The sequence below is a fragment of the Megascapheus bottae genome, chromosome 6 (genome assembly GCF_031878675.1).
Source record: "Megascapheus bottae isolate mThoBot1 chromosome 6, mThoBot2.hap1, whole genome shotgun sequence".
NCBI lineage: Eukaryota > Metazoa > Chordata > Mammalia > Rodentia > Geomyidae > Megascapheus > Megascapheus bottae.
In genome coordinates this window covers 2,432,634-2,576,812 of record NC_143514.1, presented here as the reverse complement: position 1 = coordinate 2,576,812, position 144,179 = coordinate 2,432,634, and the positions used below count along the sequence as shown (strand labels likewise).

Sequence of the window (144,179 nt, the reverse complement as noted above, 5' to 3'; positions counted from 1 at the left end):
GCACACTTGAACTGAGGCCTCATATTCTCAGGGTTTATTTTCAAGGATGGCTCTCTACTACTTCAGCCACAGCTCCACTTTTCACCTTTTGCTGGTTAATTGGACATGAGTCCTAAGGACTTTTCTGCTCAGTCTGGATTTGAACCGTGATCTTCAGATCTCATTCTTTCGAGTAGCCAGGATTATAGGCATGAACCACCAGCACCAGGCTGGAAAAGTACAGTTGACAACAAGTCAAACTTCTTAAGGGAAGAGGAAGTAGCAGTCTAAAGGGTCACCCTGAAGTCATCACGGGTTCATTTAAGCCAAGGCTTTTAGCACAGGGGCAGCTCAAGGGAGAGGAGCCTGGGGGTATGTGCTGGGTTCAAGTCCCTCCTCAGTCTCTCCTTCTGAGTGACTTATTCCACCTGGAGAAGCCTCAACTTCCGTATCTTAAGAAAATAGGATGACTAAGAAGGTCCGTCATAGATATGTGGTAATCAGGAAGTTTTTGACAGAAAAAAACAAAATTAAGCTTGGATTATCCAAGAGAATTCCTCCCTAAGATTCAATTCTCTCTCCTGAGAAAGAAGGGAGTGTTCCAGAAGAAAGGCCTCTCCCAGCCTGGTGTGCCATCCTTGGGTACATGAAGCTGAGGCTAGAGGCTCCTGGAAGGAAATCCGTCTCATTGAGGCCAGGGGATTCCGGTGAACTGGGGTCAGAACAAGAGCACCTTGTCCCTGGAGCCTTGCAAGGGCTGTCTACCAAGGGTCTGTTTGTCTGGTACAGTCCACCATGGGTGTCCCACATTGCACAACAAGAACAGCCTGAGTCTGAGTGTCCTGGTGGGTCTGTCATCCTACTCATTCCCCAAGCTGAGATCTGAGGATTCTGGTTCACGAGAGACAGAGTCTGAACCAATAGAGACTGGGCATTCCAGCTTTCTAAAGAGGGGGAATCACAGTCCAGCCAGCACACACATGTATGTGACACCCTATCACCCAAACAAAACAAACCCAAATCCAAAGGGCTGCCACTTGGTTCAACTGGTAGAACAGCTTCCTAGCAAGTGCAAAGTCTTGAGTTCAAATCCCAGTATCACCAAAAAAACAATTCACAAGCTAGCCTGGGCAGAAAAGTTCGCAAGACGCTCATCTCTCATTAACTACAATTTGTTTTTTAAACCAGAAGAAAAAGTATGGCTGAAGTGGTAAAAGTACCAGTCTTCAGCCAAGTAAGAGTACCCTGAGTTCCAGCCCCAGTACAACACACACACACACACACACACACAGATTAGTGTTGTTGCTGAGAATTCCCAAAAGGGCATTTTTAACAACTTTGGGTCACTCAACTTCTACTTCTCTGAGACTTAAGCTCTGGAAAACATCCAAGAATGGGATCCATCCCCATATCCCCATAAAACAAGTGGCTTGTCCCTGGGCCCCAAGCCCCTTCTGTATGTCTGCGGGGGGGAAGGGGAGGACGGGGGGGGGGGAGGTTTGCAGAATACTAGCCTTCATCTGACCTTAGTCCATCTGTGTGGGGTGGGGGTGCTGACCGGGCCTCATGGTTCCTTGGGGTGACACTGGTTCTGGTTTAACAAGCTGTAGAGCAATTACAGCTCTGCTTCCTGCCAATGACCTGCTATAAAACTTATTTCTATTTGTACTGCAACTGGACAAATCCCCTAGGCAGCCGTCCAAGCAGAGTGGGGCTCAAGGTGATAGAGTAGGCCCCAGGAAGAGGATGTCTTCGTTTCCAGAACCAACAGCATTCCCTGAGCTTCCCCGAAGCCAGACAGAGAGGGGAGGCGTAGACAGCACCTCCCACACTGCATGTGTGGTTACACACTGCCAAAGCAGCAGGCTGACCTAGGTCCTTTACCACGGGACAGACAGAGCCCCAGCTTTCCGGGCATCACGTTGCCCTGTGTCCAGGCCACCCATTGCACCTCTGCCCTGTGCCAGGTCACATTCAAGAGAGCAGGGCAGGCTTCCTAAGGGCTTTCATTTCTAAATGGAAGCCAGAGGGTGGAGGCTTAGCTTTGGAAGGCAGCCTGCCTCCGTGCATACTGATGAGAGGGAATGCTATGAGGGTTAGGGTTAGGTTTGTTTCCTCTTCACACGACCTTGTGCCTTTCCTTCTGGCCATAGCTGGCAGAGGACCCAGTGATGTTCATAAAACAAGCTGAGAAAAAAATGCCCCCTGTGTACTGGAGCCCAGCAGCTTCCGGGAGATCTGATGGACTGTTTTATTTGAAAAGGTGAAGGAGGGGGTTACACGGCTTAAGAAAGCCACAAGGTTGGCAAGCCAAGGACCAGGCTTCAAACGCAGGCAGGGCCGCCCAGGTGGGGCCATCCAGGCACTGTGGCCATCCCTTTCCAGTCTCATCCTCCCAGCTATGTTCTGAGGTCCTCAGGGACCTATCTCTCCTTGGAGAAGTTTCCAGTGTTGACACAGTGTGACCTGTTTTGTTTCTTTTCATCTGAAGGACTTGGGTGTAACTGCTGTGGCTCTGCAGGTGGTGGCTTGAGTTTCTGCCAGTTTAGAATCTATCTATAAACGCCTGCCAAGTTTGACTGTCAAAATGAGCCTCTCGAGCCCACCTCAGATCTTCTAAGCCAGAAGTATCAGCTGTCAAAGACTCCCTGACATAGGAAATAAAACAGAAGCTTCTGGGTTGAATGGTCTCAATTATGTAAACTGAGGTTACACAAACCTCTAGTAGAACAAAAAGTGAGATTAGTTTAACAAAGTTTATTTCAGCAAGAAAAAGGTTCTAAACTGGGTACCAGTGACTCACATCTGTAGTCCCAGCTGAGATCAGATGATCACAGTTCAAAGTCAGCCCAGACAGAGAAATTTATGAGACTCATATCTCTAGGTTAACCACCTAAGGCCAGAAGTTGAGATGTGGCTCAAGTGGTATAGATCACCAGCCTTGAGGAAAAAAGACAAGATAGAGCACAAGGACCATGAGTTCTGTGCCCCAGAACTAGTACTTTAATAAGTATAAAGATTCTAGAACTCGAGAACATTCCACACAAGAATACTTCACCATGACCCTCCAAAGATACCAGGCTTAGTTATAATCTGAGAGAAGGAAGTGAAATGCAGAAGCCACCTTATTGGCTGTTATAAAGATCTAATCAGTGGTTAGCCTGTGATTGGCTGAAATGCAGCTGCCATGATTGGCTGAGACTCAACTGCTTGGTTACAAGGATAGACACTTAGGTTGGATTACAATTTGTTTACTCACTGAGCTAGAGTGCTAGAGATCAAGACTGCTTTTGGTTACACTATATGACAACTATGGAGGCTGGCTTAGGCTGAATTTATTTTTGTTTAATGCCTTTCTAAACTTCTACAAGAAGGAAGAACAAAATAACAGCTTCCTGGGCTGGGAGCGTGGCCTAGTGGTAGAGTGCTTGCTAGCATGCATGAAGCCCCAGGGTTCAATTTCTCAGTAACACGTACATAACAAAAAGCTAGAAGTGGTGCTGTGGCTCAAATGGTCGAATGCTAGCCTTTAGAAAGCCCAAGAACAGTGTCCAGGCCCTGAGTTCAAGCCCCAGGACTGGCAAAAAAATTAATTAATTAAAAAACTAAAAAACCTGCTTCCCTGGGCACTGGTGACTCATGCCTGTAATCCTAGCCATTCAGGAGGTTGAAATCTGAGAATTGAGGTTCAATCTGTATGATTCTTGTCTCCATTTATCCAGCAAAAAGCTGGAAGTAGAGGTGTGGCTGTGGAGTAGAAGCCTGGAGTAGAAGCACTACTGGCTGGCATTGAGTGCAAGCCCCAATTATGACACATGAATTAAAAATGACAGTAACTGCTCCATCCATATTCCAACTAATGATAGAATAACTAGCTCACATTTACTCAACTTTCAAACAAAGACCTTTATGAGTGTTGTGTCTGAAACGTTTATCTCCAACTAACCAGCAAAAAGTCAGACAGAGAGCTATGGCTTAAATGGTAGAGCACCAATTGTAAGCAAAATGCTACGAGACAACACCCAGGCCCTAAGTTCAAGCCCCAGGACTGGCACACACACACACACACACACACACACACACACACACACACACACAGACCACCTGGGCCAGTCAACCTACTATTTACATGCTCATACACTTAGTATCAGCCTGCATACAGGGAAGAGGTAACACCAGGCTAGACTGCTTTTCAGCCAAAGCTGAAGCCACACTTTGTGAGTGGCCTCAACTTCTGCCTACCATCCACTGGAGACATAAGAACTGCCGTCCCTGTGGCAACATCCCACACCTATTCTGTCATCTCAGCTTCCAACCTCTCTCAGTTCAGTCAAGTTTGGCATCTGTGCTGTTGGTGTACCGTAGCCTTTAAGCCGTATTTACTGGTGAAGCAATCTTCAACTGTCTCCACCCCTACACATGAGCTCAGCGGTCATCTTAAGAGCCCATATGCAGGGCAGTGATCTCCTTGAAACCCTTATAATACCCTTCCTCCCTCCCCCCCCCCACCTCTCTCTATTAGTACTAGGGCTTGAGCTTAGGGCCTCACATTGTTTCTTGGCTTTTTCCAGTCATATCTGGTGTTCTACCACTTGATCCACAGCTCTGCTTCTGGTTTTTTGGTGGTTAATCGTGTTACCTGGGAATTTAATCAGCGAGATAAAAGAAGCCATACTTTAAAAGGTCAAATAGGGAGTGTTTATTAGAAAGCTGGCAACTGTAAATGGACTTCTGTCCCAAAGACCTGCAGCCCAGAAAATAGCTTGCACAAAGCTTTTAAAGGCAAAAATCCACATTTGGGTTGCGGACCCAAGCCCAACAAAAATAGGGAAATACTCAGGAGCAAGCAAAACCCAGTATCTTATTTCAACTGGAGATAGTGTCACAACCTTTCCTGCCTGGGCTGGCTTTGAACCACAATTCTCAGATCTCAGCCTCCTGAGTAGCTAAGATTCAGGTGTGAGCCCCTGGTGCCCAGCCCATTCTATGAATGGTAAAGGTAGGTACTAGGTAGCAGAGTGCTGACCATGTGTTGAACATTGTGCTGTGTGGAAGCTCATTACAAGTTGGCCTATGGGATTACAGAAGCTGGGAAACCCCCATAAGGTGCTGGCCGCAGGAAGCAGGAAAACCAGTGGTGTGATTCAGTCTGAGGCCAGTCTCAGCACCAAGGCAATGGTGGGTATAAATCCCTGAGACCACACACCTAAAAACCAGAAGCTCTGATTTCCCAGCTCAAGGAGAAGGGGGTGGGGGGGAAAGAAAGAGACAGAGGCAGACAGTGAGTGAGAATTCTGACCAGGAGTGGTTGATGCCCACAACCGTCCATCCATTTATTGGTCCGTCCATCCATTTATTGGTCCGTCCATGAGGTAGAGGAGATCTCTACTTGGTTTACTGTTTAAAATGCAAAACCTGGAAGCACCTTCTTAGACACACAGATCCTGGGCATTCCTGACACATCAAGTTACCCCTCAGACTCCCAGGCTCCATTCCTCCTTGGTGAGTTGTGCTGCTTCCCCATGTCCTCGGGAATGCCCCCCAAACCCCCCCCCACCGCCTCCAGCTTTGGAGTCTGCCCTGTTGCTGACCGGCAGAGGTCTCTGGAACCTTCCTTAATAAGACTTTCCAGTGCCTTGCTGCTAATTGCCTTGTCAGAACTAGGCTTCGAGTGTGGCATTGAAAGCCTGTGAGTCTGGCCCAAACCCCATCGAGATGGTTTTTACTGCCCATCTCCCCTGCCAAGCCAGGTCCATCTCTTCCCTATGCACAGATTCCTCACGCACCTGATTTTCTTTCCTGTAATGAAATACCTGAAGCTCAAGGTGTCTGAAGGAAAGAGCTTTTCTTGTAGATTTGTAGAATTGGAATCTGAAAGTCCAAATAGCCTAAGTCTGCTAAGCCCCATTTAAAGATGCCACCACAAGACCTGAAGTCAGAAAGAGGAAGATGGCCAGTCAGTGACCTCTCACGTGGCCCCACCCCTTAAAAGTCCCATCACCTCTTAAAATACCACAGGAGCAGCCAAACTCCCAACACCAGAAGCTCGGGAGCACAAATCACATCCAAACCACAGCATGTCTCCATTCATGTGAATGTATCAACTGCTGTCATTGAATGCTTTGTGTGTGTTAAATATCTATAGATTGTTTCAGATATTGATGGGAGCAAATGGCTCCCATCCCAGTTGCTTGGAGCATGTAGAATTTGGTGTCTTTGAGGAACAAGAAGTCAGGGTGATGAGAATGAACCAGGGGGGAATGTAATTTCAGAGAAAATTGAAGAATTCAGCAGGCCTAGATCATCAGGCATCTCTGCAAGGCAGATGTGTTGCTCAATGGCAAAGCATCAGCCTTGAATGAAAAATCCAAGCAAGAGTGCAAGGCCCTGAGTTCAAGCCCCAGTATCAACAGAATAATAAATAAATAAAGGAGTGGCTTAGTTAAGTTGACAAATACAGCTGTCATTCTTAAACTGTTCTGCTTCTCCCCTTACCTTGCCCCCTCAACTCACAGCTGCGTGTCCTTCCTCTCTTCAGAGGCCCTACAACAAGCAAGAACGCTGATCCAGGGGCTCCTGAGATGTGAACAGTTTACAGTCTGCTGAGTTCCCCTCCATGCTGTGTGCCTGCCTTTTGGGCAGTGTGGCAATGACATTGGAAAATGGTGCCAGCCAAATCACATGCAAGGACCACTACCTGGCAGGGACTGCAGGCACCCTAGGAGGGGAGTTGACTGGCACTGAATGGGCATGGAGCGAGTTAGGCTTTGCAAGGAGAAGAGGGTATAGAATCCACAGGGAACAATTGGGGCATGGAATGTATGGAGCAGTGGTCGAAAAAAATTGTGGATTAGAGCTAAGAGACCCCGGAAACGACAGTAGGCAGACACCACGAAACTCAGTTGGTTATGAGCAGAAACAAAAAAGGGCAGAAGAGAGACATATGGTGGCAGCCTCAGAAGCAAGGAGCGGGAGAAACTGAGTCACAGGGATGGTGCAGACACGGAGGGATCAGATAAAAGAGGATGCTCACCTTGTGTGTGCATGTGTGTGCGTGCATGTGTGTGCGTGTGTGTGCGTGCATGTATGTGCGTGCGTGCGTGCGTGTGTGTGTGTGTATGTCAGAACTGGGGATTGAACTTGTATGGAAACTAGTCTGGAGCAACAGAGAAGCCAGATTTTGAGAGGTCGAATTGGGAGTCTATTAGAAAGCCGGCAACTACAGGTGGATTCCTGTCCCAAAGACCTGCAGCTCTCAAACACACTTAACACTGTTAGAAAACTGAGCCATGAGAGTAGGAGAGGAAAGAAAAAAATACTAACAAGCCTGGTCAACTCCAATGGAGAGCTGACGTGGGGTGTCATGGTGACCAGATGAGAGCCAGGAGACACAAAGCATGTGGCATCCTCAGGCCTGGGCTTCTCTAGGCCTAAATAGGGTCAAGGTCAGGGGGACAGAATCACAGGAAATCTAAGTTCAAAGCACAGGATTGACAGGTCCAGTAACCTATCTTCTAAGTTCCCCTGCCTCTAGGAATTCCGGTACTCCTGTCAGCTGGGGGTGGGACTTCATCCTCCACTCTGATGACAAGATAAAGCCAGTTAAACCCAGTATCCTTATTTCAACTTCTGGGCCTATAGCTGCTTTCTCTTGGCTTTTTTGCTCAGGGAACCACACAAATCACAGCTTCACTTAGGACTTTTTGGTAGGTAACTGGAGATAAGACTCTTTGAAACTTTCCTTCCCAGGGCTGGCTTCCAGCCGTTATCTTCAGATTCTGTCTCCTGGGTAGCTAAGGTTACAGGCATGAACCACCATTGCCCAGCAGAAGGTACTGAGTTCCGAGAAGACCCAAAGCCCTATGAGCTGGATAGCAGAGAGATCAAGAGACCACTCACCATTACATGGAAGCTGGTGATGCATCATCATTCCCTCTCTGTGCCTTGGGCCTGCAGCCTCCATTTCTGTGGATTGCTTCTTGCTCCCTGAAAGCACCGAGCACGAGCACATAGGGCTGGGAGCCAGAGAGTGGAGTTTCTGCCAGCCCTTGAGGCAGCTTCTCCAGGATCTTCTGTGACAGCCATCCAGAGCAAGCAAGCACACGGGCCCAGAGCCTGCTTGGACAGTGTTTGGTGCAGGCAGAGCCTGCCAGCCCCAGGGTGGTAGATTATAGAGTTGTGACACAGAAAGCCACAGGAAAATTCCTGCTGGGGCCAGGAGCTGACACAAGGGAGGAGCTGGCTGTAAGTGGCTCCCTGGACCCCAGGGACAGTCAAAGTTGCCATAGTTCAGCTAGATGGGATGGAGAGAAAATGGAGAAGAAAATAAAAAGATGAGAGAAAGAGAAAAGGAAACAATAAAAAGATTAACAAAGAAAGATGAGAAAATAAGAAAAAAGATAAAATATAAAAATGAAATGAAAAGGATTTTTTTTAAAAGGACAAGAAAACAGAGGCAAGGTGGAATAAATGCCTAAAATACCAAGTGGGGTAGCAGGCTGGAGAAAGGACCCTGAGCCACGTGGGGGCTTTGCCTCCTGGCTGGAATGGACCCAAATGGGGACTTCCAGCTCAGGGAGATCAGGATGTGCAAGCCCACTTCTAGACAGCAAAGTGGGGCACTTGCCAAGAGCCCCTAGGCCCACTAGCAGGGGTTCAGACCTCCTCTGGGCTGGGTGGAGCATGACAACCAGCCATTTGCCCCCTACATTTATGGACTTGGCTTTGGAAAGATGACCCAAAGGAAGGGGCCAGAGCCAACCGGAGGCCCGGACGTCTCCCTTGGTCTGCGGTAGAAGCCCGTATTTCTGTTGGCTTGTCTCCTCACTGTGTGGAGCAGAATGGCCCAAGGGAAGGCAAACAACATGGATGCCAATGCCAAGGATTTCTTGGTCTTCTTTTTTTTTTAATAAAAAAATGGAATCCATGCGAGGAGAAGGGAGGAGCCCCTGGAGGTGACCCTGTAAAAGAGGAGAGCTAGCCAGCTCCTATGACCTCCTAATAATTAAAGTTTTACAATCCAGTTGGGCACCAATGGCTCATGCCTGAAAGCTTAGCTATGATGGGGGGTGGGGGGGCTGGAGGCATGGCTCGGTTGGTAGAGTACTTAGCCAATAAGGAAAAGGTTCAGGTACCAAGTTCAAGTCCTGATTTCAATCCTAGAAAAGAAATAAAACCCGAGCTACTCTGGAGGCTCAGATCTAAAGACCAAGGTTCAAAGCCAGGCTAAGTGGACAAATCTAAGAGTCTATTATCTTTAATCGACCAGCAAAAAAGCTGGAAGTGGAGGTGTGCCTCAAGTGGTAAAGTGCCAGCCTTGAGTGGAAAAGCTCAGGCCTGGTTTCTTTGGTGTGCTGGCTGTGCTTTGTGAACTGATTTCTGTTTAATTCCAGCTGGAATGACTGGAAATACCAAGTGTTTCCGTGGGATTAGTGTCTGGCTGGGAGAGCCCGCAGCCTCAGACCACAACCAGGTACCTGGGCCTCAGATCCTTAATCTCAAGGAAATCCTCAGTGATTCAGCTCCAGTGACCTCTCAGCCCCACAAGGAAAATCCAACTGATAGACGCCCTGAGCTGGGCCTGGAGGGGCAGGGGGAACCTAGGACTTAGTTCAGCCTGGCAAGGGGGTGAAGAAGCTCAGCTCACAGCTTCCAGTGCTCTTTCCCCACCCACCCACCCACCAACAAGTAGCCCTGCCATCTGTCCACTTCAGGAAATGGCCACGATGAGAGGAAGGCAGGAGGAGGGCATGGGCAGGGCCAGCCAGGACACGGGCAGGCCCACTCATGCCCTGGGTTTTAGGTGGCTGTGCTGGGCAGTGGTGAGAAGCGGCTCCATGTTCCTGGGCCCTGACCAGTCCGTGACCTTCCCACCATTTGCTTTCCTCCTGCTAACCTCAGGGTGAGGCTCCTTCCACAGTGGAGGGTGAGGCTTAGGGAGGCAAGGTGTTCAAAACAGCCCACCACTGGGCACACAGCAAACTCCCAATAAATGCCCAGCATTCATGTTCAACACCAACTGTCTCCCCTGCCCCACTAGTGAGGTCCTTCTAAGTAAATAACCTGAAGTGCCATCCCCAGGGCAGCCAAGCCTGTGTGTGCCCCCCCAACCTAGGAGCTCTGGGGGGCTTCACACTGCACATGGGCCCTCACTGCTCCCCAAGAGCAGGATTCTAAGTGATACATTTACCACCCCCAAACCCAAGATTATTCCACTTGCTGTGCTATTTTCTTCAGTGTATGTGTACATGAGTGTGTGTGTGTGTGTGTGTATGTGTGTGTGTGCGCCCATGCTGGGACTGGGGCTTGAACTTTAGGGGCTGGGCTCTGTCCCTTGCACTCTATCACTTGAGCCATGGTCTCACTTCTGGCTTTTTGCTGGCTCCTTGGAGGTAAGAGTCTCATGGACTTTCTGCCTGTGTTGGTTTCAAACCATGACCCTCAGATCTCGCCTCCTGAGTTGTCAGGATTATGCTAGGATTATAGGCCTGAACCACTGGCACTCAGTTAAGTGCGTTCATTCATGTGTGAAGGCCTGTACTCCTGGGGCCCCAGACAGAAGAGGCCACGTTGCCCCCGAGCCTGGCTGGGATGGGAGAACAGTTCAGGTGTGGACAGCCCAAAAAAAGCACCTGCCTCCATGAGACTGGCTGGAGTCCGTAGGGGAGTGCATCCCATTGAAAAAGCAGCCTGGCCAGGATGCCCAAGTCCATGCAGTGAGTCACTAACAAACTCGAGGAGCCAGCCTGCCCATCAAAGGGCAGATCGATGCCTCTACCTGCCTAGGTTCCATGCCACAGAAATGCCTAAGTTACCAAGGGAGGTTGTCCTGGATGGGAGTGGATGGGTTAATCAAGCCAAGAATGCCAGATCCCAGGCTTTGGAAAGATGATACCATTTCTTCTCACCCGTGCTCCCTAAGACAAAGGTCTGAGCTGGTCAACACACAGGGTTCTGAAATTCACCAGTAGTTATTGGCTTGTAGGTAGTAGTTTAGTTCAGTATCAGAGCTGGCAAATGAAAACCGTGCACCCATCACCCATCCATCCAGTCTTCCGACCAGCCAACCTTCCATGCGTGTATTTACCTATCTGTCCTTCTTCCTGTCCTTTACTCCATTTGTCCAGTCTTCCATTCATCTACTTATACAACTATCTTTCTTTCCATTCATCCATCTATCCAACTTGTCTTCTTCCATCCATTCATTGTTTTACGCATCCTTGGATCCATCCATCCTTGTGTCCTTTTTTCTATGCAGCTTTCTGCCATCCTTCTTTACATCCATCCTTTCACTCCTTCGTCCATCCAACAAATGTCTACTGAGCCTTGCTTAGTGCGTGGCACTCTCACCCTCTAAAAGGCAAAACCCAGGTTGTCACAAAGCTTTGAAGTTCTGCCAAGAAAACACAATTCTGGCCATAAGAAATACTTTAGCCAAGAACATGAAACTTGTGAAGGGAAAATTTATTCCATTCAAGAAGTGTGAGGGAAGAGTAGAAAATAACCGAGAGGGATGAAGAGATCATTCTAGAAGGAAGGAAGGAACATTGCAATGGCAACTCCAGGTTGGATGAGGGTGGGGGCTGGGATGTAACTATGGAGGGAGGGCTGTGGTAGGGCTGGTGACCATGGAAGCTATTCCAAGCACCTTTGCTTTGCTCTCAGACCCACAGGGGAGGGGAGTTGGGGGGGGCTTTGAGGAGGGTCAGAGACGCAGGCTGGTGTTACAAGACGTTCTGCCCCTGGGTGACTGGTGGAAAGCCAGCGGGCTCCTCACTCTTCCCACATCAGGGTGGAACCCATGTGGAAGTATTGCTAAGGTGTGTGTGTGTGCATGCTCTCTTTCTCTCTGTCTGTCTGTCTCTCTCTCCCCCCTCTCCCTCCCCTGGCCTAGCCAGCTTCTCTTCTATGGCTGAGCTAGGAATCCACCATTCTCTTAAAGACCAGCTGTCCTTGATTTCAGCCTGACTCCCGCAGTGTCTGTGACTCTGTGAGCAGAGCAGTTGGAGGGTGTGAGCTCACACTGCAGTCTTCCTCCCTCTGCTCCCCTCCCAATATGTGGACTCCACCCTACAGCAAGGGCAGCCTCACCCCTCCTTCCAGTCTACCCTCCTCTGCCCCTGCCCAGCCTCAGATTCAAGCTGCCCTACTGGGAGTCAAAGGCCCCAGAGCCTGACCTCGCTCCTTTCCTGCCCATTCAGCACCCCGAAGCAGGCCTGGGATGCAGCTCACTGGGGGCCCCACAGGATGCAAGGCCATGGAATGTGGATGTTGACCCCCTTAAGACCAACAGGTTAAGGACATTTTACACTCTCTCCTTTAACCATCAAAGGGGAATGCCCTAGAGAGCTCAAGGCTGGTCCTCTACCGTGTGAGCCACACTGTGCTTCCAGCTTTTTGCTGGTTAAGTAGGGATAAGCATCTAATGGACTTTTCCACCTGGGCTGGTTTCAAACTCCAGTCTTCAGGTCTCAACCAATTGAGTAGCTAGGAAGACAGGTGTGAGCCACTGGTACCCAGCTGGGACCAGCCTGTATTATTGACCTCTGTGCTCTCCACATATCTCACCCAGGCTCATGGAGAGCAGCTGCCATGGAAGCCACTGGAAAATCTTTGCCAGGGAAACATTCTACCTGGAAATTTTCTTCTTTTGGAAATGCTAAAGATCCTGTCCCCACCTGGCTTTCCCACACATCTGGAGGGCTCACAGCCAGAGCACCTTTTCTAAGAAGGGCTTTTCGGGGAAACCGGGGGCCTTCCCCAGCAAATATTTGTGGAGCTCTTTCATTGCCCTTCGCTTTGTGAAATACTGGTTTCCCACGTCTTTTGCAGCTGGATACACAGGAAGCCAACCTCTCCACCAGGGCCAGCATCTTCCTCAGCCATGGGCCCTGTCTCTTCTCTTCAGGTCCACTTCATAGGGCTGCGGGAAACAAAGCCCTCAAGAAGATGCCTGGGCCACACGTAGCCAGGCAAGACAAAGGTCTGGAGGAGTGAAAATGTATGTTAGAAGGCACAGAACAGAAAGCTGAGGGACACCAGGCGTGGTGGTTCACGCCTGCCAATTGGTCTCCAATTAAGAAGCCAAAAGTCAGCCTGAAGCTTTGGCTCAAGTGGTAGAGCACCAGCCTTGAGTGAAAAAACTAAGAAACAGCACTCAGACCCTGCAAGCCCTAGTACCTGCACACACACACACACACACACACACACACACACACACACACACACACACACACGCAAACTGAAGGAAGCTGGGGCCTCTAAAACACAAGAAGGAAACCCTTAAGAGAAGGGCCTGTATGGAGAGACAAGGTTCTCAGGAAGCACAGTGGGCAAAGAGATGAAGGAAAGGTCACCCCTCACCAAATACAAAGGAATTCTGGCCATTACCATTAGGTTGTTGTACCTGGACTCACCTCGTGGACACCTCCTCCTTAGATTGCCTCAAGAGTTTCCAGAGTGTCCATTACATGCTGTTCTCACAAGAGTTTACCAGGAAGTCATGAGTGGTTGACCAAGAGAGCCGTCTGCCTGCGGGCCAGGCAGCAGAGTGGGTTGCAGAGTCCACTGGACTGGGATCAAATCGCATCCTTGATCCACAGTGTGCTTCCCAGCTCTGTGCCTTCAGAAATGGTACTCAAAGAGCCAGACACGGAGATATAATTCAAGTACTAGTAGCTTTGAGAGAAAAAGTCAAGCAAGAGTCTGAGACCCTGAATTCAACTTCTAGGACTGACACAAAAAGAATGGAATGGAGGGGGGGGGGAAGAATTTAATAGGTCTGGGAGTGTAGCCTAGTGGTAGAGTGCTTGCCTAGCCTGCAGGAAGACCCGAGTTCGATTCCTTGGTACCACATACACAGAAAAAGCCAAAAGTGGTGCTGTGGCTCAAGTGGTAGAGCATTACCCTTGAGAAAGACCCTGAGCAGTGGCTACTTCCGGTACTCCCTTCCCTATGTCTGGGTATGCGTGAGGTCATGGCAGCCAGTCTTCAGGGCACTGCCTCCTGGGTGAGCGAGGAGGAAGACCCAGCATGACCATGACCGCCCTGCCCCCATCCCTGGACCCTCTTTGGCCGGCCTGGCAGGCATCTCAACCCTTCTTTTCTGGAAGCGGCTGGGAAGCCATGTGGCTGAGAGCATGCGAGTTCACACTGGATGACCAGCAGTTCCATTTCCAGGAACCTGCCCCAAGCTGCTCAGCTGGGAGTCCCGCAGGTTGTGAAAGTCTGTCCCGAATCCCTTTGCCCATGTTGAAAAACAAACTAGGGACAAGAGTCTGATTCTAGGGGCCTGGTCAAAGGGGCTTATGCCCCTGGCAATATTATATGGCCTTGCTTTACTTTTATGGTTATGTTTTGTGCTGATTCTGGGGTTTGAACTCAGAGCCTCATGCTCTCAAATGCCTTTTTTGATCCATGGAGATCTACCACTTGAACCACACCCCCACTTCCAGCCTGAGAGTTGAACCCCAGCTTTGACATTTAGTACCTTTGCCTTGGGTAAAGGAACCAAGCCATTGAACTTTAATTTCCTGTCTGCAATGGTGAGGGAGGTATAAGCTGACCCATCTTGTCTTGGCTTGAGAGGGCCACTCAGCCTGGCTTCCGTCCACTTTCCCCAGGGCCAGGCCCTCCGGATGCCCCAGGCTCCAGCCTCAGGGAGGCTTAGGAGGGGCCAGAGCCATTGAAAAGGAGGGGAAACCTGGGCCAGTTCTTGGCTTGGACCTTGCTCCGAGGCCTCTGAGGAGTCCTTACTGAGTAAGCCAGTCTCCTTTTCCCCACCGCTTGAGAATCAGCTTTGAACATCTTTCTTTCTGCACTGCACATCTAAATCCTCATGGTGAGAAGACTCAGAATCTCCCAGGAAGACCAACTCCAATCCCCTCCCAATACCACCTCCGCCTCAGGAGAGCACCAACTAGAGCCTCAATAGTCACCGAACAGGCATGAACACTAACGGAACTGCAAAAACCCAGTGGCCCTCTCAGCACTGCATTCGCCTCTGCTTCTGATAGAGCCGTGACCATACTGATTGCCTGTGAATGCCACGTTAGGGAGATTGCTGATGTACTATATTTGCCTGATCTCCTTTGATCTTCTTCGGATCTCGATTGGCTTTGTCTGACCCTGGAATCAGGCAGCAGTCCAATAAGAAATGGCCCCAAGTGTTCTGCATCAAAGATCAGGTTACATAGATAGCCAGGAAAAAAGAGAAATGAACGTGTAAACACTGGAAGGAGGTACAGAAACAGCCTGAGAGGCTCGGAGCTGTGTGTGTGTGTGTGTGTGTGTGTGTGTGTGTGTGTGTGTGTGTGTGTGTGTGTGTGCTGAGGTTTAAACTCAGAGCCTAATGCTTTTGCTTGGCTTTTGCTGAAGACTGGTACTTTACCACTTGAGCCATACCTCCACTTCCAGCTTTTTGCCAGTTAACGGGAGATAGGAGTCTAGCGGATTTGTCTGCCCCATTCTAGCCTCTGACAGTGATCCTCAGATCTCAGCCTTCTGCGTGGCTGAGCTGATAGGGCTGAACCACTGGGGCCCCGTGGTTTTGCTTTGAGGCTTTTACAGATGGCTGCTCGTGACTGGCTAAGGCTTCTCCTGAGATGGGCAGCCAGCGTAGACATCAACATTCACCGTGTCAAGTTAGTTTGTTGGTAACCTTGAGGCCACACTTAAGATATGTGTGGAGGCTGCGTTAGGCCAAATAACTCCGTTTAACAGTAACAAATAGCACCCTTAGCAACGCAGAACAGTCCAGAACGTGGCTGACTATCCAGGTGTAGCCAGCAGTGGCTGTGGCCGTCTGCCATGCCCAGTCCCTCAGCGAGCACCCATCACCACACAGGTCAAGGTCAAGGTGGGAGGCGGGGCAAGAGACAGAAATTATATTCATGTTAAGTATCAAAAGAGCCAGATTTAAATGTCACAACCAAGTGACTTACACCTGTAATCCTAACTCCTCAGAAGGTTAAGAGACAAAGATCCTTGTTCAAAGTCAGCCCAGGTAGATGATTCCAGAATGTCTGTTTCTGCCTAACTAGCTAGAATACTCACCCCTAAAACTCTCCTTTCTGTGAAATGTCTTTCATCAGTGCACCCCAAGGGCTTGTGACTTTGCATAGAAGTCTTCACTCACTCTCTGGTCCCCTCGACTGCCCATGGGTGTCCTCACCCACTCTCTGGTGACGGAGGGCCACAAAAAGTGACATGGTGAAGCGTGGAGAAAGGAGATTTTCTCCAGGGCAGCTGTGGGAAGACGGCTCACACAGCATCCCAGTCTTCCGGGTGCAGACACTGGGCCCAGGCTGAGTGGGGAGATGGGGCGGGTGAGAAAGGCCTGCAGGGTTCACACAGTCCCGGGTCACCATGAGGCCTGCTGGTCCCTGAACTCTGCCAGTTCTTGGAAGAATTCTGGAAAAGTCCTCGCGGGGCTGCTGGACAGAACAGAAGCAGGGGTCTCCTGCCGTGCTGGCTGTTGGTGTTAAGATGATCAGAAGAAGGCCCGGCCTGTGAGAGGCCGTTTGCCTTCCACCTGAGATGCTCATCTGCACCTTCTCTTTCCTTCTAGAACAAGGTGACTGGAAGGGGACCATGGCAGAGAACAGCTCAGATGGCAGACACAGATGTGGAGTTGGGGATTTCAGTCAGTTCTTAGGGGCTGGCAGAAGCATCTTTTAGGTTGTTTCTTTGATTTTTGTTTGTGAGTCTCTAATGGAGCAAGGTATCATCTATCTTGTTTAGATGAACTGAACAGTCAAGGTTGGCTTTACAGAAGGAAAAGGATTACAGAAAGCAGAAACAAGGGGCAAGCAGTTTAGCCTAGTGGTAAAGTGCTTGCCTCGCCTGCACAAAGACCCAGGTTCGATTCCTCGGTATCATATACATAGAAAAAAAGCCAGAAATGGTGCTGTGGCTCAAGTGGTAGAGCTCTAGCCTTGAGAAAGCCCAAGGACAGTACCCAGGCCCTGAGTTTCAAGGCCCAGGACTGGCAAAAAAATAAAAAAAAATAAAAAAATAAAGAAGGAACAAAATAAAAAATTAGATTGATCATTTCAAACTCCTTTCCCTTATAAAGGTTGAAAGGCAAAGAAGACTTCCTCTTTTAGCAGACCAAACTGGTCCGTTGGAGATTTGACATTCTCTCTCTCTCTTTCCCTGCTAACGTCTTAGAAGGTCAGATAGTATTCACAAAAGACAGATACATGAGGAGCCAGGAACATTAGAATTTATAAATATTGAACCATTTGCTAGTGGCCCATGCCCATAAACCCTAGCTACTCAGGAAGTTGAGATTTGAGGATCACAGTTCAAAGCCAGCCTGAGCAGGTTAGTCTTTGCGATTCTTTTTTTTTTCCCATTTTTCATTGTAATTAATAGAAAGGTTACATTATATTCACCAGATAGAAGGGCATCACTTCACATACTTTGATACCCTTTCTCATGTCTTAGTCCCCATTTCCCTCCCCCAAACCCCAACCCCTCCTCTTGTAGTCTGAAATTCTTATCTCTGATTAACCATCGAAGAGCTGGAAGTGGGCCTGTGGCTCAAGTGGTAGAGTCCCAGCCTTGAGCAAGAAAGCTCAAGCTCAATACAGACAGACAGATAGACAGCACACACACACACACACACACACACACACACACACACACACACACACACACACACACACACACAGAGTCTACAATAAAAGGCTGGATGGCCAAGAGGCATTCTTGAAAGGTAGAACTGTTATGGGTTCATCGTGATTCTGGCCTTCCAGGGCCCATGACGGGCCCGAGGGGTCTTCTGAGTGCTGTCTGGTGGCTGTCCTTTGTAGAGCAGCCTCAGAGGACACTGGGAGGGCATTGGAACTCTACAGAACTCCCTAGGACAGCCCAAGCCTGAGCTTCACAGAGGCACCTCCCTGACAAACACACTGGTGTCAGTGTCTCCTCCCCACATTTCTGCTCTGTCACTTAGGCAACACAGAGCATCTGTCTAGGAGATCAGAGCTCCAGCACATTCGTCACTTGGTTGGAAAGTGCAGGGAGCCTGGAGCTCCGAGGCGCCCCGGGCAGCCAAGTGCCCTGCAGGAGACAGAACCCTACATGTGCCATTGCTCCCCACTCCCCACTCCCCGCACAGGTTTGCAGCGTCAGCTGATGCAGGCCACCAACCATCGTCCCCGAAGGGAAAGGAGGCTTCCAGGAATGGGAATGTCTAAATGCCCTCCAATGTCTCTCTCTCCTGTGTCTGCTCCCGACACAGGGCCTAGAATTCATATTCTGAGCATAGACCATCTTCTCACTCTGGGCTGGGGGGTGGAGAGAGCCACTCTAGTCCACAGCTCGTGGAACGTGCCCTCTAGTTGAAGCACTAACAAGTGAGACCGGAATATGCCTGGGATGCAGTATGGGCCATGACAGGGATGGGAGGATGTGGGATTTGTCCTTGCCAGTGCCTGTGTTGCTGTCTGGCATCGATGCATCAGGGCTGCTGGAATCCCTGGAGACCCACGGGATCCCTACCAAGGGTCCCAGGATGGATTAGCGATGTCTGTCGCTGAGCAGAGACTGGTTGTTTTGGAGATGGAGCCTGGGGGGTACATTACTTTGATTGCCATGAATGGGGCAGGTGCACATGTGCCAACTGTGGAGGGGGTGAAATTGAAACCCAGAGCGACCTGCTCTGAGGGATGGCAGTCCAGCCAGGGCCCTCCCAGGCATGGAAAGGAAGCAGGGGGCAGAGTGACAGTAGGGACAGGGAGCAAGGCCTCACAGCCCTCGGGCCTGGAGTCAAGCTGCGGTCAGGCCTGGGCACCGTCCCTGAGTGTTTTTGAGTAAGGCTGGCGCTCTACCACCTGAGCCAGGCACAGCTCCTCTTCCAGTGCAGAGTGTTCTGGACGTGCTGGGAAGGCTCTGTGGGACAAATGGCAGGCGTGGGTGTGGGGCTCTGGCAGGTGGCTCAGCCCCGGGCAGCCTGGCAGAGGAGGTACCAGCCCAACCTCCATCTCAGTAGCTGGGTGATCTCGATCTTGCCCTCTTGCTGTCCTGGAGAAGAGCTGAGTTCTGAGAACTCCCCAGATACTCTTGTCCACATTGGAGTCTTTCTCTTTGGGGAGCCCTAGGCCCCTTGCACATGAATGAGGGAAGCAGGTGACACCAGGGAAGGAAGCTGCTTGGGAGAAATGTGTCTGTGGCCTTTGGGGGCTTTGATGCCAAGTTCTGTTCTGGCCCCAAGGGATTCTGGCACCTGCAAGGCACGGCTGGCTCCCTGAGCGGTCACCCCTGAAACCCCGCCCCTCTAAAGGTGAGCTGATGACGTCAACCAACCCCCTGTGGACATTTCCCAGCAGCCCTCCCTCTTCTTCTTAGGCACAGGTGACAGAAATCTGGCAGGGCTGATGTGGAGAGAAGGCCAGGGGGCCAGGAGGGGGTCAGCTTTGTTTGTTGACTATAAAAATGTCAGCTCCTCGGGGCAGCTTCTTGAATCAATATTTGCTGTTCTGAGGCTGAGTTCAAATGCCCAGTAATCCGCTTTGCCTGGCCTCTCCCTCCCTCACCTGGGTGAGGACCCACAGACCTGGCAGGGTCCCCGCCAGCCTGGCTGGGTGCCCATCCCCTCCCATGTGGCCCCCAGCATGGGTGGCAAGCAGCACCCCAGGGCAGCTGTGCCAATCTGAGAAAGGGGTAAGAAAGTGTCCGCTGCCTCCTCCTGGGAGAGTCAAGCAGAAGAGCTGCCCTGGGCTTGGCCAGCTTTCTTTTAGCCAGGATGACAGTGGTGGCTGCGATGGTGGAAGCCACTTGTAGAGCTTTCCAGGTGCTACTGTTGTAGGGCAGTGAACTGGGGTCTGACAGAGCAGGGGTATTTGCTGTTGGAATTCGTATTCCAGTTTTTACTTCTCAGTGGATCCTTTCCCAGCGACCTCCCCCTCACCACTTCAAACAATGGAATGTGGATGAAGCCATGGGGGGGGGGTGCAGGGGTGATCTGGCTGCTTAACCTCTCTGCCCCTGAGCTTCTCAACAGCCAGTTGAAACTGGGCTACTTTGCAGAGCATGGTGGGGCTTATAGACTTGCACTTAAAGCACTCAGTAGGGCTGTGGCACATAGTAGGTGCTTCACAATCCTCTCCTCTCACCGTGAGCTATGCAGGTACAACACCCCATCCCCAGCACTAGCCTGAGCCCAAGAACCCATGCACCCCCAGGAAGATGGCTTCCAAGTTGACTCGGGGCTGGGCTTGGGGTTTGGCTTGGCTGCAGGAGCAGGGCAGGGCACCTGGAGGCAGGTGCCCAAGGGGCCTCCAGGCCAGGCTGGCAGTGGCTCTCTGGGACTCCCATAGGATCATAATGAGTAGGGCCCCTTGCCCTGCCCCTCACTGTTACCTGCTGGAAGCTTCTAGAAAAGACCCTAGCTAGGAGAAAAGTCTCCTGAGCAGTAAAAGTTGACCTCAAGTTAGACCCAGAACCTCCTGGAAGCCCCAGGGCTTCCCGACATGTTCAGTGCTCCATCCTGACACTGGCTGGACCTGCCCAGCTGTCCCCTGGGGCTGGGAGAGAGCCCAGGGTGTGGTAGTAGGGTCCTCCCCTTTCCCCTCCTCTTTTCTCCTCTCCCTCCTCCCCTTCCTCCTCATCCCCTCTTTCTCCTCTTTCCCTCCTCCTCCCATCTGGGCCACCTGGGCTTTCTTCCTGGGACCTTGGGAAAAGCAGGTGCCCTGTAGAGCTCATCCCTGGTGCCAGTGGCTGGCATCTGTAATCCTAGCTACTCAGGAGACTAAAATGTGATGATGATGGTTTGAAGCCAGCCTGGGCAGGGAAGCCAGTGAGACTCTACCTCCAAAATCAGTGAAAGCCAGAAGTGGAGGTGTGACTCAGCCTTGAACAACAACAACAAAAAAGCTAACTGAGAGATGGAGACCCTGACTTCAAGCTCATAAACAAGAAGAGGAGGAGGAGGAGGAGGAGGAGGAGGAGGAGGAGGACGAGGAGGAGGAGGAGGAGGAGGAGGGAGAGGAAAGAGAGAGGGGATGCATGCTGTTAAACATAGTTTCGGCTTCCATGAATTTGTTAGTCAAATACTATGACTTGGAGATTCTTGGACCTAATTAGCACAGATCTATCCTTCATGTTAACACACCATGCCACTCAAATTATTCATCTTCTGCTACTAAACTATTTGCTCTCGAATATAAATGCCATTATCATTTTAGATATAGTTCACAATTAGCATCTACTTATGAGCTTCACCTGTCTCAAGTCTACTAATCAGTTGACTGTGTGTATATGCAGGGGCCGGGAGTTTGGCCTAGTGGTAGAGTGCTTGCCTAGCATGCATAAAGACCGGGGTTCGATTCCTCAGTACCACATACATAGAAAAAAAAAGCCGGAAGTGGTGCTGTGGCTAAAGAGGTAGAGCTCTAGCCTTGAGAAAACCCAAGGACAGTGCTCACATCCTGAGCTCAAGCCTAGGACTGGCAAAAAAAAAAAAAAATGTATGCATTGCTTAAAACTCGGAGGGCTACTATAACTAATGAGTAATTTCACCAAAAAAGCTGATTATTTAAGACATTCAGAGAGGAAATGGTCTATAAATTGGAGTGCGGTGTCTGTGTGTGTGGTATATGTGTGGTGTGTGTGTGGTGTGTGTGATATATGTGCGTGTGTGTGTATGTGTGTGTGGTGTGCTAGTCAGGGGTTTGAATTTAGGGACTTGAGCTCTTGTTTTTTTTCTCTCAAGGTTGGTGTTCTATCACTTGGGTCACATCTCCACTTTTTTGCTGGTTACTCGGAGATGAGTCTCGCAGACTTCCCTGCCTTGACTGGCTTTGAGTTGTGATCCTCAGGTCACAGCCTCCTGAATAGGCAGGATTCCAGGGGTGAGTCACGCCTGATTGCTTTGGGACCAAGGCCACAGTGGCACCTGCCTTCACTCCCGATCCCCCACCTGTCCCGGGACCCATGAAGCAGGTGTTTGCTAAGGCCTTGACAGAACCTCGGAATCCAGACTGGCCACTCCACACCAGAAGTGTCTCGAATCCCAGTGCTCACTGTCCCGCCTTCACCAACACAAGCCAGAGTTAAAATGACTAGCCAACAGTCTAGCTCAGGGCCCTTCCTGAACAATTCTCTGGAGTCAAAGCAGCTAACAGCAGCATGGACTCACAGCTCCTGGACAGTGGGAACAAAACAGAGGAATGGCACCAACCTTGCCTCATTCCCCTCTGATTTTTCTTTTCTTTTTTTATGCTGGTATTGGGCTTGAATTCAGGGCCTGGGTACTGTCCTTAGCTGTTTTTATTCAAAGATAGCGCTCTACCACTTGAGTCACAAGTCCACTTTGGGCTTTTTGCCAGCTAATTGGAGATAAGAGTCTCACAAACTTTCCTGCTTTTGTCTGGCTTGGAACTAGAATCCTCAAATCTCAGCCTCTCAAGGAGCTGGGATTCCAGGAGTCCAGCTCGGTTTCTTATTGTGTCGACTGGGTCTCCTCAAGCTAGAAGACCATTTCTACTTCCCGGAGGAGGAGGCTGGTGGACCAGGAGGCCAGAATGGGGGGTGTGGAGAAGGTTGCAGCCCTGCCTGCCACGTGTTGGAGACCAGAGCTCTGCCAGTTCAGTGGCCCTTCTGGCACCCTTTGACTGCTAATCGTCAGTGTGTTCTTCCTCTTCAACACCATTCCTTGAGCCTGAGCAGCAGCTGTGGCTTTGGGTGGGTGAGAAACGGTTTTACTCCCGCCTCCAGCGCTCCCCTGGGGCCCCACCACAGACAGGAGCCCAGGGGGAGGGGGAGGCGTGGTCCCTCCTAGGCCTCCTGCCAAGCTAGGCTGATGAGGAAGAAGGGCAGGAGCCGAGCAGGCGCAGAGCACCGTGTGCCCTATAAACCAGAGGCCTTTGCCAAATGGACACGCACCAACCTTCAGTCGGGGCTTCTCAGAATTGCTGTCATCCAAGAGGTACTGCAGAATGGTCTCGCCCTGTGCCAGCCTCTTCCCTCTGCACTCCACGAACAGGCTGAGGATTCCCAGTATTTGATGGCAGCGTGTGAGGTCCTTTGTGCCCAGGGGAGCGGTGCGCTGGCACAGAAGTGGCACCCTTGCAGCTTTGGGAGAGGCCTGCAGTACCAGGCCTGCAATAGAGACATGGACATTCTTCCCTTCCCCCACCCCCGCAGTGCTCCCAGCCTGGGTAGACAGTGAGTTCTGGACCACAAGACCTCTGGGCCCAATGAGAAAGCTGGCAGGGCTCTGGGTTCTGGCTAGGTTCAGATCTGGGGGTCGCCCGAGATCCAGCTAGCCTTGTCTTGCTCTGGAGGAGGTGTTAGGAAAGGCCCAGGGGGATGGGAGGAAGGGAGGGGCCTGCAGCTCTCTAGTGGCCCTGGCTTTCTGGCTGGAGCCCAGAGGGAAGTCTGTGAGTGAACTTCTGGAGCCCTGGGCCAGCTTCTGCCTGATGGCACAGCTGGGCCTGGCCATGCCAGGGAGGACAATCTATGTTCCATAACCACCCGGTGCCAGGCACACTATTGTCCCATGTCTAGATGAGAAAACGGGCTTGGTGGGAGTCTCTGTGTGCATGGAGATTTCACATACATTCAGAGTCCAGGCGCCTCCTGGAATCTACATGGAGATTTCCCGTGCCTGGGTTTTATGTGCATAAAATGTTGTGTTCATGGATATTTTGTGTGCGTGGAGACACTGCGGATCAGGATTGTGTGTGTGTGTGGACATTTCGTGTGTGCAGGGATTTCATGTGCATGGAGACTTCATGTGCATGGAGATTTCCTGTGTGCACAGAAACACTGCGTGCGTGGCTCGGCATGGAACTGGCGCAAACCTCTGGCTTTGTAGCTAGTTCTCTACTCCGGGGAATCTGCTGTCTTAGGGAGGCTCAGTGGGCAGAGCACGCCCTCATGTGGACAGCTGTGTGATTGCATGTCCCCACTACTCCAGACCCAATGGACAGGGATGTGAAGGCAGGCATTGGTGGGTCCCACAACCAAGCCACAGGCAGCAGGGGGACTTCCACACCCCCGGGTTCAGTGGCCTGGCCTCTTGAGTGCCGGTGTGTACCCATCTCTAGGATAGACTTTCTTCCAGACCAAACCCATTCACAATCCCTCTTGCTTAAGGAGGCAGAGTTGGGTCTCTGCTCCTGGCACTGAAGAAGCCAGACAGGCACAGCCCCAAGTTCCCCAGGCACGATGCCTGTCCTGACTGGGAAAGGAAGGCTGTGCCAGCCTGGCTAGCCACGCAGGCCAAAGTGGGGTGGACCCCTTGGTCCTTGTCTTCCTGGCTTGGAATTCCCTGGCTCACCCCAGAAACCCGGGACTCCCGCTCCTTCCATCAGCAGAACTCAGGGCACAGGCTGGGGCTAGACTCCAGCAGCGGTCTGGGGCCACCTCTGGCCACACAACCCCATCCGTATGGCCTCACTCACTGGCCCCGTGGATTAAAATGCATGCTCACAGATCCCTGCACAATGCTACACACATGACACCTGCTTACAACACCCTGGGTCCTGCATGTGTGTGTGCATGCGGGCAATCTTTGCCCCTCAAGTCCCTGTGCCTCAGTTTACTTTCCTTTTAAGCACCTGAGGCATCTCTTGGGACTGATACTGTATGCATTCCACAGCAGGGAAAAGTGGATGGGCAGGCTGGAGCTCAGGGAGGGCTGGAGGCTTGACACTGTCCATTAGAACAGAGTCCTTGGAGGGCAGGGTCAGAGGCAGGTATGGGGGGGGGGTATTCCCGGCTGTGTTCAGGCACACATAAGCAGCCCAGGGTCCCAAATAGTCTTCCTTCTTGGCAAGTATCCTCCCTTCAATGGCTGCTGGTCTTTCATCTCTGTCTTCACTTCCACGTTTGGATTTGATCATTGTTAACTAGTTGTTCAATGCTTTAAAAAAATGATATTTCTATTCTCTTGAAAGTTCATTTGGTGCTTTAAGTCATTCATAGAAGCGTGGAGAGCCGAGTTCCACTTCCAGGGGGCACTGAGCAAGCACTCAGCACTGTGAGGTTCAGAGCTGTGGTTTTCTGTTGCAGTTCCATTGTCTTTACTGTAAGCAGTCGGCTCCCCCCCTCCACACCCAGATGGATGAGTGAAGTCCTCAGAGGGCACGCCCTTCATGTTGGATGGCAGCAGACAGATCCTGCTTCCCTACACCTGGCAGCCAGCACGGAGGAGCAGTCGACCGAGCAGCCCATTCTCTGGGAAACAGCTGGAGTGCCATCACGACATCCCAGCTCCATTGGGTACTTTAGGATCCCTGAGTTCACTCCAGCTACCAAGACCACTGCAAGAGAAGCCACAGCTGCTTCTCGAGGCCTCGGGATGACTGGAGATGACCCCTCAGCCCATCTCATGCAGGGCCTCTCTGGGCTTTAGCACTGAAGGCTGGCCCTCTACCACTGGAGCCACAGCACCACTTCCGGCTCCTGCTGGATCAGGGAAGATAAGAATCTCCCAGATGTGTCTGCGCAGGCTGGCTTTGAATTGCAGCCCTGAGATCTCCGCCTCCTGCGTAGCTAGGAGAGCCCATTCCTGCAGGAATGTCATTGACAACTCAGTGAGATGACCTTCCCTGCAGAGCACAGCACAGGCCCACGTCTCTATTGAATCTGTCAGAGATTCTTATTCTTGAAACTTGCTCACTGGCTTCTGAGAACCACCCTTCTAAGTCCACCTGTTGGATACAATTTGATTCGCCCACAGTGTAACTTCCTAGGCTAACACTGTAATCAAGTTGGCATCCGCTCTGCCAGGAAGAATGGTTTATCTTAGATGTAAACCAGCTGTTTCAGTTTGACCATGGCATTGCTCCATGGTATGAGGTAAACTAAGTCACACTCTGCAGCCCAGCTGGCTTGATTTCTTGTGACCCAGCTAAGCCCACGCATTAAAGCACTCTCTTCGTGTATTATTGTTTGGTGGTATTGGGTTTTGAGCTCAGGACTTAGGGCTTGGTAGGCAGGTGCTCAACCATTTGAACCAGGGCTCCAGATCTCCTTGCTTGATTTTAGAATAGTCTTGTGTCAGTTTCTCCCCTGGTCTACCTTGGACTACAATCCCCCGACTTCCACCTCCCGGAACGCTACAGCCACAGTGACACCAATGCAGTCGGCTTATTGGCCAAGAAGCAGGGCTTGTTTTTCTTGCCCAGATTGGCCTTGGATTACAATCTTCCTGATATCTGCCTCTCAACTACCTGAGATGAGAGGTGTGAGTCTCCATGTTGGCCCGGCCATTTTGACTACCTCAGAGAGGATGGCTGCACTCAGTTTTAGGGATAACATGTATAGAAACAGAACAAACCAATCGGTGTTTCATTATTAAAAAAAAATTACTTTGAATAAACCCCCACCTTCCCAGCAGGCCATTCTCCATCTTTCTACCACTTCAAGGAATGCACAGTTAGGCTGCATCAAAGGAAACACAGACCGAGATGGTTATTGCAAACAGCCATCAGCTCCTCTATGTAGCTAGATGAACTGCTGGTCACATGTGGAAAGACAAGACTGCACGGAAGGAAGATCTTTATTAACACACATTTTAGGTGTGTGGAAGTTTTATTCTCACTCACCCACTCTTCCCGTTTTCCCTGTGAACAAGACTAGTGAGGGTGGTTTTTGTTTTGGGGGGTTTTGTCTGTCATGGGGCTTGAACTCTGGGCCTGGCGCTGTCCCTGAGCTCTTCAGCTCAAGGCTACCCCTTGTGCCACAGCCCCACTTCTGGTTTTCTGGTGGTTAATTTGAGATAAGAGCCTCATGGACTTTAGTGCCCGGGCTGGCTTTGAACCACAATCCTCAGATCTTAGCCTCCTGAGTAGCTAGGATGACAGGGTGAGCCACCACACCCCGGGGAACAGTAGCATTTCACCTCCCAATCCAGTCATGGATACCAGGGCTACTTTCACCAAGCAAAAAAAGAACTTGTGAATCTCTGAAAGCCAGGGCCAGGTTTCCTGCCATGACAAATTCAGAGAGAACTTGACAACATTGTAGCCACTGCTGAGTGTTCTTTGACAAGCTGTCTGCAGTATTGAAGGGACACACAACCCCCAGCCCCACCCTTCACAGTTGTGTTGAGTGCAGGACCCCCCCTCCACATACACACCACACAGCAACCCTCTCACCAGTTGCCCGTCAGCATGGTTGGCCCAGGAAAGGTGTCTGCTAGGGATGTGGAGCTGCAGAACTGGGGAATGTCACAAAGTTCCATGGTTGTAAGGTTCAAACTGAGGTAGAAGTGGATGCATTGATATGGAGAACAAGTGTGGAGTGGAGGCTTTCACACACACACACACACACACACACACACACACACACACACACACGAAAGCCTGACTACACAGATTAGAAGCACCTCCATTCCCACTGCAGTGGGTCACACTTCCTCCACACCAGATGTCTTTGCTTAAATATTCTGTTGATAAGCTATGTAGCCCAAATTAGTGACCAACTATGGGTTTTTTTCTTTTTTTTCTTGTCCATTATGGGACTTGAACTCTGGGCCTGTGTGCTGTCCCTGAGCTCTTCAGTTCGAGGCTAGCACTCCACCACTTGAGCCACAGTGCCACTTTCCGTTTTCTGGTGGTTAAGTGGAGATGACAGTCTCATGGACTTCCATGCCTGGGCTGGCTTTGAACCATGATCCTCAGATCTCAGTCTCCTGTGCACAGCCCGTTTTTGTCACTACCGACATTGAGAACATGTACCACCTATGTTTATGTGTCTATGCATACAGCAGGGAAGACAAGACAGAAGCTGCCGAGCTAAGTGTAAAGAAAGCTAAAGAAAAGAACTCAACATCTTGCAAACTATTTCTTTGAATTTGGAAATGCGTGAACACTGCTACTAGTAGGAAGCATGTCAAGCAAAAAGTATTTACAACTTCAAGGCTGACCCATGAAATGACAAAAAAAGTTAAATATAAATAACCAGCACTTCTAAAAGTAGTGATTTAATCATGTTATTGAAATTGATATAGCAAAATAAAAATGTTTTTATTTCTAAAGTCAATATTTTAGTCAAAGGTGCACCAGGAAACACATATTTGACATTTTTTTCCCAAGAGACTTTCGTTATTCACTACAATTATAACTGTCAGTATTAGATAGTAACACATTGCTCAAAACATATTATAAACCTTTTCTCTTCCTCTTTAGATGTTTTTCATGTTTCCAAGCACCAGGCCCAGGGTGTGGCACGCATTTGGAATCTATGTGCTTCATACTTGTATTATTCTCTTTGCCTCCTTTCATTGAAGAGAAATACCCATCCATGAAACCGGCAAGAACAGGTTTTACAAAAACTTTGGCAAATGAGAAGGTGAGAGGTTCTGACCAAGAGCTTGGACCACTTAGCACGTATGGAGGGCCTGGGAGGTCCCAGAGACATCAGAGAATCAAGTCCCTTCCCTCCAGGCTGTCCTCTGACATAACTGCCTCCCCAAAGACAGGAAAAGTGGATGGACCCCACCAACAGGCAGATACCCCATGCCTAGCAAGGAGACTTACTTTTCCACACATACACACACACACACACACACACACACACACACACACACACACACACGTTACAGCCTCAATTTTTTTTTTTTTGCCAGTCCTGAGGCTTGAACTCAGTGCCTGAGCACTGTCCTTGGGTTTTCCTCAAGGCTAGAGCTCTACCCCTTAAGCCACAGCACCACTTCTGGATTTTTCTATCTATGTGATGCCGAGGAATTGAACCCAGGTCTTTGTGCATGCTAGGCAAGCACCAGGCCAAACTCTTGCCCCCCCCCTTTTTTTTAAAGGGATAGTTTGAAGCAAGTAGTGTGATTCTAAAAGAGAAACAATCATAGAAAGCTCAACATGTATAAGACGCTCAACAGAGCTTTCCTTTCTTTTCTAACTTTACGTGGCTTCTCATACAAATGCAGGGGGAGCGGGAGTGCCTGGGACGGCTGGCTTCCAGGTGAGTGCTAAATCTGAGCCAAGAGGTCCAGTGAAGCCTAACTATAAAATACAAAGAGCAAAAAGGACCAAAACAAAGGAGATGCCCTTGAAAACTAAGGGATGGGGATGGGACTGATGTTAGAGGAAATGCTTTTCAATGTCTGTAACAAAAGTAAAACATGAGCCTGGCAAGTCATTTGTACCTGGCTTGAATTCCCTTTGGTATTCAGAGAAGAAAAAAAGCACTGGGAGAAGTCCAAGGCTAATCAACACAAAGAAGGTAGGAGTGGAACAGGCCTTGCCTTGAGACACCCTGCTTGCCTCTGAAGCAGGCCCAGCTGTAGAGAGCCTGCCTGCCCTCCAGTGATAGTGGGATGGAGACCCCCCTCCTTCTGACCAAGGGGAGGGTTTGCTGTGATTGCACAGACTGGGTCTCGAGAACTGAGACATTTTATTAATGAGTGTGGGTATGAGCATTCTTCTTTCCTATCTTTTCTCTTCCCGAGCCATGATCCATCTTCTCATGTCACTATTTTTAATTTTCAAGTAATAAAGGATTATAATTTCCAGGTATGTGCTAAAATTTAACCCCCTTAAAGACTTACTACAATTGCCTTTCAGTCCTTATTTCTGTGTGTCTTGACAGTTTGGGGGTAGATATCACTTAGTGATTGTTGAATAAACTGTAAGACTTGTCTGTTGACTTGTGGTGTAAGATATCACCCTTACAAATGCTGAATCAGATTAATTTATTAAACTCCTACATGCTCATAGAGGTTAAAAAGAAATGCTATAAAATGAGAAATTAAATCTTTAGAATTCCAAAGCAGCCTTCTTGGGCAACTCTGGTTCATGAAACACTCATGGAAATACTAGCTTAATCATATTGGTTCCAAGTTTTATTCATGTCAGTAGAAGATGTTGGTATTAAATGAAAATAGGAAAAAATGTCTTGCATTGTCACAGAAATTCAGGGGACAGATTTTTATAAGCATTAGTAATTTTCTTACATTATAGTTCCTCATAATTTAAGTTTTATTCTAACAAAATATAAAGAAATAGTCATTTCTTTATAAAGACAGATCAATATGAAATCTGATGGTAAGAGCAAGTCTCTTGGCCCGTCCCCAGCTTCATGGGACACGACTGATTACGCCACACACTTAGCACTGAAAATGGTTTTGGAGCTATTCTCATGAACTCTTTGGATGTGTATAAATATTTTCAGAGAAACTAAAAGACAAACTATTGATGAACCCCTCACCTATTCGATGAGATAATAAATAAAAGATGCCTGTCCTGGATCCAGGCAGAGAATGTCTGGAAGCCTGGCTGCGTCTGGCAGCGTCTTTGTCACATAGGGAAATGGCTGAGGCCTGCGGGGCGGCGGGGTGAACTCGGCCCAGCCACCTGGGTGAAGCTGGAGGATGAGTGACGGTTGACCCGCCGTACCAGGAGAATGAAGTCCATTAAATGGACTTGGTCACTTATTGACTTAGGACAACAAGCTTCCAACAAAACCAAGAATTCCCGTAGGAAGAGGTTCAGGGTCATGGCTGGCTCTTCCTCCACTTCCGGTCAAGCTGCCAGCACTGGTGAACCTCTGAGGAGGTCGCGGGTGGGGCTGCACCTGGAGCATGGCGGCTGAGGCCTAGGGAGCCAATGAGTGGCAGAGGATTCTTTGGGAGGTGGAGCCCAACAGAGAAGATCAGATTCCACCAGGGAACTTCAACGAGACAGAGGGACAGTCAGAGCGGGGCAGGGAATTCTGGTCCTTCATGGAGTCATTCCACGGTGGGGTTTTGTGGTTGCTGATTTTCTTACCTCATTCCCTCATCAGAGTGGACTGAAAGGGACAGGCAATGGGAAGGAGATGCTCGAAGCCGCTTGGTGGCGAGTGTGGAGGAAAAGCTCGTGTGGCCCGCGCCCTGTGCTGGTGGCGGCCCTGTGACACGCCGCGCAGACCCGGTCCCCAAGTCACCGGTGCGTTCCGAGTCAGAGCACATCAGCTCTCTGTCCAGCACGTGCCGGGACATGTTTTGGTCAGGTATAAAATGGAATAATTTGCCAAGTTGATATATATCTACAAGCTGGGAAGCCCCGCAGGGCAGTGTCGCCCCATCCGTGCCAACGCCAGAGGCCCTGGGTTCCAAAAGCCACCTCTGCAGACAGTGGTCCATGTAAACAAAGTACAGGGGAGGGCGACTCCCCTCACCGAACGGCAGGGTCGCCCGCAAGCGTGGTGTTGGCGAGGTGCAGCACGGGCAGCGGGTGCGCCTCTGTGTTGAATACCCAGTGGTCTAAAGGCAAGAGGTCGTCACCAGAGAACAGCAGGTATAAGTATCTGGGGAGAGAAGCGGAGATGGGCTTCCATTAGAACATGGTGAGAAGGAAACAGCACTGTGGCTGAAGAGATCAGGGACAGTACCCAGGCCCAGAGTTCAAGGCCAACGACAGACAAAAACAAAACAAAAGACATGCAGTAAGAAATCAAGAATGGGCTGGGAATTTGGCCTAGTGGTAGAGTGCATGCACAAAGACCCGGGTTTGATTCCTCAGTACTACATATATAGAAAAAAAAAGCCAGAAGTGGTGCTGTGGCTCAAGTGGTAGAGTCTAGCCTTGAGAAAGTCCAAGGACAGTGCTCAGGCCCTGAGTTCAAACCCCAGGACTGGCAAAAAAAGAAATAAAGAAAAAGAAATCATAGTGGCTCAACAGAAGAGAAAGGTGGCATTGTAGAAACTCAAGTCACCCAAATGACCTAAAACACAAAAACAGCATCTAGACTAGAACATGAAGAAACCCAGTAAGAAGTGCAACCAGACCTGCTGAAGTATGTTAAAAAAAATCTACGCATCTATCTAAAGAATATGAAATAATGCTGTAAAAAAAACCCAGCATAAAACAGATCCCTCCATAATTTTTCAAAGACACTCTTTAAAAAATTACATATAGTACCAACAGTAAGCTGGGACCACGACTATGGAGCTCATGGTACAGCACCACGACTATGGAGCTCATGGTACAGCTAGAAATGAATCCATGTTTCCTTTTCTTCTTTTTTTTGGCCAGTCATGCGGCTTGAAGTCAGGGCCTGAGCACTGTCCTTGGGCTTTCTCCTCAAAGTTAGCACTCTGTCACTTGAGCCACAGCACCACTTCCAGTTTTTCTATGTATGTGGCACTGAGGAATGGAACCCGGGTCTTCATGCATGCGAGGGGAATCCATGTTTCTTAATAATAAACACTGAGGAAAACAAGGGAAGTATATTATTGGAACACAAAATGTTTTTTACACTGCTCCTAATACATTGGTAGTTATAGTTTCTGGTAGGACAAGCTATTAAGGAAGTTTCAGAAACGTGTTTCTAGAAGGTTCTAGAATGTGAGTCCAAATGCATCTTGATGACTGTGACCTCTCCTTACTGCCTCTCCCCGATCTCTCCCAACCCCACTCTGCCCCTCAGGAGGTCTGGTTCATTTTCACTTGCAGATAGTGAATGATGCAACTATATTTGCCCCCTACCATCCTCTCCATTTGTCTGCCCCTCAAGCTTCAGCTTCCTGGCATTCACTTTGTACAGCTGTCAGCAGGGTTAGCAACTGCCTTTAAAGTAACAGCACAGTGCAGAGAAAGAAATGGGCGGCGACGCCGGCAATAACAGTCATTAGAAATTACACTGATGACTTACTACAATGCTACTCCTGGGTGGTGTCACCAAAGCACATAGAATAGCTTTATTATAAGGTCGAGGGAGAGTTGGTTGGTAAAAATTCGGCTAACATGTATGCTAATACTCCAGGCCCATCACCTGCACCACAAAATCAAGACCTAACAAGAACATACAGCCAGGAAATGTACATTCTAACTCTCTATGTGTGCGGTGTGAGTGTGTGTGTGTGTACATGTGCATGTGCCAGAACTAGGGCTTGAACTCAACCTTGCACTCCTGTCTTGGCTCTTTTTGTTCAAGGTTAGCACTCTACCACTTGAGCCACAGCTCCACTTCCAGCTTTCTGGTGGTTAACTGGAGGTAAGAGTCTCACAGACTTTGCTGCTTGGGCTGGCTTTGAACGGCCTTCTAAGCAGTTAGGATTACAGGAGTGAGCCACTGGCTGCTAGATCTCTAACACCCGACCCTGGGCCCTACAAGGGCTCATTGAAGAGCTTCTTTTCAAAACAGGCATGTGGACGACTCTAGCCAAGTGGAGTTTTTTTTTTTTTATTTTTTTTATTTTTTTATTTTTTCTTTTTGCCAGTTGAGCTTGAACTCAGGGCCTGGGCATGGGCATGTCTTGGACATGTTTTTTTGCTCAAGGCTAGTGCTGTCACTTGAGCCACAATGCCACTTTCAGCTTCTTCTGTGTATGCAGTACTGAAGGATTGAATCCAGGGCTTTGTGCATGAGGCAAGCACTCTACCATTAGGCCACACCCCTTGTTTTTATGAAGTAAAAGGGAGTGAGCTAGAAATGGCAATTCTTAGTCCTACCCCAGATGTCCAAAACTCTGTGCATGTGTCCAGTTATCTCTGTGGCAAGAAGCCTTCCAAGGCTGAGCACAGGGCTACATGGAAGGAGGAGAGACTGGCTTCTGAGGCCTCCCTCTTGGAGCAAAAAGAGAAGAGGACTAACTCAACAACAAGTTGGAAGTAGTGGCACACACCTATAATCTTAACCAAGGGAGGCAGAGAGGAGGATCCTGGTCAGAGGCCAGCCTCAGCAGAAAAACAAAGCAGAAAAGAAACTCAAAGGACACAGTGCTAGTTCCACAAACATGAGGCCCACTATTCCCCACTGAAATAGAAACACCTAGGTAAGCCTAATGTATGCCAAAAGACTGAGAGCAAAGTAATTTAAGGGCACTAAATAAACATTCAATGAAATCTCTACCTTATAGTCACTCTTCCTGAAATGCATCTAAGGATTTACAATTCTAGGAAAAGCTAAGAGTAAAATTTAGTGTAATAAATCATAGACATAATTCACTGGCAATCATAGAGCAAGCTAGTCTATACATTTTTTTTTTTTCTTTGCCAGTCCTGGGCTTAAGCTCAGGGCCTGAGCACTGTCCTTGGATTTTTCTCAAGGCTTAGAGCTCCACCTCTTGAGCCTCAGCACCACTTCCAGCTTTTTCTAAGTATGTGGTACCAAGGAATCGAACCCGGGTCTTCGTGCATGTTGGCAAGCACTCTACCACTAGGCCAAACTCCCGGTCCCTATACATTTTTTTTTTTAAGTAAAGAAATACAGAAACACAAGCTAGGCATACAAGAGAATACTACTCAGCCATCAAAAGCAATGAGATGCAGTCATCTGGGACAAATATGAGACTGAAGACTACAGGAGGCCATAAAACCATGGGGCCTCACTGTGGATCAGACATTCGGGGAGCGGCGAGGCCAGGAGAATGGGAGGAGAGGAAAGACCGGTGACGGACAAGCAAAACACTCTGGTATGCTCAGCAGTAATTACTAGACATTTAAAAAAAACAGAGGAGATGGGCACAGTGGCTCACGCCTGTAAGCCTAGCTACTCAGGAGGCTGAGATCTGAGGACTACAGTTCAAAGCCAGTCTGGGCATGAAAGTCTGTGAGACTCTTATCTCCAATTAACCATCAATTAAACTGGAAGTGGTGCTGTGGCTTAAGTGGTAGAGTGCTAGCCTTGAGCTGAAGAGCTCAGGGACAGCGCCCAGGGGCAGAGTTCAAGCCCCATGACCAATTAAAAAAAAAAGAAAAAAAGATTTTGAAAGCTGTCAACGTGAGGAATTGATAAATGTGTGTGTGGTTATCCACTGATAGGTGTAACTTGATCTACTGTGCCAGTTAAGAATGTACTTAATTACAAAACTGTATTCACTTACTTTAATGTTTCAGCCAGGAAGAAGCTTTGCTGGACGTCATCATGCGTGGGCGTGGGGGAATACACGTCCTTGACCCCAGAAAACCCACCGCTGACCCGGCAGTGCTTCTCAATGGCCTGTGGAAGAGATGGCCCAAGCACAGGGTGTTAAATAAAGGACAATGGAGGCTCACAAGCGAGAGCTCATGGCAGCCGCAGGAAAATTTCATTAAGGATATGTTATTTTTTCATTATAATAAACATAAGCGTACATTACCAAACAGAAATATTCTCATACTGAAAAAATAAACAAGATGGAAATCTCTACTGAACACTCTTCAGTTTCTTTTGTTCGTTTCTTTGTTTTCAAAGACAAGAGTCTCACTAGATAGTCCACAATTGGCCTCAAATGTACAGACTTCTTCCCTCTGCCTCCCGCGTACCAGGGCTATATATAGGCAGGTTCCACCGTGTTTCATCATCCTATAATATTTCATATTTCCCTAAGTTAGATGTTACATTTAGGCTTATCTTCCTCCATTAGGGATCTGTCTACAACAATAAAGCAATCATTCTGACTAAGCAAGATAGGTCAGCTTGAATTACAATTTTGATCATTTCCAAGGGAAAGCAGTCACCTCAGCTGCTAAAAAGCTCTTTTTCAGGAGCTCCTTATAGAAGAACAGGGCCCTGACCACCCCGTGAGGTGGCCTAGGGTGCAGGGTACCAGTGACAATAGCTCGCAGCCACCCATGGCTGGCTATGCACCAAGGCTGCTCTAATGCCATTAATGCACTGATGTGCCCATGCCACCATGACCCCAGGGGGCAAACCGTGCCACAATCAGAGGGCCAGGAGAGTGCTCCCCGACCCGCTGGGTGCTCCAATGCCTCCCTGGAAGGAACCATCTTAAATGTATGCCTCCTTTTACATCTTTGGACATGTCTCAGTAATTAATCAATCTACTCACAATTCAACTTGGAATTCAAAGCCATCAGTTCTCCAGCATGGCTCACACTTCAGAATTACATGGAAAGCACACTTTGGCTTTTTTTTTGTGCCAGGCCTGGGCCTTGATCTCAGGGCCCGAGCACTACCTTTGGACTTTAAGGCTAGCACTCTACCACTTGAGCCACAACACTACTTTCAGCTTTTTCTATGCATGTGGTACTGAGGAATTGAACCCTGGTCTTTGTGCATGCTAGGCAAGCACTCTACCACTAGGCCAAACCTCCAGCCACCTGAGACTCTGTCCAGAGAAGGTATGGAGAATTTGTCCTTGACTTAGTTTCTAGGTCTTGCTACTCTTCATGTTCTGATTTTCCTTTCCCCTAAAAACTAATGAGCAGTGAAATGTTCAGATTGCCCATTCCTAACTCCATTTTATCATAGCTGGGTTGAAGGCTTTCTTACCATAGGACTCATGCTTCATTGTATGTCTGGGTGTATGTATAGGCTGGTTCTGGGCTTGAACTCATAGCCTAGGCATTGTCCCTGAGCTTTTTTGGTCAAGACTACCACTCTACCATAGGAATCACAGCTCCACTTCTGGATTTTTGGTGGTTAACTGGAGGTAAGGGGCTCCTCTCAGGGGCTTTCTTGCCTCCACTGGCTTGTCATTGTGATCCTCAGACTTCTGCATGATGAGCAGCTAGGACTCTAGATGTGAGCCACCAGTGCCTAGCATAGTTAAATAGTTTAAGCATAGTCTGAATACAAGACGTCCTGATGTGAAGAACAGATCACCATCATCAGAACTGTCAGAACAGTTTTGAGCAAGTAGCAGGGAGATGGAACTAAACTTGAAGCCATGTAGTGCACGTGCCCTCCCTCCCTCTCACTTTGATGTGTAACTACTCAGGCCTGACAGCCTGCCTATGCTGTGTTACAGCTGAGGCTACAGCACCCTGCCCTCGCTGCCCAGAGAGCCAGCTGATGACAAGTTCATCTATTCAGACATGCAGCCTCCTCCTTGGTCCCCATTCTATCTTCTTGTCATGAAATTCTGCCCAGACTTGAATTTAGAACATAACTATCTCCATTCTTGGCTTGCCCAGGTTATGCAGTTTGTACCTTTTTGGTTAAGCACAGTGAAAAAACAACAACAACAACAACAACAAAACAAACCAGAACCAACACCACATGCACACATCAGGAAAAGGCTCAGTAACCTCCATGCACTCTGAGCATCAGCAGGGGTGTCCCTGAACCATGGACCTGCAGATGCCAACAGAGAAAGGCTGCAATTTATTCAAATTGATAAACAGGCAAGCTGTTGCTGAAGTTCTTAGCTATCAATAGGGATCTTCTAAGAATCACTGACCCATGGATAGCAAGTCCTTAGCCTGTGTGTAGCTGCATAGTTTATAAAGCAGACATTCTCACTAGTGCGCGCACGAATGTGTGCATATATTCTATTCCTAAACAACCCAGCAGAGCAGCCATGATTTGGCATGCAAGGCTGGTCCCATGGTTCCAACTCTGCCACTGTGAAGCATTCTTTACATGAGCTAGCATACACACAGGCTGCCCTAATATCCTTGTGTGGTGTCTGCACAGTAGTTTACTTCCAATCCTCACCTCTCATTTGCATGTCTTTAATCATTTTGTCTAGACTGCCAACCTTAAATAATTTGAATACGGATACTTAATCACAATTATTTGTCTAACATAACCAGTAAATTCAGGGGATAACACATTTTCCCCAAGAAGAAGCTAAATTTTCATAAAAGATTAATAGTTGTGCCGGAAGTTTGGCTTAGTGGTAAAGTGCTTGACTAGCATGCTTGAAGACCAGGGTTCGATTCCTTAGTACACATACATAGAAGAAAGCTGGAAGTAGTGCTGTGGCTCAAGTGGTAGAGTGCTAGCCTTGAGAAAAGTCCAAGGACAGTGCTCAGGCCCTGAATTTAAGCCCCACGACTGGCAAAAAACAAAACAACAACAAAAAAAGATGAATAGTTGTTATTCCTGGCTAACTGAGAACCAGAGTTTTCAGAAAGTCTGCTTACTTATTAACCATTAAAAATTTCCGACTCTGTGCTGCCTGTCACTGCAGGTGCTCAGCAGGCAGAGGTAGTAGGATCGTAGTTGGAGGTCACGATAGGTAAAAGCTGCCTTAAAACTAAAGCAAAAGGACTTAGGGCCTGGCTTAAGTAGCAGAATTGACTAGCAAGCATGAGGTCCTGAGTTCAATTCTAACCACTGCCTCCCCCCAAAAAGAATAAATTCTGAATCCCAAATATATACACATTTTACCTTTCAGTCTAGTAAACTTTTAACCATTTACTGAGTCTTCCTGTGGTGACTCTATGGGGACCTGGGTAAAGCGAACAGAAGGTCATCTACTTGGCCTGTGAACAATGTATGTCTTTCCTTCTGCGGTTACACAGAGGACTTCAGAGAAGATGAAAAAGACTGCAGTGACACTGCCTTTCCTTTCCTGGTGTGGCCAGGCTCTTGTGAAAGGAAGATTCACTTAACAGAGGAGAGCGATGATCAGTGGGAAAGCACTTCTAGTAGATAACAGGCCAGAATTCTACACTCAGGGAAACGTGTGTGTGTGTGTGTGTGTGTGTGTGTGTGTTTGGTGGTCAGTCGTGGGGCTTGAACTCTGGGCCTGGGCGCTGTCCTTGGGCTCTTCAGCTCAAGGTCGGAGCTCTACTACTTTGAGCCACAGTGCTACTTCTGGTTTTCTGATAGTTAACTGGAGATAAGAGTCTTATAGACTTTTTCATGCCTGGACTGTCTTTGAACTATGATCCTTAGATCTTAGCCTCCTGAGTAGCCAGGATTGTAAGTGTGAGCCACTGGCGCTAGGTTCAGGGACACTTTGTAAGAGGGCCGGGAGTTTGGCCTAGTGGTTAAAGTGCTTGCCTAGCATGCATGAAGACCCAGGTTCGATTCCTCGGTACCACATACATAGAAAAAAGCCAGAAGTGGTGCTGAGGCTCAAGTGGTAGAGCTCTAGCCTTGAGAAAGTCCAAGGACAGTGCTCAGGCCCTGAGCTCAAGCCCAGGACTGGCAAAAAAAAAAAAAAAAAAAAAAAAGAAACAGAAATGGAGACACACAGAAAAACAGAAACAGAGACTGATCATGCATCTCTGTCTGCCTGTCTCCATTTAAAAAAAAAAAAAGAGTTTCTTCATCAGAGAAATGTGAAGTGACTCAAAGCAGAGCAGACAGATCAGTGGTTATTCATATTCTCATGGATAAAGGAGATAGTAGCTTAATTACCAGTGCAGCTTCCCAGCCCCACTGCCTGTATCTCGGGTCATGTGTGAATCGCCACAGGTACCAGTAGGTTTCAATCACTTCCGGGCGCAGGATGTAATACTTCTCAGCCTGCCTGACAGCCACGGCCTCCACAGCTCCATCAAACTTAAACGACTCAGGACCCAGCTTTAATGCTGTAACAGCACAGAAGAAAAACATGAGCAAAAGACATTTGTGTTTATTTGCAAGAGTTCCCTAAAAAATGGAATTTGCTGCCACTTTATTTTTTGGCCATCATTTTACAAAATGAGTCACTTAAAAAAGATCTGTATTTGGTCTTCTTATAGGTTTATAAATATTCCTATCATCTTGGCATGAAATATTTCTCACATCAACATACTGCTACCACGGAGAGTCGATGAATCCTTCAGAAACAAATGAACAGCCCATTATCTAGCCCATCTTATCCACAATTATGATATACTTTTAGTGTGCACTTACTTTCAAGAAAATTCAAAGTTCTTTTGCTCTAACACATTCATACATTGAAACACTTTAGGGTTATATCTTGAATTAGATGCAGTTACAGATTATCTGCTTTTAAAAGCAAATTTTAATTATGTCAGAAGTATTCCAAAACTTAAGGCAATTTACATACCAGTTAATTATAAAGCAACACTGTTCTAGTGTCGTTTTGACTTACATTTTTCAAAACAAGAGGATGCCGATTTAGTTATGGACCTGAGGTATCAATTTCATCAGGATTATAATTCCTTACTGTTAAAAATGACATGACAGATGTATGAACTAGGGCAAATTTTAAATCAATCATACTTGTGTCATCCTATCTAATGACAAATTAATCCTGAAAAAGAAATGCAGGGATGTGATGCTGTGGCTCAACATGGTAGCGCACTAGCCTTGAGCCGAAGAGTTGAGGGACAGCACCCAGGACCAGAGTTCAAGCCCCACAAATGACCAAAAAAAAAAAAAAAAAAAAGAAAGGAAGAAATTCAGTTATTTCCATAAACCCATGGCTCTACTTCTGAAATAAGCACAGAAATTTCAAGGTTATAGGTTTTTAGGTTACTCATTTCGTAAGAGAAAAAACACATTTATTTTTGTTTCTTATTTTTTTTTTGCTGCTTCTAGGGCTTGAACTCAGGGCCTGGACACTGTCCCAGAGCTTCTTTTGCTCAAGGCTACTACTCTACCATCTGAGCCGCAGCACCACTTCTAGTTGTTTTTGTTTTTTTGGTCCATTGTGGGGCTTGAACTCTAGGTCTGGGTACTGTCCTTGTGCTCTTCAGCTCAAGGCCAGTGCTCTACCATGTCAAGCCACAGCACTACTTCTGGTTTTCTGGTGGTTAATTGGAGATAAGTCTCATGGACTTCCAGACTTTGGTGTCCAGACTGGCTTTGAACTGTGATCCTCAGATCTCAGTTTCCTGAGTAGCTAGGATTACAGGTGTGAATTACCAACAATGGATGGCCACATCTGGCTTTTTCTGAGTAGATTGTTGGATATAAGCATCTCACTGACTTTTCTGCCTGGGCTGGCTCTGAATGATTACCCTCAGATCTCAGCCTCTGGAGTGGCTGAATTATATACGTAAGCCACCAGCATCTGAGAAAGATGCATTTTTAAAGCTAGAGGATACTATGGGAGTATAGTCCAGTGTTTGTCAACTCTTCCACTGCTACACTGCTAAGAGCGTGTTCAGGCAGTGTGTTTTAGAAATTCATTGTTTTCCATGTAATTTTGATATCAAGCCTATACTGAGTGGCTAATTGTATATGCAAACATTCTGAAAAGACTACAACTGTTTCGCTCCCTAGGAACCATAGGAATCATCTCATTTGCTGCTACAGCCAGAAGATCAGAAAACACTGAGTTCTTTTTAATCAAAAGCACAAACAACTCAAAAACTTATTAGCGAACTGAGTAAACAATAAACTACCAATTAGCTGAATACCAATTATATGTTCAAGGTAACTACTACTCATTTTTCGTTATTCTTATTTTCTCAATCACGTAGGAAAGGCTATCTCACCTAAATCAGTTAGTTTGGGTCCTTTTGAATAGGCAGTTTTACAGAAGCGAAACGAATGGCAAAAATGGGTCCTTATTATATGAAAATATTAAGATGTTATTAATACCATACTAAAATAGTGCTTACTTTTTTTTTTTTTTGGCCAGTCCTGGTCTTGAGCTGAGGGTCTGAGCACTGTCCTTGGACTTTCTCAAGGGTAGAGCTCTACCACTTGAGCCTCAGCACCGCTTCTGGCTTTTTTCTGTTTGTGGTACCGAGGAATTGAACCTGGGTCTTTGTGCATGCTACGCAAGCATTCTACCACTGGGCCAAACTCCTGGCCCCAATAGTGCTTACTTTTAAATTTCCTAAGGACACACTGTGCTTAAGCCAACTATTTTGAAGTGAACAATATTTCTAACGCTCGGACATATTTTTCTTTCCTTCAGAGATTATTTTATAGACTAAGGAATATTCTTACCAGTCCTGTCATATGACTCATGACAAGTTCGCGCAATTTCTGCCCCTAGTTCTAAGTAATGGCCGGCTTTGTCTTTTCTGGAACCATCTGCACCTAGGGCAAACATGCCTCCAGCGAAGCAGGCCAAGTGGCCCATCTTCTTTTCCAAATGCCCATTCTTCCACTCGCCGATGAAGACCAGCCCTCCTCGGGATTTCTTGATAAGGTGTTTTTCTATAGCCTGTGAGAAACAAAAATTGAGAACCTTACGAGCAAACTGCTGGGGTCCAAGCATTTGTTTCTGGCCATCACAAATGCTGGCAGTATGATATTCTTTCACACACTGGGAGAGTAACTTACAGTGAGCTTTAGGGAAGTGATTGGTATTGTGTATAACCTGGAACAGATATCCGGCTCACTAGCCCAAAACAGACAGGAAGGAGAAACTAGGCCTAGAGAGTGTCACTCTACGTAACATTACCACTGCAGCCTTTATACCCTTGAGCTCAAAGAAACAGACTATCATGAGATCATGATAAAAAAGAGTTATAACCTATGTCCATTCATTTAGTGAAAATGGAAATAGCCAAGTTCATAAACAAACTTCATTTTCCATGTAACTATGTCACTTGATCCCATTAGGTGCTCACGTTACAAAGGTTTCAAAATGTGTACACTAACCCTGTATTCCTCAGCCCTTTACTTCTCAAACCCAAGCATTTATTCTTGACATGGTCCACAGATGAGGAGCCCATCCTCAACGGCCCATCCTCTACACATGTCTGCTTTACTAGGATGTGGGGGTCGTGAGGGAAATGTTTTCAATTAAGTTGAATATAACCAGTAGTAGAGTAGAACAATCACAACCCATTGTGAAAATGTTTTTTTTTTTTTTGCCAGTCTTGGGGTTTGAACTCAGGGCCTGAGCCCTGTCCTTGGACTTTCTCAAGGTTAGAGCTCTACCACCTGAGCCACAGCACCACTTCCAGCTTTTTCTATGTATGTGGTACGAAGGAATTGAACCCAGATCTTCGTGTCTGTTAGGCAAGTACTCTACCACTAGGCCAAACTCCTGGTCCCTGAAAATGAGATTTTTAAGAGCTTTGTTTCTTTGGACTATACTCACAAACTGCTGAGAGGGACTATGAATTAATTCTCTACCTTAAAAATTTCTTTGTAAGAAACTGGACTAATTCAATTCTCTTTGGAAAGAATTATTGGGTGCGATTAAGCCTAATTACACTATTTCCTCACGGCAATAAAAAGGAATATTTCTTTCAAGAGTAAATCCATTTATTTATTGTGGGCTGTTATCAGATAAGAATAATCAGCACTGGAAAAGTTGATTCTGCAAGTGTCATGGCAATGTAAGTGTCACAAGACTGTGGAGATGAGCCTTATTCATGTTGCAGAAGGCTATCATGCACAATGAAACTCAATAAATGCTCAATAAATAATTTTAAGAAGGTGTGATGTTTTTATATCTAATAACTGCATGGAGGAATAGGAGATGGTTGAGAGCCAAAAGTGATCAAAGATTCTCCCTGAACTAAATTTCTGCAGCTGTTTCCGTTAGCATGATATAAATCTTGAACATCTAACAAGCACAAGGCATCAGTTTCCATCATGTGGACGTCACAGCAAGCATGCACTGTGTACGAGGTACTCCACAAATGCCTAAGGACTGGTTATAAATGCTTTGTATTATATTTTTGGCATTCCAGTTCATTACATTGTATCCTACTAGGTTGTAATTAACCTATAATTAACCTGTACTTAGGACTTTACTAACATAATAGTAAAAAGTCAGTCAAGATTGGGCTCTTATTAGGAGTTTTCTTTTGGACTCAGAAATATTAGATATATTATAGAAGATATATATGATAATGTTATATATGATAATATATTATTACTCTTGGCTGATTCAGGAGATCCCTGGCCTGGGCTCATAGTGAGACCCTGTCACAAACCTCCCACCATTAGCAAAAAGAAGTCGAGCAAATTTTCACTAACATTCGTTAAAAGTACTTATACTGGCAATGTTCTGGTATGGCCCTGCTGCAGCTGAACCTGTGCCAACATGTTCTGTGAGGTCATGTGAAGATGAACTACTGTCACACAGCGAGGAGAATGGATCTGTAACTAGATTGTTCAGTTCCAACCTTCGTCATCTACCAGCTTGCTGTGTGACCTTCAGGACATTACATGTAAAGTGGTGATAATGACGACATCAAAGGGTCAGAACATCGAAGGGTTTACCCATGATCCTCTCCAAGTGTGGATTCAAGTAGTTGTTTAGAAAAAGAAATGTTGATGGAAATGCACCAAGTCGCTAGACATTCTATTCTCTATAGACACTCGTTAAGATTTCAATAATACAGCATACTAAATTCTTCAAAGATTTCCTTAAAATGTCACAAAGAGAAGACAAATCAGGATGTTCCACTCAAATCCTACAGTATAGTGTGGTGCTCTATACTAAGTTATCAGACTCTCTTGAGCCACCTACCTCCACAGCATCATCATACATCTTCCTGGCCTCGTGGTCTGTTTTATCCGACATCAGCCAGGCTTTCAGCAAGTACTCATAAAAGCTGTCTCCCAGGCCACCTACAGACGTGTGATCTGTAACAAGAGAACGAAGACGTCAATCTGGCAGAAAAAAAACTCAGCAAGACTATTTCCAATTAACCATTCTCCAAAAAACCTCCTCAGTTCCAACCTTCAGACACTAAAAAGCTAAAGCAACTTAACCCACATGAAAAAAAATATATAACAAACTTGAGGTAAAAGTCAGTAAGACAAAATCTGTAGGAACAAAAAGGACATTAAGGGAAATAATTTCGTGCCAAAAAAGTAGGATATTTGGTAAGGTGAACAAATTATTAAAAAGACAGAAATGACCAACATACACTAGAGAAGAACAGATAAACTGAATAACCTTCTCCATTAGAAAAAATAATTAAAACGTATATATATATTTTCCTCAAGAAAATGCCAGGCCAGATGGCTACTCCAGCAAATTCCAAGCATATTTAAAAGAATGAACAACACAATGTCTTAGGAGAAAGTGATGATGAGACAGCACCTCATTAATAATCCTAGAAGATCACAACAATGGCACCCAAACAGATAAATAAGGAAAGCTACAGAGTAATATGTCAGTGAACAAACTGAAATCTCATAAAGTATTATTTACCCTAGGAATATAGGCTAGATATAATATTCAAAATCAATCAAAATAGCTCACTATATTAATAATGAAAAATGTAGGAAAACAAAGTTGACAAAACCTATCATTCTAATGTAGAAAACAGAAACAACAACAACAAAACATCACCTCTCATTAACCATAGCCTCTTAAATGTAATAATGGTAGACGGACGGATGGATAAATGGGATTAATAGAAATAGCTAGACAATAGTTAGCTAGCTAGCTAGCTAGCTGGCTAGATAGACAGACAGACAGACAGGGAGGGAGGGAGGGAAGAAGGAAGCTTATGGTCAGCATCATCCTTGATGATGAAGGACAGGATGCTTTCTAACATCAGGAAGACACAATGTTCGCCATCACTTTTCTTCAACATAAAGTACTAGCAAGTGCAATTAGGCATAAAAATTAAACAAATAGCTGGGCCTGGTGGATCACACCTATAAGCCTAGCTACTCAGGAAACAGATTTGAGGATTGAGGTTCAAAGCTAGCCCGAGCAGGAAAGTCTGTCAGACTCTTATTTCCAATTTACCACCAGTAAAACAGAAGTAGAACTCAAAGAGGTAGAGCCTCGAGCCACAAAACAACAAAAACAAACAAGAGAGCAAACCAACAACTCAGGGTCAGCACCCAAGCCTTGAGTTTAAGCCCTACAACCACCAACAATAAAAACATATTAAACAGCAGTCACACTGGAAAATGAAAACTAAAATTGTCTTTCATTTAGCGAATAATCTACAAGGAAAATTCAAATGGCATTTACAAGTTACTAGAACTACAGCAATTTACATATATAAGATTAATATACTAAAATCAACTATTCTGTATTAGCAACCACCATAAGGGATTGAAAGAAAATTACGGCCTACAGTAGTAGAAAAGTATTTACAGATAAATCTGGGAAACTGTGAAAGATCTATAATCTATGTCTGAAGCTATAATCTATGTCTGAAAAATGATAAAAATGATAACTATGATAAAATGATAAAGAGGCACCTAAATAAATGTGGAGGTAGAAATATTTTGTGGATTGGAGAACTTGCCAATTGCTAGTATTAACAAGTCCAATTCCAAAACAAAAGCAACAACAACAACAAAAACCCTGTTTAAAAAAGGGCCAGGAGCACAGCCTAGCTATAGAATGTTTGCCTAGCAAGCACAAAGCCCTGGGTTCAATTCCTTGGTACCCCATACATAGAAAAGGCCTGAAGTGTGGTGTTATATCTCAGGTGGCAGGAGCACTAGAGCAAAATGTATCCTATGCCCTGAGTTCAAGCCCCAGGACTGGCAAAAAAAAAAAAAAAAGTCAAATTCCCCGCTATAAATCCCTTGATCCAATGCAATCATAATAAAAGTTCCAGCAGACTTTTCTGGAAGACAATTTTGACTTAATATGGAAACGATAGGACATGGCTCATGGTTGAGTACTTGACCATGAGAGCCAGGGTTAGACACTCAGCAACACAAACAGGAAATAATTTTTTAAAAATGAAAAAAATAAAACAGAAATGCAAAACCTATTTTGACAAAGAACAAAAAAACCAGAGGACCAACATTACTGATTCCAAGCCTTACAGATACATATCAAATCACGGTGGTAGCCAGGTACTGGTGGCTCACACTTATAATTCTAGCTATGTAGGAGGCTGAGATCTGCCAGCCCAGGCAGGAGAGTTCATGAGACTCTTAGCTCCAATGAACAGACAACTGGAAGTGGTGGTGTGGCTCAAAGTGGTAGAGCATTAGCCTTGAGCAAAAAAGAGCTCAGGGACAGTTCCTATGCCCAGAGTTCAAGCCCAAGACCGACAAAAACAAAACACGATGGTATTTGAATAATGATAAACAGATCAGTAAGATAAAACAGAGTTCAAAATCAAACCCATACCTAAATGCACAAGTGGGTTTTTGTTTTGTTCTATTTTTTAGGCAAAGTATAGCCAAGGCTGAAGTGTTAGGATTGCAAGCACGCACCATCACACTTTGCTTAGACAATATATGTTAAACAAAAGAGAAAGGAAATATAATGGAGGAGGTGAATTCTTTTTAACAAATTGCACTAAAATAACTGGATAGTCACATGCATATAAATGTTGATCCCTATAAGAAATCCATTCGAGGGCCAAGAGTTTAGCTTAGTGGTAGAGTGCTTGCCTATCATGCACAGAGACCCGGGTTCGATTCCTTGGTACCACATACATAGAAAAAAGCTGGACGTGGTGCTGAGGCTCAAGTGGTAGAGTGCTATCCTTGAGAAAGTCCAAGGACAGTGCTCAGGCCCTGAACCCAAGCCCACGACTGGCAAAAAAAAAAAAAGAAAAAAGAAATCCATTCAAAATGAATGACAGACTTGAATACAAAACTTACTTAGGGCTACAAACTAGACAGAGTTCCTAGAGGTGACACCAAAAACCAGTTAATTTAACAACAACAACAACAAGAAAAACCGACAAAAATGCAAATCAAATTTGAACTTCTCACTCTTCAATATTAGTTAAGAGAATGAAAAAGACAGGGCACGAATGGAGAGAAAATACTTGGTTGCCAGGAGTATTTTTCCTAAAGGACTTCTATCCTGAATATATATACACACATATATATATGTGTATATATATGTATTGAAATTTGATAATTCAACAATTAGGAAAACAATTGTGTATGTGTTAGTAGTGTATGAGCACATATGTATATTCTGGTGTCAGGGCCAGTAGTAGGACTTGAACTCAAGACTTCATGCTCTCAGTTGGCTTTTTCCACTCTACTACTGGAGTCCCCAGCTCCCACTTAGAGCCATGCCAGTCTAGGATCTTTTGACAATCAGAAACCATACTCCAATAGAGACCATTCCTAAACACTCATGGCTTACACAAGCTAGCCCAGCAGCCTTGAAGACAGTCATGAGAAATTTCTAACAAAGACTATTTCTTTCTTTTTTTGGGGTGGGGGGGCAGTCCTGGGACTTGAGCTCAGGGCCTGAGCACTGTCCTTGGGCTTTCTCAAGGCTAGAGCTCTACCACTTGAGCCACAGCACCACTTCTGGCTTTTTCTGTGTAGGTAGTACCGAGGTCATTGTGCACGCTACGCAAGCATTCCACTAGGCCACACTCTCGGCCCTTAGAAGCTATTTCTTGAAGTAGTCCTACAGGAAATTCTAGAATAAAAGCAAATGTTGAACATTTTTAAACACAGTGGCTCACAAACATGATTCAACCATCGCATTAAAAAACTTCAATTAGGAGACAAAGCAGAAGCATAGAGAAGTTCAGTGACCTATTTAAATTATTAAGCAGAAAAGCGAGGATTTGTCTCATAATTCCAAACAGCATATCTATTTTTATTTTTTTCTGCAATGCTAAATCCAGGGCTATAAAATTTAATCATCTGTAATGACTGACTTCCTATATTTTCTCCCTATTAATCACTAAAAGGAACAAAATTCAATATGTGCTTTTAAATTCAGGTTCCTTACTATATTCCTTTCTATCTGTTGCCAAGTACTTTTCCTGAAGGTAATTACCAGTAATTATGCATGATGATTGCTATGTGCACATCAGACATTATCATTACTCTGATTATAATACAGTTAGCCAAAGCTGGATTGTTGAATTTCAGTTCAATTAAATGTTTGTTTTGCAGGCTATTTATAGATGCGACAGATGTATATTGCTCAAAGATAACAATGGAATGCGATACTCTTCTCAGAAGCTGATAGAAGACACAGAAAAATCATGAGGAAGGACTCATGGTTCACTTCCGTGGGGGCTGCAGCTGCCAAGGGACAGGAGGGCGGCTCGGTGGGGCTGCAGAGACCTTTTCCAAATAAGCAGTCAACAGCTCTGCTAACGCATCCTCCATGAGAGGATCACAAAGGTGCTTGAACTGACTTTGTGGGGCAGAACTGAAGAATGAGCTATCTGTTCTCATTGGGCGATGTACTGGGGAAATGGATGTAATATAAAAGTTGCCATGTTCATGATGTAAGTGTGCTAGTCGGTGATAGGAGAGTCATGTGACATACAGTCTGACCACGACTAACAGAAACCAGGTGCTCTCCTTCCCATTCTGTTCTCACCAGGGCCCTGCTCACCGCTCATCAACCATCGCCATGAATCTGACCACTCCAGAGATCTGACATGAGCAGAATCACAAAGCCATCCTCTCATGACTAGCTCTGTTCACTCAGGACAGCAATTTCAACATTCACTCATAGCGGATCGTTGCTTTTCAGAGCTAAGTAATACTCCGTGGTATGTCTGCATCACATTTTGCTTATTCATTCCCTGTTGGGCATGTGGGCTGTTCCCCTTTCCTGCTGTTGCAACAAAATGGCAAAAGGTAGGCCCTGCTAGAGAACAGAGATTTATTTAGTTTTTAGCACTGGAGGTTCAACGGTGGCCTCTGCTTTGCTCTAGTGAAGAGCTAATGTCATTAGTACAACATGGTGGAAAAACAGAGAGGGAAGGTGGCTATAAGCAGCAGCTTAGGAGTGGAGGTGCCTTGCTTCCCAACAAGCCCCTCCTGTGGAAGCAGCCCTAATCCCCCCTGGGACAGCACCCCCAAGACCTGTTTGCCTAAGGCTAGTCCCTAACCTCTGAACAGCTCCACTCCTCAGACCTGGGCCTCTAGCACAGGGACTCCATCACACCACATTCGAACCCTGGCTGCTGCGAGGGATGTTGCTGTGGATACTGGCATACAGCTCCTGCTCCAAATCTTTTGGGTGTATGTGTAGGAGTAGATTGCTGTTCATATGCAATTGTCTGTTTAACTTTCCAAGGAACAGCCAAGTTTTCACAGAGACTGCAACATGTCACATTCTACCTCTGAGAAAGAGGGTTCCAATTTCCCCACATCTCTGCCAATGTTTCTTTCTTGTCCTTTGAGGGTTTTTTTTTTGTTTGTTTTTCTTTTGTCGGTAGTAGAGCTTGAACTCTGGGCCTGGGCGCTGTCCCTGAGCTCTTTAGCTCAAGACTACCGCCCTATCCCTCGAGCCACAGTGCCACTTTGGTTTTCTAGTGGTTAACTGGAGATAAGAGTCTCATGGTCTTTAGTGCCCTGCCCAGGCTGGCTTTGAACCTCGATCCTCAGATCTCAGCCTCCTGAATAGTTAGGATTACAGTCATGAGCCACCACAACCGGCCCTTTGAGTATTTTTGTGTGTGCAGGTTCTGGAGCTTGATTTAAGGGTCTGAGCTCTTTGTTCATTCACAGATAGCTCTACCATTTGAACCACAGCTCTACTTCCAGGCTTTAAAATTTTAATTGGAAATTAAGTCTCACAGACTTTCCTGCCCAGGCTGGCTTTGAAGTGTGATCTTCAGATCTCAGCTTCCTGAGGAGCTAGGATTACAGGTTGTGAGCTACTGGTGCCCAACTGTCCTTTGGATTTTTAGTCAATTTTGTATCTATAAAATGGTATCTGATTATAACAGTAAGCTTTTTTTTTGTGTGTGCCTATAAGAGGGCTTGAACTCAGGGTGCTCAAACTCTTAGCTTTTTCCTCAGAGTTGCTGCTCCACAACTTAAGCCATACCTTCACTTCTGTGTTTTGGAGATTATTGGAGATAACAGTCTTAAACTTTACTGTCTTGGTTGGCTGGCTTGGGGTAGCTAACACTTGTATACAGCAATATTTTCCTTTTTTCTACTTTAGGGGACACGCTTAGAAAAAGCTATTCTGGTTATCTATCCTGCCAGAGTTACAACTTTGATGGTTTTTAATCTTAAGATATTTAAACAGTTTCAATATGAACTCTATCGTGGCAAATGGAACAAAAGGAACTAAGCATAATTTTGCTTCTGATGTTACAACATTCCAAAATCTTTTTTTTTTTTTTTTGTGGGTCATGGGCTTGATCTTGGCCTGAGCATTGTCTCTTCAGCTCATGGCTACCACCCTACCCTTGAAGCCAAGCCCCATTTCCTATTTTCTAGAGGTTAATTGGTTATAAGAAATTCAGGTCCTTTTGTGTTTGGGCTGGCTTTGAATCTTGATCCTCAGATCTTAGCCTCCTTACAGGCACAAGCCACTGTGCCCCACTTATTTCCAAATCTTAATATAACTCAAAGGAGTAAAAATCTGCAATCCATTCATCTAAATTACCGGGTAGTCATTAATCCAGTTTTTCTTACATGGAAAAAGAAATGCTTCATTTTTTTACTATTTTTTTTCCAGTCCTGGGACTTAAACTCAGAGCCTGGGCACTGTGTTCTTGGGCTTTCTCAAGACTCTGTGTATGTGGTACTGAGGAATTGAACTCAGAGCCTCATGTATACTAGACAAGCACTCTATCACTAGACCAGCCCTCATTTTTTAAAATATAATTTAGCAATGCAACTCTCAGGGTTCTACTCTTTCAGAAAGTATCATTTTAATTCAGTTGAGGTATCAGACCTTACTTTTTCTGCAAATTAAAGAGAACAGTGAGCAGCATGCAAAGAATCTCAAGAAAAGAAAAATACATGAGACGAATCCAAAGGTGACATATAGACTACGCCAGATCTAACTGCACCCACCAGCCAATCTGACCTTCCGATAATACTGTCAGCTTCCTGAAAAGCAGCTAATGAACTCCACAACTAGGGTCTCTCCTCTTGGTAGGGGGATTTCTTTTTTCCACTGGCAGATTTAAGTGTTTTCAATATACCAAACTGAAGGATCATAACTTTTGTTTTTTTATGTACTACTTTATTATGTTCATGTTAATCTAAAAAAATGACCCAAATATGTTTTATTAGAGGCAGTTATAACATATTTACATTAGTCTACCTTTCAAAACAGAACAGCACTAGCACAAGTAATTACTAAAATTCCATATATGCTGTATTTCTACATGAGCATTCATTATTTATTATTAGCTTTTTTTCTTCTTCTTAAGCCAGTTTTGGGGCTTGAACTCAGGGCCTGGGCACTGTCCCTGAGCTTCTTTTTGCTCAAGGCTAGCACTCTACCACCTGAGCCACAGTGCCCCCCCTTTTTGTCTTTCTGCTTATGTGGTACTAAGGACTCAAACCCAGGGTTTCATGCATGGTAGGAAGCACTAAGCCACATTCCCAGCCCTCAATGTCTAAACAAAACAAAACAAAACAAACAAAAAAAAAAAACAAAACTTTAATAGAAAAGAAAAAAAGAAAAAACAAGATTCATCTAGCCCTGTTAGCCTGGAATTTTCTCTAAATTCTTTTTTCATCTCTAGTTTCAAGCAAGAACTTGGCATACAGCCCCTGGTGAATAAGAGATAGCAGGACATTTTCTGTTGAAAGGAATAAGCAGATATAGCTTGCCAGAGAGCAATTTCCTTTTCTTATTAAAATTTTGTGGGGGGTATGTGTATCAGTAATGAGGCTTGGATTCAGGACCTTGAGGCTGAAGGCTAGCGTTCCCACTAAGGTACAGTCCCGCTTGTGGATTGTTACTTGTTAATAGGAGATAAGTCTTTTGGCTTTGCCTATCTGAGCTGGCTTTGAACAGGGATCCTCAGATCTCAGCCTCCTGAGTAGCGAGGATTACAGGTGTTAGAAACTGGTGTTTGGCCAATTGTGCCCTTTCTATTCAGTCAAAACCCTTGTTTGTGTCTAAGATTCCTCATATAAATACTTATCCCAAGCAATGTTCTTATTTCCATGAAGATATTAATGAGAATACCCCTTAAAGTAACACACTACCTTTCACAAAGTCATCAGTGTTACTGTTTCCATTTTACAAGTAGAAAAGCTAAACTAGGCAGGGTTGGATTTGCCAAAGGTAATGGCATAGGCGATAGGCGGCACACAGGAGCAGACCTGAGCAGAGGGTTTTTAACACCTCACAGTTTTCAAACAACCTTTAAACAAGGCATGGATTGTACTAGAAATACTTACACTGACCCCAGCGCCCTGTCCTTGGGTTTAAATAATTTGGATAAAGACCATTTGGACGGTCCATTTTCTGAAGTAATTTCCGAATATGCATGACCTAAACAAAATAAAGAATGCAATTAACAAAACAAATGTCATCAAAGCTTGACACTAGTCTAAGCTTTTCTTGTTTTTCCTTTGTCACTTAAGAACTACTACAACCACTTCTGCCTTTGTGTGTGTGTGTGTGGTGGTCAATAAAGCTCTCTAACTCTCAGATGGTTCCTTATTTTTATTTTTTTAAATTTTATTTGTATGTAGTACGGTTAATCGAAGATCAGAGAACAAGCTGCCCCTAGATTTCTCCAAAATCCCATTTCTTTGGCTCCAATTCTTATGTGTTCAATGACAGGGAACAAAAGAAACACCTTTGTTGAAGGATTGGTTCCTTATTTTTATAAGACGATATATAACTAGGATTTTAAAATAAAACACAAGGAGTAAACAAAGAAAAGAAACTCAGACAGAAAACATGTTAAAATCTCAATATCCTCCTATCCAGAAACAGCCATCAGAAATATTTAGTGAAAGATATTCCAAGTATAATAAATTATTCCAAGTATAATAAATGTATGCTTATGAACAGTATAAGTTATAATATACTCAAATAAGACCAGACATAATTTCATGAACAGATAATTTCATAGAACTATAACATTTCTGTTAAGAGGTTAAATTTGAAAAAGTTAAATTGGAATTTATTTAGTGAAACTCAATTAAAATTAAACCAGTATCCTTTTCACATGTATATATAGATTCCTACAGGTTCTCTGGAGGAGAACGAGAGCACCAGGAGGCATGCCAGGCGGCTGGGCCAATCCTCAGGCTGGCATGCGGTGGGGCTGGCATGCGGTGGGGTAGAAAGCCTGGCAACAAAGGTGCTCTTAGTCCTTGTTCGTATTTGGTGGAGGGCAGTGTGTCTATATGTAATGTGCTCTGCGTAGTAATACACCCGCTTTCTCTTTACATGAGATGGACAACCTACCTAACACAAATGACCTGGCCAGCACTCTTTCCCACACTTGGCTGCAATGCTAATCCTTTCCTGCGCTTCTCACCATTGCTAACCTGGTCTGTCAACACGGCGTTAGCAGTGGGCTCAGGAACGCCATTTCCTTCATATTGGAGACCAGTCATTATCTACAACAATCTCAATCATAATAATATCACAAACCAACTTGAGACTGTCCTGAAGGATGTTATAAAACTAATCACAACTGGCCAGGAGTGTGGCCTAGTGGCAGAGTGCTTGCCTACCATGCATGAAGACCTGGGTTCCATTCCTTGGTACAGAAAAAGCTGGCAGTGGCGCTGTGGTTCAAGTGGCAGAGCACTAGCCTTGAGTAAAAAGTGTATGAGGACAGTGCGCAGGCCCTAAGTTCAAGCCCCAGCACTGGCAAAATAATAATAATAATAATCACAACTTTTTTTTTGGCCAGTCCTAGGGCTTGAATTCAGGGCCTGGGCACTGTCCTTGAGTTTTCTCAAGGCTAATGCTCTACCACTTGATCCACAGCACCACTTCTGGCTTTTTTTTGTGTGTGTGTATATGGTACCCAGGGCTTCATACACGCAAGGCAAGCACTCTACCACTTCGCCATACTCCTGGCCCCTAATCACAATTTTTTCTTTATCTGAAACTTATGTATAACACTGAATTATCTCCTTGTTATTTTCAATATCAATCATTTTCTCTCTCACTTCCCAAATTTTTTAATCTTTAATACCTTTGCTAGATTTATTATCTAAGCCTCTCATATATTTTGAACCTGAACTCTGTATAACTTTTCCTTATGTAGTTAGTTGTCTCTGAGCACTTGCATCTTTGCTCATATGCTTGTTCTTCAGAGATGAGGGATTAACTTCTTTCTTATGGGAAGTGGACCCAGTTTTTCAATTTGGATTTTCCAGTAAATACTTTGGGCCATTATTTATTGCTTATGTTTCTTCCCTCCTTTGTTCTGGTAGACAGTGTATACATTTTATTCATATTCCTTTTTGAGGAGTTTTGTTGACTCAGTGATTCCTAAGAAAGTTCTGATGAAACAGCATAGATTGAATCCAGATGTAAACACAGTTTTTAGCTTTTGCTTCTCCTTAGCCTGCTAGATTGGCAGTGCTGCACTGTTCTAACAGTCTGCTTCTCATCCCTTTTCACACCAGTGTGCAGGCACAAACACAGTTTATCTAAGATTCACACATGACTGTACTTTCATAGCTTCTCAAAACATTACTTCTAGTCCAAAAAAATATTCTCCATCAGCCTCTGATCCAACTGTCACCTACTCAGGACCTCTTCAATGTCCTTCAGTAAAGTTTTGGACTTATCTTTTGTTATATTAGGAAGCTTGTGGGAAAACTTACAAGGTATCTTTTTAGAAAAATAACACTTCTTGCCTTTTGTAGCTGGTGTAGAGAAATGTGGCTGATTCTTGAAGTCAAGAATGATATTCTTTTTTTTTTCTTTTTTTGCCAGTCCTGGTCTTGAGCTCAGGGCTTGAGCACTGTCCTTGGACTTTCTCAAGGCTAGCACTCTACCACTTGAGCCTCAGCACCACTTCTGGCTTTTTGCTATGTATATGGGGTACCGAGGAATCGAACCTGGGTCTTCGTGCATGCTAGGCAAGCACTCTACCACTAGGCCAAACTCCTGGCCCAAGACTGATATTCTATGGACAAATATGAAACCTGGTTTCTACAGATACTGGCAGAGTATAACTCAGTGGTAGAGTGCATGTTAGTTTGTACAAGGTCCTAAAGTTGACCTACAACACCAAAAATAAAAATAAGAAAGTACACTGCTCTTGTGTATTAGGTAGACGGTTATATAATCTATGAGTTAGTATTTTCTTTCTTCCTTTTCAATTATTATTGTTCATTTTGGTTTTCTTCTCTTACCATGCCAGCAAGGACCTTCCGAACAATGCTGCATAGAAATTTCAGTGGATTTTTTTTTTAAACATAGGAGCGGTTATAACCTCTCAAATAATAACAAATTCTAAGTAGAGAAAGAGATTTCTTTGAATGATTTACAAGAAATAACAAAGGCCCAAGTCCTGGTAAGTGTACATAGCAAGGACTTCTGGCAACTCTTCAAGGACTCTTGTAACAATGAAACACAAGAGGAAAGACAACTAACCTTTTTGTAGTAAACCAGGTCCCCTGTCAGGTAGCTGAGATGGACAAACTCCATGTGCAGTGTGCCGAATTCAGCCAGAATACTGCTACCAGCAGATGCCCAGCCCCAGTTTCGCCCTACTCCACTAAATGAAAGCCAAGACAAAGGAGAAACGATTGAAAAAAGATTAAAATTTTTAAAAATCAATATATAATATTTAAACAAATATTAGAAACTAGGTAATTAGAAGTATTTCACATAAAGCATGATGTTTAAACTTAAATTTTTCATTATAAATAAATAGGCAAAACATCCATATTTAAAAAGAAAGCTAATAGCTGGTTGCTGGCTGCACCTGTAATCTAGCTACTTAGGGGGTTGTGAACTACGTAATTTAGGCTCTAAACCAACCTAGAAAGTCTGAGACTCCATTTCCAAAATGACTAGACTAAAGCCAGGCCAGAGTTTGGCTCAAGTGGAAGAGCACCAGCTATGGGGAATCAGGAAACCTTGAGTTTAAGCCCCAGTACTGGGGGCGTGAGGGGAACTCAACACAGTGTGTGTGTGTGTGTGTGTGTGTGTGTGTGTGTGTGTGTGTGTGTGTGTGTGTGTGTGTGTGTGTGTGTGTGTGTGTATTATGTAAGTGTGGTGTGGTGGTACACATCTATAACCCCAGCATTCAAGAGGCTGAGACAGGAGGATTAAATTCAAGACCATCCAGTGTGGCACAATAAATCTTGTTTTAAAAAAGAAAAAAAAAGATGTAAAAAACAAAACAAACCCTAAAGTATACATAAAATATCTTCCACACATTCTCATTCACTTTCTACCACCAGGCTCCACTTTCACTAGTTTCTTACATATCCAGAATCTTGAGTGCATACATAAACAATCTAATACATGTTATTTTCCTCCCTCCTTAAAACACAGCATGAGCCAACTGTTCCACCTGCTTTCTGTACTCACTGCAATCCTGCTACGTGCCTGAGCAGTCTCTCCACATCAGACCATGAACAATATGCTCGTTTTTCATAGCTGTCCTGACCTCCATAATAATAATAGTTCTCTGCTGGAATGTACCACTCCAGAGCACATGAAGATGTGAGAGCATGTTAACTTGTCTCAAAACTTAAAAGTGCAAACTTAAATTTATTGTGCTAGCACCGAAGACATAAAATGTTCTGCTGTGGCCAGAACAGCAGCATATAATAAAGAACTGTCCTATCTCAAACAACTGTGGTGGTGCCTGTGCAAAGACTACTACATTCTATAAATAGGCCCTATGTGTTTAATCAATCCCTACTGATTGTCCCTCAAGAAAGGTGCAATATTTTCTATTTTGAAAACTTCCAGTGGGTAATCTTGTGCCTATTTAGTTTTTACAGATACAATCTGTAAGACAATATTACTTCATTTTTTGTCTATTTTTATATGCAACTATACAAATGAAAACGACAGAGGTTCTAAATGACTGTGTGTGTGTGTGTGTGTGTGTGTGTGTGTGTGTGTGTGTGTGTGTGTGTGTGTGTGTGTGTGTGTGTCCTGGACCTGGGCACTATCCCAGAGCTCTTCAGCTCAAGGCTACTGCCCTACCGTTGAGCCAAGCCCCACTTCCCATTTTCTAGAGGTTAATTGGAGATAAGAGTCTCAGGTCCTTTTATGCCCAGGCTGGCTTTGAACCTTGATCCTCAGATCTCAGCCTCCTGAGTAGCTAGGATTACATGTGTGAGCCACCACCCCCAGCCATGACCTTATCTTTTAAGGAATATCTAAGTTCTACTGAGACATAGATTGGAGACAAGCAGATCTGGACCTCGGCTATTCGCCAGGCTTCTTCACCATGGCAGACATAAGCACTAGACTCTGGTCTCTTAGTACAATGGAGCTGTTAATCTTTTCATGGCTTACTACCAAAGGTAACATGTCTGCTCCCATACCAAGTAAACCCACACAAACAATGACAGCTGCTCTGAAGAGAATGAGGCAGGAAATGGAGCACTGAACAGGCAATAAAAGCACATTAGAATTGGGTGTGGAGGCATATGCCCATAATACCAGTTCAGAAGCAGAGGAAAGAGGATGGTAAACTTATGGGCAGCTTGGGCTACAGCAAAAGTTTCAGACTAGCCAGGGCTACACAGTGAGACACTGTCTCAAAAAGAGAAGGAAGACAGGGAGGGAAGGTGAGTGGGATAGAGGAGAGGAAAGGAGGGGAGGCAAGAAGAAAGGCTGGCTAGCTAGCTCCACTTAAATGTTGCTGAGTTAATTTCAGCTGAGACTCGGTGAAAAGGAGTCCCTGATGGAGACCTGGAAGAGAATCCCCAGTATGGGAAACAGTAAGCACTGGCCCAGAGGGAAAGGCTGGGCTGGAGTGGCGAGAGCTCAGAACAAAGGAGGGTAAGTTTGGAGAGCTAGACACGATCCAGATTAGGGAAGAATTCACTAGGCTAAGGGGAAAACTCAGCATTTTTGTTTTTATTGGAATTAGGATGGGAAATCACAGAGGATTTTTTTTTTTTGCCAGTCCTGGGCCTTGAACTCAGGGCCTAAGCACTGTCCTAGGGCTTTCTCAAGACTAAAACTCACTCTACCACTTGAACCACAGCACCATTTCTGGCTTTTTCTATGTATATGTGGTACAGAGGAATCGAACCTCGGTCTTCGTGCATGCTAGGCAAGCACTCTACCACTAGGCCAAATTCCCAGCCCACACAGAGGATTTTATAGCAAGTATCAGAATATTTTAGGAACAAAGCATATCCTTGAGAAAAGTTAGCTATGTTTCCACCTAGCAGATGACAATGTGGAGCAGCTATAAGAATCTCCACAAGTTAATCCTACAAACATTTTCTGTTCAAAAGTCACAAAGGTGGGCCGGGAGTTTGGCCTAGTGGTAGAGTGCTTGCCTAGCATGCACGAAGACCCGGGTTCGATTCCTCGGTACCACATACATAGAGAAAAGTTGGAAGTGGTGCTGAGGCTCAAGTGGTAGAGCTCTAGCCTTGAGAAAGTCCAAGGACAGTGCTCAAGCCCTGAGCTCAAGCCCAGAACTGGCAAAAAAAAAAAAAAAAAAAAAAACTCACAAAGGTAAGTTTTATTCACAGCACATTTGTACACCTTTCAAAATACTAAGTTCTGAACAAGACTATTCTTCTCTTTTACATATAGCGTCACAGAAAGGACCTAAAACGTTCCATTTAATCTCTACATCTATTCTATCAACTTACAAAAGTAAAACCTACACAAAGGAGACAGAAATCTCACGGGAACAGAAAATTTCCAACTACAAAAACTGATGAGTTTGGCTGGGAGTGTAGCTTAGTGGAGTGCTTGCCTAGCACACAGGAAGCCCTGGGTTCGATCCTCGGTTACCACATACACAGGGAAAAAAAAAAAGCCAAAAGTAGTGCTGTGGCTCAAATGATAGAGAACTAGCCTTGAGAAAGCCCAAGGACAGTGCCCAGGCTCTGAGTTCAAGCCCCAGACTGACAAAAAAAAACCAAAACTGATAAGTTGCTCCAAACCAACTACATCTTAATTTCTTCTACAAATGGTACAATTTTCACCTGATCAAATAAAGGTATAGTTGCTAAAGTGTATGTTTTCAAACATACTCATCAGAGAATTGAAATTTTTGAGTGATAACCAATATACAACAGAATTAAGAAACATGGTTTCTCTCCTGACGGACCACACAACAGGAACAGAGAAACAGCTGATGCCCTTCTGATGACACCCATGGTAAATCAGCCTGAGTACCCTATAAATGCATTTACTTTATTAATGACTCATCTACATTTTGGTTTTTATTTTGTTAAAAGTCCACTGAAAATCTTTAATCAATGTTTTCAAAGAAGCAAGACTGCAAAGAACTGTCATTATTAGAAATACGCTTTCAAACGTTGGCTGAAATTTATCGGAACAGAAGAATGGACTAAATGGAATGAACTAAATAATGAAAGTACTCAAACAATGTGCAATTTCAAGTGGCAAATCTTGACATTAGAAATAATCACCTGGCAGAACAACTGTTTTCAATTACATGTAAGTAACTATTTTCAATTACATGAAGTGGTAGAGTGCTAGCCTTGAGCAAAAACAGCTCAGGGACAGTGCCTAGATCCTTAGTTCAAGCCCCAGTACTGGCAAAAAAAAAAAAAAAAAAGTATGTGGATATATACATGTATATGTGTGTATGCATGTACATATTTACATATATACTCTATTTTTTGCCCAGCCCTGAGGATTAAACCTGGGCTTCAAACACATTTGACAAGCAATCCATCACTAACTTATATTCTCCACCCCTAAATACAATTTTAAACTTGAGATTATCCTTCAATTATAAATTTGTATTGATTACTCTAGGCACTATTTTTTTTCTTAATTTTCATTACATTATCCTTCAGACAAGCCTAGAATTGAGAGTGGGAGGAGGAGAGGGCTATTTTAGGGTGTTTTTTTTTTGCCAGTTCTGGGGTTTGGGCTATTGTCCCTGAGCCTCTCTCTGTGCTCAGGGCTAGTGGTCTACCACCAGAGCCACAGCACCATTTCCAGCCTTTTCTGAGTAGTTTATTGAAGAGTCTCACAGACTTTCCTGCCCTAGCTGGTTTTGAACCATGATCCTCAGAGCTCAGCCTCCTGAGTAACTAGGATTTCAGATGTGAGCACTGGTGCCAGGCTTCAATGGCTTTCGACAAACAAGAAGACTGGTACAACAACCAAACCCATCTCTCAACATGTCCATGCTCCCTTGCCCTTCTGCTGTCCACGCATACCACCCTCAGCTGTTTCCCTTACAGTTCTGCAGGTTCGAGACTTCATATATGGACATCAGCACACAGGGCACATTCTTTGATGACGAGCTCTCACTCAACATGTCTTTGCAATTCATATTGCTAAGTGACTTAAGTTAGAAGTTTCTGTCTTCATTATCCAGCATTTTTTCAGTATTCTAGTTTCTATACCAATGTCTTGCTGCCTGTGTGATTAGTCTAGGAATTATACCATGTGCTATTAATTGAAACAGGAAAATAATGATTCATACAGGGGAGAAAGGTCTAAAATTAGTGACTATGTATGTTTCCAGTGAAGAAATATTAAGACAACAAAATAATTCCAATAGAAACAGGACAAAATACAGCATAAAGTAATGGAATGGGAAAGACAGATAATAGCAAACACAAGGATGAGTAAGTGACAGTCCATGGAACACAAAAGCAGCCATGCAGCTGAAGACCCAGACGCTCCCACATGGGGGCAGGAGAGGGACAGTCCACCAACTCTGAGGACAACATCTCAGCAGCATCTATTAAATTAAAAGTACTCATCGCTCTGCTACAGCAAGCTCACACCCAGGAATCTATCCTGTAGAAGAAAAGTATATGTCTTTGATCTGGTAATCATATTCTTAAGAACCATTTCCAGAAAGATAAAATAATCCCCACTACACCGAGACAGATGACAGGAGGCTATCACAGCAGTGTACAGGAAAATAAAAGGAACAAATGCCACTGGCTCAGAAATGAATTTACAAAGTATAATGGAACTAGGCCGTATGATTTCAAGTATGTCCAATGAGGTATCATTAAATGAGAACTATAAAAGACAAAAGAATCAAGCATCCACATAAACCATTTAAAAAGCCCTTCTAGAGAAAGAATTCAAACGATGTAATTCCTTAGGAGAAAAAAAAAGAACCAACTCACAGTCCAACAAAATGAGTACTGGGAAACGTTCTTGACAGGTATGTGGCAGAGGCCAAGGAGAGGGGGCAGACAAATGAAGAGGGGAAGTGGGAGGAAACCAGTCGTGATATCCAATGTAAATCATATGAAACGAAAAAACTGAAGGAGAGGGGCTGAGGGAAGGATGGAAGGAGTAACCCAATCAAGATGCACTTATAAAGTGACTGGTTGAATAGTTAACTCTTCTTTACAAGAACTTAAAAGATAACAAAAATAAAATTTAAAAATAAAGAAACAAACAATAAAACCCCTGCTAGGTACATAGGCTGTGTCTCTCAATACTGCACCATGTTACAGAAGACATTGATGCTAGATGGTTAGCAAAGGCTGACTTCCTGGAAACCAAGACTTACAAGAGCCTACGTGGAAAATGTGTAGATTCCAGTGGTCATTTAAAAAGAGACAAATCAATGTTAATAAAATCTTAAAAAGAGCTACATTTATGATATAAACTCAAGTCATGTATTTATATAAATGTATATCAAGAAATTAAATGGGCAATTATCTTATAAAATGGTTATGATACAGTCACTGAAAATTTTTCTTGCATTATTAATCTTAATGTTGGTTTCTCAGTTTTTTTTCTTCTATGTAAAAAAAGGAGGAGGGGACAGGCTTCCAATCTTTCACCTTCTCAGAATTAGGTTTTAATTATTATCGGAAAAAGCTATAGGACTCTAGGCAAGCTACTGAAGGAAATACCAGAAAAATCTTTCATGATACTAAGAGAATAAATATGCAGGCAGCATCAACTGCCCATCTCTCTACAAGGAAGTGTCTCTAGAACCCAGCCAGCCTCTCCCTCACAAATGAGGTAATACATGTTATACATAGAGGATGAAATCAGAAAAGAATAAAGATTAATATTCACTGTTAAAGGCTGACTTCTCAAGGTAATTCAGAACTCTACAAAGTTCTCCATTAGCAAGAAATGATGAAATAGGTTATTTTAAAAAATAAAGTCATGCCTCCAGAAAAGTAAGTGCTCCCAACTTTTATTCTAAGGGGTCTAAATGCAAGAGGCTCAACCATCAAGTTTGCATGTAATTTACAAACACCACATGATGAATGGTAAATATTACTTGGAGGAAAAAAAAGAGCAGCAAAAATTGCAGCATAAACAATTTAATGCAAGTTAAAATGTTGACATTACTCAAATTTTAATTTGTACATGATTTACAGTTATATAATGAAAACATTTCATCCAAGTAAAAAATCAAGTGTTTTCCTTCAGAATGAAACACACAGCAAAGAATACTTATAACAATTCACTTTCAACTGCAGTGTCTTAAGACCCTATAGCAGCATCATAGTTGTATCTTCTTTTATTGTTTTTTTAAATACAACATTCAACAATAAGAAGTCCTAATTTCAAGCACACTTGGACTTACAACAAAAGCAGGCAGTGTATGAAAGGAAAAAAGAGAAAAGGAAGCTTTATGACTATGAACAATGCTAAACAGAAATGAGTAAGCAAATAAGAAAAACAAATGGTGCATAAGCATACGAGTAAAGGAGACAAATCTAGTCTTTAAGACAAAGAGTAACAACTAGAACGAAAGCTAAGGTTGGTGACCCATCTGGAATGAGTCTAAAGGTGACCCCACCAAGAATGTACATAAAAAATAGAAAATATTCTAAAACAATATACATTTACATATAAGCAGAGAAAAACAAATTACTAAGTCTTGAAAAGCACAGAGGAGACAGACTTTCAGAATTTTTTTTTGTGGGTCATGGGCCTTGAACTTGGCCTGGGAGCTGTCCCTGAGCACTTCAGCTCAAGGCTACCATCCTACCCTTGAGCCAAGCTCCAATCCCCATTTTCTAGAGGTTAATTGGAGATAAGAGTCTCAGGTTCTTTTGTGCCCTGGCTGGCTTTGAACCTTGATCCTCAGATCTCAGCCTTCTGATTACACGTGTGAGCCACAGCACATGGCTTTCAGAACATTTTGAAAAACAAAGTTCAAAAAAAAAAAGATCAGTTAACTTATTTCCTTCTGATCAGCAGCCACACAGAACTTTTTACCTTTTCAGATTCACCATGGCCCAGGGAATGCCAGTAGGTGTATTAAAGGCGGGGAGGAGCTTCTCAGCCAATTGCACTGCTTTGACCTTGAATATCTGAGAGAGAGAAAAAAAAACAAACCATGAGTAATTGTAAGCTATGGCCACAATATTCACTTGGTTATTGCTCCCACTCCTAGCATGACACCACAGGGGTAAGGAGAATGGGAGAGAGGAACCTCATAGTTACTGAAGAGCACCCAGAAACCAGAGTAAATGACTACAAGCTGCACACTAAGCCAAGGTACCCCACATGTACACCCTGAACCCATGACACACTAAAAGAACGGACATAGTTTGGGTGTTATTACTTGCAGTTTCAGCTGGCCAAAAAAGCCCCACAAAAAGCCCTGCAAGCCAACACTAGCTTAGTTCAACTATTAAAGCAAAAGAAAAATGTAACGCAATTTGGATAAGTACACTAGAACCAGCAGAAACACATTTATGTCTCAACACTTTCCGTGACAGTCAGAATGCATTAGAAAAATGAAAGAAAATATTTGAATTCACACTACAAGTTTACACTGAGAGTTATAAAGGCTTTATCCTCCCATCCTACCCTTGCTTTTTAGTACTCAAATCAACAAATCACCTTCATGTCAGCAGTCACTTTTCCAAACACTTAACGTCGTGTGCTATTATCTGTGAACAGCAAGGCTTCTATTTTCTTCGCATGTAAAATTAACAAGATCTAGACAGTTAAAAATCTACTATTGCTTAGGATAGACCAATAAAATAGGTTTGTGTGCTTACACCGAAGACCACTAACTCAGAAGTGGATTCAAAACATTTTGTTAGTGGTATGATCTCCATCCTACATGCTTCATGCTGATGTACTGTTAAAAAGATTCCACACAGATTATTTAGGATTCTGTCTATTGATAGCCCCCAAGTGTTATTCTATTCTTCATATACTAGGTACATTCTAGTCTTCACATCATCGAGTTTTAGTGGAGATTATACTGAGCAAAGCATCCCTACACTGCTGGTGGCAGAAAATATTGGAGAGGAATATGTGTTACCAGCAGACAAAAAAAGAGGTTTTTGTTCTTTTTTGTTGATTTTGTTTTTTCTCTCTTTTTCTTTCGTGTGTGTGTGTGTGTGTGTGTGTGTGTGTGTGTGTGTGTGCTGGCTTTGAACCTTGATCCTCAGATCGTAGCCTCCTGAGTAGCTAGGATTACAGGCATGAGCCACCACACCTTGTTCTTTTGACAGTTTGTATGTCTTTGGGAGTGTAAGAGGAGGCACAGAATGGAGGAGCAAAGGGTGAAAAGATGTAGCAGTGGTCCTCACTGGACGCTATGTTGAAAATGAACTATACAATTTGTAGGTGGGGAATGGGAGGGAAAACTGGGCGAGAGAGCAAGGGAAGGGTGACACTGTCCAAAAACAACTGTACTCATTACTGACTTATGTGACTGTAACTCTCTGGACATTACCTTTATAACAACAATTTTTAAAAAATTTAAAGAAAAATGATGTTAAGATACTCTGCAAAGTTCCTTAAATAAGACAAAATGCACTTCACACATCTCTGAGAGACACAGCTACAAGTGACCATTTCCGTCAATATCTACTTCAACACAACAATCACAATGATTTAGATAAAACTTTTAAGTATCTTAGCTCATTAATTCAGAAAATCACATGTAAATTCAGTTCTCTCCCTTTGAACATTCATCCCATAGGAAAGAGAAGTTACAATATATGATAAACAGTATTGTCAGGATGGAAGGACCAAGTTTTAGTTGTTGTTCGTGGTGGTGGTGGGCCTGGGCACTGTCCCTGAGCTCAAGGCTAGCACTCTACCACCTGAGCCACAGTGCTACTGCTGGCTTTTTTCTGAGTGGTTTATTTTCCTGCCTGGGCTGGATCCTCAGATCTCAGCCTCCTGAGTAGTTAGGATGACAGGTATGAGCCATCAGCACCCACTCTTAAGCAGTCAGACCAGAGTTAAATTAGCTCTTACTGATCAGTTATATTAGTTATTACTAGCTATATTAATAGTAGCTACTTATTTTATATTGATATTAACATCAGCAACTTGTTTTATATCATGACTTTTCTATATAAAAAATTAATATTTTTGTTTTTGTTGTTTTTGTTTTTTTTTTTTTGCCAGTCATGGGCTTGAGCTCAGGGCCTGAGCACTGTCCTTGGACTTTCTCAAGGCTAGAGCTCTACCACTTGAGCCTCAGCACCACTTTCGGCTTTTTTCTATGTATGTGGTACCGAGGAATCGAACCCGGGTCTTCATGCATGCGAGGCAAGCACTCTACCACTAGGCCAAACTCCCGGCCCCAAAATTAATATTTTTAAAAGTTGGGCACAGTGGCTCACACCTGAAATCCTAGCTACTCAGGAGGCTAAGATCTGAGGATCGTCATTCAAAGCCAGCCCAGGCATTAAAAAGTCTGTGAGAATCTTATCTCCAGTTAATCACCAGAAAACCAGAAGTGGCACTGTGGCTTAAGGGGTAGGGCAGTAGCCTTGAGCTGAAGAGCTCAGGGGCAATGCCCAGGCACAGAGTTCAAGTCCCATGGCCAACAACAACAAAAACAAATACATAAAAACTAATATTCAAAATAGTGATTTAAAAAATTGCTAGGGCTGGGAATGGGCCTTAGTGGTAGAGTGCTTGCCTAGTGTGCATGAAGCCCCGGGTTCAATTCCTTAGCACCACAAAACCAGAAAAAGCCGGAAGTGGAGCTATGGGTCAAGTGGTAGAGTGCTGGCCTTGAGTACCAAGAGGTTTATGGACAGTGCCCAGGCCCTAAGTTCAAGCTTCAGAACTGGGGGGAGGGGGGGGAAAGAAAGGGGGGGAGAGAGAGAAAAGGGGGAAGCTAGCATTTAAATGAGTTAAAATAGAAAGCATTTTCATTTCTCATCTGGAATTAGCTAATATTATATTGTCTAAATTTCAACTACCTTTAACAAGTTATACAATATAGTAACTAAATATAGTAAACAGTTCAAAGAAAATACCCTAATACACTGAAAAATTCTTTTTTTATTTTTTTTTTGCCAGTCCTGGGGCTTGAACTCAGGGCGTGGGCACTGACCTTGGACACTTTTTGCTCAAGGCTAGTGCTCTGCCAATTGAGCCACAACACAATTTCTGGCTCTTTTTTTGAATGTAGTACCAAGAAATGGAACCCAGGGCTCCCGGCATGCTAGGTGAGCACTCTACCACTTGGCCATGCTCCTGGCCATATGCTGAGAAATTCTTAAGATTATACTTTAAATTTATTCATAAATACATAAACCTTTTAGTAATTAAGTACATTATAGACTCATAGTCCCTAGTTTGAAAAACATTTCGATAGCCAACAACAACAGTCAATTTAAAACATTAGTTTTTAATATGCCAGGCAGGCAAATCCAAAAAGTATCGAAGTAAAAAGGAAGAGTCTTGTCCAAGTCTTTCCTTCAAGCACACAGCTCTCTCCATAATGCAACCAACAATTCAATCCATAGGAAATGTGTGTGCCAAACCAGTGGGTGGCACACATGGTTTCTAGCCCTTCTACAGCAAATCAAATCCTTACTTCTGAGCCTTCCCAGACACACACGCACGCATGCATGCACGCACGCACGCACGCACGCACGCACGCACACATACAATTTCTCCATCTTAGCAAAAAATACCACATGTTCTATTCTGGACTTGCTTCTCTTGGTTGTCACACAGAGACCTTGCTACATCATCTACATGGGCCACCAGCCCTGCTTCTTCAGTGACTCACAATTTCTTCCTGTGTGAAGACACTGATACTTTTTCTTTGATTGTAAAGGTGACTGGCATTATAGTTACATAAGGTAATGAGTGCATTTCTTTTCGAGCAGTGTTATCCCCTCGCATTTTCCCTCCCCCACTGATACTTTTATCATAAATATCAACAACAAGGAAAAATCAGCCATAGATACCTTGAGCAAAAGAACATGTAGGAGGTATTATATTCCTTCATTTCAAAGCACACAACCCCACAGTAATGGAAACAGCATGCTATTGGCATGAAAACAGATACAGAGACAGAATAGCGAGACTAGAAGCTAACCCACACAGCTACAGCCAGCTGATTTCCAACAAATCATCTAAAGGCATACTGTGGAAGAAGGAACTTTTTAATAAATGGAACAGAAAAAGGGGATATTCACACAGAGAAGAATGAAATTTGAATGTTTCTCTGACCCTATATAAAAGTCAACTGCAGGATCAGGAGTTTGGCCTAGCATGCACAAAGATGATACCACATAAACAGAAAAAGCCAGAAGCGGTGCTGTGGCTCAAGTGGTAGAGCTCTAGCCTTGAGAAAGCCCAAGGACAGTGCGCAGGCCCTGAGCTCAAGTCCCTGAGTTCAAAGATTGGCCAAAAAAAAAAAAAAAGTCAACTGCAAATGGACTGAAGACTTAAATGTGAAAATCCAAACTGTGAAACTACTAGAAGAAAACCAGAAGTGCTTCAGAACTGCTGAACTACACTCTCAGCCCTACTTTTTATTTTGCCTCTCACCACTATTGTTACTTTTCTCTTTACTTTTTGGCGTGGGGAAGGAAGAGGGAATGCTTTTATTTCTTTCTACTTGGCCTAGTTTAAAGTGGTTATTCCTGATGTTTGCATTTGTTTCATTTAGTGTTTACTCCAGTAACAAAACAATACATCTTCAAGTAGACTTTAACTTCCTATAAAACATAAAACCCTTTACTTGTACAGGTGAGGTACTACTTTTTGCTTTAACCAAATCATACTTTTAAAAGAAATTAACAAGAAAAATATACTTTAAGACTTCTGATGAGTACTTCTGAATCATTCAAACACTGTACTTCCCCCCCACCCCATCCCCAGTCCTGGGCTTGAACTCAAGGCTTGGGCACTGTCCCTGATCTTCATTTGCTCAAGGCTAGCACTCCACCACTTGAGCCACAATTCCAATTCCGGTTTTCTGGTAGTTAAGTGGAGTAAGAGTCCCATGAACTCAAGGCCTGGGCACTATCCCTCAGCTTCTTTGTGCTCAAGGCTAGAGTTCTACTGCTTGATCAGCACGCCACTTCCAGCTTTTTCTGTGTATGTGGTACTGAGGAATCAAACCCAGGGCTTTGTGCAAGCTTGGCAAGCACTCTACCACTAAACCACATTCCCAGCCCCAGTACTGTCATTTTTCCCCTAGATGCTTACAAATTTTCTCTTTCTCTTTGGTGGTAAGGTGTTTGATCAAGAGGCATCTGGGGTGCTTGGAACACATCTTGTTAAGAACCTACTCTGAAATTAGATCTACCACCAATGTAAAAAAAAAAATAGCCATTACTTCTTCAACTATATTTTCTAGCTAGTTGGTCTCCTCCATCTGGAACTCCAATTTTAAAAGCAAACTAGGCTTTTCTAACATTGTTCCACAAGTTTCTAAACCTCTGTTCTCCTTTTAAGATTTCTTTTAAGATTTAAGATTCTCTTTTGCGTCACAATGAATAATTCACATTGATCTATCTTCCAAGTTTAGTGGCTCTTGCCATCTCCAAATGGCAAACACACTGAATTCTTTTTTTTGATACTTTAGTTCTCATTCCTGGATTTTTCACTGCTTTTCTTTCTCAAAGACTTCATAAGATTTCCAACTACACATGTTCAAAAATGTTTTCCTATATACAACTGGGCAGTTGTAAAAAGCTGCCATAAAACCCCTGTCAACTAATTTCAGTATCTAAGTTACTTCAAAACAGGTCATCAGTTACATTTCTTTTAGATATATGGGTTATATTTTTCCCTGATTTTTCTATATACTGAATAACTTCAAATTGCTCTCTGGTCAACTGTGGTTGGTATGTGTTTTAGAGACCATGAGTTCTATTGTGTACTCCATTAAATACTCTATTATATGCTCATTTTTCTTTTATGAGACTCTTAAACTCAAAATTCAACTGTCTCTCCACAGCTGGCAGCACTTACTCGATTTTCAGGTCTTTCAGTGCAAGTTAGGACTGCTTGGTGTCTGTCCCACTCCTGTACAGCTCTGCGCTTAGCCAAGGAAGTAGGCAGCCCTGCATGAAGCCTTTGAGCCTTCTCCCTCTGTCCCAGACTTTACTCCAAAATTTCTAGCTACTGTTAAAGCTATTTATAAACTCTGTCTTCTAATTAATCAGATCAGTAACCATAACTATAATCAAGATCTATGAATTAGTATTACTAGGTGACTTTAAGCACATAAAAATGCATATACAAATGTATATATGACCTCATATGTAGATATGCTGGAGAATATACTTGAAATTATTTATTATTTGCTATGTCAACAGAGCTCAGTAGAACGCTTTGCCCAATCACCAGCACATCTGCAGAACAGGATGTGAACCTCTCAAATTTGCAGCCATTTCTCAAGCCAAACCAGGTTTTTAAAAATTAAAGTGAGCACTAATGTAATGAGGACAATCAATTTCTGATATGTGAATACAGAAAGCATAGCACCCTTAACACTTCTCTTTTTTTCTTATTTGATTTTATTCTGTCGTTCCTTTGAGGTAAGGTGGCGCTGGAGACAGAACCCAATGCCTTGCCTATTCCCTAGCTCTTAACACTTTTTTTGGGGGGGCAGTCCTGGCCCTTGAACTCAGGGCCTGAGCACCATCCTTAGGCTTTCTCAAGGCTAGAACTCTACCACTTGAGCCACAGCACCAGTTCCAGCTTTTTTCTATGTATATGGTACTGAGTCCCGGGTCTTCATGCATGCTAGGCAAGCACTCTACCACTAGGCCAAACTCCCAGCCAACATTTTTTTTTTCCATAACTTAATTTTACTTAAAGGACTTTAAAGTTAAAGGCCATTTTATTTGTCTTACAAAACACCCCTGAACTTATCATATCCTGGAATGATCTGACCTATAGGTAATAAGAGTACATTTACATTCTGGTTTTAAAAATATACAGCTGCTATTTATTTTGCTTCCATTATCTGTGAATAAACCCTAAATTCCACACTAATTTATCTATTTTATCTGGCACCTTTTAGGTGCTATTATCCACATAAATTACACTATCTTCCTTAGGAAGGAAGGCCACTTTGATAAGTACTAAAAAATGAAGAAAGGCAATAGTTATGTTGAAGAAGTGCCATATATTTGAAGCTAGCTCCAAGTAAACATCATAAATCATCAAGATATTTTAACTTGGGAGTAATATAAATAGCCTTATGCTGAGAAATAAAATGATTAAGCCTTCCATTTATGATATTAATAAATTAACGCAAGAGAAACACTTTGTTAAAATGGCATGTAACTCTCACACATTTCCATATGCCAGATAAAAGAATGCATCTAAAGTGCTCTTTAGTTACATATTCCCTTTGTTACATTATACAGTTAACTTTCTGGTTCATATGAGATATAACGGTAGCTACTGTCCATTCAGTATCAGAATAATAATGTATTCAATTATTCTTCTATGTTTCATTCATCTATTTTCCCCTAGTCCTGGGTCCTGAACTCCAGGCCTGGGCGCTGTCCCTGAGCTTTTTTTACTCAAAGCAAGCACTCTACCACTTGAGCCATAGCACCACTTCTGGCTTTTTTTTTTTTGGCCAGTCCTGCATGAGCTCAGGGTCTGAACACTGTGCTTGGGTTTTCTCAAGGCTAGAGCTCTACCACTTGGGCCATTTCCAGTTTTTGTCTATGTATGTTGTACCGAGGAATTGAACCCGGGTCTTCATGCATGCTAGGCAAGCACTCTACCACTAGGCCAAACTCCTGGCCCCTATTTCTGGCTTTTTCTTGAGTAGGGCTGGCTCTGCACCCTGATCCTCAGATCTCAGCCTACTAAGGAGCAGCTAGATTATAGGTGTGAGCCACGGACGCCCAGCTTGTTTCGCTAATTTTTAATACATGTCATTGTTGGTTTCCCAGGAAAAGGAGTGTACTGGGACTTCCAATGTAAAATGATCACACGGGAAAGGGAATTGGCCAGGAAAAGTTCTCTTGTGTGAGACAATCTTAACATGTTCTGCTTACTCTTCAGTAAAGCTGGCTATCATAAGTAATTTATTATCTATTATACAATACGTAGAACCAATCTCTCCTCTTACAGATAGGCCAGAGGTGAAAGAAGAGTGCCATGACAGCACTGACTGAGTCAGGTATTATGAGCACTCTTCCACCCTAGTCTCTCTTCACACCGCTCTAACTTTTTCACATGGTGACAGATGAGGAGGCTCAAGTTAGAGATGGTACAAGCGTTTGCTGGATACATTATGATGGTGAGATGCAAAGCAGAAGTGAACACTTGGGGCCGGGAGCATAGTCTAGTGGTAGAGTGCCTTCCTAGCATGCACAAAGCCCTGAGTTTGATTTTTTGGTACCACATACTCAGAAAAAGCTGGTAGTGATGCTGGGGCTCAAGTGGCAGGGCGGTAGCCCTGAGTTCAAGTCCCAGGACTGGCAGAAAAAAAAAAAAAAACAAAAAAACCCTCAAATGGCCACATAGTTGTGTTCACTTTCACTTAAACGTTTCTTCTTTTCAGGAATTGCAAAATGGAAGCACCATACATTTCTTCAGCATCTGAGCCTTTTCTATGACATCAATGACGCAATGCTCTGCTTCGGCCTCTAGACAAGCGAGGAATACGAAGGAGCTACAGCTCAAGCTCCCCATGTAGAAACCACTCCAAATTAATTTTGGATAACATTCATATCACTATGGAAATCAATCAAGTCCATCAACCATACACACAAAAAATCAGCACGTAAGCTTACCCAGCATGCACAAAGACCCGGGTTTGATTCCTCGGTACCACATACATAGAAAAAGCTAGAAGTGGTGCTATGGCTCAAGTGGTAGAGCTCTAGCCTTGAGAAAGCCCAAGGACAGTGCTCAAGCCCTGAGTTCAAGCCCTGGGACTGGCAAAAAAAAAAAAAAATAGCACTTAAGACATAAGCACAAAAGTTTTTTAGGCCAGGTGTTTGGTGGCTCAGGCCTGTAAATCCTACCCCTCAGAAGACTGAGATCTGAAGATTGAGTTTCAAAGCCAGGCCGGGCAGGAAAGTCCATGAGACTCTTATCTGCAATTAACCACCAGAAAACAAAGTGGCGCTGTGGCTCAAAGTGGTTAAGTGCTAGACACAAGCAAAAAGCTCAGGAACACATCTAGGACTTGAGTTGAAGCCCCAGGACCGACAACAACAACAAAAAAAGTTGTTGATAAGTGGCTCCTCTCCTTTCTCAAGGACATTTTATAGCCTCTAACCTGCAAAAATAAAAACCAAAACCTAATACTGAAGACATTAAAATATAAAATCCTTCCATGTTCTCCTCTTACTGCTACTTAATAATTCATTCCAGGTCAAAGGCCAGTCCAGAGATAGGGCTAGGAAGGAGGGTGATGTCTTTTAAAAAAGGCTTTATAAAAACACTGCAGGTGAGGCTGGCCAAGCAAAGGCAGGCGCAATCTCTGTGGGTCCCAGGGAAGAAAGATGCAGGAACTGAATGTGGCAGCAGTCTATAGGTGAGGAGAAAGTCAACAGCCGGAGCAGTCAGCAAATAAGGAAAATGTATCTTGAAACAGCAGGAACAATCCAAAAAGGCAGAAGGCTGGAGAACCTTTGTAGTGCTTGTATGCAATAACAGCTATTGATGTGGATTCATGCCTTTCAACATACATACAATGAAACAAGAGATGGATGGATGGATGGATGGACAGACAGAGACTAAGAACGGAGTAAGGACTAATTTGGCTGGTTGGGAGTGGGAGATAAGAATGGAGAGGCTACAAAAACATCCATGTGTGAGAAGTAATGCACCTTCTATCTGGCGAATATAACTGTAACTCCTCTATATATTACAATAAAAATAATAAATTTTTAAAAAGAAAAAAAATGGGGAGGCTTCCTCTAAGTCTGACTTACAGGTAATTAACCCCTCTATATATTACAATAAAAAATAATAATAAATATTAAAAAAGAATGGAGAGGCTTCCTCTGAGTCTGACATACAGGTAATGCCTAATAGAGTGAGACAGTGAGAAAAACTTCCTGCAAACCAGACCCAGTCCAATATGAGACTCGGCAACCAGGAGCACCCTGAAGCAAAGCTAGCCATGAATGTGCACAAACCCTTCTCAACCCACTGACCCCAGCCCTGACACTAGCAGTAGAGGCACAAATATCACTGACATGTTTTCACTGTCCTATGCATAATATCTGTCATTCACACAAAAATTATGAAATACATAGGAAAGCAAAGAAAAAAAAATTCTCTCCATTCCCTAGAGACCAAGCAAGAAACAAAACAATACTTAGGCTAAAACAATCAAGATACTTGAAGACAAGAATTTTAGCAAACAGAAACTGTATTAGTCAATAAATCTAGAAAATTAAATAAAGAAAAAAAAAAGCATAGGAACATGGTAGCAAAGTGAGCTGGCTCACAATTACACTGAAAATAGATGAGGAAAAACAAAATGGCTGAATGTGAAGACAGGTCTCCACAAACTACTCAAACTAAAACACAGGAGCTGAGCCCACAAACTTCTATTTCCAGTCTCACCATGTAATCCTACTGCCACTGGCTACAAGAATCTCACCAGGAGTCAGCTAAAGCTACCTGATCTTGAACTTGCAACTTCTGAAACAAGGAGCTAAATAAACCAGCTTCAGGCATTTTGTTACAGTAGTCAAAAACAAGCCAATATAGCATGCAAATGGTAAGAGAAATGTTTTTCAACGTTGAGGAAAGAAAAAGGCACCAATCTATTATTCTTCAACAGTGGAAAAACAAATATTTTCTCAGATAAACCAAAAAGGAGAGAATTTCCTGGCATGTCCATAGCCTTAGAAAAAATGCTGATATTCATAAAGAAGAAAAACTGCAGAGCTCAGAAATACAGATCTAGCTCTAGGAACTGGTGGTTCACACCTATAATTCCAGACACTTGTGAGGCTGAAATCTGAGGACTGAGGTTCAAGGCCAGCCCAGGCAGAAAAGTCCATGAGACTCTTACTTCCAATTAACCATCAAAAAAGTTGGGAGGGGAAGTGTGGCAAGAGCAAGAAGGCCTGATTTCAACCCCAGTACCAGCACCAAAACTCACCAACCAAACAAATAAAGCTATTTTTCTTGCATCTAAAAAAAGACTAACAAATCATTTCGACCATTTGACGGAGCACAGTGAGAGAGAATCTGAATAGCAAGAAAGGCCCCCAGACTCAATCCCCCAGCATCACAAAAAACAAAACAAATTCAACCTGTCAAAAATATGGGTGAAGCAGTTTCTCAAATAAGCCAACTAAAAAATAACCCCTTCAATCTCTCCATTCCTATTTCCTTTCCTGAAATGCAGCCCAATTGAGTATAGTAGCAAAACAGTAACTTCTCACATCCATTTTCCTATTTCCAGCAGCATGGGTCTCAAGTGGGTCTCTGTGTCCTGAACCAAGAATTTCAGACAGGAGAATGTGAAATTTCTATTACTTATTCATAGTAATAAATTGCATTCAATTTCCAAATGAGACATTTTGGCTAATCGTGTTCTGCCGCCTTAGGAGAACCTACACGAACACTTCCTGATTCATTCCTTCATCGGCCTCAGTAGTTTCCTGCCTCGCTGGATTGTGCAGTTCAGTGCAGAACCTTGAAGGACGGCTTTGTCAGCAACACGTGACGCCCAAGCAGTGTGTCACTCCATGTCACTCACCTCTTCTCCTGAGAGGTAATACGCTGCAAGCAGGCCTCCAATGAAGCGGATGTTAACCTCAAACACTGACACCTCTGAGTTCTGTGAAAACAGGTGGGAAAGAGTCACATGTGTACATGCAGTGCTTCATGTTGAGAAATCATTGCAGCACTTCCGATGGTTCTCAAAAGCTCCTGGAATGCGTCCCCTTTCTGTACCTTCACTTCCTGTGCAATTACAACCTTATCTGCCATTTGCTCATGTTACTGAAACAACTGTTTCTGTCCCTCTTGCCCCCAGCCCCTGGCCCCCAACCCCAGAAACCACTGGGCCATTTCCCACATAGTCTGCTGCTTCCAACTGCCGTCTCCCTCACGAACATTCAAGAACAGCATTCTCCTTTCCGACCCCAGCCTAATGTTCTAATCACTACAGCGTAATTATCATTTCTCTCTCTGCTCATGAATTTTAAATATTTGTCCTGGTATATAAATAACTTAATAAATCTTAAAATGGTAGAACTGTAATTAATGAATTAATAATGTTAAGGAAACCAGCTCCTACGTGACAAATTCATGCAGACACAATCACATATATATCAAAAAGAAAAATGATTTAGAAATGTAAAATGTAATAATAAAGTAGTAGAGAGAAATGTGACAATATATAAACTTCCTTTAGGAAAGCAGAAACTGTGAGCATAAAACCAATAGTCTGTATAATAAATTGACTTGAAATGCTTCTGAAATGCAAACTGTTCATAAGAACAAACATTGTGAACAAAATTTTAAAAAAAGTAAACTGAAAGAAGTTGGACTCATATATAGAAACATTAATAACCTAAGTATAACTCCAGAGTTTATATGTGTGTGCGTGGCTGTAGGCATGAAAACAGGGTCAAGAAAACACTAATACATGGTATACATTATAATAAAAATTCAGTTCTTGCAGTACTGAATAACCAAGAATCCACAAATACACAAAGTACACATAGATATAAAATAGGAATTTTATTAGTAATTTCCTAATTAAATTTTAACAACAAATTAAAAGGAAAAGGTGAATTGCCCCAAAATTTTTCCAGTATTCATGGACAGAACACATTACTTGCTGACACATCTACATTTTATTAACATAGAACTTTAACTGAGCAGGGAGTTTGGCCTAGTGGTAAAGTGCCAGTTCAATTCCTCGGTTACACATACATAGTAGAAAAAGCCAGAAGGGGGACAGTGGCTCAAGTGGTATAGCTCTGGCCTTGAGAAAAGCCCAAGGACAATGCCCAGGCCCTGAGGTCATGCCACAAGACTGGAAAAAAAAGGGGGGGGGGGACTTTCAAAATAGATTGTAACTTTTCTTAAGCATGATTCACACTTATAATCAAGCTAGAGAGAGGTAGAGATAGGAGGGTTGTGGTTCAAGACTACTCCAGTCAAAAAAGTTAAACCTGAACTCAAAACCATGCTGAATACAGTATCACCACCTCTGATCCCAGATCCTCAGGGCAGAGAGAGAGAAATCAAGGTCCAAGGCACCAGGCAAAAGTAGACAACTTTATATGAAAAACAACAGCATAAAAGCTTCAACGCCTCGCTCAATTGGTAGAACACTTGTTTGGCAAGCACAAGGTCCTGAGTTCAAACCACAGTACCACACAAAAAAAAGCAATTCTAACTTTTTGATACTGTGACTGCCTAATCTTAACCCATCCCCAAAACAAACGTGCTTAACACTACTTTATACATTCCTACAGGACACACAGCCAGCTTTAATAGGGAGGCAGCCTTCTATGGGTGGAAGTATAATAATAACTTGCACAGGTTTCTTTGCTTTCATCCATGTCCTCCTCTCTACGTTCCAATCACAACAGAGCTGAGAAACTAGGAAAAGTCTCCACAGTTATCTCTACATACTCCAGCTCCCTATAGCAATTATCACCTCAGAACTCCAGGTCCCTGGTGCTAGGAGCAAGATACAGGGCTCAAGTAAAGGCCACCCACATAAGCACATTTCCTGACTTTGCTTCAGCCTTTTTTTTTTTTTTTTGCCAGTCCTGGGTTTTGAGCTCAGGGCCTGAGCACTGTCCTTGGACTTTCTCAAGGCTAGAGCTCTACCACTTGAGGCTCAGCACCACTTCCGGCTTTTTTCTATGTATGTGGTACCGAGGAATCGAACCCGGGTCTTCATGCATGCTAGGCAAGCACTTTAACCACTAGGCCAAATTCCCGGCCTGCTTCAGCCTTTTTGTAAGTTCTAACACTGAGGACAAGGAGCAAGCAGAGAACTTCTCTAGCCCGTTTCAGCCAAATAGTGTATTCATTTTCTCCCATTTTTATTACAATATGTTCTTTTCCTTTAAGCAGAATGAACATTCAGACCCACAGCAAGGCATTGTGGTAGGGGTAGAGGGGGGGGTTCAGAAGGAAACTCCACAGTTTTCATGAACCCCTGGCTTCCCCCACAGAGAATTGGCCTGCCAGCCCAATGCCTTCAGATCCCATGACTTCCCTTGACATATCTCTGCGACAACCTTTCTCATTCTTCCCTGTAAGGCCTCATTGCTACTCCAGCACTGTCAACCTCGAGAACAGGTCTGTAGTCTTTTTTTGTTGTGCACTTGTCTGGGTGTTTTCCCCTTCATCTAGCTAAGTGATTCATTCTATCAATTCTCAGAAATCACATCTGAATTTTTTCCTGACCACACAACATAAAAGTCATCATCCACCAATAGCTGCACTATTTCCCCATCTGATAACTGCATGATTACTTGTGACATTCTTACCTTCCCTGACTAGTGACACAGAAGACAAGTTCTAGAGGAAGACGGAGAAACCAGGCAGAGGCATGCTGAAAGGGGTAATGGCTGAGCATCTTCAAAAGCTGAGAAAATCCTGAGTCTTTTAAAGAATAATCCTCACACAGGCATATAGAAACAGAACTACCACATTTTCACACCGTGGAAAACAAAACATAAAAACAAGGAGAATAAGACATTCGCTTATAAAAAGATACTGCCTTCCCACAGCAGTGCTAAAGCAAAAACAATGGAGTCCTGCCTGTAGAAGGCTGAGAGAAAATAATCAGGCACCTCTCATTCTGTTCTCAGTGACAAACCTAACTTGCAGACAGCTCCCCCCTGGAGTATCCTCCCAGAAATGTCACTGTAATAAACAAGCCTTCATATCCCCCATGTGAGACAGCAATACCCACCACTACCCACACTGCCCCACACCTCGTTATTTCCGTGGTGCTCAGCCCAGCCAACATATCCTACACAGCCTGCATCCATGCTCACTGTGCTTCTCTCAACACTAGACTACTAAGTTGAGAGAGAAGAGTCTTGTGGGCATTGATAACCCTCAGAATGCAGAGTGCTGTATGCGTTGAAAAGTGGCAGTCAAGACCAGTAGTGATTCATCCATTACTGAAGAGTTTGCATCAGCTTCATAACACAGGAAGGAGCTGAGCTAAATTCTAAGATCAGTATGTTCTTCAGAAGGGCAAACAACTGATTTGACTTTCAACTTTGTTAAGGAGATATGCTCAAAGTGTAGGAATAACCCAAAATAGGAGTAAAAATGGGAAGTATAAATATCAAAAGAATAGGTAGAAAAAATATGAAACAATTTAATCCAAAATATATAGAGAAAAATAGAAAATAAAAGCAAACTGAAAGAACAATACTGTCATCTTGAGAGAAAAATAAATGGTAGTAGGACCAACGACAGCTGCCTACCACACACTGTACACAATATCGACTGTACCTTTATGATTAAAACTTCCTGTCTTCAGATAAGTGTACCCTATTTAAGATCCCTTTCTCTATCACAAGATCAAAATGAAATTCCCATATATTCCACAAGATCTATTATTTTTATACTATTATCCATACTCCAATTGAAATTGAAATTTTATATGGTAGGAGCAACTTTGTTTTCTTTTTTTTTTTGAGAGCCACTATTGTTTATTAAAAAGTGCCTCTTTGCCATACATGAGATATATGTAGGGAAATGTTCCAACTGTTAGACATTCTGCTTGTCTGCCCCATGTCATATCATCTTTACTACTGTAGCTTTTGATGTATTTACATCCTCTGGAAGAAAATTCTGAATTTTTTTCCTTTATGTTTTATTGACTCTTCTGGGCTCCTTTTGCCTCCCTTCCTATAAATTTTGGAATTATCAATGTTCACAAAAATAAAGTGCTGGAATATTTACTGGCATTATATTGTATTGAAAATAAATTCAGGGAGAAGTAACATTTTCATAATGAATTTTCCAACCCAGAAGTATGGTATATACTTCATTTCTCTTGGCTATGTTTTGTCGTTCTTATTGTAGAATATTAACTACATTTTGTAATTCTTTTGGCAAAAAAAAAAGACTCAAGAAGCAAAACTTTAAAATATTTAAAAGAAAATATACCCTCCTCTCACTTGAGAGAACAGATTTTATACACTAGATATAAAAAGGACAATCTATAAGGACTCCAGATCCTGATGATTAAGGAATTAGGCAAAGCAGCCTCAGTTTGCTGTGTACTTGGCTAAAATGACAGAGAAACTAAACTTTATCTTGTTTCAGTTAATGTACATTTGATTATCTACCTCTCACAACCAAACCCAAATGTGATAATATGAATTATTTTAATTAAGAAATATCAATAAAGATGTCTAGCACTAAAATGCTCAGATAACACAGAATAATGTAAACAGTTTGTTCTTCATAACACTAGGAAAATAATCAGTAAAGAAGTAATCATGGATTTAAATAACAGTTTGAAAGATGAATGACTACCAAGAGAAAAGCAGAGAGGAGAAGAGAATGATGACCTGGAGGGGAAGGAGGATGCAAAGTTATCATGGGAGACAGGACACCTGATCCTAACAACTGCTCAGCCTTTCATCTGTACCAGAGTACTGCCAAACACCCTCACGGTAGTGCAGAGGGACAGCAAGACTCAAATCACGCAGTAGAACATACCTGGCACACTCCAAAGCTAAGCTACACCCCTATGCCAATGGGCTGCAAGGCTGGGAAGAAGCCTCTTTATGGAGGCTCACCAAAGCTGTTACAGATCATTAAATCCTTTTTTAGTTACAAATCATTAAATCTTACTTAATGGTTTATTATTTATGCTTATTTTTCATAAAGCACTTTCTAGGTTCATGTTACGCCTCATCCACTGTTTATCTTCCCCCATGTACTACCCTAGCACGTTTAAGACAGTGCCTAAATGATAACGGCCAGAAATGTAAGAGGAAGGTGGCAAGAAAAGTAGGTAAAAATTGCATAATAAATGAAAATTCCAAAAGAATTTCTTTCAATACGAATACATGAGTTTAAACTCTGATTCATATGTTAGGCCAGTGAGACCATACCAAGAATATCATAAAGGATGCAGTCATTGAGTCCACAGTTCCGCAGGTCACATGCCAGCAGGTGCCTTGCAAGCCCAGTGAGGAGCCACTCTCTGGTTCACAGATGGCACTTTCTCACTGTGCCCTCAAGGGTACAAGGGCCATAGCAGTGCCTGGGGGCTGTTTTATAAAGGCAATGACTATATTAACCAAGACAGGGCTCTCATGACCCAGTCACCTCACAAAAGCCAGACTTCCTAATACCCTCACATTAGTGATTAAGACTTAATTCATTTTGGGAGGAGACAAACATTCAAATTATAACATTAAGAGAGTATGCCTTTTTTTTTTTGCTGGTATTTGGGCTTGAACTCAGAGCATGGTTGCAATCCCTTGGCTTTTTCATTCAAGGCTGGAGATTTACCTGAGCCAGCTTTTTGCAAGTTAGAGATAAGAGTCTCTCAAACATTTCTGTCTGGGCTGGCTTTGAACCACGAGCTTCAGATCTCAGCCTCCTGAGTAGCTAAGATTATAGGCAAAAGCCAACATGCCCAGCGGTGTCTTTAACAGGCAATCATTAATAATCAATGGTATACGCACCACACTGAAATCAAGGTTGTCTTCAATCCATCTTTGTCCATCTACGAATTCATCATGAAGTCCCATGATATAAAGGGTATCCAAAGCATCTACTATGGTAGCACCCATCTGTGAACTTCCTATATTAGGGGGAAAAATAGCTGTCATTAAAAACATCCCCTTCATATAAGGTGTGTGTGTGTGTGAGTGGGTGTGTGTTAGGGGGAAAAATAGCTGTCATTAAAAACATCCCCTTCATATAAGGGGTGTGTGTGTGTGTGTGTGTGTGTGTATCAAATGAAGAATGTAAGTGTGGTGTGTGTATGTGTGTGTGTGTGTCTCAAATGAAGAATGTAAGGACCAAAAAAGAGAATACCCAACAGTGTTCATTTTTTCCTTAGGACATAAGGAGTTTTAATATATTTTTGTGAAAGGTGGTACATCGCTAACTAATAGAAAAATCAAAAGTGTAATTCTCCTTAATTTTCTGCATGGGTCAGAATATAAAACACCTATTTACTTAACTGAACTAAACTTAATTGAATTGAACTTGGGGCTGTAAGTGCAATTTCCAGTACAGCAGGAAAAAAAGCCCACAAATAAATTATGCTAAAAAAAGAAACCATAAAATATGAGTAAAGAAAACCAAAATCCCCAAATCTACCCACTTGGTCTTTAAAGAAATATCCCAGAGAAAAAGGAAGGGAGTGAGTGGGATAGAGGTGTTATCTCAACAGAGCCATCTAATACCAAAATCAGATACTAAAACACTGAAACCAGGATGATCTTACTATTCCTTCTTTCCATTCTTCTTCCATTCTCCTTCCTATTTGGTAAAAACTGTTTGCTTCTGAGGACTTAAGCTATACACCTCAGTCCTCACACCCACACTCACACCCACATTTGTCCTTAATATATATGCCATTTTCTTATTCATATATTCCTAATGATTTCATCAGTCTATTAGGGAGGCTATTTTCCCACTAATACGGCAAACACTCCAAAACACTCTGATAAACTCTTAGCCTTCTCCCTCCCAGCTCCCTGCATGGAAGTATTGTCTAGAATGTTAGATCTGAAATATTACACACATAGGTGGGCACTGGTGGATCACACCTGTAATCCTAGCTACTTAAGAGGCTGAGCTCTGAGGACTGCAGCTCAAAGCAAATCTAAGCAGGAAAGTCCATGAGATTCTTTATCTCTCATTAACAACCAGAAAATCAGAAGTGGCACTATAGTTGAAAGTCATAGAGTACGCTAGCCTTGAGCAAAAGAGCTCAGGGACAGTGTCAGGCTGAGTTCAAACCCCACTACCAAGAAAAAAAAAATATATATATATATATAAAACATATAATTAGGTACATTGTATATATGTCACATATTATCTATACATGTTATATATAAATACCTTATGCTATGCTTGTGCCTCAGCTTTTTATTAAGATCAAGCTTTCTATTAAGATCGGCTTTATCAAGAATTTAATCATCCATACATTCCTATCTCTAGTACAAATTCTTAAATTCATTTGAGGGAGAGGAAGTGGGATTTGAACTCAGGGCCTAGTACTTCTGTGGTAAGCTCTCTACCACTCGGACCACCCAGCCAGTCTCTTTCTGCATCTGGTTATTTTCAAGATAGGATTATGCTTCATGCCCAAGCTGGCCTAGACCCAGATCCAATCTGTGCTTCCCTATGTGGCTGGGACGACAGGAATGCGCTGCTACACCAGTCAGTGTGCTTGGGAGGATAAGCAAGAGCCACCACACAGCTATAGACTGAGGTGAAGTACTGAGAACCTGCCTGCCTGAGGTGGCCTCGAATCTTGACCACCCCACCCCCCCCAATCTCTACCTTCCACGGAGACAGGATTGCAAGCTTCAGCCACTGCTTAAATTCATTTTTATTTTAAATCCTTAAGAGTACTATTTTGTTCTTACTTCAGTTCTTACAGTTATTATGTCCTATAGTTGTCTAATAATTTACTCCATCTCACCAGTGCACTTTTCAGTGAGGTACTAACTATTCAGACATTCATCTTGGTGCTATAGTCTCGGTTAGTTGTAAAAGACAGGTCTACACTATGAGCTCAGAGCTCAGGAAGGTAAGGACTCAAATATCACTATGATTGTTTAAATTGGTAACCTAAGATTTACACTGGTTAAAAAAAAAAAAAGAAAGAAAAAGAAAGGGCAGAGAGTTTGAGTTTGGCCTAGTGGCAGAATATTTGCCTAGCATGCATGAAGACCCAGGTTCGATTCCTCAGTACCACATACATAGGAAAAAAAAAAAAAAAGGTGGAAGTGGTGCTGTGGCCAAAGTGGTAAAGCCCACTTGAGAAAGCCCAGGGACAGTGCTCAGACCCTGAGTTCAAGCCCCAGGACTAGCAAAAAAAAAAGTAGCCAGGTGTGGTGGCTCACACCTGTAATCCTAGCTACTCAGGAGGCTGAGATCTGAGGATCAAGGTACAAAGACAGCCCAGGCACTAAAGACAGACTCTTATCTCTAAGTAACCACTAGAAAAATGGAAGTGGGGCTGTGGGCTCCAGGGGGCAGGGTGGTAGCCTTGAGTTTAAGAGCTCAGGGACAACACCCAGGCCCAGAGTTCAAGTGCCACAATCGAATGAGAAAGGAAGGGAGGGAAGGGAGGAGGGACCTAAAACTGAAACCTAAAATTATTCTTGGGAGTTAAGGAAGCAGCAAAATATGACCAAGTATAGCATGTAAGACATGAATAAGGAATTGTCATGGGGAGGCGGGAGCATGGCCTCGTGGTAGAGTGCTTGCCTAACATGCAGCACCTCTGGGTTCAATTTGTGGGTACCACATACACAGAAAAAGCCAGAAGTGGTGCTGTGCCTCAGGTGGTAGAGATCTAGCCTTGAGAAAGCTCAAAGACACTATACTACCTATGCCCTCAGTTCATGCACCAGGACTGGCCAAAAAAAATCATCATGGAGCCAGGAGTTTGGCCTAGTGGTAGAGTGCTTGCCTAGCATATACGAAGACTCAGACTTAATTCCTTGGTACCACATACATAGAAAAAGTTGAGTGGTGTTGTGGCTCAAGTGATAGAGCTCTTGGCTTGAGAAAGCTAAAGGACAATGCAGGCCTGAGTTCAAGCCCTGGGTCTGGAAAAAAAAAAGTCATGGGAATCAATGAAAAGGATCTCCTAAGTTTCAAATTTTACTTTTTTATCAGAACAAATGAAAATAACTGAATTCAAAATTCTATTAAAGAAGTAAGAAAAAGGATAAACAACAACAAAGTAGAACTAGAAAAAATCTAAAGGCAGAAATTAATAAACTAGAAGAAAATTATCAAAATTATAAATTCAAGAGATGGACTTATGAAAACAAAAATTGTCAAGGATACAAAACAAAGAAAAATGCAACAAGAGATAAAGATACTGAAACTATAAGCCCGTTTTATTATTTCCACTATCAATTTCAAATTGGAATCTTTCTAAAAGATTATGACTTATGAAAGCAATTGGGAATCTAAATAAATGAACTGAAAAACAGAAGAAACTAAGAAGTTCTCAAAGAGCTTAACACCACAACAGTATCACATTCACCAGTAACTGATGGCTCAGGCTTGTAATCCCAACTGCTCAGGAGATGGAGATCTGAGAATTGTGGTTCTAAGTCAGTCCCGGCAAGAAAGTCCATGAGACCCTTATCTCCAAATAAACACAAAAAAGCCACAAGTCGAGTTGTGCCTCAAGTGGTAAAGCACTAGTTTCAAGCACAAAATCTCACGGAGAGTGCCCAGCCTCAAGATTGGCACACACACAAAAAAGTACCACATTCTGGAGTAAATGCACATTCATAAACATGCACATGCACACACACGCGACACACACACACACACACACACACACACACACACACACACGCACACGCGCGCGCGCGCACACGCACACACACACACACACACACACACACTCACACACACATGCCTTTTTCTTTTTTTGGTCAGTCATGATGCTTGAACTCTGGGCCTGGGCGCTGTCCCTGAGCTCTTCAGCTCAAGGCTACCCCTCTACCACTTGAGCCACAGCACTGCTCCAGTTTTCTGGTGGTTAACTGGAAATAAGAGTCTCACAGACTCTGGTACCCAGGCTGTCTTTGAACCACCATCTTCTTATCTAAGCCTCCTGAGTAGCTAGGATTACAGGTGTGAGCCACTGGTACCCAGAGAGAATATATATTTCAAGATATACATTTTTTCTCTCTCTCCGTGTCTCTCCCTTTCTATATATATTATTCTAATATATCAATACCTGTATCCATACCTGTATCGATATATTAGAATATACATATAATGAATAAATTCTACCTCAATTTTAAGGTTGATAAGTCCTGTTCTGCATAAACTTTTATATAATGTAGGAAATATGAAATTAAAACTCTATAAATTTGTGGATCACTGATGAAAACACCTTAGTCTGGTCTCATTGAGAATCACAGTCATAGCTGGGTGAATTCCTAGGCTATGTAGGTTTGTTCTACAAGAAACTAACAAACTGTTTTCCAGGTCATACCCATTATAACAGTACATGCCCCCCCTCCAACCTGGCAACAATGTACAGAACTCTTGTTATTTTACCATTTTGATCAACATTGGTGAGTCATATTTTATACATTTTAATGGATAGTCATAGTAAAGTCTGGTATGAATTTAGATTTTCCTGATTATTAATTATGATCTTATTGATCTACTCATTCCTTCTTTAGTAGGGAATTCTTTATTTTATTAATGTCTCCAGAGCAAAAAAGTTTTCATATTTATTAAGCTTATCTTTTTTTCTTAGTTGATGGCGTTTTTTTATTTAAAAAGTATATTCCTGTATAACCTTAAGGTCACATGAGTATGCTCAAATGTTTTCTGCTGCAAGTTTTATATTTTTAGTTCTGTGTTTAGAAACCATTTCTAGTAAACTCTTACATACAGTGTTGAAGAGTCAAGTTTCAAGTTCCGTTATTGGTGCACATGAATATCCAGTTAAATGGCACCATTTCTTGGAGACTCTCCTTTGCCCACTGGATATTTCAACATCTTGGTTGAAAAATCAGTTACGCCTAGACACATAGTCTGCTTGCACTGTTCTCCACTAAGCTTATTGTCTATCTTCTCTGTACTTTCATGGTAGTTTTTCAATCACCTTATCAACTATAACAAAGCCACCCAGCATTGGAATTGCTTTCAATATAAATATGTTTTTGTATTTACATATGTATTACATATAAATATATAATTGAGAGAATACTGATTGTTCAACAATATTTAGTATTCTAACTCAAAATTTCCACATGGAATCTCTCTCTGTTTATGTAAATCCTTTTAATTTTTCCTGATAACAACTTAAGATTTTCAGTGTCTATTCTGCATATACTTTTGTCAAATTCTTTTACATACAGCTCATACTACTACAGGTACAGATACTATTAAAAGTGTCATTTTTAAGTGTATTGGCAACTATTTATTACTAGTATATAAAATTAAAATTGATCTGGGCACAGTGGTTCACGCCTGTTAATCCTAGCTACTCAGGAGGCTGAGATCTGAGGATCGCAATTCAAAGTCGGCCCAGACACTAAAGAATGTGAGACTCTTATCACCAATTAACCTCTAGAAAGTGAGATTGTAGCTCAAGGAACGGGTGATAACCTTGAGCTGAAGAGCTCAGGGACAGCACCCAGGCCCAGATCCACCAAAAAAAAAAAAAAGCTTTTGTACAGTTCACTTTTAAGTGATAGCTAGGCGGTCCTTGGTAGTCACTGATTTCTTGTCAAAAAGCAATTTTCTTCTACCACAGTACCTCTCAAACTTAGGAGAAATGACTTTTTAAGGTAACAACAAACAAACTTTAAGAGAAATCATAGTATAAGAAAATTTCTTCTCAACATGAGAAGGGATATCAATGTGTGAGAAGTAATGTACCTCTGCACCTACTACCTGGTGAATGTAAGTGTAACCTCTCTATACATTACACCCACAATAAAAAAATTTAATTAAATTAAAACCTGTACATCATGAAAAAAAATTTCTTCTATAATATCACAGGAATGGTGATGGTAGATTCTAATTACTAATAAAGCTGCGTGATAAATATAGGTGCCTTCCTCCACTGAAACATTCCGATCTACACCTAAAAAGACCTACCATGGGGCTGGGAGTTTGGCCTAGTGGTTAAAGTGCTTGCCTAGCATGCATGAAGACCCAGGTTCGATTCCTCGGCACCACATACATACAAAAAAGCCGGAAGTGGTGCTGAGGCTCAAGTGGTAGAGCTCTAGCCTTGAGAAAATCCAAGGACAGTGCTCAGGCCCTGAGCTCAAGCCCAGGACTGGCAAAAAAAAAAAAAGATCTACCATGGCAATAATCATCATCATCATCATCGAAATAGGTATCTACCACACACAATAATAAGCACTAATGGAAAATGGAGGAAGCAGGGAGGATCACAAAGACTAGCTTAGCAAGTCTTAGCTGTGTGTTCAATAAGATGTGTTCAGTGAAACTGGGAATTTTTAACAAGTGAGGTCTGTGTGAGGTCTCCACACAAACACACTTCAATTTTCCTTCATTTTAGAATAAGTTTAAATTTTTTCTTAGGAACAATGAATATATAACATAATCTCAATTTATCAACCAAATCACCTTTTCTTTTTTAAATGTACAGAGCACTAGATTTTCCTCCCATCCTTTCTTTCCTCCTCCATAATGTATCACAAATGGCATTATCTTGGAGAAAAGTTAAAATAGGTACCCTACTTTCCTGACATCAAAAACAAAAAAGCAGGAGAAAAGTAAAGCTTTCAAATACTCAAGTAAATTACTAACCAGAGGATTGGGTCAAAAAACAGAATTCAACCAATTGTTTCCATATATAAGAGCTCAAGAAATCAACCCATCCAAAGCTAATAAGCCAATCGTTAATTGGCAAAAGAGCTAAGGAGAGACTTCTCAGAAGAATGACCAAGAAACACATGAGAAAATGCTCCTCATCCCTGGCCACAGAGGAAAGCAAATTAAAACAACTCTGAGATTCCATCTCACCCCAGGTAGAGTGGCTACCATCCTAAATTCTAACCACAAATGTTGGTGGGGATGGGGGTGAAAAGGAACCCACACGCATTCTCCATGGAAATGTAAACTAGTAAAACCACTCTGGACAGCAGTCTGGAATTTCCTCAAAAAACTAAACATTCCACTCCTGGGCATCTACCCAGAACACATCATGAGCCAAGACACCGTGAAGACACCTGCACACCCATGTTCACTGTGGCACTGTTCACAACAGCCAAATTGTGGAGATGGGCCAGAGGCCCTACAACAGATGAGTGGATCCAAAAATGTGATACGTGTGCAGAATGGGATTTTACACAGCCATTACAAAGAATATTATGCCATTTGCATGGAAATGGATGAACCTAGAACAAATCATATATGGCATATATGTTTTTCACTCCTATGTGAAAGCTAGATCTAAAATACACAGGGACATGATACACAGAACTCTAGGCATTCACACACAGTGAGACCAAAGGAGGACATTGTTAGGAAAGGGTCACATAGGCACAAAGCCTATGTGCATCTCGTCATATAAAATAATATTTATCAAAATGAACTCCAGGAAATGAAACAAGAGGCTTTTATTCTTTGTGGCTGCCTTTCTTTCCTTTTCATCTTGTTTATTTCTCTGACTTCAGTTAGGGAAGGAAGGGCACAGAACTGGAGAGACAAAGGATGAACAAATGCAGCCATGGAACCCACTGGTCACTATGTTGAAAATGAACTCTACAATTTATGGGTACGGGGAAGGAAAAACTGGAACAGGGGCTGAGGGAAAGGGTGACACTATCCAAAAAGAAATATACTCTTTACCTGACTTATGTAAATGTAACCCCTCTGTACCTCACCTTTATAAGCAAAAATGAAAATTTTAAAAAAGAAAAATTAACTACATCACTATGCAACCCAAAGCAACTAGAAATCTTTATATGCTTGCACAAAACCTGATGCTTTAAATCACAGTGCCATAGATAGAACAAAGCGTTTTTAAAAGGTGTGGTTTTAAAAGATGGGAGTCAGGAAAAAAAAAAACAAAACAGAATCAGCAATCAGACACTGGAAACTTACCAAATATGTTTGTGGAATGCCCCTTCCGTGCAATAGGTCGGAGTTCATTGTGTCCCCATCCATATGTCCTATAATTATCCCACGCATGTTTCATCATCTGAGAAGAGAAATACAACAGTCCCTCATGTACATGATTCAGGCTATATTTTTATGTTTCATGTAATTCCGGGTTTAGTTACTATATCCTTCTCCATTCTTCTAGGTCTCTTGTATTAGCATATTGTTCAATTAACACTTACATCGGTGTGAAAATCTCATTCCACACAACAGAACAAATGAAGTGTAATTGGCAAGTTATCTCCAGGGGTAGGGGAACAAGGGACTGATTTGGTTGTCTTTTAAAAACCATCAGTCTTGTTGGCAACCACTCCTCTACCTTCACGGTGATGACAGTGCTGTCAGGGAAGGAGCTTGCTCTACCACCAGTAATTCACTCTACTTACAACAGCATTCTTTTCCCTTCAAGTACAGATCAAAAAACTTCAAGTCTGTTGTAGAGGCTCAAAGGTGGTACATTTGGTACCAAGGAGTCATGGCGGTGTCCCAGCTAAACTTACTTATTTTATTTGGGTGTTAGGGAAGTGCTGAGATTTGAACTTGGAGCCTGCTCAGTGATGCTCAATCACTTGAGCTACACCCTCAGCCAACTTTTACTTTAAAGGGAAAAAAAAATAAAAACCCAAGATAGGTGGAAGCATTTGGCCACAAATTGTTGTCAATCACTATCCAAAGACAAAGTGACTGGGAACATGTGATTCAAGTAAAGACAGCAAAATCCTTTCAGAAATATTAATATGGACATTAGGATAAAAAGGGACTCTCGTTTTGTGTTCTCAAGATTTATGTAATATGTAAGAATATAATACAAGAGTTGATAATAGCTAGTTTTTTTCCTAAAATGGAAAAACTTAACAGAAGAAAAAGAGACAGATAAATAACATATTACTGACAATTACACCTTCAAACTCGGATTCAGTCAAGCCTGAAGTCCTAGTTTAGAGCCATTAAGCAAATGTATACTTTAGTGTCAGTTATTTTGAACTGGTTTCTTATAAACCAAGGAGTTCAGAAAGATATAGCAGGGGAGTGTTTAATTATATATCAGCTGAATATTATATAATAGCAGACCATAGTGTAACAAACATCAATTTATTTTATAACATACTATTCATTAAAACATTTCCTTACAGCTTTTTGTTTTGGGGGGCTTTGTTTTGTTTTGTTTTTTGGCAACCAGAATTAATCAGATACCAAAACCAGGCCAAAAAGAAAAGAAAAGTCTAGGCCATGGGGCCAGAAGCATGGCCTAATGGTAGAGCACTTGCCTAGCATGCATGAAGCCCTGGGTTCAATTCCTCAGTACCACATACACAGAAAAAGCCGGAAGTGGTGCTGTGGCTCAAGTGGTAGAGTGCTAGCCTTTAGGAAAGCCCAAGGACAGTGTTCAACCCTGAGTCCAAGCCTCAGGAAAGGCAAAAAACAAAAAAAAAAACTCTAGGCCAATATATTCTAAGTACACAAACACATACTTCTTTTTTAAAAAATTATCAAAATGGAAAGACCTCGTGCAGTTCCACCTGGAATAGAAGAGTAGTTCAACATTTACAAGCCAATCAATATAACTCATCAGGTTAACATGATAAAAGGAGAAAACATGTAATTAGACAAAAATATGGACAAAACATTTGAAAAAGTTCAACAACCACTCATAATAAAACTATTCCTAATAAACCACAACTACAAGGAACAGCTTCAACCTAAACAGTAAAGGATTAAATGCTTATTAACCTCTAAAGTCAAGAACAATCAAGGCAGGTGCCATAGCCCAAACAGAAAAGACCCTGTGATACTCTTATCTCTGATTAACCACTCCAAAACTGGAAGCAAAACTCAAAGTGGTAGAGTGGTAGGCTGAACAAAAGACAATGCCAGGACTCTTGTGTTCAAGACCCACAACCAACCAAAAAAAAAGAAAGAAAGAAAAGAGCAACCAAGTACATCATTCTCACCATTTCACTCAAATACTGCACTGGAAGGCCACTGTACTAAGACAAGAAAAGGCAATAGTAAATGTACTTCTATTCATAGAGGATCAGACAGAATAAAAGAAAAACCTCATATGACCTACAAAAAAAGCTAGCAGAAAAAGTAAATGACTTTAGCAACATGACAGGATACCAGCTCAGCAAACTTACACCAGATGTATATCTATAAACTAAATGCTATGATTCCTTTCAGTAAATCACTGAGCCTGAGGGTTGCCTTGGGGTCCACTGAAATATACACAGTATCCATCAAAACTGTATGTAGAGAAGGAAGCACTCAAAAAATGAATATGGCATATAAAAGTCAGGTAACTAGAAGAAAAAAAAATCCATCAATTTTTCCCAAACCCAGTCCAAGGGAAATATATTTATCTGTCTGTAGATAGAGTGTAGCTCTATTCTGAATGCACCAACATTAAGAATTTATAATAATTTAGAAGGCCAGGCTTAAAACATCTGCTAAGCCTTCTATACTCAGCAATAGAGGATAAACAAATAGATACCTGACTATCTGAATTAAATTTAGTATCTTATATAATAAACAAGCCTTTTAAAATATTATTGTTATTACACTTTTGACAAAATCTCTTGTAAAAAGTACAACTACAAACTCTACCCAGAATTACCAAGAGTTCTAATTAAGAAAGTGCAACTCAATCACAAGACTTTCTGCCCATTTCTGCTTTAGTTATTTGGCCTTTAGTTATAGTGGCTGGCTTCAGACCTCAAATCCTCCCAATGTCTGCCTCAAAATTAGCGGGGAGGAAGTGGTGCTGTGGCTCAGTGGTAAGAGTGCTAGCCTCAACAAGAGCTCAGGAACAGTGACCAGGCCAGAGTTCAAGCTCCAGGACCAAAAAAAAAAAAAAAAACACTGGGTGCAGTGGTTCACACATGTAATCCCAGCTACTCAGGAGGCTAAGATCTGAGGAGCCAGCCCAGGCATGAGAGTCCATGAGACTTTTTTCTTCAATTAACCACTAGAAAACCGGAAGTGGCATTATGGTTCAAGGGGCAGAGCGGTAGTCTTGAGCTGAAGAGCTCAGGGACAGTGCACAATAAAACAAAGAGGGGGGAGGGGATAGGAGGAGTTTGGCTTAGTGGTAGAGTGCTTGCCTAGCATGCACAAAGATCTGGGTTCAATTCCTCAGTACCATATACATAGAAAAAGCCAGAAATGGTGCTGTGAGCCACAAGAACAGTGAGCCCAAGAACAGTGCTCAGGCTGTGAGATCAAGCCCAGGACTGGGGAAAAAAAAAAAAAAATCTTAGGCTAGCCATCAACGGCTCATACCCGTCATCCCAGCTATTCTGAAGGCTGAGATCTGAGGATTTTGACTAGAAGCCAGGGGAGCAGAAAAGTCATGTGAGACTCTCTCATCTCTAATTAAGCACAAAAAAATAAATAAATAAAATAAAATCCTGAAAACACTAGCCAGGATTACCAGCTTTGGCATTGCTAATAACTTTTTGGATCATATTTATGGGAAGATCTATTTAATATCTAACAGAGTCCCTTGTAGCCAAATATTTAAATTTCTTATTCAATGATAAATTATAAATTAACTCTACATTATTTATAAAATAAAATCTGCATTGCAAAAGATCTCTAGCAATATGAGTGATAGTACCATCAAAACAATCTTACAAATTTCTCAATAAATTCATTATGATCAATATTAAGAAAGAGATAGAACTCTAGCCCTTTCTGTAAACCTAAAACCAGAATTGCAAGTATAACCCAAGAATAAATAAGAATGAAATGAAAGTATGACAGCGTAGCTAGAAGCCAGTGACTCATACTTACAGTTCTAACTATTCAGGAAGCTGAGAGCCAGCCCAAAGAGAAAAGTCTATGAAATTCCATCTCCAAAATAACCAACTAAAAGTCAGGCATATCTCAAATGGTAGAATGCCAGCCAAGCAAGCAAAGACAAAGTAAGGCTGAGTTGGAAGCTTGGTACCAGCCAAAAAAATAAAAATATATATACAGTACATAGATATATAAATATACTTTTACATAAAGTCCAACACACACACCTGAAACACCTCCATATCACAATTCTGTTTATTACCTCTTTGATTTTTTCCCTTTTTTTTCTTATGTCAGTATCTTCTGGGTCTCCACCATTGATTCCCACGAGGTTTGGAACAGGAACTGGTGGCAGTGGCTTATTCTCCTTTGTCTTCAGTTCCTGAAGTATCTTATTTTTCTCTGTCTGAATTTCTGCATGGATTTCCTCTCTTGACTTCCTTAATTTCTCTTTTGCTTCTTCCAGGGCCTTCTCATGATCTGCTCTAATTTTATTTCTCAGACGTTCTTCTTCTTCCCTAGTAGAAATGAAGGGGGGGAAAAAGATTGGTAGAAGCAGGCTTTCCTAAGAACATCAAGCTTCAAATTTCCTTTAAACTCAGACTCTCTCCAACTAGACCTGGCAGTAGTTTCCTAACTTGGCCATTAAAAGGTAATAATCAGCCAGGCACTAATGGCTGACACCTGTAATCCTAGCTACTTAGGAGCCTGGGATCTGAAGATCATGGTTCAGAGGAAGCCAGGGTAGGAAAGTCCATGAGATTTTTATTTCTAGTAAACTACCCAAAAAAGCCAGGGCCAGGAGCATAGCCTAATGCTTGCCTAGCATACACAAAGCCCTAGGTTCTATTCCTTGATACCATATACTCAGAAAAAGCCGGAAGTGGCACTGTGACTCAAGTGACAGAGCAAAAAAGTGTCCAAGGACCTAGGTGAGGTGGCTCATGCTTGTAATCCTGGCTACTCAGAAGGCTGAGATCTGAGGATTGTGGTTCAAAGCCAGAACATGGGGTTGTGGCTCTGGGGTAGGGTGGTAGCCCTGAGCTGAAGAGCTCAGGGACAGCATCCAGGCCAAGAGTTCAAGCTCCATGACCCACAAACAAAAAAAGGAAAGGAAAGGAAGAAAAGAAAAGAAAAAATGAAAGAAGGAAGAAAGTGTCCAAGGACAGTGCTCAGGCCCTGAGTTCAGGCCCCAGGACTAGGGAAAAAAAACAAACAAACCAGAAGTAGAACAAGTAGTAGAGGGTTAGTCCTGAGCAAAAGAAGCTCAAGGATGGCACCCAGGTTCTGAGTTCAAACCTCAGGACTTATCACCAATACAGAACAACAAAAGGTAATTACTAGCAGTATGAACAACTCAGCCTTGCCCAAAAAACAGGGTAAGCTAACTTGGATGAGAAAGAAAATGAAACCTCTATGTTGAGGATGAAATACTACATGATACAGAGAGAAGAAGCTAGAAATAAAGTCCAATTTCAGGACTAAATGAGAAAATGTCAACCAATAACTTATGAATAAACCCAGAACACTGAAGAGGCCAGTGAAAGGCTAGAGAGAAGAACAAGTGAAATGCAGAATTAAGAGCAGGAAATACCAGAGAAGCAAACACAAAAATCAACAAACAAACCTAGAGCCAAAGAAAGAAGAAATAATTTTTCATTTATAGAGCATGAGACATGGTGTTAAAATTTGTAAACAACCTAGATTTCCCAGTGCAAAGGCTGATATGAGCATGTTACTACTGGAAACTTTCCAGAGCTCTTGACCAAAGCTCTACTTTAGTAAATCCAGGAAAATAAAAAAAAAGATTATTCTATGCTGGGCGAGCAGAGGACCCTTTATCCTCAACGCCTGAGACCACAAGCATCTCAAGAGTTCAGCTTATTGGATTTTGAAATCTGCATAGCTGTTACTAGTAGCATGTCTCTAATTCAAAAATCAATACATAGAAGAGCTTGGAATTAAGAAGGACTCGCCCAATTTTGAAGAACAAGGCAGAAGAAACAGTCAGAAGAACAGACCTTTCAAGATACCCTTATGAGACCAGAAGAGTAGCCTAGTGGTAGAGTGCTTGCCTAGCACATACAAAACCCTGGATTTGATTCCTGGGTACCACATACGCAGAAAAAAGCCAGAAATAGTGCTGTGGCTCAAGTGCTAGAGCTTTAGCCTTGAGCAAAAAGTGTCCAAGGACAGTGCCCAGGCCCTGAGTTCAAGCCCCAGGACATGCACAAAATAAAATAAAGATACCTTCATGAAATCAGCATGCTTTTCCAACAGAAATACACCAAAGAACCAAGAGAACAAAAGAGAAAACTCGAAGCAATTCAGGAATACATGAAAAAAATGTTATATGGTGGAGATGGCATTACAAATCCATAAGAAAGTAAACAGAGGAAAAACTGCTTGTCCCTATGGGAAAACATCAACTCAGTCCTTCATTCATCACACACACACACACACACACACACACACACACACACACACACTACCAAGTACATTAAATCTCTATTTATGAAAAAAATGAAATTACTTGAAAATAAAGAGTAGGGGAAATGGTGGGAGGTGTTATTTTGATCAAGAGGCATTATACCTAAAAAGTGACATGTTAAACAAAACCCTTTTATACAACTACTTGAAGAAAACTATGAAAGGAAGCAGGGAGGGGAGGGGAAGGAAGGGAATGGAGGGGCAATATGAATGACATTAAAACTGAGAACTTCTAGCTGCCAGTGGCTCACGCCTATAATCCTAGCTACTCAGGAGCTGAGATCTGAGGATCAAGGTTCAAAACCAGCCCAGGCACAAAAGGACTCTTATCTCCAATTAACCTCTAGAAAACGGGAAGTGGATCTTGGCTCATGGGCAGGGCAGTAGCCTTGAGCTGAAGAGCTCAGGGACAGCTCCCAGGCGGAGTTCAAGCCCCATGACCTACAAAAAAAAAAAAAAACTTCTGAAAACTAAAGACAAATTATAAAAACAACAGCAACATACCCAGAATAAAAGAAATGTGGAACACAGAATGTGAGCAAGCAACTCACTTTTGTATGTGTGTGTAAAAGCACAACTGACCTGGGCATTGGGGGCCATGCCTGTAATTCTAGCTATTCAGGAGACTGAGATCTGAGAATCATGGCTCAGAGTTAGCCCAAGGAGTAAAGTCTTTTAGACTCTTATCTCCAATTAAGCATCAAGAAGCCAGAAGTAGAGCTGTGACTTCAGTGGTAGAACACCGTACAAAAAGTGAGAGTGCAAATGAACCCAACCCCTAGTACTGGCACAAAAACAAACCAAAAAAAGCACAAAGATCAGGTCAGTTGAAATTAAATCTGTCATCCTATTAAAATCTAACGATCATAAAAGCACCTTCCCTGGTTTATGACAGGCAGTGGAGCACAAACGGATATAAAATAGACATGTAGAATTATACTAAACCTCAATGTAGCACAATGTTGGGCCTATTTTTTTCCCCACATGCTAAGGTCTAGCTCCTGATTTAAATTAAAAAAAGGATCAAAATACTTGACCCTTACTTCCAATCAATATACCTAAATTACAGAAGTTGGTGAAACAGCTGTACTAGGAAAAACAAAATGGAAAAACTTACTTGAAGTCTCAAAAAATACCAATAATTTAAATGCTTATATTATATAGGCATCACATAGGTGAAGGTTAGTTATCTCTATGACCCCCAAGAGCTGGTTTCAGAGACGCTTTGACAAAACAATGGTATCAAAATTTGAATTTCAGGGGCCCAGAGAGCGGCCTAGTGGTAGAGTGCTCACCTACTATAAATGAAGGCCTCGGTTTAATTCCTCAGTTCCACATACATAGAAAAAGCCAGAAGTGGTGCTGTGACTCAAGTGGCAGAATTCTAGCCCTGAGAAAGCCCAAGGACAGTGCTCAAGCCTTGAGTTCAAGCCCCAGGACTGGCAAAAAAAAAAAAAAAAATTAATCTACTATAATATTCTCCAGTAACCCCAAATACTTAACATAATGCTTAATATAAATACACTCCTTGAATAAATAAATAGGACCTTTTATTGCTATTGCTGTTATAAAGATGAGTATAATTCTTTTGGGACAATGTCATCCTTGCCTTTGTTCTCTTCATTTTTTTCCTCCCATCCCTGCCCACAAATTGTACAGTTCATTTTCATTTTCAATATAGTTTCTGAGTACCACTACTACATTTGTCCTCCCTCTGTCCCTTCATTTTTGTGCCCAGGACACATGTACGCATGCCTGGGGATTCAACCCTCAGCCAGGGCACTGTCCATGAGTTTGTTTTCGCTCAAGGCTAGCATTCTTCCAGTTCAATCACAGTTCCACTTCAGGCTTTTGTTTTTTTTTTTCTTTGTAGTTTATTGGAAATAAGAGTCTCACAGACTTTCATGCCTGGGCTGGCTTTGAACTGTTATACTCAGATCTCAACCTCCTGAGTAGTTAGGATTCCAGGCATGAGCTAACAGCACCCAGCTTAATGTCACCAATAATTTCAATGATAATGTCAAAATCACTAAGGAGAGGCCTAGCAATAGACAGACAGGCAGATAAAATCGAGGTTGAGCATACAACAGACAAAGGCCTCAGATCTAAAAAAACTTAATCTCTCCATAACAACTCTTCAAAGGAAGAGCCATCCTATTAAAAGGTGGGCTAAAGACTTAAAGAAGAAATAAGAATGACCTTTAGACACATGAAGAAATGCTCAACATCTCTGGCCATACAAGAAATACAAATCAAAACAACTCTGAGATTCCACCTTACTCCAGTTAGAATGGCCATTATCAAGAAATATAATAACAACAGATGCTGGAGGGGATGTGGCCAAGAGGGATCACTACTATACTGTTGGTGCGAGTGTAAACTCATTCAACCACTATGGAAAGCAGTATGGCAATTCCGCAAAAGACTAAACATAGAGCTCCCCATGACCCAGCAATTCCACTATTTGGCATTTACCCAAACATCCAGAAACAAGGACATACTAAATCCAGTAGCACAACGATGTTCAGTACAGCACTATTTGCCATAGTGAAGATATGGAACCAACCCAGATGCCCCTCAGTAGATGACTGGATCAACAAGATATGGTATTTATACACAATGGAATTCTATGCTGCCATCAGAAAGAATGACATTGCCCCATTTGTAAGGAAATAGAAAGACTTGGAAAAAATCATATTAAGTGAAGTAAGCCAGACCCAAAGGAACATAGGCTCAATGGTTTCCCTCATTTGTAATAATTACTACACAGCCAGGACTCTCCTAGCAGAGGATTACAATAGTGCAAAACCTAGAAACATAAGGTCATATAGGATGAGACTAAATGAAAGGATCTCCAGGATATGGAAACAAGAGCTTTATCTTGTGTGATTGTTGTTCTTAATGTACTGTGTTATTTCTCTTCTCTTTTGTTGCCCTTTAGTTAATCTCACCTTGTTACTGTATCTGACTTTGTTACCTGGTATATTGTATAGACATTTATTTGATCATTTGAAATAGCAAAGGGAAGGAGGAAAACAAGATAACTGGGAGGGGTTGGGGGGAGGGAAATGGGAACAAAAACATGAGAATGGGTACAATGTGTGAGAAGTAATGCACCTACTATCTGGTGAAAGTAACTGTAACCCCTCTATACAATAAAATAAATAAACAAATGAATAAATAAGAGTTCTAAAAGCCCTCAAAAAAATAGAAGTTGAGTTTATAAATATGAAAATTTCCAATAACAAAACAATAACCTGAACCTTATGATCTCTAGATTACTTAATTTCCCTTTAAAAAAAATTTTTTTGTACACCTTGTCCCAAGAAGAGTTCTGTTAAGATATGTAGAAGAACAGAATAGTTTCAATGGCATTTATGAATATTAAGGTCAGAAAATGTCTTAAAGAAAACTGCTTCAGGTGTAGTAAGAGACTTCACAAATTCGCCAGGAGCCAATGGCTCATACCTATAAATCCTCACTACTTAGGAGACTGAGATCTGAAGATTGAGGTTCAAAGCCAGACTGAGTAAGAAAGTCTATGAGATTCTTATATCCAAATAACCACGAGAAAACCAGAAGTAGAGCTGTGGCTCCAAGTAGCAGAGCGCTACCCTTGAACAAAAAAGTTCAGAGACAGCGCCTAGGCCCTGAGTTCCAAGCCCCACAATCAACAAAGAAAGAGGAAAAAAAAAAAGAGCTTTCACAAGGCCTGAAACCTCGATTACTCAAGGAACATTTCTCCACCTCAATACCTTAGATAACCTTAGAAAAAGTATGACTGTTAATGGAATTCAAAACAATGTCTGGAGGGTGACATTGCCTAAAAAGAAAGAAACTCATCACCTGGCTTATGAAATGGTAACCTTTCTGGTATGCCCCCTTAATAATAACAAAAAAAATTCAATGACATCTGAAAATACTTTTATAAATATATCCAACTATTCTCAGACTGTTATATAAAATATTTGATATTATATTTCTACACTAGTAAGAAACAAGAACATCTAAAAGTTATTTCATCCACTTCCACTTCTCAATTCAATACATTTCATATATAATCATATTTAAATTTTAGTTATTTCTAAACTGATTTAATCCCTTAGTTTTATGTATAGTAACTCTAATTTCTATTTAGTAGAACGCATTTTATCTTCATGGTATTTGTGCTATGTGAACTTAATTACCACAGAGTCCTAAGTTCCTTATTTCACAAATTACTTAAATTTCATGTGCATAAACGGTAAAAAAAAAAATGATCCTATCATTTGTTTCATAAATAAGGACATTAAGGAGGACAAAGAACTGAAATAGCTTATCTAAATACACATCAACAGAGGGCAAAACCAAAACTAAAGGTCCTAGAGAACTCTTTCTTAAATGTTCTACTAAAAAAGTTTCTTTTAAATATACCAATATGTCTTCATCTAGACATGTGATAGTCCCACACAGGTCACTGGAAAGAATGCCCTTGGAAAGAGATTTTTCTTTATGATAAATCTTAAAACCCAGTGTGAATAATAAATCGCCAGTACAGATTTCATTACAACATGTTCTAACACTGAAAATGTTCCAACAAAAATTCAGAGACAGTCAAAATAAACTTCTGACAGAATATGCACAACTAGAGAAAATGATTTTCTTGGCCAAGGAATAAAACCAGTCCAAACCATGTTTATTTTTTTTATCATTTTAAGCAAGCATACGTTTGCCCAATTAAAAATTATTCAACACGTAATACTGATTTCCAGTAGATACTTCTTTATGCTCAACTTTCCAATTTTAAGTATGATCTAAATTCTGTAGTACCTATAATAATGAGATTAGTAATATCTCCTTTACACATTTGATAAGAAGATTACATATGAAAAAACATATTTACATTCTCTATTGCTTTCTTCTTTCTTCTGAAGGATAAACTCATTGTGGGGTATGCCATATATTTTATTTTCAGGAATAAGTTTATCTTAGAGAGGGCTAATATGATTTCTAACCTGTATTTTCATTAAAGACTGTCTACTTTTCAGCCTTTGAAGCCTCTCTCTCTACTTCCTGGCATCATGATTATTCCACAGCTTGTGGAGTCTCTCACTTTGCCATGGACATTTATTCAGCAAGAATATGCTTTTATTAAGGACCAAATGTACTGCAGACATTGGAAATACAAAACAAAATATAAATATATAGTCATTTGCCCTCAAGGAGTCTCTCCTATTGGGAGAAAGAGATAAGTAAGCAAATGATTGCAAAATCCTTTAAATATGGGATAACAAATAATACATAAGAAATACATATTTTTAATTTAAAGACCTCCTAATGGGCAAGGCATCAGTGTAATCCTAGCTATTCCAAAGACTCAGCTTTGGGATCTGGTTCAAAGCCAGCCTAAGACAGACAAATCTAAGTGATGTTTGGCTCTAACCAGTAAAAAGCCAGAAACAGAGCTAATGGGCTCAAGTGGTAGAGCACCAGCCTTTAATGAAAAAGGTAAGCAAGTGCACGAGGCCCTGAGTTCAAGCTCAGTACCAGCACACACGTATATGCATGCATACGCATGCATACACACGCATACATGCATACACACACACACACACACACAGATACAAAATGTTAGCTGTGTGCCAGTGGCTAACACTTATAATCCTAGCTACTTAGGAGGATGGGCCAACAGCTCACCTGATTCCAAGAATCATTATTTGAGGTCAGCCGGGAAGGGGAGGGGGGTGTTCATAGCCATGAAAAAGCTGGTGATAGAGCACCAGCCAGTGTGAGGTCTTGAGTTCAAACCCAAGACTACAAAAACGTGTCATTCAGTGAGCAGTCCTCAAAGCAGCCTCTTCTAGATTATTGTAATACTTGTTAAAGGGACAGAAAATTATTTAAATGAAAAACAAAAAGCTTCAGAGACTATCCAACGGGCAGCCCTCAGGAAGTAAAAGGGGAAGAACTCTTCACTCTTCACCTGCCCGTAATCGTATCTGGTCCTCACTTCAAGAAACAAAAGAATGCCCTAAACTCCTCCCAGGTCCTATTGCTCCAGATCTTGGAGACTCAATGGTCCAGCCCCATGAGAAGCAGGAACAGACACCTCCACAGAGACGTCCATGCAGCTAGGGCAATGCACAGCTTCTCCTTTCCCTTTCCACACTGTGTGTGCATATACATGTGCCATTACTGCAGCTCAAACGCAGAATCTCACATTCTCAACTGACTCTTTCAATCAAGACAGGTGCTGTAACCCTTGAGCCATGGCTTTTGGTGGTTAATTGGAAATGAGAATCGCACAGACTTTTCTGCCCAGTATGGCTTCCAACTGTGGTCCCCAGATTTCATTCTCCTTCTCCTTAATAGCTAGGATTCCAGGCACGAGCCACCTGCTGGCCTTTCGAAATTCTTACCTGTTTAACTGGCTACATTCCATTGCACAGCACCTTTTAGAGGGTCTTAAAAGTAGGACAAACAAGACAAAACGACTAAATGACTGCCCATTCTGACAAAATCTATACTTAGATTTTGAACTGTGTAAAAGACATATTCCAGAATGAAAACAGTTGAGACTACCGAAGATGCTGGCATCAGCAGAACAGAGTAAAATAGTGGAAGAGCTGTACAGATCAACTTATTCTCAAGCCATAGAGAAGAAAAGGGAATCCACTCAATACTATTATCCAAAGACCAAACAACAATACAACCAAGACATCTACACCAGTCTGCAGCTGGCAAACATTAAATATGAACAGGTATTACTATTTCACAAAAGTAAAGAAAGTGAGAAAAACAGCCATGAGCCAAATGAGAAGGAACATATTACAAGAGAAAATGAACAGTCAACAGACTTAATAAAACAACAAAATTGATCCCTACGCCCAACCCCTAGAGCAGAAAGCCTTAAGAATTGGATAAGGAGCAGAGCATGATCATACACAACTATAATCCTAGCATGTATAGGCTCAGACAGGAAAATCACCAAGTTTGAGATCAGCCTGAGCTACAAGCACAGACTTTTACTAAAACAAGAGAAAGAACAGAAGGAGAGGCATAGAAGGAGAATCTAATGTGTAAAGATGGTGAGAAAACTGAAACTAATTTAAAATCTGCAATTTCAAAATAAAATTGTGAAATTTAAAATCTACTCTTGTACAAAAAAAATGGGATGTATGTATACATATGTGTGTGTGTGAGTGTGTATAAACATACACACTCACACACACACCAATTATGATCTGAAGAACCTGGGAAACTCTAAGGCACACTGAAACGTGGCCCAGGAAATTTCAAGCGCAGCAGAACCGACACGCCTAGTGGCTACCAGGCCGGCCAATGCAGGCTTACAGGAATACTGAACAGGATGTAACTAATGTACAGAGCAAACATTCAACTTTAGGGCCTTCTTACTTCAAGCCTGTTTTTTTTTCCCCACTTTTAGGAAACTATCAGAGGTAAACATTCTTGATCCCAAGTATTCAATTCAGACAAAATCCTGACTGAAGTGGTTGTTCACTCTGTTTACTTACCTGACACTCTGGGTGTTTTAGAATGGGGGAGCACAGGCAGCTGCTGGCAAATCCCACCTGTTATCATCTGAAAATAGACACTCAAGAGTGTGGCCCTAGTTTCACTCTTCATAGAAGACAGAAAGTCAGAATTGTGTGTGAAGTCTTCTCATTTGTGAATGCTAGCAACCAATCCAAACTTCTCTCACTTATTTTTCCCCCCATGCCTGTCCTGGAGCTTGAACTCACGGCCTGGGCACTGTCCCAGAGCTTTTTTGCCCAAGGCTGGCATTCTATCATTTAAGCCACTGTTCCACTTCCAGCTTTTTGCTGGTTAACTGGAGATGAGAGTCTCATGGGCATTCCCTCCTGGACTGACTTCAAACTTTGACCCCTCAGATCTCAGCCTCCTGTGGCGTGAGCTACAGCCAATTTCAGTTACTTCTGTAAGGAGACGCACCCAGCTACTGTCCAAGTCCCACTGTATCTTGGGGCTCTACTTTCTGCCTTGACCAATTCTCCCTGCCCTCCATCACTTCACTTAGCCATGATTTACTCAATGTTTCTGGGTCATAGGGAAGGGCCTCGGTTCTCCTGTTCCACTGCGTTCTACATGACAGGTGACTCCATCGCAACCTCTCTGAAAGATCCAATCAAAAAGCATCAACTACATAATAAATTAAGTAGGTTAAGAAAAAGAAAACACAGCTCTCATTACAGCCATTCATTTGTCCAATGTAGGCTAGCATTTGAACGGAAGCTTATTCAAAATCCTCGTGCTTGATCAAAGTTAAAATTGAGTTCAAGCATATAATTACTATTTACAGCCAAAAATTACCTTAAGAAACAATATAAGTAGATGTTTTAAAAGTCCAACTATTTTCCAAACTCTTTTGAGTAATACATCCACCCCTCCAATGACCAAACTCCAAGAGAAAAGGCTTGATATAATCCACTTATTACATCAAAAGAATCTGAGCAAGTTTTAAGGGGAAAAAAAAAATACCCTAAAATTTCAGCTCTAAGATTGACAAAGCGAGTGACTTTGGTTTCAACTTAAGTGATGCCACATGGAACATCAGCTCACATAGACAAATGATGAGTTCCCGTGCAGAATCCTTGCTGTGCATCCAAACAGCCACAACCCACCCCTGGGAGCTGAACTGCAGGCTGCTGAGGGAGAGCCCCCTGGGTGGGAGAAAAAAAAAAATCCTAGTTTCAATGCATTGACTGGTGACCACACGCTCTTCCTAAATGCACACGCAGCATATGTCACTATTTGCACAGCTCCACTCCCCAGGTCCACACACCTGCCACCTCTGAACGTATTTCTCCCACAGAAAGTGAAGGGACTGGACTTGGGGTGTGATTCTAGCTGTCCTCCCAGTGTAGGTAGGGTACGACTGCCAGCCCGTTGTGGGCCAACAACTCTCACCAACCCTTACGTGTAGCAGCAGCGAGACAGACAGACAGACGGACAGTGAGACGGACAACAGACACCGACTGATGACACCGCCTCACCTCGCTGCGACCCGTACGAGCCCCACGTGAAATCTACAAACCTGTGTCTGTGTTCATCCGGCCCGTGGATCAGGAAGACTCCGGGGTGTTTGGCCCCTTTGCCGGCATCCACGTGAGGAATCAGCACGTCTTCCAGACCCAGATCAAAGCGTTTGTGTTTGGAGGAGTCTGGGAGGAAGAAGAATGCCCCAAAACACAGCGTGATGAAGGCACTGAGAATCAGAAGAAGAATGAACTTCTCGGAAAGTCTCAGGGTGGCCCTGTGGTGCGGGAAGGAGGGCGGCCCCAGGCTCAGAGGCGGTATCCTTCGTCCAGACAGGGGCAGCAGGGCCGGGGTGGTCATGGTGGGGCTCCGGCAGCACCCTTTCACGTTCTCATCTTACAGCTCGCGGACGCGGGGCCCCCAACGCCTTCCACCCCTCGGCGAGCCAGGATCGACTCGGCTCACGTCCTCCCGGTGGTGATTTCTGGAGCGGGGCGCCTCCTCCGCGCCCTCCGGTTACACCCGCAGACCTGGGCGGCCCCCCGGCCGCGGCCGCCCGGCCATCGGCTCCCGGCGCCTCTCGGCGGGCGGTCGTTCGGTCCCCGCCTCGGTCCTAGGCGCGGACCCGGCGAGCCAGGCTGCGGCAGAGCCGCAAGGCGGCCGCCTCCATTCCCGCACCCCGAGCGGGAGGTGCTCTGCCCGGTCTCCCGCCGCACGCCGGGCCCCGGCGGGTCCGAGGGGTGGAGGACGCGGCCCCGAGGCCTCCGCGGCGGCGGGGGGAAGGGGACCCCGGGTCCGCCGGCCTCCGCCACGGGGAGGTCGCTCAGCCCGCCGCGCCGGGAAACCGGGCGACGCGAAGCCGGGGGAGAGGCGGCCGCACTGGCGATCGGCCGCCCCGCGACGCTCGGCGGGGCCCGCGGCTCGGACGCTCGACGGCGGGAACGCAGGACGGCCGGGTCCCCAACGCCGCGGCCCGGAGAACCGCCGGAGCTGCCGCCGCGCGGGTGTCAGCGAGCGGAACTTCCTCCTGCGGCGGCCGCGGGGCGGGGCGGGGCGGGCCGGCCGGCCGGGCGGGCGGCGCGGGCGGGGCGGGCGGGGCGGCGTGCGCAGGGCGGGGGGACGCGGGGCGGGGCTCCGCGCGCGGGGCGGGGCGTGGAGGCTCCGGGCCGCCCCGCTCGGCTCCTCCCCGACCTGCTCCTCACCGCCCCCTCAGGTGCTCGCGGCGGCGGGATGCAAGCCAGGCCGCGCGGCCCTGCTCCTTCCTCGCCCCGCCCCAGCCGGGGGAGCAGAGGTCGGCGGCAGCGCGGGCTGCGGCCTCCTCCGCCGTCCTAGGCCCGCGGGATGCGGGGACTGCGAGCGGCGCGGGCCGGCCTGCCGCCAGCCCGGCGACTGCGCGTCCCCGGGCGGCGGGGGCGAGTGCGTGCGCGCGCTCCGGGCCCCGCCGCCGGCCGAGGCTTCCGGAAGTGGCCGCGGTCGGGGGCGAGCGCGGGGGGTGGGGGGGCGGCGGGGGAGGCCGCGACGGCCGGCGCCGAGCGCTGGACCGGGGTCTCCGGCCTGCGGGCGGGTCGGCCCCGCCGGAGCCCGGTCCTGCAGCCGACAGGCGGTGTGCGGCGAGAGGCCGGCCGCTTCTCCCCGAGCCCAGGACTGCCCTTCCTGCTGGGATTCGGCCCCCAGCCGCGTCTGAGCACACTCCGCTGGTTCGGATGGGCCTTGGCCAGTCCTGGGCCTTGAACTCAGGGCCGGGCGGGGGGGGGGGGGGAACACCCTGTGCTTCCTGGCCACAGCGCCACTTCTGGCCCTTTAGGGGGTAATTGATTGGAGATGAAAGCCTCCTGGCCTTTCCTGCCCCGGCTGGCTTCGAACCTGGGTCCCCCGATCGCTGCCTCCTGCGTGGCGCGAGGCTCCAGCCACATTCTCTTTTCAGTGGTGGTTCGGTGCCAGTACTGCGACTTGCACTGACTCCCGGCTGTCCCTGGCTTCTTCCCGAAGGGTGGCACTCAGCGACTTGAGCCACACCTCCACTTGGGGCTCTTTGGAGGTCAATTGGGGAAGAGTCCCCCGGCCTCTTTTTCTGCCCTGGCTGGCTTCGATCCCCAGAGCTTAGCCTCCCGGGAAGCTCGGGTGACAGGGCTGAGCCACCCACAGCGGCCTCTGTTGCCTGGAGCATTACGAAGGACCGTGCTGAGAAGGGGAGCGAGGGTCTCTTGCCGTGCGTGTGTGTACTGTACGGTCGACTTCATTATTTTAATTTTAATATGCAGTTGGCTGGTGACAATGGCTGGGGAGCTTCTTAAGTGACAGGAGGAACGCACCTGTAGATGACAAATTAAGCAATAAAGGCCCCAGTCAAAGCTGCATTCTAGTCTGTGGGATTTTTAAGAGCTCTGCCTACCCGACTTCCTCCTACCCTGTCCCTTACAGAAGAAAATGCCGCCAAGGCCACGTCTCCAGTGAACGAGCCTAAGTGAGGTTTGTGATGGGTACTGAAGAGGAGCTGTGAGAAGCTTCTGCCTTCTCGGTGTGCCTTTCATTAACTGTGCCAGTTAGTTATATGCATAAGGCATCACGATCAAGACTGAGTCAAAAAGAAGAGAAACATAGGGGTTTCCTGCCGTTGAAGTCATTATGTTTCAGGAGAAGTTCAGGAGGGAAAAAAAATAATAATAATTGACTTCTGAATTAAATAGCAAGTTATAAAAATCTTGTAAATATTACCCAGTTGACACCGAGTTATAAACGGCAAGAAATAGCGATCCGATGAAATTTGCTATGACCTTGATAATAAATTGGACTCCTGGACAAGGTCAAAGAGAGCTAGACTTTTTTGAAGGCTGGGGGGGGGGGGCGTTATTGGGGCCTGAACTTCAGGGAGTTCTCCCTTAGCTTTTTTAAATTAAGGGTTGTTGCAGTTATATAAATGGAGTCTGTAATGGAAGTCACTGATTTTCTTGCCACACCCAGCAATATCAGAACAATTTGACACAAACTTCTAGAAACACAGCAGATTTAGACTGTATTGTTTTTTAAGTAGACCAAGCTGCCAATTTATTCCTCAGTTGTGATCACGAGTATATAAAATATGCATAGAGGAACGAATATTTGAAGAAGTAAAAAAAAAAAAGACATGTAATCCATAAATTCCAGGCCAATGGCTGGAATATATTACCAGAAAAAAAACAACTAAACAACCTCAAGTCCTGGTGTCTGGCAAGAGAAGAATTGAGGTAAGACACAAACACAAGTAAAGGTGATGTAAAATTTACTAGGAGAGAAGTGTGGAAGAAGAAGAGCGTATGGCACAAACATGTCACAAGTTTGGCCTTAGGTTCAATAGAACTGGAGAACTTTCTGGCTGGTGGCTTTCCTTCCTGTTTCCTGTAAGGTTGATTCCTAAGATTTATTTACTGTCCTGTCTTCGTTCCTCATTCTTTTGTCCTTATTTTATCATCCTTTTGTAGCCTTCCATTTCATTGTCAGGCAGGTTTCCTTTGACATAGCCACTTGCCCTATGCAAACTGTATAGGCCTCCATTTCCTGACTGGCTGCTCTTTTATATTATTATTAACTTTTATCAGGATGTTGGCATTCTATACAATTTCCCATTATGTATTCTGTTTATGTTCTATTTGTAATTAAATGAATTAAAAAAATCATGAACTGGTACTTAAAGAAGTTAAAGTCAGATTTGAGCTGGTGAACATACAGACTGTCCATCAGAGCGTAGCCAGGAAGCAGGGTGCACAGGTGTGTGTACGTTGCACATGTGACAAATTTCAGCCTGGAGTGTCTTGAAAGACTATTTCATTTTCAAAGTGTAGCAAGGCTCTGATCAAAGGTGTAGACTAGATTCCACAGTGGCAGATAACGTGGTGATTTTATATATCCATTCATATCCATTAATTGGGCAATTAGAATTGTTCAATTATTAACAAATAAAATTGAATCCTATAGATTATGGATTTATAGAATCCTGACATCCACTCATATAGTACAGTGTAAATGTTTACTTGTATCTGTTTAATTCTGTGTTGATTTTTCTATTATCAGAACAGATCCTCATTATCTAGCTCTCATTTAAATGCAACAGGTTATATGCTATAAGAAAAAACAACATGTATATATAAACAAATGCATTCATTTCCTTTTCGTTTCAACAAGTTCTCACAATGTTCAAGGAAAATGTTAGAAGAAGAAAACTGCCAGGAAGACCACTGAGCACAAACAGCCAGACTCTGATCCTGTTATTTTCCTCTCTGAAACGATTTTCCCAAAGCTTAAAAAAAAAAAAAAATTGTAGTTCAAAGCTATGAAGCTCTTAAGTTAGCATCACAAATCTACAAAAACAAGAAAGAAGGGGGGAAAAAAGTCTGGGCTGCTTCTGAACGCAAGTACCTAAGCTTTATAAAATCTTATAAAGGATGTTATTTTGCTGGAAGCTGGTGACTGACACCTGTAATCCTAGCTATTCAGGAGGCTGAGATTTAGGGATGGTGATTCAAAGCCACCCCAGTCCAGAAAAACCATAAGACTCTTATCTCCAATAAACTACTCAAAAAAGCCAGAAGTGGTGCTGAGGCTCAAGTAGTAGAGTGCTAGTCTTGAGCAAAAGCAGCTCAGGGACAGTGCCCAGGCACTGAGTTCAAGCCACAAGACTGACACCAAAAAAACAATTGTGTGTGTGTGTGTGTGTGTGTGTGTGTGTGTGTGTGTGTGCATATTTTGAATGAGTGCTCTTTGAAGGTAATAGAAATAGCAGAGAAAAAAATTTAATGCTCAATGAGCTTGCAGTACATAAACAGGGGCCTGAGTTGCTAAGCCCATAGGAGGATGAGCTGAGACAGACAATAGAGGAGCCCTGTCAGGATGAAATGCTGGGCTAATGGGGGAGCACAGGGTTCCAGAGCGAGAGGGGTGGGCGCCTCCACCATGCCTCAGTTGGCAGAGAAGGTGCTTAGATCAAGTCTTCACTAAGCTGGACCTTTAATTAACTGGAAGAGAAAGGCTGGGAGCAGAACCTACACAGGCCCATAGCTGGGGTTTCTGGCCACTTTTAAATAGAACTTTCCCAGCTTCCCTCTTCCAATAAGCAGATTGCCTGGCTCTAATCCCCATCCATCCCACATCCACACTTGAGCTGGGAAAGCAAACATGGAAGAGCAATCCTACCACCTACATCACAAGGAAAATAAGTTTGTGATGACCAGGGGGGTCATAAACATGTTGCTGCCATCAGAAGACTTAGAAGGCATCCTTGCTTTTCAAAGGCAGGATTCATTTCAGGCAAACGCATCCATCAATAAAATGGAGCTATTCCCACATATGCAAGACAGCATGAATAATGGACAGAATGCTATCCTTTGTCAGTATAGAATACTGTACTTTGATTTCATACCTAATTCCACTCCTGAGGTTTTTTTTTTTTTTTAATTTATAGGACATATAATCTTTGCCTATTTGGTAGGTCTGTTTAAGGATCGAATGACTTGTTTCTAAGATGTTCTAAAAGCTTGGTAGCTCACTACAAATCACAGGCTGCTTGGTGGCTCTGGCATCTGAGGGGTGGAGGGGTTGGAGACCTGAGCGTGCCTCGCTTTTTGCCCCTTCTCCAGTCTTGGTCTATGGTTCTGTTTTGTGCCAAGAAAATGAAACAGAGAAGAGCTGAGACACATGCACTTGAGTCCTGAGCTGGGGGTACAAGACAATCGGGGAGCCAGAGCGCCCAGTATGCCTAAAGTGCCTACAGATTTGTTTACTCACATCCACCCAGCAAAGTATTCTGAGGCCACAGCAGCTGGGACGCAAGTGGGCGCAGAATGTCTTCTATGCAGTGCTGGTTTTATAAGCATACAGAATGTATGAATTCCGGCGTCACTGACGGCCACAGAGGCAGATGGGCTAGCAGCGTGGAGGGTCTGCTGAGAAGAGCTGCAGGCAAGCAAGGAGAGCCCTGCTGAGAGGGCAGCTATGTGGGCAGAAGCTGGCAAAACCACAGCATGGAGGCTGCCCCCAGCCCTAGGGTCACATTTCATTCTGGGGTCCCCTGAAGGCTGGATATGGAGCTGTGGGAATCAATGCTTGCTGTTGGCTTTTGGTTTTTGTTCTGTTTCCCCTTGCTGTTTTCCTGGTACTGTACTGTCTTTCAGAATGGTAATATGTGTATCCTGTGCCATTGTATCCTCAAATTATATAGAGCTTGCTCTGAGTTTGACTAGCCCACATGGCAGAGGAGACAGGTCTTGGATGGTTGAGCCCAGCAGATGCAGCTGTGGCTTGGACACCTGGGGGATGGAATGCATCTTGCCTTGTGAGATGGACGTGAGCTTTGGGTGGCCAGGGATACACCTGGAGTCTAGGTCTGAAAGGTCAGCCCAAAGCCCATGTGTGGGAGGCTCTGTCCTCAGCCCGTCACTGTGAGGAGGTAATAGAGACCAAAGTACAGGGCCTACTGAGAGGTCCTCAGGTCATCGGGGGTATGCCCTAAAATGAGCCATGAGGACCCCAGAATCTACCACATTTTCTCTGGAGTTATGGAACCATAAAGCTTTGCCCTACCATATCATATGTTCCCACACATTGCTCTTAACCATAAGCCAAAATAAACCCTTTCTCTTCATAACTTGATCCTTTCAGGTGTGTTTTAGTGACAGAAAGTCAACTAACAGTTGTATAAGTCTACAATTTTAGTTACTGTTCATGTATGTGGCTTGCAACCAAATTTTGAGTAATACCCAGTGTATCTTTGCAGGGCACTGCAGAGGTCAGTATGTAACATCAGTAAAAGTAAGCGTCAGGTGACTCACAGGCCTGCAGCAGGGACAGAAGCAAGGGAGCCCTGAGAATAACTGTCTCCTACAGCAGCCTGAAGAGGTACACCTTCCATCAAAAGGGCCAGATGGGAGTGAGAGCAGAGTATAAGACCACTCCCAGCCCTTTATGGGAGCTTTCACAGCTAGATGTGTTGTATCACCATTGCAAAAAAAACAAAGGAACCAGCCAAGTGTGGTGTCTCACGCTTATAATCCTAGCTACTCAGGAGGCTGAGATCTAAGGATCGCAGTTCAAAGCCAGCCTGGGCACTAAAAAGTTCGTGAAACTCTTATCTCCCATTAATACCAGAAAACCAGAAGTGGTGATGTGGCTTAAAGGGTAAGGCAGTAGCCTTGAGTCAGCACCCAGACATAGAATTCAAGTTCCACAACTGACAAAAACAAACACAAGACGAAAAAAGGCATCTGATGCCAAAGAAGGTCAAGCATTCTTCATAAATCTTCATATCAAAGTTGTTTTAAGCTTCCTCTCGGCAGCTAACTTGAGGACATGTTTCACTGATTTATGTATTCATTCGTTAAATATAATTGACACGCACCTTGCCAGGTGTTAGGCAGTGTTGTAGGCTTGGAAGATGAATTACCAATGGGATGCAGCTGTATAGGATAAAGAGTACATGGCCTCAAGAGGTAACAAGACGTGGATCTCATCTTGCCTCCAAGATAAGATCTCCAAAACAATGGAAATGTTCCCTGTCTTCAGTTTCTTTATCCATGATGTGAAAATAAAAATGCATTTTCCATTAAGGGTGTTATGGGGATTAAATATGTCATGTGTACTGCTTCTCCATTCATTGGAAATTAGGGACTATTCACTACTACTTTATCGTAGGCATGAGGATGAGCAGGAGAAAAGGCAGAGAATGTCTCAGACAATACTTGTGAAAAGGAGAAAGTAGCCAGGCACTGGTGGCTCACGCCTGTCATCCTAGCTACTCAGGAGGCTGAGATCTGAGGATCCCAGTTCAAAGCTAGCCCAGGTAGGAAAGTCCATGAGACTCATATATCCAATTAACCACCTGAAAACAGGAAGTAGAGCTGTGGCTCAAAGTGAAAGCTCAAGGACAGCACCTAGGCCCTGAGTTCAAGCCCCACAACAGACCCCCCCCCAAAAGGAGAAAGTATGTGTTGCCCAATCCCATGTATTCGTGGAGAAGAGCAGGATTTCCACTGGAGCGCTACTTCAAGCTCCATTCGTGACTCTCTGTATTCGGGAGTTGCTGGGAGCGCTCCGGTGGAAATCCTGCTCTTCTCTACACAGTACTCTTCGGGGAAGTGATGGAAACTTGAGCCTACACAGAGGAAGTTGCTCATCCGAGGTCAGGTGGATGCTCTGGCCACCATGCTATCCTGCCTCACTGCTCTTTACCAATAGAGCCAACGACCATGAACTGAATCCCTGAAGTCAAGAGCCAAAAAGAAACCCTTCCTCCCTTAAGTTGTTCTCTCAAATATTTTGATCACAGCTACCCAAAAGTAACGAATACTGGACTTAGGAATACGATACGTTCATTGACTCATAGTTCTTGGCTGGGTGGAATTCATTTAGAAACAGGCCCTGATTCCCAATGAGTAGTCATGTTCTTCCCTTTCTATGCCAGCCTGGTACCATCATTCTGGATAAACATATCTGCTCCACACAACCAACCTTGCCCTCTGGTGAATTAGTTTGAGGTTAGAATCCATGGGGATTGAGAGCCAGCAAATTGTAATGTCAAGTCCTTTGGGATTTCAGATGGTGAGATGAAGTCTTTATTATCTATAATTAAGTTGATTTTTTTAAAATCTTTATTTCGGCTGGAAGTTTGGCCTAGTGGTGGAGTGCTTGCCTAGCATGCATGAAGACCCAGGTTCGATTCCTCCATACCACATACATAGAAAAAAGCCGGAAGTGGGGCTGAGGCTCAAGTAGTAGAGCTCTAGCCCCGAGAAAGTCCAAGGACAGTGCTCAGGCTCTGAACTCAAATCCAGGACTGGCAAAAAAAAAAAATCTTCATTTCACTATCTTGTATGTCTTATTTCATTCTACCCTGGTATTTCAGGAGTGGGAGACATGCAACTTGTTGACCCTCTAGAAGTTAAAAGTAGTTCATTAAGGCTAGAACAATTCTTTGTAGGGAAGGGTAGTAAGAGAGAAGGAGAAATGGAGAGATGCACACAGAAATGTTCTGCTCAAGAGGGCTGGGGTGTGGCTCAAGTAGCTGAGCAGCTACCTCTCAAACATGAGGCCCAAAGTTTAAACCACAGTACTGCCAAAAAGCTAAAGCTAAAACGATAGTAAAATGAAGGAAGAAATAAATAATTCTGTTCCATTTGGTATACTAAGGTCATAACTTATCACTCCCTTTCTCCCATATAGAACCAGCACTGGATATGTAGAAAGAGAAAACTGAAAGAATATAATCTAACCAGGCTCAGCACAAAATAAACATTTTCATGGAAAGGAAACAGAAATATCTCTGCTGAAGCATGACCATGAAGCATGAGAGAGTCTCCATTTCAAAAGCCAAAACTTTTGTCTCTTGCAGGGTGACAGGAGCAAAAGATAGTTCAAACAAGATGGAGGACAGGAGACGTGGTGAAGGAAATCTGAAGACAACTACTGTCTCCAGAGACCTGGAAAAGCAGGGCCAAGCTCCCCCCCGGGACTCAGAGCCTGGACAGGCAGATGGCTGTGTGAGTGATGATGTGATGTTCCAAATCACTGCATGGGGACAGGAACCTCAGAATACCAACACGAGACCTCACACTAGAAGGTCAGGAGACCAGTAAAGGGAAAAACTAAACAGTGAGAAGAGACCACAAAGGAACTGAGAAAAAGAATAATAATAACAATATCTAAGACAAAATAGGAAAAAAGAAACTAGAAACTCCTCCTCTGCATTGAACCTAACCACCATGTTCCAAGCGCATAAAAATAGTTGATACTAAGACATTCAATAAAATGAACACTCAGAATGTGAATTTACTCCTGATAAACATAACTTTATGGAACTGGCAAAGATTATTGACCTACGTATTTTTGTCTTCTCAGATCAATAAAGTCATATTTATAAGTTCTTTATTCAGACTTTATGTGTAACCGGTAAATATGAAAAGGGACTAATAGAAACCTCAAGAATAAAATAAAATAACATTTATTGAAATGAAAAAGTCACTGGAGCAAGCCAAAATTGAAAAGAAAGAACAGCAAAAGAAAGGGATGTAAATAGAAAATATGAGGGAAAAAATTAAGATCCATGGTGTTTTGTTGACTGGCTTCAACTTATAATTAAAGGAAACCAAGAAAGGAAAATAGTGGGCTTTTCTTAAGAGAGCAAATGGAGATGGTGAAAGTGATGTGAAAGAAAACTTCAGAGCTGGGTGCCGGTGGTTCATGCTTGAAATCTTAGTGACTCAGGAGGCTAAGATCTGAGGATTGTGGCTCAAAGCCAGCCCAGACACTAAAGTCCATGAGACTCTTACCTCCAAATAACCACTAGAAAACCAGAAGTGGGACTAGCCTTGAGCTGAAGAGCTCAGGGACAATACCCAGGCCCAGGGATAGGGCGGTAGCCTTGAGCTGAAGAGCTCCGAGACAGTGCCCAGGTCCAGAGTTCAATTCACACAACTAACTAAAACAAAACAAAAACCCTTCAAAACATAGTGTAAAAAAAAAAAAAATAGTGTGCCCTTAGCACACAGATATTAGCAAACTAAATCCTCTTGTCACATAGTGAAATTACAGAACCAAAGACAAAATCATGTTATCAAAATCATGTTATTTACAAAGGAACTGTAAACTTATCACAATTGACAATAGAAATAAGAAGACAATCAAAGGAGGACATTTTTAAATCCCTGCCATTAAAGGAAAGAAAACACCACTTAAGAGAACCTTTAGGATACTTAGTATTGCAAAGACAGTTCCTAGAGGGAAATTCAGAACTACAAGTACCGACATTAAGTGATCACATCTCAAATAAACAACCAAATGATGCTCCTCAAGAGCTTAGACCAATAATAATAAGCCATCCTCAAAATTAGTAGATGTAGAGAAACAGTAAAAGATCAGATTAAAAATGAATGAAATGAAGATTAATAGATCAATGAAATAGTGGGGAAATGACCAGCCTGAGGGCCCAAGAAAGTACTTGAAAGGACAGACATATATTCTGGACAGCTACTGAGGCCTACCAGCCTGAATTAAGAATTTTGAATAGTCTGCAAATAATGTTAGAAATATCCAAAAGGTCCTATGCAGAGAAAAGGCTCTCCACTGCTGCTTTAAAAGATAATCAAGGGGGCCTAGTGGAGTTTGGCCTAGTGGTAGAGTGCTTGTCTAGCATGCACAATGACCCAGGTTCAATTCCTCGGTACTGCATACATAGAAAAAAGCTGGAAGTGGTGCTGAGGCTCAAGTGGTGGAGCTCTAGCCTTGTGAAAGTCCAAGGACAGTGCCCAGGCCCTGAGTTCAAGCCCACGACTGGCCTAAATAAATAAATAAATACATAAAGATAATCAAGGGAGTGCTAGGACTGGCTTTGAACCAAGATCCTCAGATCTCAACCTCCTGAGAAGCTAGGGTTACAGGCATGAGTCACTGCACACAGCTTGCTTGACTGCTTGACTTTTTTGCTGAAAGCTATCCCTCTACCATCTGAGCCACACTTGTACTTCCTGGGGGGGAAAAAAGATAGACAAGGGCCAAGAGCGTGGCCTAGTGGTAGAGTGCTTGCTTAGCATGCACAAAGCCCTGGGTATCATTCCTTGGTACCACATACACAGAAAAAGCCAGAAGTGGTGCTGTGGCTCAAGTGGTAGAGCACTAACCTTGAGAAAACCCAAGGACAGTGCCCAGGCCCTGAGTTCAAGACCCATGACTGGCAAAAAAAAAAAAGATAGACAAGACAAAGGGATTTCTGTACCCTTTGTCGTGTGTATAAGTTTATCTGATTTTGCAGTAGGGAAGGGGAGTCACAGAAATGATGGGGCAAAGTGGAAACCATTGTAACTAGACACTATGTTGGGAATAAACTTTACAGCTTGATTGGGAGGGTTTGGGTGTGGAGGGGAAAGTGGGAGAAAATAAAGGAAGGGATAACACTGTTCAAAAATAAATGTTCTTATTACCCTATGTAACTAATCCCTCAGTCACATCACCTTTACAATAAAAAAATTAAAAATTGAAAAAATAAAAAGATAGACAAGCCAGATGCCAGTGACTCAACAGGATTCCCTCAGAATGCTGAGAGTCAGGGATCGCAGTTCAAGACCAGCCCAGGCCTTGAGTTCAAGCCCCCCCTTCTGGCACAGATACACCATGCACACACTCACGTGGATGCATGCATGTGCATATACACATACGATTTTATTTATTTATATGTATGTATGTATATATGCTCATATGTATAAACAAGATTGACAAAGAAGCCACAATGAAATTCATCCAAACAAGGAGATAATAAAATTAGAGCTGAAAATGGGAGCGTTCAATAACTAGTACTGAAATCCAAAGGATCATTAGGGAATGTTCCGGAAACTTATACATCAATAAGAATCCTATAAGGAGAAATGAGAATGGTTCATTATATACAAACCAATAAAATAGAAATAAAAGTCACATGAATATCTCCACAAGTATAGAAAAATCCTTTTGGCAAAATTCAACATCTCTACATCACAAAAGCCCTGAAGAAACTGAGGAAGGGGACATCACACCTTCAAGACAAAGAGGGGAAAACTGAAGGCATTTTTTTAAAGCTGAGAACGATTTTTTCCATGACTGGGGTTGTCGAGTTGGCCACGTACTCAACAACTAAAAATTGTTAATCCAAAGGCACTTAGTAGCTTCAAGCATGAAAAGAGCCTAAAGAACTTGTACATTTCCAATGATGTAAGGTTTTGTATCTACTGTACAGAAATGCCAAAATACAAATTAGATGTAGATTTCAAATTTCCCATTTGAGCCTTAAAAAAAAATCAAGTAAAATTAAAGTCTGTAATCCAAAATAAGACGATTTGACCAGGCATAAAACTATTAGAATCACAAAAAGGGAATCTGGAAATCTGCCGACTAGAAATTTCCAGGTATTAAAAAGGTAATAATGAGAGCTGTGACTCAGATTTCCCTTTCTTTTTTTTTTTTTTTTTTTTTTTTTTTTTTGCCAGTCCTGGGCTTGCGCTCAGGGCCTGAGCACTGTCCTTGGACTTTCTCAAGGCTAGAGCTCTACCACTTGAGCCTCAGCACCACTTCTGGCTTTTTTCTATGTATGTGGTACCAAGGAATCAAACCCAGGTTTTCATGCATGCTAGGCAAGCACTTTAACCACTAGGCCAAACTCCCGGCCCTCTTTCTTTCTTTCTTCTTTCTTCTTTCCTTCTTTCTTCTTCTTCTTTTTCCTTTCTTCTTTTGTGCTGGTCCTTGGACTTGAGCTCCAGACCTAGGCACTGTTCCTGGCCCTTCCTACTCAAGGCTAACCTTCTACCACTCCAGTCACAATGCTACTTCCAGCTTTTTGCTGGTTAATTGGAGATAAGGGTCTCATAGGTTTTCCTACCCAGGCTGGCTTTGAACTTTGATTCTCAGATCAGGCTTGATTAGCCACCTTTGCTCACTGCTTCCCTGAAAGTAGAAGTTATAGACATACAGGATAAAAGCTCTGGGGTTCGGGTAGAGGCAAGGTTATCCGGGACAACACCCAGACTCCAGTTTGAGCCCCAGGAGCAGAATGGAGGAGAGACAACGGTGGCTTTGATGGCTTAGGGTTCAGCGAGCTGCAAACCCTCCCACATCCTCAGTGACGTTGAGCTAAAGTAACCTGTTTATAGGTTCTTGCAGTGATGAATGGACAGAACAAGGAGGAAAGCACTGCAAAGTGCCCAGAATGAAGTTAACATTAACAGTGAAAGCATGTTTAAAACCCAACACAGCCACACGCATCCGAGCCTTCACTTTCCTAATTCATTTCCTAATTCCTATTGAATAAAAAAATAAATATTACCACCATCATTGTCATATCAACACCCCCTCCCCCCCGGCCAACACTACCAGATAACAGGACAGACAGGGTGAAAGAGCACTGCTCGGCAATTCTCTCAGGTAGACTTGTACTAATAAAAACTCATAAGTATTCATGAGACAACACTGCAAATCCCAGAATCGAGCCCGACACTAAGCCAACATTGGCAGAAATAAGAGGCATCATTTAAAACCAGGCTAAAAGTGGCCCTCAGCTGCGCCTGTCACTACCTGGTTCAGAGACACAAGACTTGCCACTCATCCTGCTGCAAACCCCACCTCTGTGCTGCTCTTAAAGATGGTACCACACACCTGCAAAGGGATTGCTCTATGCCAGGAAATTTACAGACGAGAACTCTTATCCTTTTGAGAACCTAGCGATTTCCATTTTAGAGATAGTAGAAGGTCAGGGCTGCGAGTGAAACTGGAGAGTTTAAGAAACAGCCTCAACATGGGAAGGGGAGAGGGGAAAAGGGAGACAGAGGGTAGATACGAAGACAGGAAACATGAGGAATCTCAATAAAAGCTGCTGCTTAATAGAGATCGGTGGGGAGCGAGGGGGACAGGGGAAGAGAGGGCGATTCTGACCACAACCCAGGCACCCTGAAATCTCACAGTGACACCATTTGGAGTAATTAAATACACACTTAAAGAAAATGACAGGAAAATAAAAGGGGTAGGGGTTTCCAGTGAGAGAGGGATCTAATGAAGAGGGTGGATAAGAGGATATACAGGGTCTGCACCATTTATTTGCATAAAATAAAATGAATGGCACCTGTTGAAATTATTTTAAGAAGGGGAGTGGGCTGGAAGAGAGATAGAGAAGGGGAGGCTCCAGATATATTGTTTACATGTGTGGAAATGTCACAGTGAAGCATCACTCTGGTCCCATACACAATACTGATCAGCCAGACAGAGGAGGTGGAGGAGGAAGAGGAGGAGAGGAAAAGGATAGAGACAGAGGGAGGGAAGGAGAAAAAGAGGGAAGGAAGGAAGAAAGGAAGGAAAGAAGGGAGGGAGGGAGGGAAGGAAGAGTTGGAGAGAGGGAGGAATTAAAGTCCTCAACATCAGTAAGGAGGTAGGAAGAAGGCAGAAATCTCAGCAGTCTGGACACCTATGAACCCAGAGCCCCAAGCCCCTGGCTCTCTCTACCACTGCAGGGTGCACATCTATGGCCCTCTCTGGCCTCTATCCTCAGATCTCAGCCTCCTGAGTAGCTCAGCTAGCAGGCATTAGCCACCATCACAGGCCTCTGATGCTGTCTTTTTAAAAGGAAGACCGTGACACCCCCCCCCCACACACACCCAGGGCTCTGCAGAGAGAAGACAAGAATGACCAGTTCATGATTTTTATTTTGAAAGCAGATTCTCTAAACCACATTTTATACTGCTTCTGCCTGTGGAATGTTTATTTGCTAAGAAAAGCCATGTCTCATTCCAATCATACATTCCCTAGACTGAGCAGAGGAAGCTGAATAAAATATCACTGCATTTCCCATTTCCATTTTGCTGTGTGAGATTAGCAGGGAAGCTCATCAAAGCAACTGCATCTGTGCTAACTAGCCATGTGCTGGGGTTGAGAGTCCCCCTGGCCTCTGGGTAGTGACTGAGGCAGTTAGCTGTCGTCAAGGCCTTTTCCTGATTTAGCTCTTATTCCAAACGGGGAAACACACACACACACACACACACACACACACACACACACACACACACACACACACAAGAAGAGATCACAGAAGAGGTATTTTGGCACCAGATTTTGTTTCGGGAAAGGATGGCTGGTGTGGAAAAGGGGGTGCAGAAGCTGAGGATTTTAATCACAATTTGGGAATAGGTGGGCAGGTGGAGGATTTCAGAGTAGGAAAGAAGACAGGTTGATTCTATTGGATCTAAGAGGCAGGAGAAGAAAGACCCTTACTACATACACAGGCCCACTTCCCCCCAAAGCCCAGCTTTCTCTGCCCTAGTTGTTGCTTCATTTTGGAGGAATATTTTCTCCTGTCAGGTGAGTAAACACAGTTGAAAAACATTGCCTGGTTCTCTGGTCTTGGGATGGAGCTACCTTCATGCTAAAATGGAAGAAAACTTGGTCAAGGTTTTCCCTGTAAGTATATTAAAAATTAGTGGCTATGTTTATATTCTCCATATTGACTCATGGCAGTGTTGGTTGGTTTTTGAGGCTCCAGAAAAATATATCCTGTGTGGCCCAAGATGTGGCCTTTAATGAAAGCAAAGCCTAACTTGCCTGAAGTGTTTAAATAAGGGAGCTCAGGGTTTAACCAACCTGATTTGAAATTCTCTGTCCACAAAATAGAGACAAATCTTTATGCAGTGACCTATTAACTGCCTGCTGTGGAAATCAAGCTTTGGGCTTTGTTTCTGTTATAAAATAAGGTCACCGTGCTTTTGCTTAAAAAAAAAAAACTGATGTAGCTACTTTGATAATTAAAACCTACAGAGTCTTGAAGAGATGATATATTTAAACCTCTAAAATTTAACATGCAAGCTATAAAATTGCAGAAGGAGAGAGGGAGAAAGGACCTCTATTACAGCGCATCAAATTAAATATTCGTAATAGGGTATTTATGCCACTCTTTAGTAAAGAATTCCAACAAGTTTTTTTTTTAGAAACTTTCAAATTCAAGTGGTGAGTCACCTCTTGTCTGTCCCATTATGTAAGAGCCCCTAAAGAGAGGGCTGTGATTTAGAGACATCATTTAGATAAATTCATTATAGAGATTCATCAGAGTTGCCAAATCACTGCATCAAGACTTACAGCGGGTTGTCCTGGACCTTAACATGAGGTCTTTGATGGACAGACAGACAGAAAGACAGACAGACTTGTTACCTAAGTACTAGCTTCACTCCTACCTGAGAAGTGCGCTCATTCTCTCTCTCCCTCTCTGTCTCTCTCCTTTCCCAAATGTACCTAGATACATGGCTCTGGGCTCTGGATGTAAACACCACGTCAAGAAGCCAGGCCTAAGTAACTTCCTAAATAGAACCCCAGTAGTAGCTCAGCAAATAGGAGCCAGGACTGACATGGGGTTGTATGAAGTCACAAAGCTTCTGAACAGCAAAGGGAGTAGGCTGAAAAGACAGCCTATAAACTAGGAGAAAAATCCTTGCCCTCTGCCCATCTGACAAGAGCTTGATCACCAGAACACACAGGCAGCTCAAAAACCTGAACTCCCAAAGAAACACCAGCCTGGTTAATAACTGGGCTTCTCAAAGGAGGAAGGCCACACAGCCAATAAACATCTAAAATATGCTTAGTATCCCTGGCCATCAAAGAAATAAAATCGAAATGACATTGAGATTTGATCTCACTCCAGGTGGCATCTGCAAGAACACAAATGACAACCGATGCTGGTGAGGTTGTGAGGGGAAAGGAGCTCTTACAAACTGTTGGTGGGAATAGAAATTAATATGGAGATTCCCCCCAAAAAAAACTAAAACTAGATCTATCGTATGGTCCAGGAAGACTGCTCTTAGGTGTTAGTCGTACATGCACACCATTGTACAGTTTACAGTAGCTTGCTGCGCCTCAATTGATAAGTAGATCAAATAACGTGAAATAAGTAAGGGAATATTATTTGGTCATAAAGAGTAAGAAAATGACATTGTTTGCAGGGAAATGTATGCATTTGGAGACCATCATAGTAAGTGAAGTATGCCAGGTTTAACATGTCAAAGGTCAATGTTTTCTTACATATGTAAATGCTAGACTTAACAGATAAACATATGCAGGATGCTGGTGGCTCATGCTTATAATCCCTGCTACTCAGGAGGCTGAAATCTGAGAATCACAGTTCAAAGTCAACCTGGGCAGAAAAGTCCATGAGACTCTTATCTCCAATTAATCACCAGAAAACCGGAAGTGGTGGTATGGCTCAAAGGATAGAGTGCTAACCTTAAGCTGAAGAGCTCAGGGACAGTGCCCATAGCCAGAGTTCAAGCCCTACAACCACCAAAAATAAAAATAAAAATAAAAAAAGGTAAACATATATGACCAGGCATTGGTGGCTCATACCTGAAATCCTAGCTACTCAGAAGGTTAAAATCTGGCAGTTCCATGCCAGTCCAGGCAGGAAAGCCCATGAGACTCTTATGTTCTATTACCACCAAGAAGCCAGATGCAAAAAAAAAAAAAAAGCCAATTGCCTGCCCCAATAACAAAAATTGATTTTCTGAGTTGTCAATGGCACTATTGGATCCCCAAATGACCATCTCCCTTCAGCTGTAAACTAGAATACATAGTAGAATAGCTCAAGGTACTGAATACCAATACTTTGAGTGTGGAATTTTTATCTCCCTGGCTACTGAACCCACCAGTTATAAATTACATTTTATTGCCTTCTAGAAAAACAAATTAAGGGATGGGCAATTCAAATTCTCCATGCAAAACAGAGATCTGAGAAGTAAAACTCGACTGGACAATTTGCCATTTTTCTCTAGGGGAAAATGAAGAATGTGTTTGTTTTCAAAGTAGCTGAAGTACCTGACGTGCCAGTTGATCCTGTGGCTTTTGGACACTAACAGGTAGGCACTGCCACCTCTCCCCTCCTCCTGTGCCCCAAGGACAGAGATCAGAGTGCAGCCTCTGGTGAGACCATAGGCTTATTTGAGTCATTTCCTGATTTTCACCTGCGCCATCCTGATTGGATGGGACATCGCCATGGACCTACCTCAGTCTTTCACTAGAGTCCTTTCTTCCTTTGGTGAGCTGTCCTTAAGTTCAAGTATAAGTTTACCCTTCTGACTTCCTTTATGCTTTGTCTTACTTTGGTGTGTCTTTTGCTCCTACTGTTACCTGAGGGGCAGGGAGTAGGGTGAGGGAGGAAATAGGAATGAAGAGCTCATATTCTTGGTGTTTCTAACAAATAATTGAACACACACACACACACACACACACACACACACACACACACACACACAAAGTGGCAAAGGGCAAAGCCTGGAGGAAGGGAAGCAGAGTGGAGGAAAGGGAGAGAAAAAGGAAAGGGAGGAAAGGGAGGGGAGAGGAAGAGAAGGGAAAGGGTTTTGGGAAAACGAGAGAAGGCATCTCCACACATACAAGGCTGCTATCCCATAGTTGTAGGTGTATGTATGAGATAATGCATATGAATGAATCCATAAGCAGGAATTTGATGGGCAAATGTCAGGCTAATGACACACATATGCATGTGTGCACACAACATACACACTCTGCCACAGCACAGGTGTGTCACTTTAGTCAGAACTAGCCTGTGGTTTTCTGGCCCTCTCAGGAGAAATCCTAACAAAGAGCTGAGCATGAATTATTTTGCATTATGTGCCTGGGAACATTCCTGGTAACCAACCTGCCTAATTGTGTTGTTTCTGATTATTTGCCCAAACCACTTACTTTTTAGCCTCCCCTCCCCCATTTTAAAATGTGCATTCTCTCTCTGATTTCCGATGGGAAGTAAGAAGCATTTCTCTCCCATTCGTTCAGGAGGTCAGGACCTGGGTTTCTCACAGTACAGAGCACCCAGTCCTGACTCAGCCCCAGTGGTCCCGGAGCCCATTATCAGAGCCAGCCAGACGCTGACGCCGAGTGCCAGAGTCTCCCACTGAAAGCCTTCTTCTCTCTCCAGCTCTCTCTCAGGACTGGCCATTTCTTTAGGAAGAAAGTTTCCATTTGGTCCTTGAAAGTCCATCACCTGCTAATCTTCCTTTTGAAAAGAGAGAAATGCCTCAGGCCAAGAGCTTTGGGCATGTGTAATAGAATCTAGCTAGAGCTTTATAACCTTGTGTTGGTTTTTATTATATAAGGATTCCCTATATATGGCAAGTAATATTAGTTCTCTTTTTATAGTCACTCAATATAGAGTTTCTTCTTTAAAAGGTACATGTAAATTTGAAATGCACGAATTTAACAAGAAACATTAAGAACAAGGATGGAACAAAAATCCTGAAGGTATAATCCTAGCTACTCAGGAAGCTGAGATCTGTGGATCTAGCCCAAGCAGGTGTGTTTGTGACACTCTTATCATCAATTATCACCAAAAAAATGGGAAGTGGAGCTGTGGCTCAAGTGGTGAAGCACCAACCTTGAATGAAAAAGCCAAAGGACAGGGTCCAGGCTCTGAGTTCAAGGCTCAAGACCAGCACACATGTACACACACACACACACACACACACACACACACACACACACACACACACACAATGCCCAAGTACAAAGGTATTAGAAGACAAGTAGAAATGTTGGGTAAATCCCAAAGTAGAATGAGTCCACCAACTTTTGCTATTTTCTTCTTTCATGGCACTAGATTTCATTTGTAAAGAATGTTTATTAATAATATCTAGACCTGAAGATGAAATCATACCACTTGCAAGTTCTCTGACTGAAATCACACATAAATGATTTCATGGTTTCTTTTTATTCCCTTCACTCAGAATCTTGACAACCTCAAAATAGACACTGACAACCACTGCTCTCCCAGCAGGCAATCTGAGGCAAAAACTGAGAAAGGAAATGAGTGAGGACCAGCGTGCCTGGATGGGATGCTATTCAGCCAGTGACTGGAAGCCAGATGCAAAAGGGACATTGTTTGGAAATACATGTCCATGCCCTCGCTGGCCCCTTCTCATTCAAAAACCTTCCTATGACCCTACGGAATGATCAACCAATCAGAATGTTGTGGGACCTCCTCATAATGGGGACAACCAATCAGAACACAGCCCAGCATACAAGACCCTTAGACTCAGAGCCACCTGGGGAAGACAACAGAATGGACAATGGAGGGAGAAAACACAAGGCTGATGGATAGAAAGATGGAGTGGATGACAGAGGCAGTGGCAGGTACTTCTGACTGAAGGTCTTCCTACTTTATTTGTTCAGTTCCGAAGACAGAACCCTGAGTTGCCTACAACAGTTCGGACAGTGGAACAGCAACCCTGGCAGGCATTGTTTGACCCTAAACTTCAACAGGAAGCTAGAGTTGCCTACTACAGGGCTACAGCCTGAGTGGTTTCTGCTGGTTAGGGAGCCAGAACAGCTGGATGGACCCTACCTACCACAAAAATTGCAGAAAATTCTGTATCACCACTGGGCCTAGTGGGCTAGCATAATTCATCCATGCAGAGTGCTAAATTTGACTCCTACTTTTTTTTTTTTTTTTGCCAGTCGTGGGGCTTGAACTCAGGGCCTGAACACTGAATCTCAAGGCTAGAGCTCTACCACTTATGCCTCAGCACCAGTTCCAGCTTTTTCTATGTATGTGGTACTGAGGAATCAAACCTGGGTCTTCGTACAGGCTAGGCAAGCACTCTACCACTAGGCCAAACTCCTGGCCCGAGTCCTATTTTTTAAGCTTCCCATGAAGTCCCTTACTGTCATGATGAGGAAATATGACTTGGCTTTTATTAATTAGGAGTTACTCAAAATGATCCCATTAATTGCAAGGCAGTCTTTGCAACCTTTTCCCTAATTACATGAAACTCTATGGTTTTTATGGGTGTGTGTGTGTGTGTGTGTGTGTGTGTGTGTGTGTGTGTGTGTGTACATGCCAGTCCTGCGGTTTAAACTTACATGTCCTGGACACTGTCCCAGGTTATTTTGCTCAAGGCTTGTGCTCAACCACTTGAGCCACAGCTCCACTTCTAGCTTTTATTGCAATTGATAAGAGTCTCAGGAAATTTCTGCAGCGGCTGGCTTAGAGTCTCAGTCCCCAGATCTTCGCCTTCTGAGTAGCTAGGATGATGCCTCTGGCCCCTTTCCTTCCCTATTACCTATAGACTTCTGCAGAGAAAGGCAGGGTTTATGTGACATCTCTGTGGTAGCCTCCGGGCACACAGCCACTACTGTTTGTACTTCTTCCCCTCCTTCAGAAAATGCCAGCCCTCTACCTACAGATTCCAAAGTCACAGAATCCTAACCCATCGATTTTTGTCTGGGGACACAGCTCTCGTGAGGATCACTGGAGAGCTGAACGCATTGTAACAGCCTGAGACCCACTTTCTCCAACTGCTCCAACACAAGATCCCTTCCTATTTTCTATTCTGTCCTGATACCTTTAGCTCCCTGAGCACCTAGAAATTGATGTCATAGGCTACCCCAGCGCCTCCAGGGCTTACCTGATCCTAGGACACTGTGTGACCTTGGGGGAAGACTAAAGATGACTTTGCCTCTTTACACCTCCCTACAGTGTCCACCAAGGGACAATTCTGTTCAGCTGCTTTCTAGCTCTCCTTCCTTTCCCGTATTCGTTTCTTAATTGCCTATCTCTCATAGCCTTTAATGGCTACCTATAGGTTTTCAGTCAAGGCTAGGGCCAAAGTCAGGCATTTGCCTTTTAACAGTTTAATAACTGTCCTGATTGGTCCTGTCGGTTCCTCCTTGTCTCCACAGGCATTTCCTCCCGAATGTCTGGGGTCCAAGCAGCGGGATGCAATTGGAATCCTATTCTTGGACTGGCAGCTGGAGATTTGATTGATGTGTTCTGTGTTAGTAACTGCTTCGCAGCATGCTTGGCCTGTATTTTCATCTCACCCGTCTCCCCTCCTAGGGTGTCTCTAGCTTTTTCTTCTCTCTGTTCACTTAGCAATTTTACTTGTGGAGTTACAGTGGGTAACACTTGCAGGATATTTGCTCAAGCGTTCTCAAAGACTTAACCACTCTCTCAGAGAAGTACTTTTTGCCTAAGGGGAAAACCTCAAATGTCAGACCTCTAATGCCCTCCATGAACCTCCCCCCATTTCCTGCATGAGATAAAAGCTTGCACAAAGTTCTGGAGCCCATGCCTGATCACTAGTGTACAATTACAAAATCTGAGCTGTTGTCAGGACTGTGGTACGGTGTTGGTATTTTCCTTCTAAAGCCTGCCAGTTTGGCAGTTATGTTTTCTAAATGGACGTATTCTATCCTGCTAAGGAAAGCCCCCCAGATTCTCAGTTGCAGTTTCTTCTCAACTATAGATATTTCAAACATAACAAAGTCATACTTTGTGCAGGAAAATCTAGCTCTGCCTAGGATCAAATAGGGTTCTCGTCCTCTTCATTCTTGTATTCCTTCTGCTTTTTAGGTCTGAAACCCAATATCAAGAAGGAGTGCTAGGATACACCTGTAACCCTAGCATTCGGGAAGCTGAGGCAGTGGTCTTTCAAGTTCAAAACCAGGTTGGGCTGTGTCCAAACACAAACAAAACTCTGGCTGCTTGGTTGCTAAGATCTCACTGTTAAGTGTGTCAAGTGTTCTACATTTATTCACTCAATTTTTGAAGCCTCGAACTTTTTTTTTCCTCCATGAAGTCCTCAAGTACAAATTCCTGAATGAGTTGTAATTTGAGACTGGCAGAAAACATACAGTCCAGGATAAAGAATATTGATCCTCCATTCTGTTTCTAATTGGGTGTCTGCTAACACTTGACTTTGTCAAGTAAGATCTATGAGTGGAAGACACAGCCAGATTCTAGAGTTATCACCTTTAGAGTCAATTGCCTGCTAGTAATTGACTCTAAAATCCAGTGTAGCCCAAAGTGAGATCTTAGACCAAGCTTTTTTCAAAGCAAAAAAAGAAAAATGTTTCTCTTACTTTTTTTTAAATAGGGATTGAAGTTGGCTATACAAACTCTCATTTTTATTTAATCAACTTTTCCTTTATAATTTCTGGGTTTGAAAAAGTGGAGCTGTATGTAGTTCAAGTAGTAGAGCTCTAGCTAAGTAAGAATGTGAGGCTCTGAGTTCAAGCCCTACCACCCATATAGGGAAAAAAAAACCAAAAACCAAAAACAAAACACCAAGTCACCAAGTTATTGTAATGCTAATCCACAATAACATCTGGATTTTGCTTTATTTATTAGTCTTGTCCATTCTAAGGAATATATGTTTTTATATATATATATATATACATTCTTTAGCTTTTCTATGTTGCCAATGATTTCATGTTTTTCATGTAAATCTTTGATCCATCTAGGGGTTATTTTAGTTTAAGCAATAAGGTAAGGACCTGCTTTTTCACAAAACGTATTTTGATTTTAATGAGCACCTAGTAATTACACATACTTTCATGGGGTTCAGAATGGTATTTCAATATGTGAATCCAATGTATAATTATCAATCAAGTCAGTAATTGGCATATCTTTCACTTCAGGCATTTATTGCATTTCTGCGTTGGAAACATTCAAAATCCTCTCTACTAGCTAGGGAGGATTTTTGTCAGCAAACGTTGTCCTGGGGGCTGGGAGTTTGGCCTAGTAGTAGAATGCTTGCCTAGCATACACGAAGACCAGGTTTCAATTTCTCTGTACCACATACACAGAAAAAAACAAAAATGGTGCTGTAGCTCAAGTGGTACAGCGCTAGCCTTGAGAAAACCCAAGGACAGCACTCAACCCTGAGTTCAAGCCACAGAGCTGGCAAAAAAAAAAAAAAAAAGTTGTCCTGTCAACCACTGGTAACTCATCCCTATAATCGTGGGTTCTCAGAAAGCTGAAATCTGAAGATTGTGGTTCAAAGCCAGCCTGGGGAAGGAAAGTCTATGACACTCTTATTTCCAATTACCATGTAAAAATCCAGAAGTAGAGGCATGGTTCAATAGTAGAGCACCAGTCTTGAGTGAAAAAGCTAAGGGCAGAGCCTAGGCTCTGAGTTCAAGTCCTAGTACTGGTACACACACACACACACACACACACACACACACACACACACACACACAGAATAAAAGTAATTTTACTGGACTAAAGCACTAGTATTTCTTCCACTGTGCAAAGACATCAGTGAAGGTACCTGCTTTCAGCTTGTCCTCCCTTGATCGTTTCTCCAATTTTGCTTCTCTTTTTATTAACCTTAAAATAATATAGTTGGTAATCTATTACCACTTACTGAATTAATCTTCCTTCTGTAAGAGTCCTGTGCATAGCAACTTCTCTGTGTTCATTTTAGACATGATAATAGGATACAAGTTTTATATGTGGTCTATAAATTGCTAGATAGAGCCATGGGCCTCTGACAAGTTACTTAACCCTCTTGAGTCTGTGGTACCCGCTGTGAACCTGGAAGATAGCCATGTTTATCATATGCTGCAGTGTGAATATTGCTAAAGGTATATAAACACTTCTCAGTTAATGTTTCTCTTTCTTTTGAATTTTCTATAATATGTCAACAGCACCCTTGGGTAAAAGGATGCATTTACATATGATTCTAAGACTTATTGTCCATATTACTTCTTCAGTGCTTGTAGGTAGCAAGGGGGTGGGGTGGGGATGCTTGGTTGTTTCAATATGCCACGTAATTGTTTTCCTCTCAGTTTAGCAACTAAAGAAGAACCTTACTTAATCTGTGCTGTGCGTCTGCGTGCATGCGTGCATGTGCGCACACCTGTGTGTGTGTGTGTGTGTGTGTGTGTGTGTGTGTGTGTGTGTGTTGCTTCTATGGCTTGAACTCAGGGACTTGGGCTCTCTCTTGACTTTCTTTGTTCAAGGCTAGCACTTTACCATTTAATCCATGTTCTATTTCTGGCTTTCTGCTGGTTAAGCTGAGCTATGAGTCTTGCAGAATTCATCTGCTTGGATTTTGGCTATAAATTGACCCTTCTCAGATCTCAAGATTCCTGAATGGCTGGGATTAGAGATGTGAGTCACCAATACTGGCCAACTTCATCTTCTCAAGGTACCAAACTTCTTTTCAGTTCACAAATAGTTTGGCAAGGTGTGGTTCTTAGGACAAGTGATATTATGGAATAAGAATTCCAGTTCAACAGCTCTTTATTCCCCTTTGGAGGAATAATATATTGAAGGAGAATATAGAAAAGATTATTTAATCCTTTCAGGAACCCTATGACATATAGAAGATCTCTGCTATCATGGGGTTGGTTTTTATTTTGTTGGTTTGTTGTTGTTGTTGTTATGGTCAGGAGGATTGAATTCTGGGCCTAAGTGCTGTCGCTGATCTCTTCAGCTCAAGGCTTCAAGCTCTACTACGTTTAGGCACAGTGTCATTTCTGGTTTCCTGGTGAGTAATTGGAGATAAGAGTCTCTCAAACTTTTCTGCCCGGGCTGGCTTTGAACCAGGATCCTCAGAGCTCAGCCTCCTGAGTAGCTAGGATTACAAGCGTGAGTCACTGGTGCCTGGCATCACGGGTTTCTGATAGGATTAAATAAGAATCCTCATGGAAGAAAAGAAAGGAGGAAGTGAGGGAGAGAGGGAAGGAGGGAAAGAAGGAAGGAAAAGGGAAAAAGGAAGGAAGGAGGAAAGGAAGGAAGGAAGAAAGAAGAGAGGGGGAAAGGGAGAGAGAGAAGGAAGCAGGAGACAAAATAAGAGACAAAGGAAGGAGGGATGGAGAAAGAGTGAAAAAGAAGAGAGGGAGGGAAGGAAATGCACTTAGCAAGGTGTCAAAATAAGTAAATGGAAACTGTTAGTCTAGGCAAATGGTGGAGGTAACAAAAATTGGTTCTGCCATCACGGGTTAGAACCGAAATCTGAAAACCAGGGATGTACAGTGCTTAGGTAAAAGGCATAATGAAACAGCTAACACAGCCTAGCTAAGACTGTATGCCGACACATGGTTAACACAGAATAACACTGACAGTGCTTTGGAAGGTAGGCAGCAGGGAGTGAGTGATTCCGACTGTGGGCTTGGAGCAAGTCTTCATGAAGAAGGCTGTGCTTCAGCAAAACCTTAAAGGATAGACTAGGGGCTAGGATTGTGCCCTAGTGGTCAAGGGCTGGCCTAGCATGTGTGAAGCTTTGGGTTCCATTCCTTGGTAACACATACACAGAAAAAGCCAGAAGTGGTGCTGTGGCTCAAGTGGCAGAACACTAACTTTGAGCAAAATGTGTCCAAGGACAGTGCCCAGGCCCTGAGTTCAAGGCCCAGGAATGGCAAAAAAAAAAAATAGATTGTCTGATGGATGGGGAAAGAGCAGCTTTCTAGACAAGGCAAAACAAGTACAACACCGGTCCCAGAGCATAACACGCATGACAGCAATTGTGAAAATCAGGAAGAAGAGAGACAGAGCATCAGAAAGCCAGCCACAGGACCCTTGACTCACCCTGGCGCGCTATTTAAGACAATTTTTAAATTCTATTTACTTACTTATGTAGGCAGTATTGGGGTTTGAACTCATGAACTTCCCCTTGCTAGAGAGGAGCTCTACGATGGAGTCATGTCTTCAGCCTCCCTTAAAACTTGCTTACTGATTATTTTTATGTATTATTCAGGAATCAAGCTGAAAGGGAGGTATATTAAAATGGAGAAGAGTTTAAAGGGTGTCATAATAGTTCATAGAGAACGTCCAGGCAGTCTATACTGAGAAAAAGGAAGAGAGAGGTGGTGGTGAGGTCCTCGGAGTCAGAGATGACTGAAAGACTTTGGGGTAGACGGTTAGGCTGCAGTGACTTTGGGTTTGGAGGCCTGGACCCATGGAATCCAAAGGTGCTGAGTTTAAGATGGTCTTTGGATAATCAATTGGAAATAGACCTTGACACCAGGAAGATGTTAGGGCACAGGGAGTGGAGATAGGCATTAATGAGACGATCAAGGCTGCTTTTCTAAACCGTTTGCAGTCAGCATAATATATGATAATGGAAGTGTCTCAGATCAATGGCGAGAGATGAATTATTCAATAAATAGTGTTGGAGAAATTGGCTGGCAATTCGGTCCAGAAGAAGATGTGGCATCCCATCTCATTCTGTGCACAAAAACAAATCCCAGATGAATTTCAAACGAAAATGATGAATTTTTAAACTGGTGAATTTTCAAATTGAGCACATTACAGTCAAGAAACTATTTAAGTAAGAAATATGTATCACGGCGCATGTTTTTATTGACATAGACATGTATAAATACATTTACATCTAAATTTATTTTCATGTCTATATATTTATTGAAATCCATGAGCTTATAATGACATTCTCAATATCAGTTCAACAACACAGTTTTATCTTTCTGATCTTCTCCCTTTGCTTAACTCTAGCTCTCTTCCATAATAATGAGACATAGAATTTCTCATTATTAATATATTATTGATATTAATATTATTATACTTCTGGGATAGGAACTCCGGGGCTTGGAACTATGCTGAATCATGCCTCCAACCCAACTTTTTACTAGTTCTTTTTCTTTTTGCCAGTCTTGGGGCTTGAACTTAGGGCCTGAGTGCTGTCCTTGGGCTTTCTCAAGGCTAGAACTCTACTACTTGAGCCACAGCACCATTTCAGGCTTTTTCTGGATATGTGGTACCGAGGAATTGAACTAGGTCTTCGTGCATGCTAGGCAAGCACTCTGCCACTAGGCCACACTCTTGGTCTCACTAGTTCTTTTGGAGATGGAGTCTTGTAAAGTTTTCTGTGTGGACTGGCCTCTAACCTCCATCCTCTAGATCTTAGCCTTCTGAATACCTAGGATTATAAGTGTGAGCCCTGGTGCCTGGTGGCTCTCATTATTATTATTTTTTCTTTTTGTTGGTCATGGGACTTGAACTCTGGGCCTGGGCAATTCAGCTCAAGGTTAGCGCTCTACCACTTGAGCCACAGCACCATTTCCAGTTTTCTGGTGGATAATTGGAGGTAAGAGTCTAATGGACTTTTGTGCCCGGGCTGACTTTGAACAGCAATGCTCAGATCTTAGCATCCTGAGTAGCGAGGATTACAGGCGTGAGCCACCCAGCACCTAACCACTCCCATTATTTATTTTATTTTTATTTTTTTGCCAGTCCTGGGCTTGGACTCAGGGCTTGAGCACTGTCCTTGGACTTTCTCAAGGCTAGAGCTCTACCACTTGAGCCTCAGCACCACTTCTGGCTTTTTGCTATGTATGTGGTACCGAGGAATTGAACCCGGGTCTTTGTGCATGCTAGGCAAGCACTCTACCACTAGGCCAAACTCCCGGCCCCCACTCCCATTATTTTTAATGTATTTATTTATTGGATCAATTTCCTATATGTACTCAATCTCCATCCCCACTGCTGCCCCTTTCCCTCAACAGAGCCTTTGTGTTGGGCTTCATGCATCCCATATCAATCCGTCCATCTGAATGGAAGTCTGACTTACTGTCCTCCATAGACTCAGAGCTGAGCTAGAGAATTAGTGTGATTCAGCACACAGGGCCTTTTGTTGTTTTAGAGCCCATAGCCAAGTCCCCCTCTGTTTATTTTCTAAACTGTTACTAGACACTCCTATAAACCTTTCACTAGTTGTGCAAAGGGGTTTCAATTCAACATGCCATTTTACAAACGACTTCTCTTGAGCATTGCCTCCCTTTCCGCCATTCTCCCCCGACATCTATCCTATCCTGCCTGTCTCTTTAAGGGTCCCAGGTACTTTTTCTTTCCACAGTGAGAATCCTGCACTGCACTGGAGGGGAGAGCATGGGAAAGACACCAGAATCCATTTCTTTTGTTATCTTAAATATGTAACACTGACTGCTATACAGCTTATCAATAAGATCAATCCTGTGTACCTTGTAAAAACTGTAGTTCCAGAAAATTGACCATAATTATAGTTGAGCCCGAGGGTGGGTACGCTTGAGCTCTTGTCTGACTTTTTCTCTTACGCTAGGCATGCTGTGTCCACTCGAGTCCCATAGACTTGGCTGTACAGGTGGTTTCAAACCACCGCCCTCAGATCTCAGCCTTGTGAGTCACTCTCTAGCTAGCATTATAGGCCTGAGCCACCCAGCATCTGGCTGTTTTTCTAAATTCTTCTGACTTTTGGCTTCTAGAACTTTCTCTGGGGCTGATCTACATGCATAGGAGGATGGTAAATATGCAAATAACACTGACTGAGACTGGTGGATGCTAAGGATTTAGGAGGAAAGATAAAAACAATACAGAAGAGATAGGGGAAGGCAGAAGAATCTAGATTCGTGGGCCTTGAGATGAGAGAAAAATCAAGTAAGTAGCTGGGCAGTTGTGCCAAAGGCAACAGAAACAGGAACGAAGAACCACAGAGATATCATTAGAGCTGGCCAGGAAGGGGACCGTCATTTGCCTCCTAGCAGTTTAAGGGTAACAGAAATCATAAATAGGGATCTATCCAGGAAATTAAATTAATATTGCACAGAGCTGGCTGGGTAAAGCTGCCTGATACATGTAATTCTTCTCATTTTCTGGGTCCATGTGTTTGCTAGGCAAGATTATGTATAAGGCCATGTGCTTGGGCAAGCGGCGCCCCTGGTTCCTGCTCTGATTAAGCTTATCTGCAATTAGAGACAGACAGTCAATTAACAAGGAAGCAAATCAATGAGAATGGAAATGGGAGGCGGTGAGAAACAAGTGAAGCTGTTCAAGGTTGGAACAGAAGCTGGCTTACACCTGGGAGGCTGGGAGGGTCTTTCTGAAGGGTGCTGCTTGACTTGAACCTTCAGGAGATGTAGGCCATGGGCGGGGTGGGTGGACAGGACCAACTGGCCTGAAAATAGGAAGAAAACCCATGTATCTGGGACAAAGGAATTGGGCGCCGGGGTGGTAAGAAAACTCAAGACAACACAGAGATGAGAACTGAGAGACAGGCAAAGCCAAGGCCTCACGAGGATTTTGGACCTTAGTCAAAAGAAATCAGTTTTGTTGGGGAATATGTCTCAAGTCCAGAGATTGTGAACTTACCCCACGCGGCCTACTGTCTCATTTAAAAATTCTTAAACATGAACTGCTTTTGGCCAGGTGCTGTCATCTGAGCTACTCAAAGCTGAGATCTGAGGATCATGGTTTGAAGCCAGCCCAGGTAGGAACCAGGCATGGTTCCAGTAGCAGAGTACTACCTTGAGTGAAAAAGCCAAGGGGTTGATGCCCAAGCCTGAGTTCAAGTCCCAGTACACACAAAAAGAGAGAGAGAGACAGAGACAGAGACAGAGAGACAGACAGAGACAGAGACTGAGTAAAAAGAAAAGGATGTAGGTGTAGTTTTGGGGTTTTTTTTTTTTGCTGTTGTTGTTTTGGTCGGTCGTGGGGCTTGAGCCTGGCCTATGCACTGTCCCTTCAGCTCAAAGCTAGTGCTCTACCACTTTGAGCCACAGCACCACTTCTGGTTTTCTGGTGTTTAATTGGAGATAAAATTCTCACAGACTTTAGTGGCTGGGCTGGCTTTGAACCATGATCCTCAGTTCTGTCTCCCGAATAGCTAGGATTAGAGGCGTGAGCCTTCAGTGTCTAGCAGGTGTACTGTTTTTGAAAATGAGCTTGAGGGAGTGGGGGACATCTTTTCCTTCGTTTCACTTCTCTCCATCTTCTCCCCACCCCTCCTAGCAATGCTATGTCCTGGAAGCCCATTCCCGAATAGAGGCCCAACGAGCAGAACCTCCCATTCCTTGGTGCAGAAATGGGCATTCCAATCCAGCTGTTGCAGTTGGTCTAGACGTGCACACCTGGCTCAAGCCAGACTTCTCCCAGCTGTGTCTGGAGAGGCTGAAAGGGAAAAGCTGTCTCCTTCTGGGATCCCTGTGCTGGGCTGCTACAGCCTTGAGAGTGCCTAGAATTTTTTTCTTCCCTTTTCTGGAAGGAACTTCTTTCCTATCACATGTGCATAGAACATGCTATGTAGTCGGAAAGAATAAGCGAACACCCAGAATAATGGTGCAGAAAGGAGATGGAAGAGAAGAAAAATCTGAAGATGGCAGCTGGCAGCATAGCCCACCCTTAAAGGTCCTGACAGTCAACAACTTGCTTGGACTTCCTGACTCAGCCACCAGCCAAAACATTCCCTTTTTGGTGAGGGTCATTTAAATTTGATTATCCGTCACTTGCTCCTGGAAGAATCCTGGCTATGCGACACCCATTTTTGCAATCACATTCAAAGCACCAGTGAGTGTCTTTATGATTAGAAGTATGTGACTGAAAGATGTATGGACGGCTTGAGACTTCACTGTGCGCCACTCCTGAATTTACCATGTATCCACACTTCAAGGGACCATCCACACTCTTTCCTGTACTTTCCCATCAATGCTATGCTGGGTCAATGGCCGTCTGGGGGGAAAGACTCTGAACCATCACACTTGTCTCTCTGGTCCTGTGAGTAGTCCCATCATGGCTGACTAAGCTAAAATTCCTGAATGCGAGCACCAGTAGTGGTGGGCTTCAGTACCCCACTGCTTCTGTGTCGCTTCCTGTAACCTCACTCCTTATCCCTCCCAGTTACTTCCCCAAGAGCTCTGCCTGGCTGCCATGGAATTTCTAGCTTTTCTCCCTGCCTTTTCTCCTTCCCTTGGAATTCCACTGGCAGTGTCTCCCAGACTGAAGTCCACACAGTGAGGTGATTGGCTTTAAGTTGGTACATTATTTGATTATATCGAGCCTCACTTTCCTAATATAAAATAAGTTTTTAAAAATCACCTATCTCTACTAAAATCTCCTGAGGGCTGCAGGAAACAATTGACATAAGAAGTGACAAGTTTCAGCCTTTGCAATTTGGTTTCCAATGACCACACCCAGGATATTGCACCTGGTTAGTGTTTGGTTGCATCAGATTAAGGCCATCCCTTACAATGTCTTAAGTTCAAGGCTTTTGTTCTCTTTATCTGCACACTCCAGATTGGCTCAGAGTTTGTATCATGGCAGATACCCAGTGCACACTGAATGAATGCTGTCTTTGTTCTCCATTCCCAGTGGGATGGTGAGCAAAGACTGGGACAGAAAGAATAAGGAGATGGGAGGAAGAAGTTGGAGAGACTCATAGGCAGGGATGTGGCTGCCAGCAAAGCAACTGAGCAGGGTGGGGAGGATTCCAGGAAGCAGATTGGTGGATGGATCACAATTCTCCTATTGGTCCAGCCCATTAGTTCATGTGATGTACAGAACTGAACGGAGCCCAGGGAAGCATTCACTCACTCAACACCACAACTCTTCTTTCCACTCATGTTTATCTTCATTGCTGGCAGTTACTCCATGTCATTGTTTCTTTGCTGACTGCCTTTTTCTTTGTTGCTGTTTAAATCTTTATTTTTTTCCCCTCTTGCTGTCCTGGAGATATATGAACCAGAGCCAATAAAAGTAAGAGCTCTTTTTGTGTTGTTCCTTCACAGCTCTGAAAGCTTTACATAAGTGTTTCTTCACTTCTATTTTATGGCCAGGACCAGATGCAGAAGTGCTAAAATATTTTGATAAGAGCTGTCCTGGCAGGAGTTTTTTTTTTTTTTTTCCTTTTACAGCTATCCAGAGGGAAAGAGAATTAGCTAGGAAGTCAGCCCACAGAGAGGAGAGATGGAAACTATGAAATCTCTCCACTGGCCGAGATTCTCAGTACGTTTCAAAAATCAGTCAGATGAAGAGAGAAAGTTAATGGCTAAGCCATAATATTATCAAAATTAAAAATTCTAACTAAATGTGATGACCATAACAACTCCTAACTATTAATTGGCAAAGGTGGCTTTGAAGTTTGTTGAGATGCTACCCTAAGGCTTTTTAAGTTTACGCATATACTCATGACATCAGCGCACCTATAAGGTATCAACTATAGTGTCTATTTTTTTTAGCCAGACCTGTGGCTTGAACTCAGGGTCTAAGCACTGTCCTTGGGCTTTCTCAAGGCTAGAGCTCTACCATTTGAGCCATAGCACCCACTTCCAGCCTTTTCTGTGTATGTGGTACCCAGGAATCGAACCCGGATCTTTGTGCATGCTAGGCAAACATTCCACCACTAGGCCACACTCCTGGCTCCAACTATAGTGTCTTCATGGAAAGTTAAAACTAAGGCCCAGAGGTTAAGGCAACATCCCAGGGACCTCAGCTGGTCACCATATGCTAGATTTAATGCCTAGGGTCCACAGCCTTCCTGTGTCCAGATCCTGTGGGAGGATCTGGAGGGGAGGGAACTTGTTCTGGCTCACAACACTTTGCCAAAGGGGCATCGCCTCACTCCAGGTTAGGCACTTGCCTGTTTTGTTTGTGTGTGTGTGTGTGTGTGTGTGTGTGTGTTCAAATTTTCTTTTCTTCCATCCTTTCTTTCCTTTCTGTTAATCCCACCTCATCACTCCTTCTCCGTATCTGCCTGGTGCTTGGTCTCCACTCCCACTGAGTTGACTACTGAAGTTCTGTTTCAAATAATGGACCAGCAGCCTATAATCATGTGCCAGTCACGGGTCCACACACCTTGCAATATTAGCTCACATTCATGCCATACACATGCTGTGACGTGGATACTGTGACTTACTCATTTCATAGATGAGGGAACCATCACCTGACTTACTCAAAGACACACAGCACCTAGGGGAACGAGCCATGCGTGAGCACTGGGTGGTCATTCTGCATCTCACTGGGCTTGTCCTGCACCTGAGTCTGTTCCCATCTGGGCTTGCCTGGACATTCCTGGGATGTCATTGTTTTCTGCTCCTTCCCAGTAACTATCTGACACAAAACTTCACAAACTGCCATCCAGATGCTTGGGGAATAGCTTTAGAATTTCCCAGGGATTTAGGCAAAATGAAATAAAGATTAAAATTTTTTTCTGAGGTGGTAGTCTAAGGTTGTCGGGAGCAAGAGTGGAAACAAACTGTACTTTGATTTGCATCAGATAATTGCTTGATTGTCTTATTGTTTTTTGGCCTTCTCCTGTTCAATTGATCTGAGATTTACCATATGAATGTAACCCTCAACAGCTCCCTGATTAACGATCTGGATGTAACACCTGGGAGGGCCCTGGTCTCGGGAGGGGATAAAAACTTTGTGTTAAGAATAAACGGGGCGGCAGTTTTTGCTTGGGCTGCAGACCTCCTGGACCCGATGTGTTTGTCTCTCTTCTAATTTTTCCAGTCCCTGCCCCTTATTTCAGGAACCCCAATTTGCTGCCGGGAGGCCCCGGCATCTGGCGCCCGAACAGGGACCGGAAAATCTGGGACGAAGGTGAAGGACCCCTCCCTGTGGTGAGTAACACATCGTAGGACTATTAAGAGAGTATAGTCAGGAGTAATAATTATGGGTCAAGCTAATAGCCATGAGTTATTTCTACCGATCTTAACAGGCCTATTTGAAGCCCACGGAACGTGGGTGGAAGAGGGGGTGCTTCAGAGCTTCCTACAGTTTCTCGAGGAGGCATGCCCGAGGTCTATAGAGGAGGAATTCCAAAAAGCCTGGCAGCGGATAGGAAAAAGAATTCAAGATTATTATGAGGTATATGGCCCCGAAAAGACCCCAATAGAGGCTACTACTGTATGGAATTTAGTAAGTAAATACATAGATCCTCTACATGAAGATGCTGAATTAAATCTTGAATTAAGGGAACTTTATGAGTTAAAGGACCCTTCTGAAGAACCTGAGGCTGAGCCATATGCCGCAGCCCAAGAGAGTCTAAGTGAGATCTTGAAAAGGGAACAACAACCAGTAGATATTGAGTATCAGAATTCAGGTTTGAATACCAAGGAGGAAAGTTATGATGAGTCATTGGAGGGCCGAATGGCTACGATGGAGAAGAAGTTAGAAAAAATCCTACATTTTCTATCGAAAATGGGGACAGAGCAGAGAGCCCCCTCAGAAGTAGGAAAGAAATATGACCCTCAGGCCACTATGGTGTCTGATTCTAAACCTTACCCCTCACACCCATCGCCTCCGGCTGCAGCCTTACGGCCTCAATCCCTTTCTCAACCTTTAGGCAAGCCTAAAGGCCCTAGCAACAAGTCCCTTTTAACAGGCACTACAACCAGGCACAGTGCATCGCAATTAAACCTGACTCAGGCTGCTAGAGAGAGGGAAGGTATTTCAGGGCCTCGATGCTTCCCTAGTTTAGTTGATCATGATGAACAAGTATACCATCAACCTGTTCCTGTTAAACTATTACAGGATTTAAAAAATGCCTGCTCCCAATATGGGCCAACTGCCCCTTTTACTCAAGCAATATTGGAGGCCGCGTGTGCTGGTATTGCATGCCCAAATGACTGGAAGCGGCTTGCCAGAGCATGCCTTAGTGCGGGAGAGTACTTATTATGGGAGACAGAGTTCACTGCACAGTGTCGGGCTAAAATTGAAACAAATAGGTCTAAGAACCTGCCTTACACTGTTGATCAGTTGTTAGGAGAGGGAACCTATAAAAACACCAAAGATCAATTGGGTTATGCAAAGGAGGCCTATTTACAAATAAATGCTGCGGCGAGAGAGGCTTGGAAAAAGTTACGCAATTCCAATCGTACAAAAAATCTAGTAGAAGTTAAACAAGGACCAAATGAGCCTTATTTAGAATTTTTGTCTCGATTAATGGAGACTGCAGACCACCTAGTACAAGATGAGAATGCAAGGGAGATTATAGTTAGACACATAGCCTATGAAAATGCCAACGCCGCCTGTCAGGCAGCTATCAGACCCCATAGGAATAAGGGAGGAATCACGGACTTTATTTCACTGTGTGCTGATATTGGACCCTCCCATGTACAAGGCCTTACTTTAGCCGCCGCTCCTCAAGGAAAGACTGTTACTGAGTCTCTAAAATATAGAGGTCAGCGGCATTCTCGGGCTGCTAGACCCCCAGGGCGTTGCTTCTCTTGTGGACAAATAGGACATTGGATGACGCAATGCCCACGCCAGGCCAGGCAAAAGAGAGAAAAATCACCTGGCACATGTCCACGCTGTGGTAAAGGGAAGCACTGGGCTAAAGATTGCAGGTCAAGAACAGATCGCAATGGCCGCCCGCTTTCGGGAAACTGGAGGAGGGGCCAGCCCCTGGCCCCGCAAAACCATGGGGCAGTCCCTCCCTCTTCTCGGCCACAAGTGCATCTTCTAACAACCCCCCAAGATCAGTCTCCGGCCTCCTCCGTGCCACCCCAGGAAGTGCAGGATTGGACCTCTGTTCCTCCACCTGCTCAGTATTGACCCCAGAGATGGGGACACAAGCTCTCCCCACGGGGGTCTTCGGCCCCCTTCCCCCGGGAGTGGCTGGATTGCTGTTAGGGCGAAGTAGCTCAGCCCTTAAAGGGATACAGATTACACCTGGCAAAATTGACCAGGATTTTACTGGAGAAATCAAAGTTATGGCCTCTGCCCCGAAACACGTGGTATCGATCCCAGCCGGTCAAAAATTAGCACAATTAATACTTGTGCCTTTACCTCCCGGGGAGACTGCTAATTCCCCATGTGGACAGAGAGGATTTAGATCTTCTGATATCTATTGGGTACAAAGCATAAAACAAGAGAGGCCTGAGATGACTATATTTATACAAGAAAAGCCCTTTAAAGGAATATTAGACACTGGAGCAGATGTGTCTGTGATATCTAAAAAACATTGGCCAGCCCAATGGCCCCTGACAACCTCTATGACTTCCCTACAGGGGGTTGGGCAAGCAACTGACCCACAGCAGAGCAGTGCGATCCTTGTTTGGAGAGATGAGGAAGGGCACTCTGGTCATTTTCAGCCATTTGTCTTGGATCATCTGCCAATTAATTTATGGGGTCGTGATATCATGGAAAAAATGGGAGTGTATATGTTTAGTCCTAGTGCTGCGGTCACTAAGCAGTTACTTGATCAAGGCCTCCTCCCCTTTAGGGGACTAGGCCGAGCAGCACAGGGGGAGCTAGAGCCACTCCAACCCCAGTCTCACCCTACGAGACAAGGATTGGGGTATCCCTTGACGGGAGCTGTCGTTTGCTCTCTGAACGACCGGTATGGGTTGAACAGTGGCCTCTTTCACTAGAAAAGATCATTGCAGTACAGCAGCTGGTACAGGAGCAGCTGGATTTGGGGCATGTGGCCCCTTCTAACTCTCCATGGAATTCTCCAATTTTTGTTATAAAGAAAAAGTCAGGTAAATGGAGGCTGTTACAGGATTTGAGAAAAATAAATGCCACAATGGAACTGATGGGGGCCCTACAGCCTGGCTTGCCTTCACCCATGGCAATCCCAAAGGATACTTATAAGATTATTATAGATTTGAAGGATTGTTTCTATACTATACCCCTGGCGCCTCAAGACTGTAAGCGCTTTGCCTTCAGTGTCCCCTCTGTTAATTTTAAAGAACCCATGAAGCGATATCACTGGCTTGTGCTCCCACAGGGCATGGCAAATAGCCCAACTTTATGTCAAAGTTTTGTGGCTAGAGCCATTTCTTCCACTCGTGAAAAATTTTCTTCTGTTTATATTGTTCATTATATGGATGACATCTTGTTGGCTTGTTCTGACCCTATCGTCGTACGACAAGCCTTTGGACAACTGAAGCAGGATCTGAGCCTCTTTGGCCTTGTAATAGCAGCTGAAAAGGTTCAGGAACACCCGCCTTTTACATATCTAGGCCATATATTAGGCCCACACTATTTTAAAAGCCAAAAAATACAATTAAAAACTTCACACTTAAGAACTCTTCATGATTTTCAGCAATTCTTAGGAGATATAAATTGGCTTCGGCCTTATCTAAAGCTCTCCACAGGAGAGTTAAAACCCCTCTTTGATCTCTTAAAAGGAGATACCAACCCTACATCCTTGCGCGAATTAAATCCTGACGCCAGGAGGGCCATCCAAATTGTAGAAAAGGCAATTTCCCAGCAACAAATGACCTATTGTGACTATTCTAAACCCTGGGGAGTTTACATTTTAGCTACTTCTCACTCCCCAACTGCTGTATTGTGGCAGGATGGCCCACTTTTATGGCTTTATCTACCATCAACACCCGGCAAAGTGCTGACCCCCTACTACGAATTGGTAGCTAATCTGATACACATGTGCCGAGTGGACTCCCGTAAATATTTAGGTCAGGAACCTCATTTTATCTGTGTCCCATATAATTTACAACAACAAGATTGGCTATTCGCCCATTGCGATTCTTGGGCCATTGCTTGGGCCAATTATACGGGAAAAATTTTGCATCGCTACCCGTCTAACAAACTTCTCCAATTTGCTGCGTGTCATACGTTTCTATTTCCTTCCATAGTACAGGCCTCGCCTTTATCTTCTGCCGCTTTGGTATTTACAGATGGATCCTCAAATGGAACGGCTGCTTTGACCATTAATGGGAAAACTCAATCTTGGGTTACAGGTTTTTCCTCCGCCCAAGAGGTGGAGTTAGAGGCTGTTTTACAGGCACTCGTCCTGTTACAAGACGAGCCCTTTAACTTATACTCAGACAGTCAATATGTAATTCGTGCTCTTCAAGTCATAGAAACTGTTCCCTTTATTGGAACTACTAACTCCAATATTCAGACCCAATTTCGCCAAATACAAACTTTGCTTTGTTCTTGCAACCACCCCTGTTTTTTTGGCTTTGTTCGAGCTCACACTAATCTTCCTGGCCCTTTAAGTGAAGGCAATGCGGTCACTGACTCTGCCACCAGAGTTTACTTAACTCAGGTTGAACTTGCTAAGCAGTCACATGCCATCCACCATCAAAACAGTCGAGCCTTGCGCCGACAGTTCAAATTATCTAGGGAAGCAGCGAGGCAAATAGTTAAGACTTGCTCCAACTGTGTCCCTTTTTCACCAGCCCCCCATTTAGGTATAAATCCACGAGGACTGCTTTCTAATCACATTTGGCAGATGGATGTCACGCATGTTCCATCATTTGGCCGATTAAAATATGTTCATGTTACTGTAGATACTTATTCTAATTTTATCTTGGCCACCCCCCTTGCTGGGGAAGCCACTAAACATTGTATTTCTCACTGCATTCGATGCTTTGCTGTGATGGGGATTCCCTTGCAAATAAAAACAGATAATGGCCCTGGCTATGCAAGCCGAGCATTTCAATCCTTCTGCCGTTCCTATAATATCACTCATATTACAGGCATTCCTTACAATCCTCAAGGTCAAGGCATCGTGGAGAGAGCTAATGGATTATTAAAACATCAAATTGCTAAAATACAGAAAGGGGAGTCGTATCCCGCTACCCCTGTGAATATACTTAATCATGCTTTATTTGTTTTAAA

The 144,179-nt window shown here is 43.5% G+C and overlaps 1 protein-coding gene, 1 long non-coding RNA gene and 1 other non-coding gene across 4 annotated transcripts; 1 reads left to right on the top strand and 2 right to left on the bottom strand.

The window, feature by feature from the left end:
* Positions 1–30,367: 30,367 nt before the first annotated feature.
* Man1a2 (mannosidase alpha class 1A member 2) lies at positions 30,368–105,033 on the bottom strand. The gene is made up of 13 exons (XM_090334097.1): positions 104,622–105,033; positions 93,339–93,594; positions 89,222–89,318; positions 81,094–81,212; positions 75,156–75,236; positions 63,446–63,540; positions 55,691–55,814; positions 52,516–52,609; positions 43,955–44,070; positions 41,467–41,686; positions 38,974–39,146; positions 34,760–34,875; positions 30,368–31,239 (listed from the first exon to the last, which is right to left on the bottom strand). The coding sequence occupies exons 1-13, from the start codon at positions 104,921–104,923 to the stop codon at positions 31,107–31,109; spliced, it is 1,926 nt and encodes a 641-aa protein (XP_090190223.1). The 5' UTR covers positions 104,924–105,033; the 3' UTR covers positions 30,368–31,106.
* On the bottom strand, positions 52,805–52,932 carry LOC150061202 (small nucleolar RNA SNORA38). Its single transcript, XR_016536056.1, has one exon. It is a non-coding gene; the product is annotated as a small nucleolar RNA SNORA38 (small nucleolar RNA).
* Positions 105,034–121,521: 16,488 nt separating the features above from the next.
* On the top strand, positions 121,522–125,224 carry LOC150061200 (uncharacterized). Of its 2 annotated transcripts, none has more exons than XR_016535795.1 (3): positions 121,522–121,761; positions 122,753–122,931; positions 124,813–125,224. It is a non-coding gene; the product is annotated as an uncharacterized LOC150061200 (long non-coding RNA). The 2 variants fall into 2 exon arrangements; XR_016535796.1 differs by having other exon boundaries at positions 122,753–123,110.
* The last annotated feature ends 18,955 nt before the right edge of the window (positions 125,225–144,179 follow it).

Coding starts and splice junctions, on each gene's coding strand:
- Man1a2 (XM_090334097.1), bottom strand. CDS start 104,923: ATGACCACCCCGGCCCTGCTGCCCCTGTCTGGACGAAGGATACCGCCT. Junction 75,237..81,093: donor ACAACCTTGATTTCAGTGTG/GTGCGTATACCA, acceptor CTGTTTTCACAG/AACTCAGAGGTGTCAGTGTT. Junction 52,610..55,690: donor ACCTGGTTTACTACAAAAAG/GTTAGTTGTCTT, acceptor TATTTTGTTTAG/GTCATGCATATTCGGAAATT.